The 121896-nt window shown below is 48.8% G+C and overlaps 1 protein-coding gene across 4 annotated transcripts; it reads left to right on the plus strand.

Annotated features, from left to right (window-relative positions):
• Nucleotides 1–11374: 11374 nt before the first annotated feature.
• CARD11 (caspase recruitment domain family member 11) lies at nucleotides 11375–120206 on the plus strand. 4 transcript variants are annotated; one of them, XR_005016644.1, is made up of 26 exons: nucleotides 11375–11535; nucleotides 81288–81409; nucleotides 88979–89191; nucleotides 90765–90902; nucleotides 91991–92316; nucleotides 95159–95338; nucleotides 96287–96439; nucleotides 96912–97037; nucleotides 97595–97792; nucleotides 99635–99811; nucleotides 100757–100808; nucleotides 102402–102484; nucleotides 103516–103616; nucleotides 104634–104686; nucleotides 106808–106940; nucleotides 107474–107675; nucleotides 108088–108214; nucleotides 110541–110781; nucleotides 111424–111520; nucleotides 111903–111998; nucleotides 113513–113648; nucleotides 114426–114605; nucleotides 114954–115078; nucleotides 116524–116639; nucleotides 118509–119041; nucleotides 119555–120206. XR_005016644.1 is itself a non-coding variant. In XM_036827470.1 (25 exons), exons 2-25 carry the CDS (start codon nucleotides 81403–81405, stop codon nucleotides 118711–118713), a joined length of 3465 nt encoding a protein of 1154 aa, XP_036683365.1. In that variant the 5' UTR covers nucleotides 11375–11535; nucleotides 81288–81402; the 3' UTR covers nucleotides 118714–120206. The 4 variants fall into 4 exon arrangements, 3 of the variants coding, with proteins under 3 accessions (XP_036683365.1, XP_036683366.1, XP_036683363.1); XM_036827470.1 differs by having other exon boundaries at nucleotides 118509–120206; XM_036827471.1 differs by lacking the exon at nucleotides 119555–120206 and having other exon boundaries at nucleotides 103519–103616; nucleotides 118509–119186.
• The last annotated feature ends 1690 nt before the right edge of the window (nucleotides 120207–121896 follow it).

Here is a 121896-nt window from a genome sequence, read left to right on the forward strand (position 1 = left end):
CTCACACCTCCCAGTTTCAAAACTTACCACAAAGCTACTATAACCAAGAAGTGGTGGTTCTAGCATAAGGATAGACATATGGATAATGAAATAAAATTGAGAGTCCAAAAATAAACCCTAATTTATAGTCAATTGATTTTTGACAAAAGGAGTCAAGACAATTCAATGAGGAAAGAATTGTCTTTTTAATTATGGTGTTGGGACAAAAAGATATCCAGGTGAAAGAGAATAAATTTGAACCCCTACCTCACACCATATACAAATATTACATCAAAATGGATCACAGACCTAAATGTAAGAGCTAAAAGTATGACACTGTTAGAAGAAAACATGGAAGTAAATATTTGTGATCTTGGGTTAGTCGATGATTTCTTAGATATTTCATGAAATACACAAATAACAAAAGAAAAAAATAAATTGGACTACATCAAAATTAAAATTTTTGTGCTGCAAACAATACCATCAGGAAAGTGAAATGACAACCCACAGAATAGGAGAAAATATTTACAAATCATAAATCTGATAAAGGACTTGGATCAGAATATATAAAGAACTCTTACAAATCAATAATAAAAAGCCCCACTTTTTAAATGGGTAAATGATTTGAATAGACATTTCTCCAAAGAAGGTATACAAACACATAAAAAGGTGCTCAACATCATTAGTCGTTAAGGAAATGCAAATCAAAACCACAATGAGATACCACTTCACACCCATTAGAATGGCTGTACTAAAAAAGACAGACAGTAACAAGTGCTAGCAAAGAAATGGAGAAATTGGAAGCCTCACACACTGTTGGTGGGAATGCAAAATGGTACAGCTGCTTTGGAAAAGAATTTGATAGTTCCTCAAAATGTTAAACATGGAACTACCATATGACCCAGCAATTCCACTCTTCGGTATCTACCCAAGATAAATGAAAACATATGTCAACACAAAAACTTGTACATAAGTGTTCATAGCATTATTTGTAATAGCCAAAAAGTGGAAACAACCCAAATGTCCATCGACTGATAAACAGATAAACAAAATGTGGGGTACTTATAGAAGGGAATAATATTTGGGAATAAAAGGAATGGCATACGGATACATGCTGTGACATGGTGAACCTTGAAAACAATTTGCTCAGTGAAAGAAACCAGATATGAAAGTCCACATGATCATAAGCTATAATTTTTGGGGGGGGGGTAAGTACAAATTTTGGTTCATATATGAAATATTTTCCTGAATTTGAACACTATCTTTAATATTTAAATTCATCCTTTTTATAACTGATAATTGTTTTAAAACCAAAACACAAACAAATAATGATTGTTACTGATTCTAGTATAATTATTACTGAAAATAATTCTGAAATATAGAGGAGATTGTTAAAAATGATCTGCTCCATGTGTCAGATAAGCTGGTGCTACCGGGAGTTGGACATGTCATAAATGGTTGAAAGGACACACTTTAAAGAAACTAGCTGTACCCAGAGTAATATATGCAGGCCCAATGGATCTTAATAGTTATCAATAAGATATTGATATATTTCATGTATCTAGTCATGTACTTTAACACGTACTTTAACATTATGGACCATTTCATAATTTAATCTCAGCATCCCCAAGTACAAAAACCAATGCTAAAAAAAAAAAAAATGTGTATGTATGGAATACATAACTGGCACATGTTGTGTGTGCGTGTGTCGTTGTTGGTTGTTCTTATTTGGTTTGGTTTTGATTTTGCTCTGCGCGTTTCCCATCTTACAGCTCTCAGGATGGGCGGCTCACACAGTATGCCAGATGAAGCCCTTCCACCTCGGCAGTGGTTAGTGTATTTATTTGGTGTGTTTATCTCGTGGCCTTGGTTCTTTGGGCTGAATAGTTTTGAACCTTATTGGTTCTTCCCAACATTTGCTTCTGTATGATCAACCCTAGAGTGGTTCATGCTTGCTCTCACTTCCAGTCATTCTTTCCTTTCTTCAAAGAAAGAAAATTTCTTTCTTCCTCCTTGGAACATTTCCTCCCCTCCTATTTGCTCTCTCAACTAACCTTTTATTAGCAGTGGTGCAGTTTCTCCATGTTCTTACACAATGAACTCAGCCATTTCTGTACAAACATTTCCAATGGACACAATTCTTTGATTAAGAAAATCAAAGGTCAGAGAAACAAATCTTCCAAACACTCTACGCACAGTTAAGTTCCAAGTAGATAACAATGTACTTAATTTTATAGAATATAAACAATTCGAAGGCTTAAGCTAAAAGGATAGCATATATGCATGGGCAGAAATGCATATAATTCTTCTAAATAGTTGTAACACAATTGTCACACGTTGGTGTCGAGATTGATAAAGTGACAGGTGCTTTTCACATCAGTCATGGACGGCTGACTTCCTCCTCATTGGCTGGAGTGGTCTTGTGAATGCCGTGCCGAGCTGGACCTTGGGGAAATATACTGAAGTGTGATATGCAGATAGATATTGAGAGATGCCTCATAAACACCCCGACTACTATAAAACAGTTGGAGAACCACTGGTGTGTAGACGACTGTCTTTAAAGCAGCCAATTCTATAAGTTACAACATTCGTATTTTTAATGAGCCCTGAATTTCCTGCTCAAATCATTGTGTGCTTGGGTGCTTCTAGTTGCTCAGAGCCATTTATATTGCTTAGGTGTTTCTAGTTGCTTTCTCTAAAAACAAGGGGAAGGGAAAAAAAGCAATTGGCAGGCATGGTGATGGATGAGCAGAGCTAAATATTTTCCATTTTCAAACAGGGGACCTAAAGCAAATATTGGGCCACTCTTAAGGTCCGTGCAGAGAGGAATGGACTCCTGCTTGATGGAGCGCCTTTCAGGCCTCAGGTGACCGAGAGCGTTTCAAAGTTACATGCTGGTAATACAGTCCGTGAAGTCAAACAAAGCATCCATTATGTGCTCGATACCATCGCTCACACACATTTCTGGTCATTACTGAGATTATTCATTATTTATAGAGCGCCGCCAGCACATACACCACACTGTAAAATGGATGTAACATTCCAATTACCCTAACGCTGACTAACTGAGAAAAAAAATGGTGGTCAAGTTTCAGAGACTCTTATCCATCCCCTTGGAGAGGAAAAACGTACAGGATGCAGGAGCGTGCAGAGACTGGGGTGATTCTACATTTTCTCGACATCTGCCTCCTGCACAAGATGGCGCCTCCAGGGCCCATCCTGAACCCGCCCTCCTGGGCTTAGACCAAAAAGCCCTAAGCTCATTGCAACAGTGGGCCCACCATCATTTTGCACATTCCATGCAGAAATGTCTCCCCACCAGTACTGTTTTTAGAGTGAAATTCAAGGTATCTTTCCCCCATGACATATTTAGATGGCTTTCATCGTATTTCATAACTCAAGCAATTGAAAACTACATTAGCAGCCTACAGATGGGGGACATTTTCCTCCTGGATTTAAGCCATGCTTAAAAGAAGAAAAGTAAATAAATATGATCCTCATTTTAGAAAGAACTACGATCTTTGCTGTTAGCAGTTATTTATATTTGTTGCTCTTTTGTTCTTAAAAAATAAAACTCACATGAAGAGGGACACCCAACAAAAAAAGAATTAAAAACAAAACAAGTCAAGGGTCATTTAAGGTGTTCACCAAACGGTGGACCTTTCGCTGGGTTGTCTTTTATTTGTGTGGGATAATGGATACACTGACGCCTTTCTGGAATCAGCTCTCTGTAGGGAGGTGGCATTAAAGAAATCCGGAACTAAGAGGAATGAGCTTGAAGGGGCAGCAAAAACAATAAGAACATAAAAGTATAAAGTACGTAAAACATAATTAAAGGCCTGGTAGGTTCTGCTTTGCTCTCGATGCTACTTTGCGGTAGGGGTGGGTTGGGGGGGGTGTGGTATTAATACATAGAATGGCAGTAAGGGGTGGCATCGGGGAAAAAAGCAATATATTCTCAGATCAATAGTTTGTGAAATACGTTTTTGCTGTCCCAAGCGTGTGACTGTTCCCCCGATAAGGAAGGATTTTCTGGGCGGTGAAGGCAGCCTTCAGGGGAAGACAGCGCTCTCTGGAGGGGAGGGGTGGCCGGAGGGGGAGTGCCAGCAAAGGAGGGGTCATTTAAGAGAGGGGAGGACAGAACCGCGTCCTGCCCTGGGTTCCTGGTCTCATTCCATTTTGCTTTCAATGCAACACAGGAACATCTCAAAGCACAGCATTGTGATCCGAGCTAAGATTTGGCTCCGGGTGAAACCCTTCTCTCATCTTTCCCGTTTCTGATCTCCTGTTGGGGCTCAGAGAACTCTGAAGCTGCGGTGTACAGCGAAAATTTTTCATCGGGGAGGAAAACTGAAGATGCGGAGCGTTTGGCAGACATATTGAGACCTACAGGGGACCAAGAGTGAGAAAGGGGGGCACAGCAAACAGAGCTGACAATTCCAGGAACGGAACTAATTTCATGACCTTCCTCCAATTATGCAGCTGTGACACGGCTCCCTGCTGTTCTGTCCTTTCCGTTTCTGAGAGGCTGGTTCAAGGTGACCCCCTCTTGAGAGAAGCCCTGTTACACACACCTCCCCCTGGCAGCCCTCAGGCAATGGTTAACCAACCCCGAGCTCCAGTGCTTCCGGGGGGAGCAGGCTAGACTCCAGCTGGGATCACCTTCCCCTTCAGCCCCCCCGCCCCGTTTGGGAAAGTGGGGTCTCCTGGAGCTCTCCCAATAGTTGCACAAAGGGGACATAGAGAGGATACTGAAAGGACATCTCTCTCAGGCGTGGGTGTGGGTCTGCCCCTCGCGAAACCTGATTGCCGCAGCCCGTCCTGCAGAGAGAGACCTGAAGCCTGGGCTTTCCCAAGCTCGTCCCAAGCTCCCCGGTGACAGGTGACACAGATGGCGAGTGAGAGCCTGCTACAGCACTCGAGGAGACCCCAGAGCAGAGGCTGCAGGGGGCCTTCGGGCTGGGTAAGACCATGGCAGATGCTCACCCAAGTCAAGAGGGAAGCAGACCAGGACCCTGCTGGAGCTGGAGGTCAGCCCTGAAGTCCCGCAGGGTGAGGGGCACCCAGGCCAGAAAGAGACGTCTTCCTCGCGGTCCTCAGGTCCTCCAAGCCACTTTCCTCCCTCACACTCGGGTGCATCTTGTGGGGAACACAGAGGGAGGGGCAGCTGTAGGAGAGACTAAACATTTTTATTCCAGAAAACCTAAAGGGACTGTTAAGTTACTGGATTGGGCTATATTTTAAGGCACATAGAGCTACAAGTTTTATTTCTCCTACTGACGTGGAGGGGGCCCCAGAAGGAAGACAAGATAACTTCCAGATACAATAGAGGTTTTCTCTGAACGTACATCCGGTGGTGTGAGCGACCCTGCGACCCCAGCAGGGGCTCAGATCATGATAACTTGAACACAGGGAGACATGGGAACTAAACTGATCGGTTCCCTCCTGGGTTCTCCCACCCCTGTTTCTTGTAGACATGATTTATTTTGATTATAAAAGAATTACACAGTACGGAAATACACGGTTTCTGGTATAGAAGGACATCCAGTGAAGACCCTTTGACCCTCCTCGCTCCTTCCTAGTTCAATCCCTTAGAAATGACCATTTTTCACCAAATATGCCTTTCAGGTCCATCTGACGTCATACTTTGTCCAATCCAGTAACTTCACAGTGCTTTCCAGTTCTTCGGGTGGCGAGGATCTGACTGAAAGCTCAGATACATCCTGACTTTTTTTTAGGCCTCCTGCATAGTTACTATTCCTTTTTATTATTTTCATGGATTTATTTTACTCTTTCCTGGATCCCATGTCTTCCTCTTCCCTAGATTTCTTTTTCATTTCATTGTAGTACCTCCTCAAGTAATTGTTCTTCTCCCCTGCCCCTGCCCCTGCCCCCTGCAACACACACAGCCTCCCACTTTATCAGCATTCCCCAGCAGAGCGGTACATGAACCTGCATCAACAAATCATAGTCACCCAGAGTCCACAGTACACGTTACTGTTACATTCTGTGGGTAGTATACATTCTATGGGTGGTTTTTTTTTAAACCTTTTTATTTTTATTTTTTTAATATTTATTTATTTTATTTTGGTCTTCGTTGTGGCACATGGGATCTTTGTTGTGGCATGTGGGATCTTTCATTGTGGCGCACGGGCTTCTCTCTAGTTATGGCGTTTTCTCTTCTCAGGTCGGGGCGCGGGCTCCAGAGTCCGTGGGCTCAGTAGTTTTCAGCACGCGGGCACTCTAGTTGAGGCGTGCGAGCTCAGCAGTTGTGGCACGCAGGCTTAGTTGCCTTGTGGCATGTGGGATCTTAGTTCCCCGACCAGGGATCGAACCCACGTCCCCTGCATTGTAAGGCAGATTCTTTACCACTGGACCACGAGGGAAGTCACTGTTTAGTTTTTCAAGTATCCTTTTCTTTTCATATATATGCCTATATATTTACAGATGAAATTATATGATATTTGGGACGTGACTCAAAATAATCTGGAAATGGAGGGAAGTGTGTTGGAGCATAGACGAGATTGGTAATGAGTTGATAATTGTTGAAACTGTCTTAGGGGTACATGAGGCTTCATTATGTTATGTTCTCTAGTTTTGTTTATTTTTGAAACTTCCCATAACAAACACTTTTTTTAAAGTTAAAAAAAAAAAGAAAAGTAATTGTGTTTCTGGAGAAGTGCTTGGGGGATAAATTTCCAAAGCCCCTGCATGTCTAAGAATGTGTTTATTTTGCTCTCACACTTGATCAAAAATTTGGTTGAATACAGGACTCTACATTTAAAGTGAGTTTTCGTGAGAACGTTGAAGCATCACTTCATTATCTCGTCGCTGGAAGATAATCCACTGCTGCTGATGAGAATTCTGAGCCCCATCTGAGCCTCGGCATCAGTGTGCTTTTTTCTTCCCCCACTACAAGGTCTCAGAATCTTCTCATTATCCATCTTTCCCTTTTCTTTCCTGAAATTTCATGAGAATGTATCTAGAGGCAGATCTTTTTTTATTTATCACATTGCTTCTCACTGGACCCTCTCATGGTGGAGAATCACGTCACTCTGCAGCTCTGGCAAATATTATTATCATTTCATGATTAAACTCCTCCCTCTAGTTTCTCTTTTCCTGCCTGGAACGCTTTCTAAGCGGACAAGGAACTTTTCGTGTTGATGATTTATGTCTCAACTTTTCTCTCGCACTTTTCCCGTCTTGGTGGGTTTCATTTGTTTTGGCTTCCAGCCTAGGAGACACACTCGACAGACATCTTCTTCCAGCCCTTCTATTAAATTTTATTTATTTTTCCTATGATTTTGGCAATTGTATTTTTAATTTCCGTGAACTGTCCTTTCTTCAGGCAGCCCGTTTCATGGCAATCTGTTCCTATATTATGGATGTGATTTCTGCTTGCATCTCTCCGAGGACACTCATTAGAGGGTGTTTTGGATCATTATACCCTGTTCCCTTCCCATTTCCTCTCCACCCTTGGGAGACAGTTGTCCTATTTGTTCATCTAGATCCCTCACTTTCAAGCTGCTGGTTTCTGCCCGTCTCTGCGAAGGCCCAGCGTCACTGATGTTTCCCGACCTCCTCGTCGAGAGGCCGTCTGGGCTCTCAGGGCAGACGCGGTGCCCCAGCAGGCTGCCTTCCCTCCAGGGCCGCACCACGCAAAATCTGGCCCGTGGACCCGTGTCCTCCTGCGCGCTAGTCCTCGACAAGTGCGATGAGAACAGAAATCAAGACTGAGCACTCAGAAACCTTTACAGCATTTTGACATTGCCACGATAACCAAGCGTGATCAGCGGGCCTGTACCTTGAGCATCTGATTTGTAAATCGATTTTCTAAATTCATTTTTATTATATTTTACAAAAGTATCAGTCTGTAACAGATCAGAATTTTTTTTAAGGCTGGGGGATGGAGGATGTCTTTCACTACAGACAGTTCAGAAAGCACAGCCCTAGGGGGCCGGGGCAGAGAGAGGTCTAGGCAGGCTGCCGTTCTGCTAAATGTCACATGGGGAGGGGTCTCCCTGGGCCGCTGCCCTCATTCCAAGAGCCCTTGACCCTCCCTCAGAGCAGGTTTCCTTAGAAATACTTCTCTGGCTTCGCCTGGGGGAGAAGCTTAAGGCGCACAGTGGAAGGTCAGAGGCGGGGAGTGCCCAGGGAACTCTACACTCAGCAATTCCATCCATCCAACATTCAGTGTCTGCCCCTCATTCCACCCTGCCCTACGCTCAAACCCGACAGATCTGTGGGGTTCCCAGTGAGAGAACCACTCCCATCTTTGCTGCCGCCTTCTCCCCTGCCCGCTCTGAGCTGGGGCTTCTGTTCACCTGCCTTCTCTTCACCTGTCCACTCGCTTACTTTCCTGGCACCTGGATTAACTCATCGCCCACTGTTCTTTGCTGTCATTCCAGCAGGTTTCCAAAAGAGGAGGTGAATTTTGCATTTAGTTTGTCGTCTCGAACCAGCGTCCTTCAAAGATGTTCGAATCACCTTCGCCCTGGGGTCACAGAAGAATCAAGTTTTAAAAGGGCATGCCTGGGCAGGAGGGAACTTTCTGGGTGATGGTAGTGTTCTACATTATATCCATACTGTCCCATAAAAATATCATGGAAAATTTAAAATTTTCTAGTGGCAACATTAAAAAAGAAACATGAAATTCATTTTTTTTTCACACACACACACTGTATTTTATTTTTACAACAGATAAATAGACTGACCCCAAGCATTGTAAATGGATGACCACAACAAAAGCAACAATGATTGCAATTACCAAACACGAAACACACTCATACTATGTCATAATATTGACATTCAGTCCAGTAATCCTCCACTGTAACAGCTCCTTTACTTTGCAGTGAAAATTGATTTGTATATTCTTTGCCTCTGAGTCCTTGTGGAATTTTTTTTTTTGAAATTCATTTTAATAATATATTTATTGAACCCAGCATATCCAGAATATTATTATTTCAACATGCAATCAATATCAAAATTAAGAGTGAGATGTTCTGCATTCCTTTCTACATACCATGTCTTCAAAGCCTGGTGCGGTTTTTACACTTATAGCACCTCAATTTTCCTTGAAAATACTTCACCTGTATTTAGCTTTCATACAATTTACAGTTGAAAAAGCAGATTAATATACTCAAGATGCTCCCAACATACTTAAAAGTTTTCCAATAACAGAATTGAGTATCAGTTTTTAGATTTTAATTAAAATTAAATGGAATTTAAAATATGGTTCCTTATTCACACTACCCACATGTTCAACAGCCAAGTGTGGGTAGTGGCTGCCATACTGGACCACACAGTTCTATATCTTCACAGGGATTGGGGTTACACGGTGTATACACTTGTCAAAACTCATTTCATGATATCATTAAAATCTGTAGATAAATTTCACCTAAAAAAATCTGTCTAGTTAATGATATGCATGATGAAGTATTTAAAGGTGAAGTATGTTGATGTCATCAACTTTGAAATGCATCAAAAAAACAAAAAAACAAAAAAGAAGGATCGATGGCTAGAGGAGACAGATGGGTATGCATGTGATAAAGCAAATATAGCAAAATGTTCATTGTAGAATTAGGTGGTGGGATATATGGGTATTCACTATACAATCCTTCTAACTCTTCCGAATGTTTAAAAAGGTCTAATAAGGTGTTGGGGAGGAAAAGAGACATGTCTTCAACAAACCATACCTGCATGTAATCCCATGGCTAAATCTGAAAAACATAATATTGAACGAAAGAAGCTAGACCCAGAAGGGAATCTATGGATGGCTCCATTTATATAAAGTTTCTGAACTTCAGAGACAAGACATCTGGTGAAACTGACCTATGCTGTTGGAGGTCAGAAAGTGATTTATCCTTGGTGGTGGGGAGGAGTGTAAGGGGGAGTTCTGGGGTGCAAAATTCTCTGTTTTGGTAACTTGGGCGTGTTCACTTCATGAAAATTCATCAAGCTTTTTTGCAGAATTTCTATCAGTTTTTGTTGTTGATTTAAGGCCTGCCTGCCCTTCGTACCCTGCATGAGGAAAACCAGAGTTCCCCTTCAAAACTACACGGGCTGATTTAAAGGTTCACCAAGTGCAAGAGAGATTCCACCCTGGTCCCCAGCGAGTCACTGGGGATGAAGGACCCGGATGCTGTGGGCCTTGGCATTTATTTTAGGAACTTTCTCTCTCTGTGGTTCCTGATTAAGTTTTTGAACATGCTGTGCAGAAAGCAAACTCATGTCTCCTTTGGTTCCTGGCCCATGTGCATCCGTCAACTGCACTCCTCAACACCGCCAAGATTTTAGTCTCCTGTGCTTGGACCACAGCACATCATTTATTGATCTTCGTGCTTAGTTGCTTAATTTATTGAACGCCTTTCCCTCCAGGAGCTCAAGGAACTTTCCTCAAAGGACTTACAACACGAAACAGGAGGGAATGTTCTCCAGCTGTAATGGGGTGGTGCGGGAGGGACAGAAGTCAGGGGTCACTGAGGCAGAGCAGAAGGAGAGGTGCAGGGGCTGGGGAAACCGGTACATGCACAGAACCCAAAGTTCTCTGGATGTGCCTGGTTGGCCCAGATTTTTAAGTTCATGATTCAGAAAAACCCTTGGGACCTTCCCCCCCTTGCAGCCCTGTGAGAGAGTAACACACCCAGGGGCCTGGGCCGCAGCTTTGGGGCCAAATTATTAAACCGATGACATCCAGAAGTCACAATTTCCCCTACAGGTGTTGAGTCTGAGAGCACCGGGCGGGGGAGGGTGGGTGCGGAGGGCCAGAGGCAGTGGGGTGACAGACTCTGTCACCATCAAGGGTCAAGGAGGGGTGAGTGCGGCCCTCTGAGGTGTGCTGACCGCCAGGCAAGCCCCAGGAAGCTTCCAGAACAGAGGCTGCGGGAGAGAAGAGCCCTGGGGGTGCCCAAGGCCGCAGGATCCCTTGCTTCTCACTTCTATGTGGGAAAAGCCTCCCCCGCAGGTCGCAGTGACGCCTCCGGGAGTTCTTCAAAACGGGGCCAATTCCTCCGAGAGGGCAGCTGCTCCAACCTCCGTCCCACGCAGAGCCGGGAGCGCCTTCAAGGGGGTGTCCCTTCCCACGGCCGCTCCGGGCCGGGCTCGGTGGCGTCGGTGTCGGAGCCGGCTGGGGACTGCGGCCCGGGCAGGGGTCCAGCCTCACGCGGCCCGGGGCGGGGCCTCGCGGCCCCGGGCCCGGCGCTCCCGCCCCGTCTGCTCGCCGCGCTCCCCGCCCTCCCCGCGGCCCGGACGCAGGCCCCGCCCCTCCCCCTCCCCCTCTTCCTTATCTCTTTTTCGAACCTTTTGCATTTTTTTTAGTCTCATTTCCTGTCGGGTTTTGCATTTCCCTCCCCCTTCCAGCCTGTGACACACTTTCTCTCCTTTTTTCTCTCTTTTGCCTCCTTTGGCCTCCGGACTGCTGCCCGGGTGGCGCGCGGCCCCCTACCGGCCCTGCAGCCCCTGGGCCGGCTGCGCCCCTCGCACGGTCCGGGCGGCGGGGACCGAGGGCCGGGGCCCCGGGGGGAAGACGGCGGCCTGCGCGGAGCATGAGCGGCCCAGGTAGGCGCGGCGGACGCGGGGGTGGGGACACGGGGGACGGCGGGGGCGGCGCAGTCGTGGGGATGGGGGACGCGGGGGGCCCGGGGTCCTCGGCGGGCGGCGCGGAGTCGGGGCGCCGTGCGGGGGTCTGGAGGGGCTCGCTTTGCTGGTCCCGCGCTGCCGGACCGCCATCCCTCTCTCACCATCTCTTTCCCCCTTTCCCCTCTGGCTCCATCTCTATCTCCCTCTCCCCGCCTGCCTTTGGAAAACTTTATCTCCACTTTCCATCTCCCCGTATCCCGCCTCCGAGTTCCTCTCGGACCGTCTGTCTCTGGGTGGCCCAGCCTGGCAAAGTCCCCAGCCCCTCAGAGAAGAAAGGGATGAAAGAGGGGGGGCCGGCCCGGCAGGGCGCCCCTCGGTGCCCCTGTCCCAGAAGGAGGAAAAGAACTTTTCTAAGACCTGAAAGGACAGGAAGTTTCCAGACCACAGCCGGGCCTGACTCGGAGGCTCCCGAGAAGGTGGAGCCCCTGGGAGGGGAGGGGAGGGGAGGGCAGGGGGAAGGACAGCCCCTCCCATGGGGAGAGTGTGGAACCAGGAGGGGCCCAGGCTCCCCGCAAAGCCAGGATGAGGTCCCAGTGGCCTCGTGCCTGAAGTCCCCACCCCAGGACACTGCCCAGGCTGGAAGGGGCCCCCGTGGTCTCCTGAACTCTCGGCGCAGGGAAACGAGAGGGCTTCTCTGTCCCTTCAGAGTTCAGAGCACAGTTGGAGGGGCCCCAGGGAGACAGTTCTGGTGCAGGGAGCAGGGCCAGCTTGACGGGTACGTGCGTCTGAGCTCCCAGCTTCCTGGCACCTGGTCTGGAGCGTGTCAGCAGAGGACCATCCCCACAAACCTGGTCTTGTGGACCAAACCCACCTCTGCCCAGCCTGCCCCCAAACCTTTGATTTGTGGTAGGAAAAAATTTCTCCTGACATTTACCACCTCTCCTGAAAGTGTAAGGCTACCAGCCTCCCAAGGAAGGAAAGAAACGTTGGTCCATCACTGGACAATTATTGGGTGCCTCCTCTGTGGTTATTGGGTGCCGGAAGTCCCGAGCGGTAGGTTAATGCGAGGACAGGAATTTAGCTGCAGTGTTCCACTTCTGTCCTTGCCCTGTGTCTCCACTTCTCTCTAACCCCCAGGCAGCTGTAAAGAAATGATGGTCCCCGCTGTGGGCCGGGGCTGATCAGGGGGCAAAGGGAGCCTGGGACTGACTCAGCCTCATCACATCCCAGCAAAATTGTCTGGATGTCTGTGCATTTTATTAGCACCCATATCGAAAAGGAAGTCTGTTAGCCCCACCAGCCCCTACAGTCCTGACTCTGTGTACAAATGTTCCTTTGTGTGATTTTTTTTTAAAATTGTGGTAAAATACACATGACATAAAATTTACCATCTTAACCACTTTGAAGTGTATAGTTCAGGGGTATTAAGTACATTCACATTGTTGTACAACCATCACCACCATCCATCTCCAGGACTTTCCATCCTCCCAAACTGAAACTCTGTCACCATTAAACAACTCCCCATCCCCTTCTCCAGCCCCTGGAAACCACCCTTCTACTTTCTGTCTCTATGAATTTGACTCCTCTAGGGACGCCATGTAAGTGGAATCCTGCAGTATTTGTTCTTTTGTGTCTGGCTTATTTCACTGAGCATAACGTCCTCAAGGTTCACCCATGTTGTAGCAGTTGTCAGAATTTCCTTCCTTTTTAAGGCTGAATAATATTCCATCGCATGGATGGACCACAGTTTGTTTATCCATTAATCCTTTATGTGATCTTTTACTTATTTTTTATTTTTTTAAAGATTTAATTTTATCTATTTTTGGCTGTGTTGGGTTTTCGTTGCAGTGCGCAGGCTTCTCCTTGCGGTGGCTTCTCTTGTTGCAGAGCCCGGACTCTAAGCGCGCTGGCTTCAGTAGTTGTGGCTCGCGGGCTCCAGAGCGCAGGCTCAGCAGTTGTGGCGCATGGGCTTAGTTGCTCCGCGGTATGTGGGATCCTCCCGGACCAGGGATCGAACCCGTGTCCCCTGCGTTGGCAGGCGGATTCTTATCCACTGCGCCACCGGGGAAGTCCCTATGTGATCTTTTTAAATGACTTGTAAACCTAACTCTTCTTCTAAAGGTGGTGGCCTTTGTTTGAATCACTCAGTGGGCACTGTCTGGGTGACGGTACCAGCTACCATCGGGGACACACAGAAGGAACGAGAGACCCAGACATCCTCCCCTAAATAGTTCAGGCCCTACAGTCGTGTTGCCATGACCAGAGCGTGGCAGAGACTCAAACTAGAGGAAAGGATTGAGGGAAGGAAGGATGGCGAGAGGCGAGTGTGGGCGATGGTGGGACTCAGAGAGCCCAGCAGTCAGTGGAAGGTTCCAGGCTGAGACTGTGCTGGTGGGGCAACATCCCAACTAACTTCTCCACTTTCCGACATGCGTTTCTCCACCTTTCCAATGGAAGCCTTGCGGTACCTGGTTTGCTGATTATAGCACTTCATGCGAGAAGGGCCAAATCGAGTCCCAGTGCGCAGGTGATTATGGTGAAAAGGGACACCAGATGCTGATAAACAGAGCTCCTCCCATCAGTTTAAAACTGCCTTCCGTCCTCTCTTGCTTTGTCCCCACACTTGGCCTTGAAGACAGTGAGTGCCTCCTGGTAATCGGGACGATGGTGAAGTCCCGCGAGGGCCAGAATGCCCAGATGACCACCCCAACGCAGAGCGTGACCAGATCTGTGAAACTTGGGTTAAAAAGAGGTCAGATCAAGGGGGAAAGGCCTCAGGAGGTCCACGGTCCGCCTTCTGGGTCGGAGGCCGAGGCGGGGGGTGGGAAGGAGCCTCGGGCTATGGCCCAGACGCAGCGTCCAGCCGTGACTGCCCACCTGGGCCGGCCTGTCATCCCTTCAGCTCTCTGGGAGTCATCTCTCCCCAGTGAAATCAGGATATTAATACTGATTATTTTCAGTCTTGTCAGTTACACCAAGCATAAAATGAGAAAACTCGAGACGTGCCATACTCTTCCCGTTGCTGTTATTCCTGAGATCCGGGGAGGATGAGAGAGGATGGACGCTTAGGTCCGGACCTGGGGCTGGAGTGCGGCTTTCCCCACCCCACGCTGGGTGGACTTCCTTTCTTAGTCTCCTGCTCTGCAGTCCTAATCTTCCAGGGCAGCCGAGAGGATTGAAGGAAATCGACCCTGTAGTTGTACTGCATTATCCAGGAGGTCTGGAGCATTTTGAATTGATTTAAATACGGGAACAGAAAGAAAAGGAAAAGGCGACTATCAAGGAAGCCCCTGAAAACCGCTTTTCTGCTAAAGAAAAATTAGATTGGCAGATTCCCAGGTGCCAGCCTCCTCACCCGTGCCACGGCGCATGGGAAGAGCATGACCTGTGCACTTCACATGCAAGGAACACGCCCCGTACACCTTCCCCCAAAGTCTCCTTGAGCAGCTCCTGCTTGTGGGTCAATGGTTTTAAGGGGGTGACTATTTCCAGGGGGGTAACCTTTTTGGTTGTGATTTGTTCAGGGCTCTGAGATTGTAACGGTCGCTGTCAGATTGGTGTAATGGGCCAGTGCCGCGGGGTAACGAAGGGTCCCTGCTCCTGCCTCTGGCAAAAGCGCTCCGTCTTCGCTGGTCCAGTCCCGCAGTCAGGCTCCCCCGGCTCATCTCTTATGTCACGGTCCTCTGGTCCTCCCAGCTCCTCACAAGTGGGTGAGCCAGAGCAAGGGCTCCGTCCTCCCCGGGTGGTTTCTGTGTCAGGGGTGTAACCTTCCTTCTCACCCCAAATCCAACTCTGGAATGTATGTCCTCATATTCGAGTGTGGCGGTGACAAAGCGGGGCCCCAGGCTCTGTCCACATACCTCACAAATCCTGCAGGTACCACAGCAACACCTGTCAGACTCTGTAGAGTCAGCGCCATCCCCCGGTGCTGGACCCGTCCCCTGAGAGGCAGGTTCCTCCAGGTGGAAAGATCTACGGACTTCTGGAGCCAGGCAGAAAGGGCGTCTGCCCTGGCTCTGCCACGTACTAGCTATGTGACCTCGGGAAAGTCACCAGTGGCTCTGAGCCTCAATGGCCACGTGTGTAAAATGAAAGTACCACCCCTAAATTAACATAGACCAAAGTGTTTCCAAATGAGAGTGCTCTGCTTTTAAAGGTGTACTTCTGCCTTGGTTATTTTTGACAGAGTTGGGGGTAGGAGGTAGAATAGAGTGATGAATTTGATGCAAAACTGAATTTATCTGAGAGAGCTATTTCCTTAATTTACAGAGAACTCTCAAAAGAAATCGGTGAGATGCAGGAATCGGCACACTTCTTCTGTAAAGGTCCAGATAGTAAATACCTGAGGCTCTGAGAGCCAGAAGGTCCCTGTGGAAACGGCTCTGCTCTGTCCTTGCCATGTGGCCGGATTTGGCCAGTGGGGCAGGATGGGCAGTGCAGGGGTGGGCCCTCCACTGCAGTTTGCTGACTCCAGAATTAGGGAACTCGACCCAAGAGAAAAATGCTTAAAGGATGTGAACAAACAGAATATGAACAGACCAATCAATTTACAATGAATAAATGCAAAGTAATGAAACAGAGAGATGCCTTTTTTTCACTGTCTGACTGGCAAAGATCAAAACATTTGATAAAACGTTATATTGGTGAGAGAAACGAGAAGCAGGTAGTCTAATACGCTGTGGATTTGACAATATGTACCAGCATGATAAGTGAATCAACCCAAGAATTCCACTTCTAAGAATTATCTCACAGATAGACTTGTCCATCTTTTTGTGCACGCTGATGTTAATTTGTAGCATTGTTTTTAATGGGAAAAAACTTGAAACCACACAAATGCTCCTCAAAAGCAAGATCCATCCATCCAGTGGAATTCTGTGAGGCCGTTAATGAGACAGGGGCATAGAGGGAGTTTCTGGCAGAAAGCACTAGCACCTATAAGAAACTGCTCTAGTAGGACATCTGGGGAATGGTGGCTGGGTGGACGAAGGGGAAAATTCTAGTATTTTTTTTTTAACATCTTTATTGGAGTATAATTGCTTTACAATGGTGTGTTAGTTTCTGCTTTATAACAAAGTGAATCAGTTATACATATACATATGTCCCCCTATCTCTTCCCTCTTGCATCTCCCTCCCTCCCACCCTCCCTATCCCACTCCACTAGGTGGTCACAAAGCACCGAGCTGATCTCCCTGTGCTATGCGGCTGCTTCCCACTGGCTCTCAGTTTTACGTTTGGTAGTGTATATATGTCCATGCCACTCTCTCACTTTGTCCCAGCTTACCCTTCCCCCTCCCTGTGTCCTCAAGTCCATTCTCTAGGAGGTCTGCGTCTTTATTCCCATCTTGCCCCTAGGTTCTTCATGACCATTTTTTGTTTGTTTGTTTGTTTGTTTTTTAGATTCCATATATATGTGTTAGCATACGGTATTTGTTTTTCTCTTTCTGACTTACTTCACTCTGTAAGACAGTCTCTAGGTCCATCCACCTCACTGCAAATAACTCAGTTTCGTTCCTTTTTATGGCTGAGTAATATTCCATTGTATATATGTGCCACATCTTCTTTAGCCATTCATCTGTTGATGGACACTTCGGTTGCTTCCACATCCTGGCTATTGTAAATAGAGCTGCAATGAACATTTTGGTACATGACTCTTTTTGAATTATGGTTTTCTCAGGGTATATGCCTAGTAGTGGGATTGCTGGGTCATATGGTAGTTCTATTTTTAGTTTTTTAAGGAACATCCATACTGTTCTCCATAGTGGCTGTATCAATTTACATTCCCACCAACAGTGCAAGAGGGTTCCCTTTTCTCCACACCCTCTCCAGCATTTATTGTTTGTAGATTTTTTGATGATGGCCATTCTGACCAGTGTGAGATGATATCTGATTGTAGTTTTGATTTGCATTTCTCTAATGATTAATGATGTTGAGCATTCTTTCATATGTCTGTTGGCAATCTGTATATCTTCTTTGGAGAAATGTCTGTTTAGGTCTTCTGCCCATTTTTGGATTGGGTTGTTCGTTTTTTTGTTATTGAGCTGCATGAGCTGCTTGTAAATTTTGGAGATTAATCCTTTGTCAGTTGCTTCATTTGCAACTATTTTCTCCCATTCTGAGGGTTGTCTTTTCGTCTTGTTTATGGTTTCCTTTGCTGTGCAAAAGCTTTTAAGTTTCATTAGGTCCCATTTGTTTATTTTTGTTTTTATTTCCATTTCTCTAGGAGGTGGGTCAAAAAGGATCTTGCTGTGATGTATGTCATAGAGTGTTCTGCCTATGTTTTCCTCTAAGAGTTTGATGGTGTCTGGCCTTACATTTAGGTCTTTAATCCATTTTGAGTTTATTTTTGTGTATGGTGTTAGGGAGTGTTCTAATTTCATTCTTTTACACGTAGCTGTTCAGTTTTCCCAGCACCACTTATTGAAGGCGCTGTCTTTTCTCCACTGTATATTCTTGCCTCCTTTATCAAAGATAAGGTGACCATATGTGCGTGGGTTTATCTCTGGGCTTTCTATCCTGTTCCATTGACCTATATTTCTGTTTTTGTGCCAGTACCATACTGTCTTGATTACTGTAGCTTTGTAGTATAGTCTGAAGTCAGGGAGCCTGATTCCTCCAGCTCCGTTTTTCTTACTCAAGATTGCTTTAGCTATTCGGGGTCTTTTGTGTTTCCATACAAATTGTGAAATTTTTTGTTCTAGTTCTGTGAAAAATGCCATTGGTAGTTTGATAGGGATTGCATTGAATCTGTAGATTGCTTTGGGTAGTAGAGTCATTTTCACAACGTTGATTCTTCCAATCCAAGAACATAGTATATCTCTCCATCTATTTGTATCATCTTTAATTTTTTTCACCAGTGTCTTATAATTTTCTGCATACAGGTCTTTTGTCTCCTTAGGTAGGTTTATTCCTAGATATTTTATTCTTTTTGTTGCAATGGTAAATGGGAGTGTTTTCTTAATTTCACGTTCAGATTTTTCATCATTAGTGTGTAGGAATGCAAGAGATTTCTGTGCATTAATTTTGTATCCTACTATTTTACCAAATTCATTGATTAGCGCTAGTAGTTTTCTGGTAGCATCTTTAGGATTCTCTGTGTATAGTATCATGTCATCTGCAAACAGTGACAGCTTTACTTCTTCTTTTCCGATTTGGATTCCTTTTATTTCTTTTTCTTCTCTGATTGCTGTGGCTAAAACTTCCAAAACTATGTTGAATAATAGTGGTGAGAGTGGGCAACCTTGTCTTGTTCCTGGTCTTAGTGGAAATGGTTTCAGTTTTTCACCATTGAGGACGATGTTGGCTGTGGGTTTGTCATATATGGCCTTTATTATGTTGAGGAAAGTTCCCTCTGTGCCTACTTTCTGGAGGGTTTTTATCATAAATGGGTGTTGAATTTTGTCGAAAGCTTTCTCTGCATCGATTGAGATGATCATATGGTTTTTCTCCTTCAGTTTGTTAATATGGTGTATCACGTTGATTGATTTGCATATATTGAAGAAGCCTTGCATTCCTTGGATAAACCCCACTTGATCATAGTGTATGATCCTTTTAATGTGCTGTTGGATTCTGTTTGCTAGTATTTTGTTGAGGATTTTTGCATCTATGTTCATCAGTAATATTGGCCTGTAGTTTTCTTTCTTTGTGACATCTTTCTCTGGTTTTGGTATCAGAGCGATGTTGGCCTCGTAGAACGAGTTTGGGAGTGTTCCTCCCTCTGTTATATTTTGGAAGAGTTTGAGAAGGATAGGTGTTAGCTCTTCTCTAAATGTTTGATAGAATTCGCCTGTAAAGCCATCTGGTCCTGGTCTTTTGTGTGTTGGAAGATTTTTAATCACAGTTTCAATTTCAGTGCTTGTGATTGGTCTGTTCATATTTTCTCTTCCTTCCTGGTTCAGTCTCGGAAGGTTGTGCATTTCTAAGAATTTTTCCATTTCTTCCAGGTTGTCCATTTTATTGGCATATAGTTGCTTGTAGTAATCTCTTATGATCCTTTGTATTTCTTCAGTGTCAGTTGTTACTTCTCCTTTTTCATTTCTAATTCTATTGATTTGAGTCTTCTCCTCCAGTATTCATTTTGTGTCCTTTTCTTTTGTTTGTTTTTTAACCCTGAGCAACTGTTATCATTCTGATTAAGAAAACAAGAAGGAAAAGCCAGGTTCAGAAGAGAACAGCAAGGGTGGTCCCCATGAACTGCTGTCCCGCTTAGTCTTAGCTGTCCTGATTCCCAGCCTGCTGGGTTGCAGGAAGAGAGTTCCTCTCGCAGTGACTTCTGATTTCAGCTGTGTCCCAGTAAGAGAAATCACAGGGCCTCCGTGCTCCTGTGGAAAGGCAAAACTGATTGGTTAAAAAAAAAAAAAAAAAAGGATTTGTTTTAAATTAAGGCATAGCACACACACAGTACACGTCCCAAATCTGAAGTGCACTATGGGGGAGGTTTCACACCCACCCACGTAGCCCATCATCCAGATCAAGACACGGGTCCTTTCCAGGCCTCCAGGGGGTAGGGGTCTCATGCTCCTTCCCGGTTGCTAAGCCCCCCACCCCTTTTGCCTGTCCTGGAATGTCACGTAAATGGCATCACACAGAGTGTGCTCTTGTGTCTCCAACTTGATTCATCCATGTGTGTAGCAGTCATTGGGGTTTTTTCCTTGCTGTATAATGTTGCAGTGTGAGCATTTACCACAATTTATGTATCCATCCTACCGCTGATGAACACGCGCGTTGTGTGCAGTTTGGGGCTATTGTGAGAGCTGCTGTGAACACTCTTGCAGAAGTCTTGGTGGCGATGACCCACTTTTTTTTAATCTGAGGGCAAACAGAAACCTTGTGCCAGCATTACTGGAGGTTTAGCCAATTGTTATTTCAGTGGATGAATGCTGATACGAAGTAAAACTGCGTTTTATTGACATTACTGCTTTGTTCCCTGCTTCTGAGTAAGAATTCGGTCATTCACTGAACTTTTCTAAGAAGAAATGGCCTTTTTAAAAAGGGATTCGAGTGTAGCTGGTTCGAGGGGTGTGGGGGAGTGTGCGGTTGAATAATAATGATACCTTGCACTTCTCTCCGAGTCTCCTGGCTTCAGTTCTCAGATGCTTTTCAAAATCAACTTGTGAAGTTCCGTGGCACCTGGGGAGCTGAGGCCACGGCCATGCCGGTTTGCGGGTGGGAGGCAGAGACACGTGGCGATTCCCAACTCCTTGTGGGAGTTCTCCATCCTCAAAAATCGTGTCTTCTGTACTCTTAGAGGAGGTTCTGTCACAGGGCCCTGGAGACGCAGGCATTCTGAGTTTGGGGAGGTTTTAGGCTGTAAAGGAAGGTGGCCCTAGGAAGGAGAGGGTGGTTTCCTATAACTGCTCCGAGTAAGGGAGACCACCCGACTACAGCAAAGCAGAGGGCTGTCCCCAAGGAATGGGTCAATCTCCTTCCCCCTCAGTTTTGTATGGAAATTCTGTATAATGTTGTATCTTTCTTAACTGATTTAAAAATATGCTTTTGAAACCCAACCATTTATGTCGGACTACCTGGGCCCAAGAGGTTCCCGTGCCCTAAGCTGATGACCGTCCTTCGTCCTTCGACCCACCAGCCGCCCCCGGCCTCCCCTGGCCCCCGGCCTCTCCGGGCCCCCGGCCTCCTCCTCCACCCGCCTGGTCCTGCCTCCACGCAGGCACCAGAGCCACCTTGTACATGCAGAGATGCTTCTATAGCGGTTGTCTCCTTTTTCTCCAGTATCATCAACTTCTTTCCTTCTCTCCAAGGATCATTCCGACCAGAGTACAAATATGCTGCAGTTCCCCCCATCTTTAAAGAAAAAAACCCAAGCCTGCTTTGATTTCATACTCCCTTGTAGCTGTCACTGCCTTGCTCTTTACCCCTTTTCTGTTAGTCTGTCGGGGCTGCCGTAACAGAGTACTGCCGACCGGGGAGCGGTGCGGGGGAAGGGGGGTTAAACAATTGAAGTTTATTCTCCCAGTTCTGGAGGCTGGAAGTCCGCGATCAAGGTGTGGGCAGGGCTGGTGTCTCCTGAGGCTTCTCTCCTTGACTTGTAGGTGGCCGCCTTCTAGCTGTGTCCTCACGTGGTCAGCCCTCTGTGTGCGTGCACCCCTGGTGTCTCTCTGTGTGTCCAACCTCCTCTTCTTACAAGGACACCAGCCCCCCTGGATTAGGGCTCACCCTAACGGTCTCACGTTAGCTCAGTCACTCCTTAAAGGCTGTATCTCCAACTACAGGTAGTGGGGCTAGGGATTCAGCATATGCATTTGTGGAGATGCAACTCAGCCATCACACCTTTACAGACGGTCTCTTTGAAAGTGTTGTCTACACTGTCTGTCCCCATTTCCTGTCCCCGCATTCTGTCCTGGACCCACTTCAGTCAGACTTCTGCCCCCAGAGTCCCCAAGTCCAGGTCCACTCGTAGTCCTCAGGGGCATTAGCTCAGTCTGTCTGCCTCTCCTCCTCGGAATGTGGCGTGGGTTCCCTCTCTTGGTTTCTCCCGCCTTCCCGGCCACTCCTTCCTAGTCTCTCTTTTCTGATTCTTCTGTGTCCCCTGACCTCTGAGGTCAAAGGGCCTTGGCCTCTTCTCCCTCTGCACTCCTTCCTGGATGGTCTCATCTAGTCTCATGGCTTCAAAGCCACCTCTGTGTTCATGACTCCCAAGTTTATACCTCCTGCCAGGCCTCCCCTCCTGAACTGTGCACTTCAGTAGCCAGTGGTCTTGACTACCCGGACATGGAGTTGATCCAAAACCAAACTTCTGATTTTCCCATCCCTAAGTTCTCTCTCCCATCATGCCAAGTGCTCAGGCTTTGAAACCTTGGGGTGGTCTTTGATTCCTCTCTTAGAAATAGGAATGTGTCCACTTGCTCAGCACAGAAAACCCAAGTGTTCTGGCTCGGTCACAAAGAATGTCATTCCCATGCCTTGTTGGTGCATCTTTCAGGGGACTTGTACCCCTAACAGTTGGGGCACAGCATGATGTGCTGGAGAGAACCCGGGGCTCAGAAGGCAGGGGTGAGATTCGGGTTCTGGGCCACTAACCCATTGGGCCGTCTTGGCCAAGTCCCTTCTCTGCTCTGGGCTCAGTTTCCTCATAAGTGAAGTGAGACAGGAGACAGGAGACGGGGCCGGGGACGGCAAATGGGTTTCACCTTGAGGGCCAGCTCCGCGGAAGAGAGTTCTGTGATCGATTGCCCATGTCTGCTGTGGGTGTGAAACTGACAATTGGAGCCCGGGTGCCCCCCATTAGTCATCCCTGCCCTGGCTCCTCACCACCAAGAACCCTTCCAGCTTTAAAAATCTGTGATCGCGCCCTGACCTTGAGCAGATCACTTCACTGTCCCAAGATTTTGTTTCTTCGCAAGCGAGGTGGAGATAAATAATCCCTGCCTTCCTACCACACAGAATTGCTCTGAGGAGCGTGTGAGATAGATAGTGGGTGAAAAATTGCTTGGAAAATAACAGAACGTTATATAAATGCAAGGTTTCGTTGTTATTAACTGACCTCCCTGGTCGTGATTTGTGTTAGTCATGCCTTCCTCTGAACTGTCTTCTAGGGCTGGGCAAGAAGCCTTTGCTTTCATTTTTGCCCCTGCCCCCCACCTCGGGCAAGACAGTGCCATTTGGATTTCCCTGGTGATGATGAGAAAGGGGATTAGTATGGATGTTGGGTGTGGGGGTGATCTTTCTGTGCTTGGACGATCTCAGCATCTTTCACAGCCCCCGGGGCAGGTGAAACCAGGAAGCCTTCTCCAGAGCCTTTCAGCTACTCAGCACCGTCTTACCCTCCCACCATCACCCCACCACTTTGTGACACTTCTGCACAACAGGTGGGGAAAAATCTTCCCAAAGTAAATTTTTGTCTCCCTCAAGGGTTCATCTGTATTATCCAAATGTCTGGAGTTAAAGTAATTCTCCGGTTGGGCAGTTGGGAGCGGTGGGTCTCCCCGGAGCACTGCTGAGCACAGCTCTGGTTAATTTCTGGAGCAGACACCTGCCCTGCAGCCTGCGGGAATCCAGGGGAGATTTCCAGATACAGCTATTTTTGTTACCTGATGAAAAAAGCATCCCTTCCCTCAATCTACAATTCTCCCCTCTTTCACCTTGAATGTTGTTAATGCCCCGTGTTTTCTGCCAAAATCCCAAAGAGAGTCTGTTTGCAGCTTCCTGTGTGCATTAACTTGTCCCAGAGACCCAGGGGAGCCATCTGTTCTTACATAATTTGGTGTAAGCAAAGCTTTGGGGCATTTCTTCTTGCCAGTGGTGTGTTCTGAGCTGGTTTCTTTGCTCAGGCTCTTATTTATTGGCGAGCGCGTCTCATTTCCTTCTTCCCTCCTGCAGCCTTTGTCATGAACAGTGTTCGGCGCGGTGTGAAATGAGAAGCATTCAGAACTCTTCTAAGACATAAAGGTTTGATTTCTTTTTTCTTTTTTTTTTTTAAGGGGCAGAAAAATAAAGGACTTGAGTTTCCTGTAGGACTGGAAACAGTGAATCAGATTTTTGTTTTGCTTAAAACCTGAAAATCTCAGGCAGCAGTTGAGAGTCTCTGGACAGGGCTGAGTGCTGTGTTTGGGGGTTTAGGGTGATGTCCCTTCCCCACGGGCCATTCCACAGGAGAGGGGCTGGCCACCCACAGAGACTTATTTGAGAGGGACCAGAAAGGCTACCTGAGTCACAGAGCTGCCCAAGGCAGAGTGGGCACTGACACTTCCTGCCTTGCCTTTTCTGCTCCGTGAGGCATTTCAGTGATTCAGTGCCTGGTGTTATCCACAGACTAATGGGTGCAGTGCGCGTGAGCTCTCCCTCTCCCAGCATGCGACCTTGGACAAGTCGCTGAAGTCATTGGTGAAGTGGGGATAAGATGGCACCCTTCCCACAGGAAGTTAGATGAGATACCACCTCCCAAGTGCCATGAGGCAGGCAAGACATCCAGGGAGGCACGGTTGGGACAGGTGCACACTCGTGATACAGGTGTGCCATGCTCGTTAGCAGGATGCCCTGGAGAAAGTTCAGAAGGGCCCCTGACAAACCTATAATCTAGCATGAGCCATTTGCTTACATCCCTTGCCTGATCCCCGTTCGTTAACATCCATTACTACCATTATCCTTTTATTCATCCCTTAACGAGTACCCAGTGCCTGCCACTCCCGGGCACTCCACTAGGTGCCAGGGATAAACAGATCTAAGGGCGGGGTCCTCACCCCAATAAGCCTGTACTCAGGTGAGGAGACAGTCAGTTGCAAGATAAAGGAGGCACGCATTGAAGACGTGTGTGAGAGAGAGGGGCACCCGGGTCTGCCCAGGGAGACAGAGACCCCCAGGGCTGATAGAAGCTGAAATGAGACTTGGAAAATAACGAGGCTTTTGCCAGGCAGAGACGTGGGAAGGGCCCTCTAAGGAGAGAAACCGCACGTGCCCAGCCGTGGAGGTGTGATGAGTGTCAGTGTTGGCAAAAAGACGGGAAGATGTGGGGACGGGGGAGGAGGGGCCACCAAGAGCCCCCGGATGCCTTGCCGAGGGGGCAGATGCTGTCCGGTGGGTGAGCACCAGATACTGGGGCGACTGAGCCGTGACCAGGAGCCAGGATGGATGTGCAGGTTCAAAAGGTCACACACAGCGGTGCGGAGAACAGATGGGAGACGGGGGGCAACAGGCACGGAGGGCCCCCTCTGATGGGACGTGGGCCAGGATGAGCTGTGTCTTTAAGTAAACTTTGTGGGTGCATGACATTCACGCAGGAGGCGTGCACACATCCTAAGTGTGCAGCACGACGGATTTTCGCAAAGTGAACGCACGGTGTCCCCAGTACCCAGATCAAGAAACAGAACGTGACCAGCTGAAAAATAATATTTTAATGAAAAACAATAATGGCATTTCATAGCATAGTAATTTTTAGTATAAGTCTGTCCCAAATACTGCACGGGACATGCATGTTCTTCAAAATGATTGGTTATTCAAGATACAAATGTAACTCAGCGCCCTGTATTTTGTCTGATAACCCTGGATGCATCCACGTTGTTGCCGGTGGCAGTAGTTCTTCCATGTTTTTATTGCCAGCAAGAGTCTGTTTTATGACTGTTGCACGTTTTATTGAGACTACCACTGATGGATCACTGAGTTGTTTCCAATTTGAGGACATCATGAATGAGGCTGCTCTGAGCACTCTTACACTTACCTTTTGGAGACACGGGCTTGTATTTCCACCCAAGAGTGGATTTGCTGGATCTTAGACTATGTTTATATTCAGCTCTAATAAATACAACCAAATAGTTTTCCAAGAACGTTGTTGCAAACTACACCCCATCAGTAGTGGAAGAGCGTTCCAGTTGCTCCACATCTTTTCTCACACAGCATTGTCTGTCTCTTCATTTAGCTATTCCAGTGGGTGTGCAGTCAAAACAAAGCATTGTGCAGTTTTAATTTGCGTCTCACTTGTGGCTGGGCCGAGTGCCTTTTCATGTATTGATCGGCCATTTTGGCTGTCCTCCTCTGTGAAGTGTCTGTTAGAGTTTTGCCCACTTTTCTGTTGTCGTGTCTTTTTCTTATTGAATTGGAGCAGTTCTTTATATATGAGGAGTCCTTTGTCAGATAAACTTATTGCAGATATCTTCCTTCAGTTTATAGCTTGCCCTTTCGCTCTCTTATTAGAGTCTGCTGATGAACAGAAGTTTTTAATTTTAATGTAGTCCAGCTCGTGTGGGGTTTTCCATCATGGTTCACTCTTTTTTGAGTCCTGTTTAAGAAAGATATGCCTTATTAGTTTATCCAGTTTCATTACATTTTTTAATGTGGCTACTTAAAAATTAAAATTATATGTGTGGTTCAAAAAAACAAAAAAGAAAGAAAGATATGCCTACCCCAGAGTGTGTGTTTCCTCCTAAAAGCTTTATTGTTTCATCTTTCACGTTTAGATCTATAACCCATCTAGAATGGATTTTTCCTTTAATAAAGGATAACGTACGTACAATAAAACCCATTTTAAGTACACAGTCCAGGGAATTTTGATAAAAGTATATACCCATGTGACCACAACCACAGGCAAGATGTAAAAGATTTCTATCACCCCATAAAGTTGCTTTATGTCCTTTTGCTTCTCAGAGTGTGGTCCATGGGCGAGCAGCATCAACCTCACCTGAGAGCTGGTTAGAAATGCAGACTCTCGGGCCCCACCCCAGGCCGGCTGAGTTAGAATCTGCATTTTAACAAAATTCCTAGGTACTTTGTATGCACTTTAAAGTTTAGAGACAATCTGAGTTCCTTTGAAGAAAGGTGACAAGTGAAAAATGCATTTTCTATTGTTATTAATGACATCGCCTGAAGCAAGGCAAGGTAAATGATAGATTACTGAGTTTGGGGAAAAAATGAAAGAGAAGAGAAAGACAAAGTTGGGAAGAAGTTTTGAAGTCATTACAGGAGCATCCTCTACTCCCTGGACCACTGCCTCTCCTGGAGACCTGGCCCCGCTGTTGTCCTGCAAAGCTGAGGGACAAGATTTGCCGTTGGGGAGGCTTGGGCTCCTGGGGCAGTGCTTCCTGGTTTGTGCCCTGGACCAGCATGGAGAAAGCCATCCTAACGACCAAGTCCAGAGAGACCATAATTTTTGGTTTGTTGTTTTTTTTTTTTTAACTTTTCTTTTTTTTTTTAAGTTTAATTTTTATCTTTATGTAATATACGTATTGCTTTAAAATATCAAATACTTCCACGTGGCTTATAATAAAAAAATAGCAGTTCTCCAGCCCACCCCTCCCCACTCCTCCGACATTTTAATCACCTACTTTTCGGATGACCCCTTATCCCTCACACTGGAGTCCGGTTTTCCAGTGAGTAAACGTTCCTTCTGCCAGAGCTGGGGAGAGAGTCTGGGGGTTTAACTGCCCCTTTTACATATCTTCAGCCCATCCTCCTGGTGTTAATCCCACCCTGGTTGTCCGCCTTCTGTGGTCCAAGGTACCTCTATTTTCTGGGCTTTTCTGGGATTCTGCAGAGCAAATTGGCTTTTGTTCCTTCCAGCTCTTCTACCATTAAGCACTTAAGTTTTCTCCTTCTCTACTCACATTAGACATTTTTACATTATAAATTAAATTTCTTTTTTTAAAAAATCAAACAAAAGAATATATACATATATTATAAAGAATACTAACAAAAAGGCTTCATATCTCAGTCTGTGGAATTTATTTTTGTGAGTGGTTTGAAATCCAATTAAATGTGTTAAGTTAAATTAAATTAATTTCCAAAGGGCTATCCCAGCCCCATCCCTTCCCCTCTGACCTGCGGTGGCGAGTTTCTCCTGCATTATATCCCTGGCTCTAAATCTGAGCTCACATTTCTGTTCCTTAGATCTATTTGTCTTTTGCCAAAAAAAAATAAAATACCAGGCTATCTTTTTCCCCCTTTGTTTTCTGCCTTCTCAGGTTTTAAATGAGCATTTCATGATCCCATTTTACCCCTCTCAGCATATCAATTGTACTTCTTGTTAAGTTGTTGTTAGTGGTTGCCCTGTAGTTAAGAAAATACATTTTTGACTAATCCACGTCCCCCTTGGAATGACACTGGATGGTTTCCCATGTAGAGCCAGGCACCTTATAACCCAGTGTTCCCAGTTCCTGCCTCCCGACCCTCTGAGATTGTTGTCCGTCATTTCACTCACCATCCACTATCAGTTACGAGATATGTTGTTACGATGATGACTTTAAAAAACAGTAATCTTGTAGATCAATTAAGAATAAGAAAAATAAGGAAATCCCTGGCGGTCCAGTGGTTAGGACTCGATGCTTTCACTGCCGTGGTGGCCAGGGTTCCATCCCTGGTCAGGGAACTAAGATCCCGCAAGCCAATGGGCGGGGCCAAACAAAGAAAAGAAAAGAAAAGATCTTATTTGACTTTTATTTATTCCTGCACCAATGCCCTTCCTTTCTTTATGTTGTTTTTCTTCTGCCCGAAGATCCTCTTTTAACATGTCTTGCAGGGCAAGCCTGTTGGCCATAAATTTCTTCCATGTTTGTTTATCTGAGAAAGTCTTCATTTCTCCTTCACGTTTGAGGATGATTTCGCTGGAAATTGACTTCTGAGCTGGTCGTCTTTTCTCTCTTAATACTTGCAGTATTTCACTCCACTCCCTTCTTGCTTGCCTGGTTTCTGATAAGGGGTCCACTGTGATTCTTATCATTATCTCTTCATAGGAAAGGTGTTTTCCCCCTCTCTGGCTTCTTTCAGGATTTTCTGTTCATCTTTGGATTTCTGCAGTTTGGATCTAATGTGCCCAGGTGTGTTTTTCTTGTTATTTACCCTGCTTGGTATTCTCTGAACTTCCTGGATCTGTGTGGTTTGGTTACAGATCCATTATTAATTCAACTATTAGTAACGTTCTTGGCCATTATTAATTCAACTGTTTGTTTTGCTTTCTTCTCTTTTGCTTCTCCCTCTGCTCATCACATTATACTACACTTTTGATATCATCCGATAACTCTTGCTTATTCTGCCCTGTTTTCTTTTCATTCTTTTTTCTCTTTACATTTCAGTTTGGAAGTTGTATTGACCTATACTCAAGCTCGCTGATTTTTTCCCTTGGCCACATCCAGTCTACCAATGAGCCTGTCAAAGACACTTTATTTCTGACACTGTGTTTTTGATTCTCCCTAAGAGCTTCCTTCTCTCTGCTTACGTTACCCTTCTGCATGGTGTCCAGTTTTTCCATTAGCGCCCTCAACCTATTAATCATATTTATTTTAAGTTCTCTGTCTAGAGTAATTCCAGTATTTGTGTCATATCTGAGTCAGGTTCTGATCACTGCTTTGTTACTTCAAAATGGATTTTTTCTTGGTTGTCACTTCAAAATGTATTTTCTCTTGCCTTTTGGCATACCTTGTGCTTTCTTATTGAGAGACATATGTGCTGTGTTGGGTAATAGGAACTGAGGCAAAGAGGGCGTTAGGGCTTTAAGTGTGAGGGTATCTGTTAATCTGGCCAAGCTTTGGGCTCCGTTCGGTAATTTTTGCAGCTGTAGGTGCCAGAAGCTTCAGCTCCTCGAGTACCCCTGCTTGTGTCTCCCTTCTTGACCCTGGGCTTCCCTCTGTTCTCCTCCTTAAAGAGAGTCTGGTTTTTTCAGCTCTTGTGGCTGTAACCACCGTGGTACAGGAGCCCTGTTGCTGTTGGGGGAGGGGAATGGTCTATAATCGACGACGAAATTTCAGTCTTTTCGTGGGCTGTGTTTTGGGGCTGAGGCGTTCACGAGGGATTCTCCGGTGATGTGGTTTTTCCCTCTGCCCCTGCCCGCCACTCCCTCCCCAGGTGCAGCATTCCCAGTCTGTCTCCTTGAAGCCTGATTCTGTTGACTATGGTCTCCCCTCCCGCTTTGGTGAGACAGGAAGGCTGGAGGGGTCCAGAGAAGGGAGGAACTTCTTCCCCCGGGTGGGATAAGGCTTCTGAATTGCATCTGGCCAAGTCCTCTCCCCTGGACTTTGTTATGACTAAGGCTCTGGGTCTACTTCACAGTGGTTCGTCTTCCCCTCCCTCTGCCAGAGACACCAGGGGGTCTTTCTGGGATCCTCACCATGAAAACCTGGAGGGGTTCCTGGGGGTAAACCCAAAAAAGTGTGGTGGCCTCCTAAGCCTGTGTCCCCTCCAGTTTTTCACTTTCACGCTAGTCCTCACTCAGCCTCCAGCAATTCATCAAAATCACCATTTAAGTGTTCCTTCCTGTTTATGGCTCCAGTAAATTCTTCTCCCTATAAGTAGATCTCATTTGCTGTATCCCTCTAGATGTCCCCATCTCTCGGGCTTTCAGGGTGGCCATTTGTCCTGTGACCTTAGTTCTCTGATGGGTCCAAGAAAATTGTTGATTTTCAGTTTGTCCAGCTTTTTCTTGTAAGGATGGAAATAACTTTCAAGCTCTTTACATGTTGTAGCTGAAACCAGAGGTCAATACCAAGCTGTCTTCATTACTGTAAGATATTCGTTAGGGTCGGCTACGCTGCGTAACAAATAGACCCCCAGATATCAAGGTCTTAAAGAGCAAGAGGTGTATATATTTTTTCTTATGTAAAATCAGGGTGGCTTTCAGGTCAGCAGGCTAGCTCTCCTCCATGCAGTGCTTCAGGCACCCAGGCTCTTTCCATCATGTGCCCCACCATGCCTAGGCTACAGTGTTGTTTGCATCTGGGCAGCAGAAAGAATAGGGCAGAAAGGTGCACATATGGGAGGTTTAGTATGGACCTGGCCCAGAAGCAAAGCACAGTACTTTTGTTCACATTGCATTGAGAAGAACTCAGTCCATGCACCCAGAGAAAAAGAGAATGGAATTTCAGGAACAGCTACCATCCTCACCACTTACCGCTTTACATTAGCTCTACCAGTCTACTTGACCACGTTCTTTGTCAGATGTGTCTCGACTCTTTTGGTCCTTTGCTTCTCCTTATATACTTGAGATCCAACTTCTCGTGTTCTATTAACCACTCTGTTGGGATTTCAATTGTATTAAATTTGTAGATCAATTTAGGGGGGACTGGCATCTTTATGATAATAAGTTTTTTCATGTGTGAACTTGGTTTGTCTTCCCATTTTTAAAGGTCCTCTATAATGTTTTCCAATAAAGCTTTAAAATTTTCTCTATAAAGGTCTTGCTTAGTTTTTGTTCAACTTATTCCTAATATCTTTTGGTTTTTTACTGCTATTATAAAGAATATCTTTTAAAATTTGCATTTATGTTGTTACTAATGTAGAGAAACACAGTTGATCTTTTTCATATTTAACCTTGGATTCATAACTATACTAAACTCTTTTTAACATTCTGATAATCTCTAGATTTTTTTCATTTTTCTATGTAGATAATATCATTTGTGAATTATGACAGTTCTTTCTTTTTTTCCATTTCTTAGATCCTTTGTTTCTTTTTCTTTTGTTCATTTATTTTTTTGCTGTGCTGGTTGGCATCCCCAGTAAAGCATTGAATAATAGCGGTAATTGTGAGCATCTATGCTTTGGCCTCAGTCTTGAAGGAAAAGCTTTCAAAGCTTCACCTTTAACTATTGTGTTTGCTAGAGGATTTTTGTGGATATATTTAATTAGGTAAGAATGTTTATTTCCTTTCCATTCGTAGTTCGCCAATATATTTTATCAGGAATGCATGTCAAATTTTATCAAGTGCTCTCTCTACACCTGTGTTTTTTTTTTACTGAAACAACTACACAGGCACACCTTGGAGATACTGCAGGTTCGCTTCCAGACCACCTCAGTAAAGCAAGTCATATGAGTTTTTTCGTTTCCCAGTGCATATAAAAGTAAATCCTTGTTGTTTATCTATTTTTGGATAGTAGTATGTATCTGTTAATCCCATACTCCTAATTTGTCCCTCCCCTCCTCCCTCTTCCCTTTGGTAACTGTAAGTTTGTTTTCTATGTCTGTGAGTTTGTTTCTGTTTTGTGTATAGATTCATTTGTGTTATTTTTTAGATTTCATATATAAGTGATATCATATAGTATTTGTCTTTCTCTGTCTGACTTCACTAAGTATAATATTCTCTATGTTCATCCATGTTGCTGCAAATGGCAATATTTCATTTTTTTAGTGGCCAAGTAATATTTCCACATCTATTTTTTTGGTGACTAATTCTCACCTCAGGTGTATCTATTCTACTATTTAACCATCCTTTGAGGGCTTTAAAAGCCACATGACTAAGGACAATTTCAAACATACAAAATAGAGAGATTCAAATAAGGAACCCCCTCCCTTTTCCCATTGTCCAAGTTCAGTAATTATCCACACATGGCCCTTCTTCCTGTATATCTTTTTTTTTAATACTTATTTATTTATTTATTTGGTTGCACCAGGTCTTAGTTGTGGCACGCGGGCTCCTTAGTTGCAGCTCCAGGGCTCCTTGGTTGTGGTATGCGAACTTTTGCAGCATGCCTGAGGGATCTAGTTCCCTAACCAGGGACCGAACCCAGGCCTGCTACATTGGGAGTGCGTAGTCTTATCCACTGCGCCACCAGGGAAGTCCCTTCCTGTGTATATCTTTACACCCCACCACTTCTCCCCTCGCAGGATTGCTTTAAAGCAAATCCCAAATTCCACATCATTTCATCTCTAACCATTTTAGTCATAAAGTTTTTAATTTCAATGATTATAGTTTTTCATTTCTAATTCTGTTTGGTTCTTTTAGAAGTCTGCCTGTTTATTTTGAGCGGTTATTTACTTCTTATGTTTTGCTTCTCTTTTTTATTTATTTAAACATACTAAATATCATAATTCTATATTCTGTGTTTGATCAGCTTCTAATATCTGAATTCCTTGTGCATCTGATGCTGCATTTGCTGTCCTGCTAACTATTGGTTATTGGGCTTTGTTTCATTTTATAATTTCTTTAAAATCGTGAGCTCATGTTCTTTGAAACTTTATCTACAGGAAAATTTGGAAGTCCGATTGAGGGTTTGCTCCCCACAAAGACGATGTGGGTCTGTTCTGCCGATGACTAGGTGTAGTATGAAGGGATCACTGTTTGTTTAATGTGAACACTTCATTGAACTATAACATACATACAAAAAAATACAAATCATTAGTGAACAGCTTTTGTGACCAAGAAACAGAAAGTGATCAGAACTACAGAATTCCCTCTTGCTCCTTCAAGTTACTTCTTCCCCTCAAAGGTCACCACTGTCCTGAGCATAGTTTTGCCTGTTTTCACATAAATAGAATCATCCAGTCTGCTCTTTTTTCGTACCTGGCCTCTTTCACTTAGCCTATGTCTGTGAGGTTCATCCAGGTAGATGCGTGAGCGGCAGGGTTCATTTTGCTTTGTTGTATAATATTCCATTTTGGTTATCTCTCTATGGCTGGTGAGCACTGAGTGGTTCCCACTTGGGGGATGATGACGGTGCTTCTACAGACTTCTTGTGCACGTGTTGTGGGAACATACCATGCCTTCCTTTCAGATTCATACGTAGGAATGGAACTAAGGGTGGTGGGCATCCACAGGGTACTTCTGCTTTAATACTCACAGTTTTCCAAAATGGTCGTACTAACTTATATTTCCACCAGCAGCACAAGAGTATGGGGTGATTTAAATTAAATCCTCAGCTTGGTGCTATTTGGTCCATGAAGTCAGGTGAATTAAGGTCCTCAAGCCACATGGAAAGCAGTGGCTGCAAATTCAGAGAGAAGACTTTCCCCTCCACTCAGCTAAGGCTGAGACAGATGGGTTTCCTCGCTGTGTCCGTCTGTGGGTTGTGTAATTCATCACTTCTCGAGGAATGCAGCCCTTGAGGGGTCCCATGCCGTAGGCCAGGGTCTCTGGTCTGACTCCTCATTGCGATCTGGCCCTGATGGGTTCACCTGGGCTTATTAGGAGAGGCCTTCGGGGCAGCCTGAGCACCTGTTCCCTCCCTAACTTCTCTGGACTTCTGCAGCCGATTCACTTTCGGCTCCTGAGGACTTCTCTTAGTGTCTTGCCAGGTCAGTTGTGCACTTTAATAAATATTTTAAAGTATTTTATCTGGCATTTTAGCTATATTATGGTGGAAGTGCTTTTAGACCACATAATCTTCCCCAAAATAGTGGTCCCTTCCTGCTTTCCATTTTCCAAAATTTTGCTGACATCTCTCATCTGCTGTGGTCTTCTCCATTCTCTACGACCATGTGAAGATACACACACACACCCACACACACATTTCTTTACTGTTGAACTGGTGCAATTTCAGGAGAGAGCAGAGAGAAATGTGTATGCATTTAACTGGAAATTCAGCTAAAAGCATTTTTCATTTTTTTTGGCCATGCCGCGAAACGTGCGAGATCTTAGTTCCCCAACCAGGGATGGAACCCGTGCCCCCTGCAGTGGAAGCGTGGAGTCTTACCCACTGAACACCAGGGACGTCCTAAAAGCATTTTCAGTAATGTTTTTCTCTGTATTTACTGACAACTCCTCTGGTGCTCCTTTCTCTTCTCAAAAATGTGGTCATTAGACAAGCGGCTCTGATGTCTCTTGGATTCTCGTTAGAAATCCAGGCTCCTAGACCCCACCCCAGACTTTCTGAATCATTTCAAGAGCCCCAGGTGAGGGACTTCCCTGGCGGTCCAGTGGTTAAGACCCCGTGCTTCCAATGCAGGGGACGCATGTTCGATCCCTGGGGGGAACTAAGGTCCTGCATGCTGCATGGTGCGGTCAAAAAAAAAAATGAAAGAAAGAAAACAATAACTGGGAAGGCAAATTTATAAAAAACTATTCTATATAGAATGGATAAACAACAAGGTCCTACTGTATAGTAGAGGGAACTATATTCAATTTCCTGGGATAAACCATAATGGAAAAGAATATGAAAAAGAAGGTATATATGTATAACTGAAGCACTTGGCTGTACAGTAGAAATTAACACAACATTGCATGTCAGCTATACTTCAATAAAATAAATTTTTAAAAAAAGAGCCCCAGGTGATTCCTCCGTGCAGTGAACTTGGAGAGACACTGGTTGGCACCGAGGGTCTCACCTGGGCCCCTCCCCCTTCCTGCTCCTCCTCCCATCCTGGCTCCCTGCCCTTCTCCACCTTGGGTCCCTGAGAAAGCCGGCAGCTTAGGTGCAGACGGTCTCCGCCTGGAAGTTAGAAGCAGCTTCCCAAGCTGACCCTGCCTGGGCAACACCAGGGCTAATCACATCCTTATTTGGGGCTGGGCTCTGAACTTGGTACTGTAAAACCTTCACAGGAGATACTAAGGTGTACCCAGGAGAGGCAGAGATGGTGAGAAACGGCCCTTGACCTTAAGACATTCTCAGCCTGGATCTGGGAGAACATTCTGGAAAATCAGAAACAGCCCCGGAGGGCAAAGAGTAGATTCCTGCACATTTAATGTAAATTACACGCTGTTACACTAGCACTTTATTGTTTTGGAGTCAGACGCCTGGACTTGTCATAAAAGCCCCAGAACTTTGTTTTCCTGGGATCTTGGGTTCAGTTGAAGCTCCCAGTGTTTTGCTGGCCAAGCTCAGGCCTCAGGTGATAATGTCATCCCACTGAACTCCATCCCTTGATCCAGGAGCCGCAGGGGAACCCAGGACAGATGGGAAGAAACACGAGACAAGGTGGCGTCGAACTCCATTCCCTCATGGTCCTTCTCCCCAGACACTCTGGCCTTGCCCTCGGTGGCCTTGTTTGATCTCAGAGGTGGAGGGGCGTCTCGGGTGATGTGAGTTGGGTCACCCCGGCCCCTCAGGTAAAACAAGACTCTGGCCGCCTGACATTCCATATCCTTCTAACGCCGCATCCTAGCTTTACCTGTTTCTAAGAACCAGGCCTTAACGTGCCCTAACGTTACTAAGTGGAAGATGGGCACTCTGAGAGTTCCGTTCTCCAGGACCATTGCTTTCTCGTCTGCCAGGTGGATGAGTCACCTCAAGTTCCACCGAGATTCTGTGAGTTTTCACTAATGGTGCTATGAGAGTGGTTTGAGATTCCTGGATGCAGCCTGCGGTGTGTCAGTGCCTAATGTTGGTATTTTAAGTAACGGAGTCTCAGTGCCCTTAATTACTTCCCTGGGCGGGCTCTGGAATCAGAGTGTGGAACCTGCTGCCCACAGAGTCACCTGACTCAGCCAGGTGAGGAGGGGGCTGGCCTGGGAGCCACTCCATGCCGAAGGCCCCTGAGCGGGGGGAGTGCTATGGGCTGAATTGTGTCCCCTCCCCAAATTCATGTTCAAGTTCTAACGGTGAGTACCTCTGACTGTAGGTGGAGATGGGGCTTTACAGAGGTGATTAATGTAAAATGAGGTCACTAGGGTGGGTCCTAATCCAATAGGACTGGTGTCCTTATAAAAAGAGGAGGTCAGGACACAGACATCCGCCCTGGGCGCCAGAAATCATGGTGCAACGTTAAATACCGCAGCTGGCCGCAGTGCAGCCCCTGGGCTCAGCGGAGATCTTTCTCACGTATCTACAGCCCTCGGGTCCCCAGAGCAGAGCGGGAGGGTTGGCTGCAGGAGAAGCATTTAAGGTTCAGGCCGTCCCCTCAGCCCCCGCTGCCATTCCCAGTATTACGGAGCACCTCGGTGGGCATCGTGCCGAGCTAATTTTTTTTAAATTGGCTCGCCCGACCCTCTGTGGGAGCTTCTGGGAGTTCATTTTAAAGTCAGAGAGAGAGGAAGCGGGAGCTGCCTAATTCCCTGGTTCAGTCGCACGCGAAATCTAGTTTGGTATCGTCCCCAAGTGACACGTCTCTTTTATGACATTTGGAAGCAGATGACGGCTCTGGGTGCCCTGCCTCTGCACTGAGGGGTCAGGACAAAAGAATAACCTCGTTACGAGGCCCACCGCCCTCCCTCCAGGCCTGTCTGCCTCTTACTGCAGACTTCCCATTATCCACTCAGAGGCAAAGGGGCACTTGGTGACACATGCCCGAGGCCACCTCTGCTGGAGGGCCCTCAAACCACCAGTCAAGTAAGCTTTCTAGACTCAGTGTGTGCACTCAGCCCAGCTGGTCGCCCAGACGCAGGCCCCGCCTGCTCCCACCTGCAGCTCCGCCCCCGGGTGCTCCCTGCCCTCCTTACCGCCTGCTCTGCCATCAGGCGGTGCAGAGCCCACCTGTCGTGTGCCTCACTTAAGCCCCATGAAACCTGCTGTGGCTTTTCCTCAGCACTGCTGCCTGCCTTCTCTGAATTTCCATTGCATTTTGTGATTGAAAAAGAAATCATGGTGGGAACGTAAAGTGGTGCAGGCGCTGTGAGAAAGTCTGGCAGTTCCTCAAAAGGTTAAACACAGAATTACGATGTGACCCAGCAATTCCACTCCTAGGTAGGTACCCAAAAGAAACGAAAACAGGTTTTCAAACAAATCCTGCACACGGATGTTCATAGCAACACTATTCACAAAATAGTGGAGAAGCCAAAAGGTGGAAATAACCTAAATACACATTAGCAGTTGAATGGATAAACAAAGTGTGGTAAAGCTGTTATTCAGCCATACAAAGGGATGTTGCAATGACACAAGCTACAATGAGGAGAAACCCTTACGCTCAGTGAAAGAAGCCAGACACAAAAGACCACTTATTGTAGGATCCCACTTATATGAAATGTCCAGAATTGACAACTCCAAAGAGACAGAAAGCAGATTAGTGGCTGGCAAGGGCTGGGGGGAGGACCTGACTGCTGAATGGGTTTGGGGTCTCCTTTAGGGGTGATGAAATGCTTGGAATTAGGTAAAGATAATGGTTGCACAGCATTGTGAATTTATGAAATGCCACTAAATTGTACACTGAAAATGGTTAATTTTATGTTGTGTGAATTTCACCTCCATAAGAAGGAAGAAACGGTGGATTCTTAGAGCTGGAAGGAACTTTGATCCAGTCCAACCTTGTAGGGGATGCAGGAGGACACTGTAGGGTGTCCCCGACGGTCTCCCTACCTAGTGACCCGTGATGTATGCGAGGTGACACCTGATGAGGAGAAGGGGCCCAGGCAGGTGACAAGCATTCAGGTGTGGGAAGGTGGCCCTCTCCTCCTTTCCCTCCTTCCCTCCCCTGTTCAACAGTCGTGTGGAACATTACCAGTTCTTATTTTAGCCTTTGGTTTCCCAGCAACGGCAGGCACAGAAGCAGCATGATGCAGTGGCTACGTTTTTTCAACTTTGGGGCTGGACAGGTTCGGTTTAAATCTGGCCTCTGCCAATAGGAGCTCTGTGACAGTGGGCAAATTCCCAACTTCTCTCTTAGCTCTGGTTCCTCTTCTGTGAAATGGGGGTGTCGTCGGGATCTATCAGATACATTTAAGTAAGACGTCAGCTCTGTGGGGCTCAGGGCCACGCCTGGCACAAAGCACCCGAGAACAAGGTTAGTCGTTGTTGGTATTTGTGATCCCAAGTCCTTCCACTGTCCTTGTTTGGGTTTTCATGTTAATCACCAACTCCATCTTCTCCTGGGTAGTTAGGGTGACCTTATAACTTACTGTCCAAACCAGGACACTTTTCGTCTTAACTAACATATAGAGGATTGACTCCCTTTAGTGTGTAGTTCTATGAATTTTGGCCCATATATGGATTCAAGTGACCACCACCACAGTTCAGACTCAGAACAGCTCCATCGCCCCAAATAACTCCCTGAAGCTGCTCCTTTGCAGTCCACTCTTCCCTCATCGCAACCCTGGCAACCACTGATGGGTTCTGACACTATAGTTTTCTCTTTTTTAAGAATATTGTATAAATGGAATCATTCGGTATGTAGCCTTTTGAGACTAGCTTCATTCATTCAGCATAATGCCTTTGAGATTCATCCATGTTATCGTGTGTATCAATAATTTGTTCCTTTTTATTGCTGAGTAGTATCCATGGTGTGGATGTACCATGTTTGTTCACTCATTGGTGGATAGTGGGGTAGCTTCCATTTTGGTAATTATAGAGAGCTATTATAAACATCCGTGTACAGGATTTTGTGGGAACATAAGTCTTCATTTTTCTAGGGTGAAATATCTAAGAGTGGGATTGCTGGGTAAATTTATATTTAACTTTATAAGAAACTGCCTAAACAGTTTTCCGAAGTGGCTTGTATGTGCCAGTTTTCAGTCCCATTAGGAACATGTGAGAGTTCGATTTGCTTCACGTCTTCACAGGTACTTGGTACTGTCAGTGATTTTTATTTTAAGGATGCAGAGAGGGGTGTCGTGGTATCAATATCTCATCATGGTTTTTACTTGCATTTCCCTAATGGCTAACAATACTGATGTCTTATCATGTGCTTATTTGGCATTCATATATCCTTTTCGATAAAATGTCTAAGTCTTTTGACCATTTTAAAACTGGGTTGTTTTCTCAGTGGTAACTTCTGAGAGTTCCTTTTGTGTTCTGGATCAAGTCCTTTGTCTGAAAGGTGATATGCAAAAATTTTCTCCCAATCTGTAGCTTGTATTTTCATTCTTTTAATAGTGTCTTTTGCAGAGCAAACTTTTTAATTTTCAAGAAGTCCAATTTGTCGATTTTTCCTTCCATGTACTGTGCTTTTGGTATCTTGTCTAAGAATTCTTTGTCTAACCCATTCTCACAAATATTTTTTGTTTTCTTCTAAAAGTTTTATAGTTGGATGTTTTATATTTAAACATGTGATCAGTTTTGAGTTAATTTTTATATAAGGGGTAAGGTATCTGTTGAAGTTAATTGTTTTGCATAGGGCTGTCAGTTATTCCATCACCATTTATTGAAAAGACTGTCTTTCCTCTATTGAGTAGCTTTTGAACTTTTGTCAAAAATCATTTGGGCATATTTCTGTGGGTTTAATTTCTGAACTCTCTTCTGTTCTTTTGATCTATGTGTCTATACTTTCACCAATACTCTGTTGATGACTATAACTTTATAGTAGTTTCAAAATCAGGTTTTCAAAATCTTTTTGATTATTCTAGTTTCTTTGCCTTTCCATATAAGTTTTTAAAATCAGCTTGTCTTTATCTACGAAAAGTCCTGCTGTGATTTTTATTGAAATTGGGTTAAATCTGTAGATCAGTTCAGCGAGAATTTACATCTTGTCCATGTCAAGTTTTTAAATCCATGAACATGGTATATCTCCCCCTTTATTAAGGCCGTCCTTGATTTCTTTCATCAGTGTTTGTTCAGTAAATAGATCCTGTTCCTGTTTGGGGAGATTTTTACCTAAGTTTTTTATTTTGAGTTTTGGTTGTTTTTTGTTGTTGTTTTGGGTTTTTTGTTTTTTTGTTTTTTGTTTTTTTTTGGATCTCCTTTAAATCAAACTTACTCTTAAGACTAAGAAGAGGCACTGTTAATAATTACACCAGGGCAATAGGCATAAGCCAGTGTCGTCCTGGGCATATTGGGAAGTATTCTGATAGAGCATGATGCTCAGACTGGACACAGAACTCCAGATGTTTTCTAACCTCCCAACACACAGTGGGGCTGTTATCTCTTAGGACCTGGGCACTCTACTCCCACTGTTATGAAGTAGCCAAGGTTGCATTGTTGTTTGGGTTTTATATATATATATATTTTTTTTTTTCTAAAAACTCATCATGAAAACATTCTTTTAAATTTCTCAAGTAATGTAGACAAAGCTCTTAGGTTTTCCTTTACAAGCATATCATCAGTGCTGGTACACAGCCTGAGGAGGGCTGTCAGTCTGGTGTGGCACCTTCCAGACCTCTCTCTAGGCATGTGTATGTAGCTACAGAAATACATGTTTTAGTTTAGTGGTTTTTGTTTTGCGAAGTAGCGTCATACAATACTTATTGTTCTGCAACTTGTTTTCTTCACTTAAAAATACATCTTATAGATCTTTCCATGCTAGTGTAAGTGCCACCTCATTCTTTTTGACACCTGCAAGGTCTTCTGCAGCATAAAAGCATTATGTTTAATGTAATCAGCCCTCTATTGATGGGCATTTAGGAATTTTTCCAGTCTTTGCTCTTCCTTGTCTGCATGTGCCTCCTGTGCAGAGAGGTGAATGTTTCTCTAGCTTAGGTGCCAACATGGAATTGCCAGGTATAGGGTACATGTATTGTGTGTCTTAATGGATGTTGCCAAATTGCCCACAAAAATTGGCTGGACCAACTTATATTCTCACCAAGACAGTGTGAGAGTATTTTTTTCCTCACACTCTTGCCAGAACTTTATTTTACCAAAATTGAAATTTTTTGCTGCCCAGATTGCTGCAGTGTGCTAAAGGTAATCATAGCTAATGCCTATAGATTGTTGATTATGTTCCAGGCACTGCCCCAAGAGCTTTGCTTGTATATATTGACTCATTTAATCCCATAACAATCTTTTGAGGTGGGTTTTTTTTATTGTTCCTGTTTTATAGCTGACAAAACTCAGGTGTAGAATGAAATCTTATTGTTTCAAATTTTTCCTCTATTATTCCTGAGCCGAAGTATTGCTTCATGTTTATTGATCACATAAAACTCTATAACTTGCTGGTTCATTTTCCTAATTTCCTTTTCTACCATATTCCTTGTCTTTTTCTTATTGTCGTTCTGCACATTAATCTTTATTTCACATATTACAGATGTTTTCCTAGAACACAGCTTATGCATTAACTTCGTTGCACTATTTTCCATCACACAGAAGTTTTAAATTATGATGTACTCACATTCATCAATCTTTTCCCAAATGACATTAGCATATTAATGCCTTGTTTAGGAAGGCCTTTCTTATCCCAAGGTTATAAGCATATTTTAAATTTTGTTTCCTATAAAACTTTTGGAATTCATTATTTAATTTTTAAGTCATTGATCTATCTGCAACTTATTCCTGCAAAGGGTCAAAGTAGGAATTTAATTTTCTCCAAATTGTTAGCAGATTATCCCAACAGTTATTGAATACTCCTTTTACTTCTGTGTTGATTTAAAACGTTACCCTAATCATGCACTAAATTTCTACACATAGGTGAGTTGTTTACCAGGCTTTTGTTCATTGATCCAATTATCTGTTTCTGTACCACTATAGCCTATTGTTTCTCAATATGTTTTAATATCTGGAGAGATATAAGTTAACTTGTATTTAGCCACCTTACTGAACTCTTATATTCTAGCAGTTTATGATCTCCTTATTGTTCCTTTAAAAATAACTTTTAATTTATGTTTTTATATTTCTTTGGTGTATAGATTGGAGATGGTATTCTGCAATTTTAAAAAAATTTTATATTTTCATCAGCAAATATGCCACATGTTATTTCTGCTTTTCATTATTGCTTGAATTTTTTGTGGCTAATACATGGTGAATTTTTGTAAAATTTCCACATGTATTTGAGAAGAATTTGTCTTCCCTGTTTGTTGGGTACAGAGTTCTGTAGGTCCATTAGGAGCAAACATCTTAATTATTTTGAATCCTCTATAACCATGCTTATTGGTCCCCTTCTTAGGGGCTTTATGAAATCTCTTACTGTGACAGTGTCTTTGCCAGTTTCTTCTATTATTTCTCTCAGTTTTGCTTTATGTGCTTTCAAAGCCATGTTGTGAGGCACATAAACATTCATGATAGTTGATAGTTCCTCTTAGTAACATAAAATCTCCTTTGTCCCTTTTAATGTTTTCCCTCTCAATTTTCTTGTTAACCCTTTTATATTTGTTGTAATTTATGATGCATTGGACTTATTCTTAATACCTTATCTTGTGATTTTTTTTTCTCAAAGGTTTTTTTTAAGCTTCTTCCCTTTTGCAGAATAAAGCAAGTTCTCTTTGTTCTACTTTTTCCTGTAACTATTTGCTCATCATTGTTTCTTATTGATCATCTGTCTTGTTGTTCTATTCATTATTAAAAGTGGGTTACTGAAGTCTCCAACTATTACTGTAGAGCTTATATTTCTCCCCTTAATTCTGTCAATTTTTGCTTCATATATTTTGGGGGCTCTGTTGTTAGATGCATATGTGTTTATAACATATTTAATCAATTGATTGACCCATTTATCAATATATAAAATCCTTCTTTGTCTCTTGTAACATTTTTAACTTAGAATCTATTTTGTTTGATATTAGTACAGTCACCCCAGCTCTCTTTGGTTACTATTTGGATGGAATATCTTTTGCCATCCTTATTAGGACCCCATCCTAACGGCCTCATTTTAACTTAATCACCTCTTTAAAGACCTTATCTTCAAATACACTTACATCCTGAGGTACAGGGGGTTTGGCTGTCAGCATGTAAATTTGGGGGACACAATTCACATCATATCGGGCAGGTACCATTGTTTCTTATATCCTATTTTTTCCCCTTGGAATTTCTTTCCTCCTTAGTAATGTGCATCATTTGGTGATTGTTTAATTAAAGGTATGTGGATGGTAAATATTTTGAGTCCTTGGATATGTGAAAAATATGTTTTTTCCCTATTTTATACTTGAGTCATTGTTTAGCAGAATATAGATTCTAGTTTAAAAATCATTTTTCCTCGGAACTTTAAGGATAATGCCCCCATTATCTTCTTGTATCTGGTATTGCCAATTAGTTGATCTTATTCTATTTCTTTGTAGGCAGTATATCTCTTCCAGCTTTTAGGACTTTTCCTTGTGAGCCTTGTGTTCTGAAACTTCATCACAATGTGAATAGACGTGGTCTTCTCTCTCGGCATCTTCCCTGTACTTTTGTGTGTCCTTTTAAGCTTTTTTCAATTCTGGAAATTTTTTTTCTTAGAATGTCTTTGAGTTTATCTTCTCCATTCTTTTCATTTTCCCCTTCTGAATCATCTATAGGAGAAATGTTGGAACGTCTGGGATTCCATTCTCTTGACTTTTCTTTCATTCTGTCCAGACTTTTTTTTTTTTTTTTTCTGGATCCTGGGAGAATTCCTCAGTTCAGTCTTCCAGCTCAGCAAGTTGGTTATGGGCTGTATCCATTCTGCAAATTCAGTCCACCTGCTGGCTTTTGTTCCAGTGTTCTTTCTCCATTCAATCTGCATTGGCTGAGCCCATATTGCTTGCATCTTTCTGGGGACGTTAAGTGTGCGTGGTCTAGTGATTTGTTGTGCTGGCTCTGTGAACCACTTCCCTGGTGCAGGCTGTTTGTTGCACGTGGTTGTTCCTCTGTCGTGGTGTTGACTTGCCTTGAATGTCTGGTGTTTCTTGGTGAGGGGACTATATTTACATTGGACATTTGTTCTCTATAAGCTGTCTGCCATGGCTCTATCTGTTCACTGCAGCCTTTGTGTGAGACATGATCCCAGGTGTGTTGTGGGGAGAGATGCTTCAAGAACCCCGTTTCTTGGCTCTGAGGCCCCCTGTTCCTCCTGGGTTTTACCTGCACACCCTATCCCTTACCCCAGATACTGCCTTGCCTCTCTGACCCCCAAGCCCATAGTCACAGCTCTCACCTGCGGGAAGATGGCCCCAAGGTTTGCTGCCTGGCCATGGGAGGTGGAGGGGTTTGCAGCGGGTCAGCCAGCGTGGCGGCTCCTGCCCTGGGCTGGGTTCTAACTCGTCACCCTAGGGCCACTGCTGTATCTGGCACTTTCAAGCTTGGAAGTGACCTTTTCTGCTGCCATTTGGACTTACGTTTTCTCGTTCAGTCTTCTAGTTATCAAGAGATTCTTCATAATTTCTCATCCACTGGGTTAGGGATGGGAGGAAAGGGAGAAATTCCATCATGTACAGAATTTTCCTTCTTCATACAATCTTACATTATTTTCTAAGTACCCGTTTTACATTACTGTGTCACTTTGAACATTAAGTTAATCCAAAGAGCCCAGGATGTTTCTTGTTTCTTTTTTTCTTTTTTTGTCACAAGTCTCTGCCATGCCAAATCTCCCTTATCCTGGCCTTGTACACTTTTTCAGGGCAAAATTCAGCACTGTACATCTATTTCTGTTGAATTCCATCTTGTGGTTTGGGCCTTATAGTCTTGGCTGTCAAATCTCTTTGAATATTGATGAGAGCATTTATCATATTAACTATCTCTTCCAACTCTGTGTGACCTGCAGAACTGATAAGATTCTCCTTTATGTCTCCACTCCCCTCATTGCCAAAAATGTTGAACACAATGGGGCTAGAAATGAGCTCTTTGGTGTCACCGCTTGAGACCTTGCCCAAGGTTTATTTATTTATTCAACAAACATTTATAAAGACAGAGCTGTTGTCAGTACCCCTTAGGTAATGCTCTTCAACAGCTTGTGAGTTCACCTATCAGGAAAAACAGTCGATCCAAATTCTATTATCTTACCTTCAAGGTTATCATGAAAAATTAGTCAGAAGCTACCATCGGACTGTACTGGTTGTTAATCCTAGCAGATTAGCATGAAATTGTCTTGCTGTTTCCCGGTTGCTCTGGTGTGTTGGTTTGCCTTCCCAGATGGAGAATGAGTTTCGTGGGGAAGGGTATTGATGTCATTTCCTGGGGGGGGGGGTGATGTAGAGTTATGCACACACACTCATTCTGACATGGAAGCCAGGGCAGCCTATGCTTTCTGCGTATTAGTATTAATATTAGTATTAGTATTGATTAATTATTTAATTCACCACACCACGGTCCTGGAGATGTTATGATTTCGATTTTATAGGTGGGGAAGTACCTGGCATAAGTTACCCAGCTGGTTATAGGGGAGTTTGTTGCACTGTCTGTCTCCAAGCCCAGGCCTCTGCGTTGCACATCCTTCCTCACGATTTGGGAAGAGGTTCAGAAAATGCCATCCTCGGAAATTCCACCTGACAGGAATTGAGGTAAAATGAACGAGGTGATCCCCAGCGGGGGTCACCCACCTAAAAGGTCAGTTGAGCTGGCTTGCTGGAGTGACTGGCTCCTTCCCGCACCTCCCCAGCAAGCACCAAGCCAAGTTGTAACTGAATGCAAGGTGATGTCATGCACTGAGCCTGTCCGTTACCAGTACGGCGCCGTAACAGACGCGGCGCATTCTTACCTAAGGGTAAGAATTGGCCACGTGCTTTGTACCTGAGCCGCCCTGGGGAGGCCATGGCCTGAGGCTACTGACAAGTTCCCACTTCCCAAACAGACGCAGAAAGGCCTGGGGGGGACCTGAGTTCATCAGGCTTCTCCAGGGTGATCGATGCGTGTCCCGAGATGGTGTTTCTCAAAGTGTGTGCCGCACAACACCAGCCCTGTGAGTTGTCTCATGAAACAGAGATTCCACGGTCAGACAGCTTGGGGAAGGCTGAATGCTGCGCCTCCCTCAGGGAGAGTCACACGCAAAGGCTTTGAAAAGTCCTGCAGTAACCCAGGTTTCCAGTCAGTTGGACCGTATCACATACTGGACTCCTTGCCTTTTTTTTTTTTTTTTTTTTTTTTTGGCTAAACACACTTTGAGGGACATCCTGACCCTGAAACCTTCCTTTCTTTACTCTCATTTGAACTTGTCCATTGGGCAGGTACCCCCCTCCTTTATCCTCTCTCTGGCATAACATTCAGTTTACTTCCTTCTGATCTCTTATCACAGTTTCTTAAGATGGGCTTATTTCTTTCATGCTAGTGCACCACCACTGGACCGTAAGCTCCATGAAGGCACGAATCACACTATTTTACTCACCACTGTAAACTTAGTGCCAAGCAAAGTGCTGGCACATAGTAGGTCCTCAGAAGGATGTGTTGACAGAATAAACGTGTTGCTGAGTTTCCACGTGGCAGGACCTGAGCTAAGCTCTTCCTACACGTTATCCGTTTACTCCTTGCAGCCATCCTGTGAAGCTCATACACTGTCCTCGCTCCCATTTTACGGGCAGCACCTTCGAGGCTCAGGGAGTTGAAGCCCTTTTCCCCACTCACTCAGCTAACAAGCAGCAGAACCAGGTTCGGACCCAGGCCTGCCTCACTCCAAAGTCTGCTGTGTTGTGTTCCCCTAGGGGAAAATGACCACGTATAATGATAATAAAAATAAATTAGTGTTTATGAGTCGGCCCCATAAGAGTCCAGTTGTCCAGATGACCCAGAACGAAGGGGAAAGTATTAAATTCCTCAAAACTGAGCCCTACACCCCAAGGGGAAGGTGACCCCACGAAAGCATCACCAGCTTCCTGGTCTCTTTCTGGAGATTTCACTTTCCTCTCTGTGGTCAAATTTTCCTGCCAAAAGAGACCTAGCATGGCACTAGGCATGTTAAAGCACACCGTAGACAGCTGCAGAAGCAACAGTTGAGATTAGCCGGCATGAGTCCTTATGTGGGAAGGCCTGTGGGGTCTTCATGGCAGGCTGGGACGTCGAGGGAGCTGCTCACCTCTCTCCCAGCCCATACTTGTGCTTTACAGTCAGCGTCTGATTTCTTTAGCTGGCTGGAGTTTGGCCGTCGGTTATCCTCAAAACGCCCAAGGATGCTGCCCTCGGCTGAGCGTGCTCCCAGCAGGTGATCTCAGCTGTTTCTCCTCTTTTGGCCTCTCTTGCAGTTTCTTTCCCAGACCGTTTGGAGCTTTGAAATCTCCACTCCAGCTGGTCCCGGGTCTCGCAGCCCCTTAACCCATAACACTCATTCACCCGGGAACTCTGTGAATGTCCTGTCCCCGTGGGGACCAGACATCCCATCTCCATAGCAGCCTGCAGAAAGCTCGTGATGGCCTGGGACCTGGAGTCCTTGGATGTGGCCTCTCCCCATAGGGACCCCAGTTGGAGAAGAAGTGATCTGGGGGGTGGGGAAGAGGAGGCCCCAGTGCCTTCTGGGGCAGATAGGAGGCATCCTGGAGGTATCCTTTCCTGTGCCCTTCCTGACTTTGCGTTCTTACCAAAAACACATCATGGAGCTGATGTGACACTGGATTGCGGCTAGTGAGAGGCCCTTCAGGCAAAGATTCATTATTAATAGGCCAGGCTGTGATGATTAGTTAGGCAGGAGAACAGCAGGCCACCTGGGGAAGCTCGTGCAATCTGCTTCAGTGCATACGGCCTCCAAATGACTGGGGGCTCAGAAGCAGGTAGGACTCTGCCAGCACTCGGTGACTGTTTAATGAGGTCTGGGCCAGGCACTAGGGAGACAGAGGTGAGTGAAACGGACGAGGTCTCCAGTATCAGGAAACCTTCGGGGTGGCAACAGCAGTAACCTCTTGTGTGTGCACACCAGCCGGTACCTTAATAAGGTCCTTCTCCTCCATGGAAACGGTCAGCCCTTCCATTTCCACTGCCAACATCCGGCGTCCAAGGTAACTGTCATCCTCTGCCCCCCAGGCTGTCCCCCTCCTCCGTTCTTGTCTCCCCAGAGTCTGTTCCCCACCTGAGCCTCTTCAGTCTGTTTCAAATGCAGACCCGAAACCCTCCAATAGCTTCTCCAGGGTCCTTCCCAAGACCCTCAGGGCCCCCCTGACCTGGCCCTGCCGCCCATTTTGATGACACATCACGCCTCCTCTCCGTGTGGTCCCAGCACTCCAGCCCCACTCACCCTCCGACAGGTCCTCCCTCTGTGCCGTCCAGCACGGGGGCTGCTCCCCAGCGAGGCTGTTGGGCACTTGAATATGTTCTGTCCAAACCGAGATGTGCTGTACGTGTGAATACACGTCCGGGTTTCAAAGTCTTAGGATGAAAAAGAAAAAGAATGCAGAAGATTTCATCAATGTTTTTTATACTGATCACATGTCCAAATGATCATATTTTGGTTATATTAGGTAAAATACAACATGTTGTTTAAAATTAATTTTACCTATTTTTTTTTACTTCCTTTAACGTGGCTGATAAGAAAATTTAAGATGACATCTGTGGCTTGCATTCCTGGCCGACGTCTTCCTATTGGACGCCGCTGTCCTGGACCACTGCAGGCCCTTTTATTCTGTATCTTTGTGCCAGGATCTGTGGCCCGCTGATGTTTCATTTAGTTGGTTCCTCCTCACCATTTGGGTCTTGAATTAAGACTGACACAGGCCTCCCTGACCTCATCTAAGTGCCTGCACCTCTGTCAGCACCTGTTTGTTTCTTTCCTGGCACTAGTCACACTAACTGTTGCAATTTATTGTGTCTGTTCCCCAAACACACGATGCGCCAAGCACTGTTCTAAGTCTTTTTTCTCAGGTATTCAATTTCTAAAGCCTCACCACCACCCGTTTTACAGATGGGGAAACTGAGGGATCCCCACGCAGGGGTCTGGCCCCAGAGCCTGCTGTTCTGACTTAGCGAGGGCAGAGACCCCGCCTGCCTTGAGTTCCCATTTGGCACATGTTGTGCAAAATAAGTGTTTGTTAACAATCCAAATGTCCATCAACAGATGGACGGACAAGCACACTGTGGTCCATTCACACAATGGAATACTATTCAGCCATAACAAGGATGCGGTGCTGATGTGTGCTACAGTATGGATGGACTTGGGAAACATTACACTGAGTACAAGAAGCCAGACACCAAAGGCCATGTGTTGTGAAATGTGCACAGAGGGAATCCATAGAGACAGAAAGCGGATTAGTAGCTGCCAGGGGCTGGAGGAGGGAAGGAATGGGGAGTGACTACTGATGGGTATGGGGTTTCCTTTGGGGGTGGTGACAGTGTTCTGGAATCAGATGGTAGTGATGGTCGCACAACCTTGTGAATAGATTAAAACGCACTGAATCATACACTTGAAACGGTGAATTATGACATGTGAATTAGAGCTCAGTTAAAATAAACAAACATATGAATCGTGTGTTGATTGGATGAATCCTCACAGAGGCAAATGGGAAGACCCAGGGTTCATCACCTTTCTCATGGAGCCACCAGGAAGCTGTGCAGATGCAAAGAGAAATTGTACCCGAGTCATTACTCATCGGTATTTCTCCTGCATCTGCAAGGATGCCGGGCACTTTGCCAGGCATCATGTGCCCGCTTCGAATAAGACAGATGGGGTTCCTGCCCTTTGGGCTCCTGCAGGGAAGACAGGTGGTTCTGTGAGTGCCTACAAGGGAATGGGAGGAGTGGGACCCCTGGGGCAGGGTTTCTTAACCTGGAGCTCAAAGGCCCCCCTAGGGATCCACAGATAGAATTCAGGAGGCCCGTGAACTTGGATGGAAGAAATTACATCTTCATTTTCGCTAACTCTAACGAAAATATGCCATTTCCTTCAATTATGAATTCAGGTGACAAGCCATAGTAGTATCAGAGGCACTTTTATCTTTGTCGCCCACAGAAATCACAAATATTTTCTTTCATATCCCATTACGGTTTTTGCAGATACCTCAGGATATTGTTTGTCTATCCCTATTTCAGAATCGGGGCAGTTGTTAGGCCTCAGTGCTAGATATTATTTCATGCCTTAATAAGGAGGCACACATATTAAAAATTCACAATTATTAAAGTATTTGATAACTCTGTTTCAATATACTAATTTGTAATCCTCTGTATGTTCTTTCTTGTATTTAAAAACGTTATTCTGGAAGTGGTTCCAGATACCAAATGGATTTCAGAAAGTTAAGAAGGGCTGCCCCTCAGGGACAGACTCCTTGTTCTGTAATGAAGGGAGGAGGCAGGCCTGAAAAGGCAGAGGACTGACAAATGAGGGCCCACCCAGGTGGCCACACCAGGGCCCAGAGGCGTGATGCTCGCATTCTAAAAGTGGCCGCAGGGCAGAATGGAGCTTGTCATGTCTGGTCCTCAGTGGGCCCCAAAGAATGTGAGTTGTCGTGTGTTGACAAAGGACAAGATGGCCAGAGAGTTCTGGGGTCCTCGGGCAAAGGACAGCTTCTTCAGAAGGAAATTGTTCTTCTAACCAGCCTTGGGTTGTAGGGTTTGGCCTTTGTTGCTTGAAAAACACTTTGAGGAAGTGTAGATGGAGAAAGCTCCAGGGAACTTCCTGAAATACACAGTCAGGGTTGGCGAGCCTTTGTCCACTCATTCCAGTGTAAGAGGGGAGCCTCCACTTCAGGACGGTGATGAAGTGGTCCCACGTTTCTGTTGCAGGAACGGCAAAGGCAAGGAAGGCGCATTACGAATGGCACGTCAGCCATAACTCTGAGTTTCTTGGTTTTATTGGTCTGTGTCATAACCTTAACGTTACTTAAATGTAATTTGGTGGTGTTTTTTAGTACGGTTTCCCCTTCTTTTCCTCACGGCCACTAACATTTCCTGTCTCGGCTCCCCACTCTCCCTTGTCACCATTATCCATTACTGCCACTGCCCTGCCAGGATGTCCTTGGAGGGGACTCTTAATGGAGCTGTCCTGGTTAAAGAAATTCAATGTGATTGAACTGCAGCGAAGAATCAAAATCCAAATATCTGAAAGGGATGAATAATAACTAGGTATTAAAGCATATTGGTTATTTATTACTGGCAGAAGGCAGGAAAACATTAGCATGTAAAAAGCTGTAAATTAATCACAGCTGGGGATAGGAAACCTGAAAAAGTCACCTCTATCTTTGTTAACTCTGTTTTGTTATTCTTGACGTGTTCCCACGTCCCTACTTCTGTCCTTCCGTGATAGATTTTCATCCCAGCTGGCTAGCTGCAGGCACGAAGACGGGAGATTAAACCCAAAAAAATGGTTAATCTCATGTCACCTGGTGTTGAAAAGAGGGCGGCCGGGGGAATGTGCGTCTGTGAGCTGACCTAGATTCAGACCGTGGCCACACTGCTCACTAACTGTGACCTCGGACAAGTCACCTGACGTCTCCAGACGTCGGGTCTCCAGTCTGTCAAGTGCAAATGATTGTAAAACCTTCCTCATAGCACTGTCATAGGGATTAAATGAGATCCTGCCTTTATGTGTTTAGTCCCGTGTCTAATGACTGCTGTTGGTGACAAAGGGACAAAGGCCTTGCCAACTCAAAATGCTATCAGTGGTCCAGCGTTGCATTAAAATGCCGATTCCCAGGCCCCACCTCTGGCCTCCTGTATTAGAGTCTGCATCCGACAAGATCCCTGGGCGAGACAATTAGACCTTAACGTTTGAGAAGCCCTGACACAAGTGTTCTTGTACATATAAGGAATTTTTTAGTGAACTGGAGAAAGGGTGTTCCGTTTTACGATAAAACCAGGAAAAAGATTATTCACGTTCAAAGAATGCATTGACTATTGGAGCTGAAAGGTACGCTGGAAGGCTTTGAATCCTGCTGTCTTTACCGTTGAGGACTCTGAGGTCTGGAGAAGTGAAGCATCTGTCCGAGGCCACGGAGTTGGTGTTCTGGTTAAGTGCTGTTGCATAAAAACCACTCCAAAACTGAATGACTTGAAACCACAGTGATAATTTATTTCGCTCACAAATCTGCATCGTGGGCTGAGCTTGGCTGGAAAAGCGTGTCTGCTCCATGTGCCAAAAGTTTGGGGAACCAAGATAGCGCGCTCCATGGCCGCGGGCTGGGAGCTGGGCCTGAGGGCTGGGAACCTCCCTTCCTCTCCAGGGGGCCTCTCCCCAGCTGCTTCAGCCCCCTCATAGCATGGTGGCTGGCTGTCCAGAGTGCGTGTCCCAAGACACAGGCCGTGGGAGCCGCCAGTTTCTTGCTGCCTGGGTCCAGGCCCTGGCTGTGCATCCCTCCACTTTTTTGTATGGATCAAGGAGTTGGCAGAACCCAGATCCAAGGGAGGAGACATAGGCCCCACCTGTTGATGGGAAGAATGGTAGAGAATTGGGGGTCATATTTTAAAAGCGCCACAAGTAGCCATTAATAGAACTGGGATCCAGCATGGAGCTCTTTCTACAGTTCCAAGTTCAAACTTCCCTCCTGATCTTTCCTTGGGGAAGAGTAGACCCTGTCAGCTTGATTTTGCATGGGAACAAAAATAACTCCATCTTTTCACTTTACAGTGTGAGCTCAGAGCCCAGGGCCTAGACCATCATCCTGTTCCTAGACAGAGCCCCCAGGAGCGGCCATGGGGGATGTCTCCGCTCTGGGAAGCTTGTTTTTCACGACACAGGGAGGCGGCAGCAGTTGCCTTCCCTGCCAGGGGCCTGCTGGTTTCAGGACTGACTGAGTTAACACAAGCCCCCAATAAGACGTGGCATCAAACTTCGGCTAGTTCTGCCCACCTGCACCAGCCCAGGGCTTTGCTCCTCCCTCCCACGCGGGTTGGGCTGCAGGGGGCTTCTGGGCTTCCCGACTTCGTTCTCCCTGAGAAAGGGTGCGTGTCCATCTGCCTGGTTTAAGGTTTGGGGGTGGGGCTTTGTGTGTGTTGTTTGGTTTGCATCCAATGAGCCTTTGTTGGAGCTGGGATTTGAGCTCAGCTTCACCTGCCCACAGCTCTGTCTACCGTTCCAGACCATGACATCATCTGGGTTCCTTCAAAGTGGTCTGTGAGACAAGGATTTGAACTGGGATCACAGAGCAGGGAAGTGGGACAGGGAAGGGAAGGCAGATGATCGATGAAGGCCTTGGTTCCATTGGTGAAAAGAAGGGTCTCCTGCCTCAAGGGCAGATCCTTGAACGGAGAAGGCACGTGAGCAGAGTACAACCTGATGTGACAAACGCTGTTCTGAAAGTTGCGTTTTGGGAGACACGAGGGAGGGAGCCACACTGCTGCTGGGGGGGTTCAGGCAGTGGTGGCTCTGGGCCCTGACGGGTGTGTAGGAGTCTGCCAAGTGGACACAACAGCAGAGGCATGGCTAAAATACTTTGGCACGGCTGCTGTGTGGGCTCTATACCTTTTCCAGGGATGATGTCACACACACAAAATGTTTGGAGTCCTCTCCTTTTGCAATTGTTTTTCAAGCTTTAGGACTGTAGCTTGTAAACTCACTGAGAGCGTTTCAAAGGAGTTTCCATCAGATTTGTTGAGCAGTTGCAGCATTGTTGGAAAGACTGTCTTAAAGGACTGTGTTCATTTGGGTGTCATCAGTGAAGTCTCCTTTGTTTAAAAAAGTCTATTTCGGTTCATAACATCCCGTCATGTTGGGGGAAGAGGAGGGATGTTTAGTTACTGCTTAGGGACTGAATTGTGTCCCTCCCTAAATTCATACATTCATGACTGTATGTGGAGAGGAGGCCTCTGAGGAGGCAGTTAGGGTTAAATGAGGTCATAATGGTGGGACCCTGATCCAGCAGGGCTGGCATCCTTATGAGAAGAGGAAAAGCCACCAGGGGTAAATGCACCCAGAGAAAAGGCCATGTGAGGACACAGTGGGAACAGCCGTCTGCAAGCTAACAGAGGCCTGCCCAGAAAACAACCCTGCTGGCACCTTGACCTTGGACTTCCAGCCTCCAGAACTGTAAGAAAATCAGTATCTGTTGTCTAAGCTGCCCAGTCCAGGGTGAGCTGACCAATACAGTTACCAACAGAGAACTCAGCATGTTTAAGGGGGGCACCTTTAAACATTCTTGCAGACTTCTGAGCTCTGTCTGGCATTCATGTGTGGACACCATTGCAGCTCAACCCTTTACACATACGTTTTCTCACGTGTAAACAGTGTTATGTTTTTGAGGCCCCTCCTTTTCTGGAAAAGTTCTGCCCCTCCCCCACCAACACACACACTCAGATCCCTGATGTTTGAAAACCCTCAGTCAGGCATAGCTATTTTCATGGTTCCGGAACAGGTGTTCATAGACGAGATGACCAGCTGCTGAGCCAGACGTACCTGAGCAGGGATGGGGCCTGGCCAGTGCCCACTATGTTACTTGGGCAGGGAATCCATGTGAATTAATGTGCACAGGAATATCTGCATCCCGGGGGGTGGGTGTGAGCCCGTTCCACCTGGAGAAGGCAACTGGTGGCTCTGAGTCTCCCCTCTCCATGACTCTCCTGAGAGAGGGTCTTGATGGGACAAGATTAAAGAGACATACGGACTCTTGAGTACTTGGTGGATAGAACGGGGGCCCTCCTGCCTGGAGAAGGAAGAGGGGTGGGGTGTTGGGGTGTGTCAGGGCAGGTTTACTGAGAACCAGCTCTGCAGCCAAACCTGCAGGAGGTTCCCCAGCTGAGGAGCAGTTATTCACCCTGCGAAGGTTAATTCCTCTATGGCGAAAGCAAATGGCCTTAACTCCTTCAAAGAGAAAAGGTAAAGGCAATTCTGACCAGAGCAAAAGGCCCAGCCTTTGGCTCTCTCTGTGGATGGGAGCTTCTCCCCGGCACAGCCCACTCCTCTTTCCTGCAGACTTAACAGATGTATGTTTGATTTTATGAGAACTGCCAAATTATGTTCTGAAGTGGCTGTACTATTTCACAGCCCCACCAGCTGTGTTTGAGAGTTCCAGTTGCTCCGTGTCCTCACCACGTTTGATGTCATCAGTTTAAAAGTTTTAGCCATTCTGCTGGTTGTTTGGGGGTATCTCATTCTAATTTGCACTTCCCTGATGACTAATGATCTTGAGCTCATCTTCATGTGCTTATTAGCCATTTGTATTTCTTCCCTCCTGAAGTGCTCATTCAAGTCTTTTGTCCTCTTTTTATTAACTTGCTGCTTTTAGTTTTTATTTGTGATATTCTTTATATGTTGTGGGTACAAGTCCTTTATCAAATATTTATATTGTGAATATTTCTTCTATGACTGACCTGTTCATTTTCTTACTAGTGTTTTGTTTTTTTTTGAAATAATTGGGAGTTTAGATTTTTTTAAAATTAATTAATTAATTTATTTATTTATAGCTGTGTTGGGTCTTTGTTTCTGTGCGAGGGCTTTCTCTAGTTGCAGCGAGTGGGGGCCACTCTTCATTGCGGTGTGCGGGCCTCTCACTATCGCGGCCTCTCTTGTTGTGGAGCACAGGCTCCAGACGCGCAGGCTCAGTAGTTGTGGCTCACGGGCCCAGTTGCTCCGCGGCATGTGGGATCTTCCCAGACCAGGGCTCGAACCCGTGTCCCCTGCATTGGCAGGCAGATTCTCAACCACTGCGCCACCAGGGAAGCCCCTTACTAGTGTTTTTGATGAGCAGTTTTTCATTTTTTAAGTTTTTTTGTTTTGACGAAGTCCAATTCTTTTTTTTTTTCAGTTTTGTATTTAGTACTTTCTGGCTCTTGTCTAGGAAATCTTTGCCTACCTCAGGGTTGTAAAGGTGGTCTTCTTTTTTCTTCTAGAAACATTGTAATTTTGGATTTTATGTTTAAATCTGTGATCTACTTTGAATTAATGTTAGTGTCCCGTGTGACATAGGAGTTGAGGTTTATTTTTTCCCATGAAATGGATATCCAGTTGTTACAGCACCAACTGTTGAAAAGACTTTCCTGGCACCTTTGAATTGTTTTGTTGACTTTGTCAAAAATTAATTGACTATATAGCTGTAGATCTATTTCTGGACTCACTCTTCTGTTTCATTGATTTATTACTTATCTTTACACAAAAACCACACTGTCTTGATGACTGTAGTTTTACAGTAAACCTTGAAATTGGGTACTTATATTTATATATAAAATATTTATAATATATAAATGATAATATAATATATAATACATAAATATATATAATTAATACATATATTAATGTGTATTCCTCCAATTTTTTTTCAAAATTGTTCTAGCTATCAAAGTCTCTTTCTTTTCTATATAAATATTGGAATTTGTTTATACTATACCAAAAAATCTTGTTGATATTTGATTGGAATTTATTGAAGTTCTAGGTCAATTTGGACCTAACTGGCAGTAATACTGAGGAGTCTTCCAATCCATGAACATGATATATCCCTCCGTTTGATTTAGGGCTTCTTTAACTTTTTTAAGCAATTCTTTGTAGTTTTCAAGGTAGATATTTTACACATCTTTCATTATATTTAAATCCTAAGTATTTTTTTTGATATTATGTTTTTAAAAATTTTTGTATATTGACCTTGTATCCTGTGTCCTTGCTAAATTAGTGTATGATAATTAGTAGTTATTGATTATTACTGATTCTGATAGTAGGTTTCTTTTTTATAGATTCCTTTGGATTACTTTTCTATACACAATCATGTTGTCTACAAATAATGACAGTTTTACATCTTGCTTTCCAATCTTTGTTCCCTTTAATTCTTTTTCTTGCCTTGTTGCACTATCTAGAAACCCTAGTACAGTGTTGAGTATAAGTGCTTAGCATGAATATCCTTGCTTCATTCCGAATCTTAGAGGAAAAGCATTTAGCCTTTCATCACAAAGTATGAGGATAGTTGTTGCCAGGTTGAGGGCAATCTATTCCATTTTGCTGAGAGTTTTTAAATATGAATAGATGTTGAATTTTGCCAAATGATTTCTGCATCTATTGAAATAATCATATGTTGTTTTCTTCTTTATTCTCTTAATATGATGAATTATAGTGGTTGATTTTCGAATGTTGAACCAGTCTTGCATTCCTGGAATCAGTCCCACTTGGTCATGATGTATAATCTTTTCTCTATACTTCTGAAATTTTGTGCTGAAATTACGTTAAGGATTTCTTTGCATCTACCTTTATGAGGGGTACTGGTCATACTTCTCTTTTCCTGTAATGCCTTTGTTTGGTTTTGGAATCAGCATAATGTTGGCCACATAAAATGAGATGGGAAGTATTTCTTCTCCCTCTATTTTATGTAAGAGTTCATGTAAAATTGGTGTTATTTCTTCCTTAAATGTTTGATAGAATTCACCAATGAAGCCATATGAGTCTAGAGCTTTCTTTGTGGAAGGGTTTCTGATAATAACTTCAAATTCTTTAACAGAAAAAGGGCTAACTCAGATTTTTCTATTTCTTCTTAGGTCAATTTTGAGAATTTGTGTTTTTTGAGTAATTTCTGTGCTTATCATCAGTGTTGTAGAATTTATGGTCATAACGTTTTTCATGATATTTCCATAATATCCTCTCAGTCCCTGGTGGATCTGTAGTTATAGCTCGTCTCTCATTTCTGATATTAGTGATTTTGTTTTCTCTGTTTTTCAATCAGTCTAGCTAGAGGTTTATCAGTTCTGCTGATCTTTTCAAAGCTTTTGATTTCACTGGTTTTTCCACGTTGCTCTTATATTTTCTATTTTATTGTTTTCCACTCTTATCTTTATTATCTCTTTTCTCTACTTACTTTGGCTTTTCAGGCCTCTTCATGTAGAAACTTAGATGATTCATTTTAAATCATTCTTCTTTTCTAATATTAGCATATAAAATTATAAATTTCCCTAAAAGCATTGCTTTAGCTGCATGCTAGAAAGTTTGATATTTTGTTTTTATTTGTATTCAGTTCAAAACATATTCACATTTTCCTTTTGGTTTCTTTGATCAATGGGTTATTTAGGACTGTATCGTTTAATCTCCAAATATCTAGGGATTTTCCAGATACTGACATTTAATTATCAATTTCTGATTTAATTCCCTTTTGTCAGAGAACATATTTTATACAATTTTTATCCTTTTAAAGTTATTGAAACTCATTTTATGGCCCAACCAAAAGTCTTGGTGACTGTCCCATATTCACTTGAAAAGCATATGTATTCTGCCGGTATCCTGCAGTTGTTAGCTGGAGTGTTTTATAACTGTCAGTTAGTTCAAGTTGGTTGCTGGTGTTGTTCAAATCTTCTATATTCTTAATTTTTATCTACCTGTCCTAACAATTACTGAGAGAAGAATGTTGAAATCTACAACTGTAATTGTGGATTTATCTAATTCTTTCCGTTTTATCCATTTTCGCCTTATGTGTTTTGAAGCTCTGTAATTAGGTGCATTCAGCATTGTTATATTTTCTTGGTGAATTGACTCCATTATCATTATAAAATGTCCCTCTTTATCTCTGATAATACTTTTTCCTGAAGTCTGCTTTTCTGGTATTAATGTATCCATTGCAGTTTTTATGAATAGTGCTTCCATATTTTACTTTATCTGTGTCTTTATATTTAAAGTGAGTCTCTTATAAACAGCATATAGTTGAATAATGTTTTAATCCACTCTGATAATTTCTGCCATTTAATTGAAGTGTTTAATCCATTTACATTTACCATCTAAGTGTTTTCTTTTTGATGCGTCCATTCTTTGTTTTATTTGTTCCTCCTTTTCTGCCTTCCTTTGGATGAATCAAGGTCTTTTTTGATATTTCATTTTATCTCCTCTTTTGACTTGTTAGCCTATTTCTTTGTTTTATTTGTGTACGTGTGCAGTTGCTCTATGGTTTATACAATGCACCTTTAACTTACCACTGCCTAACTTGTATTAATATTACATCACTTCGCATATAGTGTCAAGACTTATGGCAGTATATGTTCACTTAACCCTCTCTCATCCCTTGTGTGATTATTGATTGTCATGTATTTTATTTCTACATATGTTATAAACTGCACAATAGATTGTTGTTAGTTTTGCTTTAAGCCATTAATTATGTTTTTAAGAAATTGCAAATGGAAGAAATTTTATCTTTACTCACCATTTTGGCACTCTTCAGTCCTTTGTGCAGATCCAAGTTTCCATCTGGCTTCATATTTCTTCACTCTGAAAAATATCATTTAACATTCCTTATACTGCAGGTCTGCTGATGATGGATTTTTTTCAGCTTCTGATTTATCAAACAAAGAGCCTTTATGTCATCTTATTTTTGCAAGGTATTTCGCTGGATAAAGAATTCCAAGTTGGCCTTTTGTTTCAGCAGTTTAAAGATGTGGTTCTATTGTCTTCTTTCTGACATTGTTTATTATGAGGAGTGACCAGTATTTTTATCCCTATTTCACTGTATGTAATGTGTCTTTTTTCCTCTGTCTGCTTTTAAGATTTTATTTTTATATTTAATTTTCACCAGTTTATGATATGCTGATGTACGATTTCATGTTTATTTTGCTTAGAGTTCATTGTATTTCTTGGATCTGTGAGTTGACATTTTTCATTCAATTTGGGGAAAAAATTAAAGTGATTTTTCTTCCACGATTTCTCTTTTTCCTCCCCTTCTAGGACTCTAACTACATGAATGTTAGACCACTTGATATTATTCCTCAATTCACTGATTTTCTGCTCATCCTTTTTAGTCTTTTTTCCCCCTCCATGCCTTAGGTGTGTACTTTCTATTGCCCTTTTTTCAATTTCACTGATTTTTTTCTTCTGCAATGTCCAAATGGTTGTTAAGCCCATCTATTGAATTTGTAATTCATATATTCTACCTTTTAGGTTTAGAATTTCCATTTGGTTATTTCTTGTTTCACATCTTTTTCCTTATTCCGTTCATATTTCCCTTAAATCTTTGGCATACTTATAATATGTTTTAAGGTCTTTGTATGCAAAGTTCAACATTTCTGTAATTTCTGGGTCCATTTCTATTGACTGTTTTTTCTCCTTGTAATTTGTTGGCTCATGCACATGTATAGCAAAAATTTTTTATTCAATTCTGGTCATTGTGGATGCCAAGTTTCTGGATTTTGTTGCCCATAAGTTGTGATAAATTTTGATCTGGCAAATAGTTATGTGTGAATAGGCTTGATTCTTTTGGAACTTACTTTTAAACTTTGTTGGTTACATCTAGAGTGGTCCATATTCTGGAGTTAGAGTAGCCCTGCTCCTCAGGCGTGGACTTTCTAGGTCTCTGAATTTTCAGGTGACCCAGTGAGGTCTTCCAAGTCTGGCTAATTGGAACCCCAGCATTTATCTGTCTTGGGTCATATGAAATCTCTCGGTTCACAGCCTCTTGGTACTTGTTCTCTGCTCAGCTCATGGAGTCTTACTTGCGCACATGTGCAGTTTAGTATTTAGCCAAACACTATTTCTCCGTGTACTTCTCTCCTCTTGGTACCCCTCCTCCCAAATTGCAGACCTCAGCAGCCCTGTACTCTGGACTGTCACCTCAGTTTGCGCTCCACCCCTCTGCCCTGTGGTATGTAAAGTGCATCCAGGCAAAAAGCCAGTGATCACGAGGCTTACCTCATCAGTTTACCTTCCATCAGGGTCATCCTGAGCCCCCTGTTGTTCAATGTCTACAAACAGTTGTTTCAAATATGTTGTTCCATTTTATAATTGTTCAGTGTTTTAACTGTTGTTCATAACATGTTACTTTCCACAAACCTCACAACTGATCTGAATTCACCAGGCCAGATAAGAGGCTATCATAAAAGATTGGCAATGAAGTAGGTCTCGTTGTATGAAATATTAGATTTTTATAAGATTTTTATAATTGTGAGGCGTAATTCTTACTTTGCAGAAGCCTTCACTTTACAAGAGGGCTAGCTGCAAGTAAACAGTGTTCTTCCTTAACCCATTTAAGAGATTGGAAAATGACTGTTGAAAGCAGAGCTAGGTGATGGGCAGCAGAGCCCTCAAGCCTGTCCTGGAAGTTGCTTCCAGGTGGAGCTGTCAGTCAGGAGTGGAGTTAATGTACCATTGAAGTGTCAGCGTGTCCAGGGATCTGGGGCCCACTAGTAAGGCCAAAACAAAGTGAGGGGCACTGCGGGATGAAGTACGAAGACCTGGTCCAACTTGGGGCTCGGTTATCCCCAAGGATCTTGAGTGTGTAGAGCCAAAATGGGAAACACCATCAAAGACCAGGCAGGGTGTGAGCCAGGAGAGACCAGCATGTGTCTAGAAGGTTCTAGGAGCTTAGAAGGGGGTGAGCAGCTAAGTCAACAACCGATGTCTCTGCCAACAGTGAGGAATGAGAGCAGTGCTTCTGCGTGTGTGGTCAACCACCGGGAGAGCTTGTTAAAGTGCAAGCTCTGACTGAGAACGTCCAAGGTGAGGCCTGGAATACTGCAGGTCCAACAAGCTCCAGGTGGTGCTGAGGCTGTGGGCCCGCAGACAACACTCCCATTAGTGAGGACTTTGAATCTGTGAGCCAGGGCTCACCCAGGGAAGCTCCTCCCTGAGGAATCAGCTGATGCTTGTGGCACAGGGGAGACCCCGGTGCTAAACCCAGTAAGTGGAGAGAGGAGGGTTGGATTTACACAAACTTAGTTTATCTGTAACATTTCACCCTTGAAGTTGCCTGTACCTGTTGGGGCTGACAGTTATACGGGAGGGGCATCAGGCATCCCAGAAATCTCAGCCGTGACCCTAGGAGAATTCCCCATAGAGCCACAAGGAGCCAAAACACATGCTCTTCTTACTTGTTCAGGAACCCAAATGCCAGCAGAATGGCAATAATCTTCCATTTAAAAAAAAAAAGAAAGAAAAAAGTAAGGAAGAAAACAACCCTCAAACTCTCTTACCTCCTGCCATAAACTTTTTTCTAGAGTGTAATCTCATGTGCCTTGAGTACAGATGAGGTCCAAAGTTTGATGCTGCAGACTCCATCAGGAGAGGGTGTGGCCCTTTCTCACATCTAACAGGTATTCGTGTTTGGGAGTCCGTGCACCTGCTCCCGTGTCCTGTAAAGGGCACATGTCACACCATCCACACATGCTTGGATTTTAGACACTGTAATGCAGAACACACTTTCGTTGATGTTAGCATCGTTTCACCACCAACCATACGGACTGGGTTCTTTCCCCATCATGTTTAGGAAATTAACAATCACGTTTTAACCTCAGCTTCTTGGATAATACTTGCAATAGCCCATTTCTTCTTAATAGGGCATCAGATGTTAGTAAGTTCTCGACTTTGGGTTTAACTAATGAACTCGTACACGGATGATAATGATGAAAGCTCCCATTAATTGAGCATCTACTATATTCCAGGCAGGTGCTTTAGAAACGTGTTTAATCATCACTAAAATTCTGCCAGCTGTGGGCATTATTATTCCCGTTTTGTAGATAAACTGTTTATACATTATTTATGGGTTCCTATTTATAGAGGAACCGAGGAGGGGCAGTTGGAGGAACGGGGTGGGTGTCGGGTCTGGCGTGTTTTGTGAAGTGTGGGCACCATGAAGTCACTCACCCACCAGTGTTGAGCATCAAGGAGAGTCACTGAGCTCTTTCAAAGCTCTAGTGGCTTTTCCTTCAGCTTCTTGGCAAAGACTCCACTTTCTTCCCAGCCCCTTCCTTCTGCCGGGCAGACAGAGCCGGGCCTCTGACCGGGCCAGCGTGCCCGGGAACTTCTCACCAACCCAAGGAGGAGACATCTGAGCCCACGGCCACATCCAGTCCTCTGCCTGAGTGAGCTCCTGGCCCCCGTCCTTTCTGGCCGAGACGGCCTCTCTGCTCTCCAGGCCTTGCAGGGGGTGAGGGGCAGAGGGAGAGGCGAGAGTTAACGGGAGGCCGGCTCTGTTTTACACGGGATATGCTCTCTTCCCCTCTCTGTTTCCACGGCAACTGCTAATTAGCAAGCTGCTAATTAAAGTTCATATTTATGATCAGAAAATAAAATCATTGGACCTTTCCGAAATAGGATTTTATGAGTTTTGGCTCCAGCAACTGAGTCAGCAGTGAAGGGCCTGTGTTGTTCAGGACCGCGGTTTCAAGGCGGAGATAAATAAGCAAACAGCGCGGGGAGGAGGCTGAACCCACGTCCTTGGGCAGAACTGGGCCTCGGCGGGACCGCCGGCGGGAAAGACGGGGCTCTGGGACGAGGTTCCTACACCGAAGCCGTCGGTCACGTCGGCTATGTTCCGTCTCCGGGGTCACCGAGCTCCCGTGAGGCGGTTTTCTACTGCAGAGCCAGCTGTTTTTGTTCTTTTCTGTTCTCGCCATACTAGAAAAATCATCACCCACAAGCTCAGACTCGAACCTCCCCAGGTGTGTGTGCAGGAAACTCTCAATGCCACTTCCTTTCACATGTGACTTGGTTACTGCTGCTTCTCCGAGGGGTCTCCGGGCACCCTGTGGCCTCGAGTAACCCCTCTTCCTGGAAGAATTCAGCTCCTTGGGCCCTTGGATGTTGGCTTCATCCCTTTTGTGGGCCCTTGATGAGTGCAGTGGGAATCTCCTCACCCAGTCGTGGAAAAATTCTGCCATCTATGGTTGGTCTCTCTGACGGGGCGTGTTTCAGAATCCCAGAGTTGGAAGGGACTTCGAGGGCATCGGGCCGCCCCCCCAGGAACATGGCTGCACGTCCTTTGCCCTGAAATCTCCCCCAAGACTGGGCAGCTTCCCTCCGCTTGCCTTTGGCGATGCCATCCTTGCTGCCTGTCCTGCCCGAGCTTGGAAGGATCAGCTTTCTCCGAGGGGAGAAGAGGAAGGTGTGGGGGAGGGGGTGATGGAAGGTCAGTGTGTCGGGCTGTGAAGACCACCGTCAGTCCCTGCTCCTCCCCGCACCCCTTTGGGGGGTCCCAGGCCCGGCGTTCGACGCCTCCACCTGCAGCCCGTCTTCTGCAACACGGAGGGCAGAGGGCCCTGTCCCAGTGGGGTGCGCGGCAGGAGAGAACACAATGGAGGGCCCAGCAGGCGCGGAGCCGTTCTCGCAGGGCTGTAATTCGGCCAGTCCTTCGTGTCACCTTGGCCCCTTCCGTTCCCTAGCGTGTGCGAGGCGGTGCTGGTGGCCGAGACGGCCCCCGAGAACCCTACCAGCTCTGCAACTCCATTCGTGTGGGCTCGGACCGTGTAAGATTGAATCTTCACGCTGTGCTTCCCTCCCATTGATTGGCTCAGGGAGGCGTCACTCCGTTGACAAAGTCCCGGTGATGCCTACAGCACAGCAGGTAACGAGGGGGCCCTGAGCCCACGGGAGGTACAGCGAGTCCCCCCGCGTCCCGTGCGGAGCCAAACCGGCAGCACTTCCCGCCGCTTCTCACGGGCTGTGGGCTGAACGCTGGGCCTCCGAGTTCACATGTTGAAGCCCAAAACCACAATGGGATGGTACTTGGGGGCGGGGCCTTCGGGAGGGATGAGGGTTATTTGAGGTCTGGGGGGGACCCTCGTGATGGGATTAGTGATCTTAGAAGAAGAGACAGCAGAGCTCCCCTGCCCTCCACGAGCTCAGGAAACGTGAGGACAGAGCAAGAAGGCGGCCGCCTGTGAACCAGGAAGGGGTCTCTCACCAGACACCCACCTGCCAGCAACCGGTGGTGGGAAGGCAGGGTGACAGGGCCACTGCTTCGGGAAACAGAGTGGGGACTTATTACAGAGTTCAGCGTGCACCTCCCAGACGACCCAGCAGAAGACATGACAACGTGTGCCCCCGCGAAGGTGCGTACAGGAATGTCCCAATAGACAAATCGGGCCAACAACCTAAATGTCCGTCAGCAGATAAATGGATACACCGTGGTCCACACATCAGTGGACAGAAAGGGACAAGCCAGACCCTAGAGAGAGCTGGTCGTGCGGATCCATTTTCCTGAGGTCCAGAAAAGGGAAAACTGAGAAAGCACAGTCGTGGTCGCCTCTGGGGTGGGCGTGCGGAATAGGATGCAAAGGGCCGTGAAGGCACTTGCTCGCGTGGTGGCCGTGCCCTGTTTCTTGATCGGGGTCTTGGTGACGGGGTGTCTTCTTTGCAAAACTCATTAAATTTAAGACGCATGCGGCTTACTGGTCATACTGCAATTTTTAAGAAAAGGAAAGGGAACAGAAAGGCTACAGACTGGGAAATAGAGGAATTAGGCAGAGCTGGTAGGTCTGGGCTCTGTTGTGTAGGGCCGCGGAGAACAGCGTGAGAAGCTCCTGTCTAGCTGTGTGGGACCAGAGGGGCCTTGCAGGCTTCTAGGAAAGGGGAAGGGCCAACCTTTAGGGATCACCTACTTGTGCAGGATGCTCGCACAGGCCAGGCAGGCAGGCGACTGTCACCCGTCACCTCAATCTAACTTGCGCTCTCGCTGAGCGTTTGCCAAGCCGTGCTCCTCCAGGCATCTATACTGCAGGGCCTGCCCGTGGTGGGTGGGGTGGTCCCAGCCCTGCTGCAGCTCGCGGTGGAGGTCCAGCTGGATTGGACAGAGAGAAGACACGGTTGTCAGAGGAGCTGGGTCAGTGGCCAAGGCGGATGCGGGCAGGGGAGTACGAGATGTTGGAGGAGAAAAGAGGGTGATGGTGTATTTGGCTCTGGGAAGCCCCGCGTGAGGCCCACTGGAGCGTCCTCCCCGGAATGTTCTAGGCCCCGCACTTCCATCAGCTGGCCTTCCTCTTCGGTGCAGTTCAAAGTCAGGACCGTGGTCTCCGGGGTGAGGGCCGGCAGAGCTGCGGGGCAGCAGGATGGGCGGGGCTGAGCTCCTGCCCTCCCATCCTCACCTTCCCCCACGGCGGACACGGCTCCCGCTCTCTGCAGCGCGCCCCCTGCCGGAGAGACCACAGTTTCCTCCTCTTCTCCCAGCCTCCGCCTCTGCAGAAAGTCACCCACAGCCTCTGCTCAGAACAAAAATAAAAAGGGAAGTATGGCAGCCCACCCCGGCCCACACCTCTGCCCCTGCTAAAAACAGAGGCAGCCTGTGAGTGGGGTGTTGCGCCAGCTTCCGGGGGGGCCGCTGCTCCCTGTAGCATCAGCGCTTTCTGGGGGCCTGGCAGCCACTGTGCTGGAGGAGAGGGAATTTGAGAGGACCACGGAGAGACCCCCTAGCCAGACCTGAAGCCGAGCTAGTTTGCAAACATGTGAGTATACTTTCCAACCGGCTGGTCCTCTTTTCTCTGACACATGTGCGCGCAGCTGGTGAATCCACATCCTCGGTCAGGGAGCGTCTTCTGTGGCAGGTCTGGGGGCCGCCGTGGAGTCCGCCACGCCACCCCACCCCACCCCACCCCCGCCGATCGGTCGTGCTCTCGTCTGAAGCCTGAGCTCTCATGGCTCCACGCGTGTTCTTTTACCATCTTAATTTCCTAAACGACACGGGAGACTCGACAGCGGGTGCTGGGGCAGCTATTTTATGCTGTAGCTTTGATTGCACAGAGCGTGGACTGGAGCCCAGAGAAGACTTTCAGTAAATGCCTGATGACCGATTTGGACCAAACGCTCTCATTTTTACGTGCTGGTTTTTTTTAACTTAACTTTCTTCTGAGGGAGGACGGTGCAGAGGGCCCAGGAGTGGGGGCGGGTGCCCAGCGTGTGTTCCTGTTGAAGGAGTCAGATGCCCGCAGCCCAGCTGGGTGGAGGGGAAGTGTGTGTGCATCTGTTCCCAGAAGCTGGGGCCCTTGCCTTTATCGGCAGCTCGCAGCCCCACAGCCTTGCCCTCTCTGGGGTTCCTGCCCTCCCCGGGGAGCACCTTTCAATCAGTTCCTCCGAGGTTTATTGAGGTTCCGTACACAGAGAAACAAGCCTGTTGCTAAACGTTGTACAACAGCTAGCGCAGGCCCAGGCCCTGCCCGCAAGCAAAATGGCATGAGAGAGAGAGAGATTGCCGAGCCAGGCCAGGCAGGAGACGTGTGATCCAGAATCCGGGGAGGAAGGGCGCAGTGCGGGGCGAACGACTTACCAAGCAGGCAGAAGGACCAGGCTCCCAGGGGGACGTCGCCCCTGCAGTACCTCTTGGAGGCATCTGAGAAGGTTCCTCATTTCCTAACGACATGCTTCAGGAATCCAGTGAGTTCTGGGAGGCTGAAGAAACTTTTGCAGCAGTCCCTGGGGGTCCTTTGCTTATCAGAGACCGGAGTCTAGTTTTCGGGGGGGGGGGCGTGCAGGGGGGAATCAAACTGACGTCACTGGTTTGAAGAAGTCAGCTGGGTCGTGGGGGCGTCCTGTGCAGACATGTCACACCGCCTGCCGGTGAAGCCTGGGCTGGCTCACAAGCCTGGCTTCCTGCGTGGACTCGTTCAACGATCACAAAAGCAGCGGGGTCCCCCGACTCCCTTGCTACCAATATCCCTAACAGCCTCAAGTCAGTAACCGGCTACAGTGTCTGGGTGCCGTTTTGATGGGTGCCTTAATTACTGGTGATTGTGTCATTTGGTACATGCCAAAAAAAAAGTCTTTCCAGTTTGCACCTTGATTCATAAGCTTTCGCTTACATGGCAAGAAGCTAGAGCTGATCTCTGAGTGTAAAGATTCCCGCATTCCTATCACTGTTACTTTCAGAGACTGGGTCAAGTTATTTCCATCCCAACTGTGTGGGAAGGATACAACATCAGAAAAACACGGTCTCGTATTTGCTGGTGGCCTGGTGGCAGAGAAAGTGACAAAGAAACGCCCACCAGCCTCCAACCCCGACAAGTTCCATCAAAGACACCTTGTCACAGCAGACCATTCAAAGAGAGGCGGTGGACACCAGCCTTCCTCAGAAAGAAAGTCCGCGTGTTTGGAGACGTTTTGCGACCTTGGCCTTTCTTCCTGACTCCCCTGATCTCGCACGGCTACGTGGAAAATGTGAGTCTCGGTATTTGTAGGTTTCGAGCTCGCGTGTGGCTTTAAAACAGGTGAGCCGGATTACAGGAAATTGCTCAGTTCACGTGGGCGGCGCTGGGGAGCTTCCAGAGGAGGGATGTGACTGACACGGATGCAGAGCCGGGGGCAGTCCTTCCTGGCTTCCCCTTTCCCCAGCCCTCCCGGCGCCCGGCCCCCAACACTCCTCCCTTCACGGCGGCGTCTTGCTTCATTTCTCTGCCCTTTTCTCGGCCCCGCACCTGCGGGTACTAAATAAAGGTCTGAGTTCCGGTTCCCTTTTCTCTGTCCCCAACCTCTAAACCTCGCCCCACCTCCCTCTGCTGCCCCCTCTTCTCTCTCGCCGTTTCCTGGACACCGAGGCCCTCAGGAGCCTCTCGCTGGATTCCCAGTCGAATCCGGAACCGGAGGTTTAAAAGCCGCCGGAGAGAGACGCGACGAGCACGTGACTCCCCGACTCCCCTCCCCGCCGGGGTGTCCCCTCCCCCCGGCCGCAATTTCCTGACTTATTCATCAGAATTGATGGTTTGAAGGGTTCGGGTTAGTCTTGGTTGGCGACCCATCGTAGCTGTTTTTATTGACGCGATGTGATTTGATTTGAGGTGACATTTGCATATCAAAATTCACCGTTTTAAAGTGAACAGTTCCTTGGTATTTGGCACATTCACAGTGTCGTGCAGCTGCCACTTCCGTCTAGTTCCAAACCATTCTCGTCACCCCCAAATAAAACCCCATACCCGCCAGCGGTCACCCCCTCCGTTCTTCCACCGCAGCCCCTAGCCACCGCCAGTCGGTGGATTTGTGTCTGCGTGGATTTCCCTGTTCGGCACATTTCGTATCAACGGAATCTTACAATACATGGCCTTTGGAGTCTGGCTTCTCTCGCTCAGCATAATGCTTTCGATGTTTTCGTCCGTGTTGCAGCGTGGGTCAGTACTTCGTTCCTTTTTTACGGCCTAATAGTATTCCACTGTGTGTAGAAGATGTCTTTGTGTTTATGGGGTCTCTGGTGCTGAGGGTTCGCGGCTGGCAGGACTGGAAGGGGGGGCTGGGCAGAGGGACGTGGGAGAAGCGGGAACTTGGCCCGTGGCCCCCGCCCACCCCCAGGGCGGTTCCCTCCTGTGGCCGTGACAGCTCCGAGCCGCCCCCTTGAGGGGCACGGGGGAGGAAGGTGCAGCTCTGGCCAGCCTTCCCGAGCTGCGGTTCGGCTCTGCTCCCGAGGACATTGTAACGATTAATTACAGCCAGCCCTTGATTATCCGAAGGGGTAGCCCATTGAAATGTGGGGCCGCAGGGGTGGAAGCAAGGGAGGGGGCCCTGTTCCGTGAGAGAGCCGTGTATTTCAGCGTTAATTTTGAGTAGGGAGACCCTTTCTGAGTCTCTCTTCCCCCTCCCCCTCCCCCCTCCCCCTCTCCCTCTCCCCCTTCCCCTCCTTCCCCCCTCCCCCTCTCCCCCTCCCCCTCCCTCTCCCAAGCCTGCCGCTTAATCGAACGCGCAAGCCTGTTTCGCTCCCAACATAGCGGATGCTCCACGAGTGCGTTAGAACTAGCCTTCTCCCTTGCCATCTCTTTGGCAGAGCATCTCAGGATAGAAAATCAGGTTTGGATTTCACTTTCCTCGCAGGGAAACGCTTATTGTTGTAATAGCAGTGGCAAAGAGAGCACTGTATTCTTCTAAAAATGTCTCCGGTAAACGAGGATGCTGCCGCAAGACGCAGAGATGAAGTGGAAATAGAAAAAATCAGGCGTCTGGAGCCGCCCCAGGCTGGGCCATCGGTCCCAGAAGGATTGGGAGACGGTCCCTGTCGCTCTTCGCAGCTTGCCTGTGAGTCCTTTTCCGAACCCGCGGGTGTGCTGGGTAGTGAGGCGCCTCTCTTGTTTTCCTGCCCAGTTAAAAACTAAAACTCGCTGCTGTGTTCTGCAGTTTTCCATCACCGGCGTCTTGATTGTCCGTTCCCTGCCGGGAGGGAGGGCCGCACGGTCTGGAGTCGTCCTAGCTGAGGTGCCAGCGCACCCCGCGATCTCGTGGAGGGCAGGCCCGCCAGCTCTTCGCCCTCCAGCAGCCTCGTCTTAGATCTGCCTGCTCCGTCCGCCGGGGATTTTGTTCCTGAGTCACTCTGTGCCCTCCTCAGGTCTGGAGCCAGTGCCCACTGGGTGTCAGGCAGCCATGGCACAGCAGGCCCTGTGCCTGGGGTCCAGTAGTGTTTCTTCCGAAGGTCCGCTGGGGACGCGGTTTCTGTCAACTTCCTGTCACCTCCCACAGTGAGGGGTGACGCGTGAGGCCGACTCCCCAAAATGCCGGCTGGTGTCGGGTTATTCGTTTTCAAAGAATTAGGATTCCACAAACGGAACCCCAGCGCCCCAGTGGCTAGAACTGGGTCTCCTTGAAAATGCAGCAGGTGCTTCAGACTCCAGGAGTGCCCCACGGAAGGAGCACATTGCAAAAAACCGGTGGTTGCCATAACGCTGACGCGATGTGTTGGGGAGAGGGAAGGCGGGTGGAGGGTTCTCCCCAACAGAATGGAGGACCCGCGTGGGTGTTTCTGCGTGTCACCCGGTGGAGATGGTTCGTGACAAGATGTCTCTGTCCCTGTAGGTCAGAAGCTGAAGGGATGGGTATTCTATTTTATTTACTTATTATTTTACTAGAGTGTGGTTGCTTTACAATGTTGTGTTAGTTTCAGGCATACAGCAGAGTGAATCAGTCATACACATACGTGTATCCACTCTTTTTTAGGTTCTTTTCCCGTACAGGCCATTACAGGGTATTGAGTAGAGTTCCCTGTGCTCTCCAGTAGGTCCTTATTAGTTATCTGTTTTATATGTAGTAGTGTGTATATGTCAAACCCAGTCTCCCAGTTTATCCCTCCCCTCCCACCCCCTGGTAACCATGAGTTTGTTTTCTACATCTGTAACTCTATTTCTGTGTTGTAGATGAGTTCATTTGTACCCTTTTTTTCAGATTCCCCATGTAAGCGATATCATATGGTATTTGTCTTTCTCTGTCTGAGGGATGGGTATTCTAGACTTCCAGCCCACGACTGACTGAGACTACAAGATAGATTGGCGCTTAGATCTGAATTGCAGGCACAGCAAAACCAGTTGGGTATGACTGAAGGGCATACGATCCTGTCAGCCAGCTGTCATGTGAAAACCCTCCCCACGGCCACCGAGAGAAAGGTCTCATCCAGTGAAGAGAGGAAACTATAACAAGAGAGCCAGCACTTATCCATTGGAAATCAATCACTTTATAAATAGTAAACGCCTATTTGTGAAAGATACTTGCTAGACCACGGGGCGTACAAGGAAGCAGGAGATGGTCCTGCCCAGAGGATCGTAAGCAATATGGTAGACAGATTCTCACAACACCAGGTGGGAGAGTCGCAAATCAGAAGCCCAGACAGAAGGGTTGAGGACAGACCTTTATAAAGTTTTTCTCTGAAGTCTGTTTGGTGTGGAGGTAATTAATTATACAGAACGCCAAGGCAGAGACTTCTCTCCATCTTGAGTTTGCCACGGGCTTCCGAAAGGGTGGACTAAGTGATAATTGATTAAGTGCCTCCCTGTGTGCACTGCAGCAACCCTAAGATGTAGGTGCTCCGTGTCCAATTTTACAGAATGATTAATGGGGGCTCAGAGAGGTTAAGCAACATGCTCGAGACCACACAGCTGAATAATGGCAGGATCCAGGACCACATCCTTTCCTCTAGAACACAGGGAAGCAGAAGCTGCTGGTTTTCTCTCTTGATGAAAAGTTTTGGTTTGATTCTTTTTGTTTGATTAGAGTAGAATTCCTGCAGTCCTTCTCCCACAGCCCCCATCTTTTTTTTTCACGGGGGAGTGGGGAAATCCATGTCACTTCCCACCCACAAACACAATGTATTTTAACCTCTGGAGGGCAGGAGTTACATCTTGTTGTGGGGGTGGGGGGGCGGGGAGGTGCTTCACTTGGAACCTAAGTCCCCCAACTCTCTAAGCCGACAGCGGAAGGAGTCTTCACAGAATCACTCTCCCCCAGCCTTCACCACCTCCTGCTTTGCTTTCTTCTGCTGCCCGGAAATCTGCCCAGGGGACTGAGGTCTGAGAAAGTACAGTTCTGACCTCAAGCCTTGCACACCTCGGGGTGTTTGCGGAAGTCTGAGATCTACATAAAAGCCTGGTCTGCTGCTTCCTGCACCGGCGTTTTGACCGGCCCCAAAGGCTTTTCTAGAAAGAGGCTCTGGCAGCCCCGTGCAGCCAGGGACAGCCAGAGCCTCAGGCCTCCTCCTTGGCTTCCCTGCTGCGGCCGGGGTGACCTCCCTGATTTCAGCAGTTGGTATTCTCCCCGGATGGTGATGGGAGAATCAGAAACACCCCACCCTCCAATACGACCACCCTGTGGCCATATAAGAAAACCTGGAATGTGCCTTTTTCTAGATCCTAGCCTAGTTGATTGAAGTCATCGGGAGCATTGTGTTCAAACACATGGAAATGTGTTTAGGGGTATTACTGTGTTTACCTGTCCCCGTGACATTTCAAAAAATAGACGGCCCCACGACTAGAAATGCGTTTTAAATTGATCGCCGTATCGATCCTAAGTAGATTTTCAGTGTGCCTTATAAACGCAGAAGGGAGAGAGCTTGTTCTGTGTGCAGCCTGTTCGCCCCGAGTCCTCAAAGGATGCAGCTCTGGGCCCTGGAGATAACTCCGTCTGAGCTGCAGGGGGTAACTCGACCGACCTGCATTCCCCAGCCCTCCCCCAGCGCGCTGCACTGTGCCTCTGATTTGCATTTTCAGAGCTAATGCTCACCTTTAAAATAAGGGCCAGGCCCGGCTGTGGTCCAGGCTCCCCGTCCTTCTTTCCCTTCTTCACCAGTCACTGCTCCCATCTTTCTGTCACCTCTTCTTCCGATGAATCTGCGAGGCTTTCTTACCTTTGTTCCTTCAAGTTTCTTTTTCTGCCTCCTTTGCTCTGCTCTGAACATCCCTAAATGTGTCACTTGTGTCTTATCCTCACTTGTCCTTATTTTCTTTCCTCCTGAACCTTCTCATAGTCTCTTTCTTTTTCTTACTCTTCTGTCGTTCTCTGCTAGTAATGCTTGTTGAATCCAATGGGTGGATGGATGGGTGGGATGGGTGGGTGGGTGGATGGGTGGGTGTGTGGATGGATGGATGGATGAGTGGATGGATGGGTGGATGGATGGCTGAATGAGTGAGGCTCCCACTCTCCTGCTTCAAGTCTACTCTGATGTATCCTCGTTACCAAACTCTGCAGACGTGCCCCGGTAGACGTCCAAAGGCCTTGGGCCCCCGCCTGGTTTCCTTTTTTAACCTTGTCCCAGGCTTCCATGGGATTCCTGTGCAGCCAGGCGAGACAAGCAGGAGATAAAGGGGGAGGTTTAAGTCTGCACGTGGCTCCCACAGAAACTGCCAACTCTCATTTTTGGCTGCTCTAAGAGTGGGCTTCTTATTTGATGACGCTGGTGACCTTTCCTACGAAACGCAAGGACCCAACCTTTTCACTTAGAAGATTCTCGGGGCCGCTGGGCTCACCCCACACTCTCGTGCCAGCCCCCAGACTCCCAGGAGCAGGACTTTGTGTCAGTGCCCACGTTTATGGCTGTGCCTGCCCCATGTCCAGTTTTGTCCCTTCCAAACTGCCTCACCCAGACCCCAGCCCAGAAAGGAACTCATGGTTTCCACCCACCTCTCCTGTGCTAGAATTTAGCTTAGATGAAGCCAGCGGTCTCTCTTTGAAAGCACAGAGGGCTCCAGAATGGGAACCAACTGGTGGTCTCGGTGACTTGACAGCCCCCGTGGCCAAGGTGGGCTTGCTGACCAGGCCTGGAAGGCACCCGCAGGAGAAAACAGTGTTTCATTACCATCAGGGCTGGCCTGGAGCAAAGCTGCCCTTCCGGGAATGAGAGAGGATGACCTCACGCTGGGCTTTGGGTTTGGCAAAGGGGTGTCCAGCCACGGCTCACGGAGACCATCGGAGCTGTCAGTTTGCTGTGTGCGCAGCTCTGGAATCTAGACGGAGCGAATGCTTGTAAAGAGCCAATGTGATAAATTGATACACATTTCAGAACAATTTAAGTCTGTCATTCCTAATTCTGCTTTTCACAAAAGCTTCTCTGCAGTAGTGGTAGAAAAATGAGAGCTGGAGGGGGGGAGAGGGGGGAGCAATGTCCTTTGGTCGTGCACGAGGTGTACGCCCTTCCAAACTTCTCTGCCCTGATGGGTGCAAGTCAGAAGCCACTACAGGAGATGTCTGGATATGTGGCAGGGCCTGGGGAGGGGGAGGGCTGGTGTTTGCCACGTCCCCCAACCACCCCCAAATCCTGACTACCCAAAGATGCTTCCTCTTTTCCCAAAAGCTATCAAGTTGAGACATTTTCATGCCACAGAAGCCATTGGCCCTTTGCCCGGGTCACCTGGAAGTGGATGGGTGGAGCACCTTGAGGAGTGTCAGGTGGAAATATTACCTGGTGGCCTGGTGCCCAAGGAGATGCCCCGGGGGTGGTGGGCAGTGCCCTAGGCTGAGGGGCCGGACATGCCTCGGATGATGGCTGAGAAGTTTGGCTGTAACTCGAGTTGGGGGGAGGGGTGCATGTGGAATAAAGAGGAGTAAAGAGAAGAGATGGATTCCAGTGGATGTGATGGAGGCTGGAGACGTGACCAGAGATTGGCTGAAAAGTGAGGGGCATGGCTCCGGATTTGAGGCAGGACCCAGCGGGCAGGATAAATCATCCGGCGTATGCGTTGGACAATGGTGTGGTGTTAGTTATCACTTCCTGGGCAGTGCCCCATCTCCTTCAGAGTCACGCTGTTTGTTTCTGTCCCCTGCAGGCCTTTGTACGTGGGCAGTACTTAGTCCTTATTGATTGCTTACTCTGGTTTTGTATCTAGAAAAAAAGGAACAGGAACAAATAGATAAGGAAGTTGCTCAGATTGTAGGGCTTAAGAGTGTGTGGCTGGGACCAATGTGATTTTCTCAAAAGGCTTAGATCTTGTTTGTAATGTGTATCTGCTGGGGTGATTTTTGGTTGCAAGCTATAGAAACAAAATCACAGTTTTATACATACTAGGGATTTTATTCTTCTCATGAACCAAGAACTCAAAGGTTAGCTTGGACCCAAAGTCTGTGAAGCATCCTATGCAGCCATACTTAGAGTGTGGACTTTGTCTTCATGCTCACAAGATTGCTGCTCTTCTTCCAAGCATTACATCCACATTCCATGTAGGAAGACAGGGACAAACAAAAGGTGCTTCTCACCTGATTCCTCCTCCTCTACAGATCCTTCCTAGATGTCTCACCCAGAAACTTCCACTTACATCTCATTGCCCAGAATTGTGTCACACACCCACAATTCTAGCTGCAAGGGAGGCTAGAAATACAGTTGTTTTTTTTTTTAAGGTGGGTGCAGTAATGCTCCAAACAAAATTGGGGCTCTGTTGATAAGAGGGAATGGATATTGGGTCGGCACCTGGCAGTGTCTGCCACTATGCTGTGAATTTAAAATGATAATTGCTGCTTTCAAAATATGTATCAGCGAAACTCTCCTGATTACTATACACATGTTAATTCATGGAAAATATTATCATCTCAATATTTCAGTTGAATGAGCTGAGATAGACAGAGGTTAAAAAGTTAACGGGTTGCGGAGAAGAATTTTGCAGGAGGAATTTTCTAGCTGCTTCTCCAAGTGCCCTTTTTGTAGGAATGAAACGGATTGTAGGGCAGGAGACACACAGGAAGGGCTGCATCTGGTTCTTCCCCACTAAGCTTTCATGTCAGAGCCGTAAACACAGTAGACATGGCTGGTGTGTACCGGCGTCTCCAGCCTGTTCTCACAGGCAGTAGATCATCCTTCTCAATAATTTTTCACCCGTTTTTATGCCAGAAGTCCTTTCAATTAAGTGGAGGTTTCATTGGAATAATTAAACCCTCCATCTCAAGCCTCTCACTCCAATCATCCAGACAGATCAATTAAAACCAGAGACGCATTTATCTTAACTGATGGTTGACCCCCTTCTTATTCCAGAGCTTTTGCGCTGGGGCAGCCCGCGGAGAGGAGAGATGTCTGTCCCATAGAGACAGCTCATTTCCAAAGGGCTTGGCACTCCCTGGATCTGAAGTCATTGCAGCCTCGTTTATTTTATTCAGGTTTTGACTTCCATTTATTCACCCAACAAATATATATTGAGCACCTCCTAAGAGTCAGACCCCGTGCTGAACTTTACCGGGGAGGCGGGAGTGAGGGGGGATGCAAAGATGAAGCAGACATGTGACAGGTAGCTGAACCCCTCTGAACCCACTTCCTCTTCCATAAGTTGGGGACAGTAGTGGTATCTACCTCATAGGGTTGTTGTAGTAAACGAGGTAATCCACATGGAGCATTTAGCCCAGTGTCTGCTTATAGCAACTACCGTGTCCCTTTTCCTAGACAGCTATTAGAGGATATGCTCCAGCAAAATGAGGGAATAAAGCAAAAAAAGAGAAAGATACGGAGCCCAGGAAGCAAGGAATCTGATTAGTTAGATTAGATGCTATGCTTCGTCAGTGTTAGCTGTGATGATGGCGAGTTTTAGACCAGGTCATGCTGAGTCGGTGAGGGTTGACTTGGAATCTCCGCTCTGCCACTTAGTGGCTGTGGGATCTCACCCCGTTATTTAACTCTCTGATCTGACCTCCTCGTCATAAAACGGGAATCCTAAAACCGACCTTGTCAGGCTCCTGTGAGTGTTAAGCGAGGCAGCATCTGTGACGTGCCCAGCACATAGTCAGCGCTTCTGGTTTAGGAAGGGGTGAGCTGTCTGACAAGTTTTACCAAAAGTGGAATATAGTACATGTTCAGAGAATGGAGGTAACTGATTGATTCTTTATACTGAAATGCCTTAAATGGTTCCAACTATTGACATAGGTAATTTTTTTTTTACCATGATAATACATACATCATGCAGAGATAAAAAGTAAAGTAGAAAAAAAAAAAAAAAAGTAAAGTAGGCTTGTCGTGAAAAACATCCATCCCCAGCCCTGATCCCCAGAGGCAGCTACTTCTAACTCATTTTCTCCATGTTGTTTTCTTCTGTTATTTACCTCCTTATTTCTAAATAATATGCTTACGTTGCTATTTATCAATATGTCGGTTTTAAGACATTATTTATTGACACGCCTTTAGGTGGATGATAATTTAGCTCCCTTTTCCTAGTTCCCCACTCCATGCACTTCGCCCCCCGCCCCCACCGCCCGCCATCATCTCGGTACATTTAGATCAGTTTTACCTGTTACATTATCGTGACCAGGTAAAATACTGTTCGCGTTGAGGCAGGTTGTATGCTGAGATTATGTTTCCTTTCCTATCTTTTTGTTTTTTCCAAAGTTAATATCGCCTCTCTTTTTTTTTTTCACTTGCTGAGGTTTTTTTAATGTACCTATCCTCAATTTTTTTCTTTCTGACTCTCAGACCTGTCATTTGCCTAATAATAATATTTTCTAAATTATGAAATATATCAGATAATGGTTCATTATTTTCCCCCTGGCAGTCTGCATCTAGTGGGCCCTCCATGATCCTGCCAGAATCTTGGCCGGCTACTTTTTACTGCATCCCTCTCATCCTGCAACTTTCCTTGCTGCTCTGTTTCCTGGCCTTCATACCTTCTTCTTTTCTTGTTTTATTCCCTCATTTTACTGGAGTATAGCCTGAAGTAGCTTCCTAAGAAAGGGTGCATGGGATCTAAATGTTTAGAGTCCTCACTTTTCTGAAAATAGCATCAGTCTCTTTTCACACGTAATAGTTTGGGTAGGTATAGGATCCTAGGTTTAGAAGTCTCTTCCATTGGAAATGCGAAGGCATCACCCAGCTTCCAGCATTACTATTGAAAGATCTGATGCCAAACTTATTTCGAGTCCTTTGCACATGACCTGAGCTTTCTCCCAGGAGGATTTTAGGGTCTTCTCTTACTCCCTGGCGCCCTGAAATTTCAGAATGATATTCTGAGAAGGTTATTTTCCACTGAGTGTACTGAGCACTCAAAGGACCCTTTAAAACTGAAGACTCGGGACTTTTCCTGGTGGCGCAGTGGTTAAGACTCCGCGTTCCCAATGCAGGGGGCCCGGTTTCCATCCCTGGTCAGGGAACTAGATCCCACATGCATGCCGCAACTAAGAGTTCACATGCCACAACTAAGGAGCCCACCTGCCACAACTAAAACCTGGTGCAACTAAATAAATATTTTTAAAAATAATAATAATAAATAAAAAATAAATAAAACTGAAGACTCATGTTTTTACATTTGAAGAATCCTCTAATACTATTTTCTCTGATAATTTCATCCTATAATTGATATTGTATCCCCACAAGATATACAGGAAAGGAAGCATAATTTCTGCATGATTTCTATTTATTGGATATTAGACCTTCTAAATTGACTTCATCTCCCTCCTTTCTTATTTTCCGTCTCTTAACTTTTTGTTAACTTTCGGGGCGATTTCCTCAACTTTATCTTCCAAACTTTCTATCGATTATAAACTTCAGCTACTTTATTTTAATCATGAAGAACTCTTTCTTGTCCTTTGCTCCCTTGTCAAAGCACCCTACTATTGTTTTATGACTGCAATATCTTATCTAATCTCTTAATGGATTTTAATTATTGGATTGTGTTTTTTCCGTTTTCTCTTATTCTGTGCACTGTCTGCTTTCTGCCGTTTCCCTGTATCAGTTTGTCTCTTTCGATCTCTTCCTTTCATGTGGAGACTTTGCTTAAACGTTAAGTGCCCCTTGCCTCTCTGTTTATTCTTATGTGGGAGGGAACAAAAACTGTGCATGCAAATTCTGCTTGCATAATGGGCTTCCCTGGAACGTGAATAATCACTGGCTGACTGTGCTTTGAATAACACCAATGACGGGGAGCTCATAACTCACCAAGCAATTGACTCCTCTTTTGAGAAGCAGGAGTTATTCTTTTGAACCCTGAGCCAATATCTGCCATCTTAGAACTTGGTTTTAGTTCTGTCTTAAGTTTGTGTGTTAAAGTGATATTTCAGGGAGATTTTGTACATACACTTTCTGGTTAGAGTCATTTAAAAGGTAAACTTTTTTATGGGCTTCCCTGGTGGCGCAGTGGTTGAGAATCTGCCTGCCAGTGCAGGGGACACGGGTTCGAGCCCTGGTCTGGGAAGATCCCACATGCCACGGAGCAACTAGGCCCATGAGCCACAACTACTGAACCTGCGCGTCTGGAGCCTGTGCTCCCAACAAGAGAGGCCGCGATAGTGAGAGGCCCGCGCACCGTGATGAAGAGTGGCCCCCACTTGCCACAACTAGAGGAAGCCCCTGCACAGAAACGAAGATCCAACACAGCTAAAAATAAAAAATAAATTAATTAATTAATTAAAGGGCTTTAAAAAAAATAAAAATAAAAATAAAAAAATAAAAGGTAAACTTTTTTTAAAAAGGCAATTCTAGGGGCTGTATGGTAGTGATTAAGTCCAAATCCAGCCTTCCATGCTAATCATATGACTTTGAACCTCTCCCAGGTCTGATTTTCTTGGCTATACTGTGGTGATGACGGTGACGATGGTGATGATGGTGGTGGTGGTGGTGATAAAACCACCTGTCTCTTGAGCAGTTAGGCTTAGCCAAGTGCCTGGCAGGCTAAGTCGTCTATAAACACAGGGATGATGTGTCCACCAGTTGAATGTCGTACCTATGAGTCAATCGCTCAGGAGACATAGCCGATACATTTTCCCCGACCTTAGGACCAAGTTTTCGAGGGGGAACTTAAAATTCAAAGGGCAGAAATAGAAAGTTCAGCCTCATTACTGGGTGTCTTGTGCCTCAGTTTTCCCAAACTACATTGACACATCATCGGATAGTACAAACCTGCTTTCCCTTTCCTGCAATTAAAACCTCTCCTACTATGAATTTTCTTAAAGCTGCTTCTTCTGATTATAAAAGAGGAAAAATGCAAATGCATTCTTCTTTGTTTAATGCAAATACAGAGAAGTATCATTTCCCTGGGCCTCCCTGGGCCTTGGTTTGTTGGGCTGAGGACGGCCCTGCCGATCTTGGCTAGGGCACCTGGCCTGCCCATAGATTTCCTGCTCCCCCAGCCCTCGCCCGGGGCCCCACAGCCGAGGAGACCAAGAAGACAGTGTCCTCTAGAGAAGCATGTCACTGCCACCTCCCCGGGGCTGAGGGTCTGAGACAGCTGACTCCTATCCAAGCTGACACCCAACAAGAAGAGCTGCTGTCAGCCCTGGGAGATCTGGTGTCATCCATGATTAATCCTCAAAGCCAAAACCCAACAAGTTTCTGATTAAACGATGGCATCCCAGGGTCCCCATCACCCCTGAGTGGAGCTGTGGGTTTGGAGCAGCCGTCTGGAGCCCCCACCAAAGGACCCTGGCAGCTGCCAAGACAGGTGTCGGGGACTTCCCTGGTGGCGCAGTGGTTAAGAATCCTCCTGTCAATGCAGGGCACCCGGGTTCGAGCCCTGGTCCAGGAAGATCCCACATGCCGCGGAGCAACTAAGCACGTGCCCCACAGCTACTGAGCCTGCACTCTAGAGCCCACGAGCCACAACTACTGAGCCCGCGTGCCACGACTACTGAAGCCCACACACCTAGAGCCCGTGCTCCGCAACAAGAGAAGCCACCGCAATGAGAAGTCCTGCACACCGCAACGAAGAGTAGCCCCCGCTCGCCGCAACTAGAGAAAGCCCGCACACAGCAACGAAGACCCAACGCAGCCAAAGATAAATAAATAAATAAATAAAATTGCCATCTCTCAAACCACTAAAAAAAAAAAAAACATTTAAAAAAAAAGAAGACCGGTGTCGTCCCCTCCTCACCTTCTCAGGGTCTGCGCCTCCCCCTCCCCCGGCCCCCTCCTCTACCGCCCTTTCTCCAGAAGGAGAGCCGGCCCGTTCCCTCAAAACCCACAGCCCCAGCCGGGCTCCTGGAGCGACTGGCTGGGCATGACGGCCTTGTCAGTCACCATAAGGAACGCCGCCCTGGGCAAGTGACGGCGCGTTCCTGCCCAAAGCCACGGCGAGCAGAGCTGAGACGTCATTCACAGTGAAGGGAGCGCTTCTGGACTCAGGAGTGTGGTTTGCTGCTTTTGACCTGATGAATTAGTAGCTGATTAGAACGTCTCCACTCTGCAGACGCTTCCATCAAAGACTTCTAACGACCTTCCACCCGGCCACGGGCAGCCCCACAGTTACCATGTGGCCTTCTCTCCACTCCCAGAGTCTTGGGACCTGGGGCCAGTGGCCTTCCCGCTGTCCATCGGTGGGAACAAAAGCCCGTCTCCCCCAGCAGCTCCAGGCCGTGGTCCACTGCGTCCCCATCACCTGAAGAGATGCGGGCCCTGGGATTGCGTGGCCTTTGCTTCCAAAGCAGCGGGCCCCTTCGCCGCTTGAATGGTTCTCTCTCTCCAACCTGTGGCCTTGTTTCAAGTCATATTATCTTTCCTCTTACAGATCCTGCCCATCACACCTCCACATCCAGAAGGAAACTGGCTCAGGGAAGGACCAGCCCCAGCCAGAAGGAGTAAAAAGAATAAAAGTCACCTCTTGTCTATTGAGTGCCGACTCTATGCCAGGTACTTCACGTGTGTCTCCTTTATGTAAAATAAATAGAAAGCGAGGTCACCTGAGACTTGCCAGGGGAGCGGGGAGGGGAGGGTCCCAGGCAGAGGGAGGTGCAGGAAGCAGGTTCTGAGCAAGCGGGCACCTGGTGGAGAATCAGAGACCGTCAGGCGAGATGCGACCGTGGGGGCTGGCGTGGGGGTCAGCTCGGAGGTCAAGACGGAGATGCTGAACTGTATCATAGCAGCAGCTGGGGCCACACGGTCCATGTTTCCACCGAATGGCGGAGGGACGTGAGACCAGCAGCTGCCATGGAGCTTGTCCACGGGCAGGTAGCCTCCTTGGCCTGTAAAACCTTGTGCAAAATAGCCCTTCCTGTAGAATGTGGCCCAGGAGCCTTGAACCTGCTTTTTCTGGCTGTGTGTAGAAAGACAGATGTGGTCTAGGGTTTGACTCAAGACCAAGCCAGACCCTGCTGAGGGTACTGTCCGAGTTGCCATCAACTCTGGCTACAGTTGAGAGGAGGGAGGACTGTCCAGCCTGATAGGCTGTTAAAGCTCAGGGCCTCGGTGTCTAAGAGTGTGTTTCCGAGCAGATGTTTCATCCAGCTTCCTCCAGGTGGTGGGGCCGAGTCAGGCTGAGTTACAGGGAAGCGTCTGAGAAGAGAAATACGTTTGAAATTGTGGTCAAGGTGGGGTTTTTTTCTTTTTTTTTTTTTTTTTTTTTTCTTTTGAGCCTAGCTACACTATCCAGAGTTCCTGCCCATGAAATATTTCATACGTATTTATACACACACACACATAAAAATGTATACGTGTATCTATGAAACAAAGAACAGTAAAATGGACACACGTGTCCCCAGCTGAGGCAGTATTTCCAGGTCACCTATGTGTCCCTCCATGTCACAGCCGTCCTGCTGCCCTCACCCTTCTGACGTTTATCAGACCCCCGCTCTTCAGTACAGTTTTGCAGTGTATCCTCAACCATATAGCTGAGTTGCGTATGTTTGGGAAATTTCGTGGGCGCTCCCCTATCGCACGTAATCTTTCGCGACTTTCTTTTACACTCAGCGTCACCTCCCCGAGGTCCGTCCGTGTTGACGCACGAAGCCGTAGTTCTTTTCCCCTGCCCTGCTGTAGGGTACGCCATCGTTGAATACGCACATTATTTACCCCCTCTACTTGTGTCGGGACGTCTGTATGGTGTCCAGGTTTTTTGGATACACGGTGCCTCTGTTGAATATTCATGCACGAGTCTCCAGCTCAAATTAATGGGGAGATTCTTGAAGGTCTGTAGTAAGGACCAGACATCACACGTGGCCAAGACTTACAGGACTGGGAAGTAGAGTTATACGCCCAGAGAGAGGACTCTTGCCACTTCTCAGGGGCCCTCGGGGTCTCACTGCAGCTCCGCCTGGCAGACCAGCTCCCTCCGCCTCCATAGCCTCGACCTGCCTGGGGCTCTGCTTTACTGTGGCCAAGTTCTAGCCTCCACTGTGGCCACCCTGATGCCACCTCCTAGCTAATTCCCCACAGCACATTCACCCGCCCCACTGTCTCTTTGGCCCATAGGAAATTCCCAGGTCAAGGGATTGGGCTAGTGCAACCAGCCTCGGGATTGGTCCTCTTTGGAGCAGGTCACTCGGCTGTGGCTGGAGGGTTTATTTGGTACAGACAGGATATCAGGGCTGTGGCCATCTGAGGACATGAGCAGGAAGGCAGATATTAGGTATTGGCATATCGCTTTCCCTAGACTTGGCTGTCATCTTTGTTCATTTTTCTTTTTCTCCTTTTTCAAACTATACACATAATACATTGACACGTGTGTGTGTTGTAAACACTAAAGCAGTATAGGTAACGTCCAAGTCCTCCTGGCCAGTAACCTCAGAATTCCTCCCTCTTCTTAGATAGAATCAGTATAATCAGATCCTCTCAAACTTTTCCCCTCCCTCCTTCTTTCCCTCCCCTCCCCTCTCCCTATTTCTCTCTCCCCTCTCTCTTTCACACACACACACACACACACACACACACCCCTACCTATATAATTACAGGCGTTGCATTACATGAATGATTTTATACTGTGTTGTGATATTTTTTCTGACACCAAACTTGACACCAAATACGTGTCATTTTTTCACACATCCACCAGTTCTCTGACACCAACTGGGTGTCCAGCAATCCAGTTCACTTCTGACACTAACTGTCCAGAGGCAGCAAAGATGCCACAGGCTAAGGGCTCAATCCCACAAGCCTGCCCCCGCCTCGGATGCCGGCCCCAAACCCAGGGCCACCTGCCCTCTGACTGAGTAGCTCTAAATCAGGGTCTCCCACAGCCTCCTCGCCAGGTGCAGTAATTTGCTGGAATGGCTCACAGAACTCAGGAAAACACTATACTTACTATAACGGTTTTAAAGGATACAAATGAAAACACATATGAGGAGGTCAGGAAGGGTCCCAAGCACAGGAGCCTCTGTTCCCATGGAGTTGAGATGAGCCACTCGCCCAGCATGTGCTTGAATTCAGAAACTTGGAAGCTCTTTGCCCCTCATCGTTGAGGGATTTTCATCAAGGTGCTATTACGTGTGTGATTGATTAAATCATTCTCTGTTGGTGACTGAGTTCAATCTCTAGCCTCTCTCACCTCCTCTGAGGCAGGAATGTGGGGCTGAAAGTTACAACCTTCTAATCACTTGCCTGGTTCTTCTGGCATTCAGCTCCCATCCTAAAGCTACTAGGGGCCCCTTACCCAAGAGTTATCTTGTTACCATACAAAAAGCATTCACACCCTCCTCACTCTGGAGATTACAATCCGTGCTGGGAACCCGGGGCAAAGACCAAATATATTTTTAAATTATACCACATGTATGTGGGTACGTATTTACTTTTTTATTTTTATTTTTTTAACATCTTTATTGGAGTGTAATTGCTTTACAATGGTGCGTTAGTTTCTGCTTTATAACAAAGTGAATCAGCTATACATATACATATATCCCCATATCTCTTCCCTCTTTCGTCTCCCTCCCTCCCTTTACTTTTTTAAATAAACGATGTCTTGGGATCTTTTTATGTCACTACATCCTTTCAAAATGTTATTCTATAGTGCAAAAGGATCATGGAGTATCTGCTGAAGAATGTTTGGATTGTCTACATTTTTTTCCTATTATAAATAGTGCTAAATTTTCAAGTAAAAAACTGGGGGGAAATTAAATATCCATTATAGGGAAAATGAAGAAATAAATTATGGTATATTCTTGCAATGGAATAATACATCCAACAGTTAAAAATGAATAAACCAATAGAAATTAAGGGATTGCCAGATTAGACTGAAACAACAAGATCACATGTATACTATCTACAGGAGAAAAACCTTACATCCAAAGGTACAAAGAGGTTGAAAGTAAAAGGATGGAAATATAGACTATGCTAAAACGAATCATAAAAGAGCTAGAGTGGCTTATATCAGACAAAATAGATGTTAAAACAAAAGTGTTACTAGAAATAAAGAAGAGATTTCATAATGATAAAAGTGTCAACCACCAGGAAGTTATAACAGTTATAAGTATAACTTAACCCAAACAACAGAGCCTCAAAATACATGAAGCAAAAACTGACAGAATTGAAGGGAAAAATGTAAAATTCAACAATAATAGACAGATGGAGATTTTTAATACTCTACTTTCAATAATGGATAGAACAATAGAAGATCAACAAGGAAATAGGAGACTTGAACTTGGACTTGTCTATAGTACATGCCACCTAACAGCAGAATACATACTCTTCTCAAGCACCCACCTGGAATGTTCTCCATATGCTGGTCCATAAAACAAACTTCAGTAAGTTTAAAAGGATTGAAGTGATCCAAAGTATGTTTTCCAACCACAATGGAATTAAATTAAAAATCAATAACAAAGTAATTTGGAAAGTTAACAAATACGGGAAATTAAACATCGCACTTCTAAATAACCAATAGGTCAAAGAAATCACACAAGAAAATAGAATATTTCCTTTGAGACAAACGGAAATGAAAATGCAACATACTGAAACTTAAGTGGTGTCACTAAAGCAGTGCTCAGAAGGGAATTTATAGCTATAAATGTTAATATTTTTAAAAGATCTCAAATCGGTAACCTAACCTTCCACTTTATGAAACTAGAAAAAGAAGAGCAAACTAAAACTGAAGCAAGCATAAGGAAGGAAGTAATACTATTAGGACAAAAATAAATGAGTTAGAGAAGAGAAGAGCAATAGAGAAAATCAGTGAAACCAAAAGTTGGTTCTTTGAAATTTCAACAAAATTGACAAACCCTTAGCTAGACTGACCAAGAGAAAAAGAGAGATGATCCAAATGACTAGAATCAGAAATAAAAGAAGGGACATTACTACCAACCTTACAGAAATAAAAGGCAAAATAAAAATAAAGGAATAATATGAACAGCTGTTTCCAATAAATTAGGTAACTTACATGAAATGGACAAATTCCTAGAAAGACACAAATTACTGAAACTTACTCAAGAAAAACAGGAACCTACAACAAGTAAAGAATTAGTAATTAAAAACCTACCTACCAAGAAAAGCCTTCCTTGGTGACCTCTACCAAACAAAAGACAAAAGTATGCCAATTCTTCATAAACTCTCCAAAAAAAGTAGAAGAGGAAGAAACACTTCCCAATTTATTCTAGGAGGCAAAATTTACCCTGATGTCAAAACCAGTCAGACATCAGGAGGAAAGAAAACTACTGACTAACATCTCTCATAAGGTATGGATGCCAAAATGCTCAAAAATATACTAGCAAACCAAATCCAACAAGTCCATAATTAACTGAGATTCATAGCAAGAATGCAAGGTTTGTTTAATACCTGAAAATTAATGTAATATATTAATAGAATCAAAACTAAAAACTATATGGTAGTTGGATGCAGAAAAAGCATCTGACAAAATCAGACATCCTTTTGTGACAAAAATACTCAGGGAATTTTCTCAGCCTGATAAAGAACGTCTGAAACACACACACACTTAACCAGGTAACATCATACTTAACAGTGAAAACTGAATGCTTTTTCCCCTGTGATCAAGAAAAGGATGTCCATTCTTGCCCCTTCTATGTAACATTGTGTTAGAAGTTCTAGCCTGGGAAATTAGAGGGGAAAAATAAGAGAGAAGGAAAGAAAAGAAAAGGCATCCAGATTGAAAAGACAGAAGTAAAACAATGTAATTGCAGATGACATTATCTTACATATAGGAAAATCATATAGAAAAAATCCTATCATAAGGAATCCACTAACAAACTATTAGAACTAATAAATGATTTCAGTAAATTTGCTGGATGGAAGAGCAATATACAAAAGTCATTTATTGCATATCCATATGTTAACAATGAATTTTATTCAACAAATAAAATTAAGAATACAGTTCACATTTACAATGCCATCAAAAAGAATAAAATACTTAGGAATAAATTTAGCAAAAGAAGTGTACACTGAAAAACTACAACACATTGCTGAAAGAAATTAAAGAAGATTTAAATTAATAGAAACACATCCCATATTCTTGGAGCATGACACTTAATTGTTAGGTAGTAATACTGTTCAAATTGATCTACATATTCAACAGATTCACTATCAAAATCCCAACTACTTTTTTTTGCAAGTATTGACTAGTTGATCCCTAAAATTCATATGGAATTGCAAGGGGACCTGAATAGCCAAAACAGTCTGAAATGGGAAGAACAAGGTTGGAAGACTCATACTTCCCAATTTCAAAACTTACTGCACATTTACAGTAATGAAGACAGTGTGGTACTGGCATAAGGATAGACATGTAGGTCAATGGAATAGAATTGAGAGTCCAGAAATGAACACTCACATTTATGGTAAATTGATTTTTGACAAAGGTGCCAAGACCATTCAATAGGGAAAGAAGAATCTTTTCAACAAATTGTGCTGGAACAACTGAATATCCACATGTAAAAAACAGTTGGACCCTTACCTCACACCATACACAAAAATTAATTCAAAATGCATCATAGGCCTAAATGTGAGAGCTAAAAGTATAAAACTCTTAGAAAAATAAATAGAAGTAAATTTTTATAACCTTGAATTAAGTAATGGTTTCTTAGATACACACCAAAAGCACAAGTGAAAAAAGAAATTGGACCACATCAAAATTAAAAACTTTTGTGCTACAAATAATACCTTTAAGAAAGTGAAAGGGTAACCAACAGAATAGGAGAAAATATGTGCAAATCATATATCTGACTTGTATCCAGAACACATAAAAATTCCATATTAAAGACAAAGATCCAATTTAAAAATGGGCAAAGGGTTTGAATAGGCATTTCTCAATGCACAAATGGCCAATGTGCACATGAAAAGATGCTCAACATCATTAGTCAGTAGGGAAATACAAATCAGAACCACAATGAAATACCACTTCCCACCCATTCAGATGGCTGTACTAAAAAAGATGGACAAGAATAATTGTTGACAATTAGAACCTCATACATTGCTAGCAGGAACGTAAAATGGCGCAGCCACTTTGGGAAACAGTTTAGCAGTTCCTCAAAATGTTAAGCATAGAGTTACCATATGGTTTATCAGTTCCATTTCTGCATATCTGCTCAAGGGAAATAAAAACATGTGTTGACAAAAAAATGTGTACATGAATCTTCATAGTAGCATAATTCATAATAACCAAACAACCCAAAGTCATCAATGGATGAATAAACAAGATGTGATATATCCATACAATGAAAAAGTATTCCTCAATAAAAAGAAGTACTGAAACATGCTACATACAACATGGATGAACCTTGAAAAGAAGCCAGTCACAAAAGACCACATGTTATACAATCCCTTTTAAGTGAAAAGTCCAGAACAGGCAAGTCTATAGAGACAGGAAATAGACTAGTGGTTGCCTAAGGTTGGAGGAGCAGGTATTGGAGGGAAATGGGGAGTGACTACTAAAGGGTATGAAGTTTCTTTGGGGGGGGTGATGAAAATGTTCTAAAATTAATTGTGCTGATGGTTGTACAACTCTGTGAATATACTAAAAAGCATTGCATTGTACACTTTTAAAAGGTGAATTGTATGGTACATGAATTGTATCTCAACAAAGCTGTTTTTAAAAATGAATGAATTAGGTCTGTATGTATCAACCTAGATACATCTCAGTAAATGCAGAGAGAAAAAAGCAAGTTGAAAAAGGAAACAGGAAAGCATATAGTATGATGCCATCTATGTGAAACTGTAAAACAAAAAAGTATAGCATATATTGTTTTTGGAAATATAAATTCTTAGTAAGATATAAAAACTTGGAAGGAAAGGATATACTCCAACTACAGAATTCTCCCTCTCGCCCTATAATTTTTTTTTAAATTTTATGTTATCCGTCCATTGTTTGTGTTCAGTACATAAAGAAATATATGTCTATTCATATCCCTTCCTTTCTCAAATAAAAGGAAGACTATATATGCTTTTCTGTACTTTTTTTTCACTTCACAGTGGATACTGGAGATCTCTCCAGAGTTTAGAGAGCTGTTCCAGTGAGACTGTTTTATTAACCTTGTTGGGGTTTCTGTCTAAAAGGAGGAGCGCCAGAGATGGATGACTATATGGAGACACTGAAGGATGAGGAGGACGCCTTGTGGGAGAACGTGGAGTGCAACCGGCACATGCTGAGTCGCTATATCAACCCAGCCAAGCTCACCCCCTACCTGCGCCAGTGCAAGGTCATTGACGAACAAGATGAAGATGAAGTGCTTAACGCTCCCATGTTGCCGTCCAAGATCAACCGGGCAGGTAACCTCGGGAAATAACTTACCGTTAGCTGTAGCAAAATGAAGTTTCTCTCAGTCAGGGATGTTTAACTAGAGTCCACAGACCCCTCTACCCACCCCTGGTCCCCCACCAAACTGTCCATGGGGTAGAGAGGGTCTATTAACTTGGACGGGGGGAAATTACATCTTTATTTTACCAACCTAAGACTTAGCATTCCCTTCAATTATGGATGCAGGTAGGCAACAAATCACAATGATTAGCAATACTTGTGTCTTTGTCCACAGTAAACATTACAGATATCTTCTTATCACATTACAGCTATTACAGATTTCCAAAATATCATTTACACTCATCTCTCCCTTGAAATTATAGTAGTCATTAGACCTGCCAAGAGATTGGGTTATTTAATGCATTAATAAAGAAGCACATTTATTACTGAGTCACAAATTTAATATTTGTTAACTGTATCTTATTGTAATTGATTCCCTTTGTAATCCAATGCATTTTATCTGTTTGAAAATGTTATTCTGATAAAGGGTCCATAGGCTTTTCCAGACTGCCTAGGGGTCCATGACACTTTATCACATTCATTAAAGGTAGGTAGTGAGTGTGGTTTGTGAACATTGTTTTGGTTTTATATACATCTGTGTGTGTATTCACACATATGTTTGTAGCAAAATATGTCTTTGTGTGTAAGCATGCGGTCACAATGTAAAATACATTTCTTTCTGTGGTTCACAGTTTTAAGAGGTTTGAAACTCACTTGCCCACAGTATGACTGGTGATAAGTAGCTCATATGCTATGACTCTCTTTTGCATACGTGACAAACATCACTCATCACAGCGTGTTTTCCTACTGAGCTTGGATGTAACTTTAGAATCCCTCTCAACACAGTGCTCCAGGCAGCTTTGACAAACAATCAGTTGACACAAGATGAAATATATTTATTATGTCTACCCTAGGGGAAGGATTGAGTTTTAGGACCTCAAGGGAAGAAACAGCTGAAAATAAAATGTTTAAGGAAGGGGCAAGAAATGTAAACAATAAGTGGAACCAGTAGGATAAAAATTGAAAACTGCCAAGGAAATTACACTTAGATTAAAAATGTTTCCAGACTATGTGATAATCCCATCGAAGAACATGGAGCTATTCCTGCTTCCTGTGACTTTTCCTAGCTCCCCATCCAAATGCTTATCTTCCTCGTCTGAATCCCAGAGAACCATATATTATTCTGTAACCACTGCTGTACATCCGTCCTCCTTCAATCACAGATGCGCTGATGCCTGTATGGTTAATTTTAGCCCTGGTCAGTTGGGAAGCTCTTTAAGACTGTCGGTTTCCTATGGCTGCTCTGGTTCTACCAGTCTTTTGGAGAAAGGACACTAACACTCACAATCCCTGCTGAGGGCCTGGCACTTTGATTTACATTATCTGGACTGTAAGATATAACTCAGGAGTGACAGGATGTGGTGAGACTATCTTCTTAAGAGTGTCCTGACGGATGTGAGCCCAGCATAAGACTGGATTTGGAGACTTGCATCCAATCAGACATGTACGCTTCTGCCCACTTGAGTGATTTGGCCTTTCCTCTAGGCCGACTGCTGGACATTCTACATACGAAGGGGCAAAGGGGCTATGTGGTCTTCTTGGAGAGTCTGGAATTTTACTACCCAGAATTGTACAAACTGGTGACTGGAAAGGAACCCACTCGTAGATTCTCCACCATTGTGGGTAAGTGGCTTTACCATCAGCATTCGGACTGTGATGGGAGGGGTGTGTGTGTGTGTCCAGTGGTGGGACAGTTCTAAGGTTATGGATCTGTGACATCAGGACAGCACCCCAGTGGCACTTACGAACTGTCAACCACTTATTTCTGCCTGATGATGAAATGTAGGTGACAGAGGAACAAACTGAATCAAGAGCCAAGAGAAGTGGGTGTTTACTGAACATCCCCCATGAATGTTGGTGGGGTGGAACTCCCCCTACCCTCTGGATCTTGTCCTTGCCCTGCCTACCCTCCTGCCGGTATCCCATGAAGCAGAGCCCATGGTCATCTCGTCATCTTAATTTTCCTTCCTAAATATTCTTAAATCAGCCTTTTCTCCATATACACCACTATCCTAGTCAAGACCCATACAACCCTATCAGCTCTTTATATCCATTCCTGCTCTGATCCAATGAGTTCTCTACTCCTCATGTTACCCTCCGCTACTTAAAACCTTTCAGTGGCTTTCCACTGTTTCCATCTAAAGACCCCAGTGCAGCCCACAAGGACCCTACATGGTCCAGCCCCTGATGATACTCCCAGCCTCACCTTTCTGCCTCTCCCTCTCTCTCAGCTCCAGCCACTTTGGTCTTCCTTCAGTTTCTGAAATGTGCCAGGTTCCTCTTCCCTTCCCATAGGACCTTGGCAATGTTGTTCCACCTTCCTAGAATGTGTTTTCTCTCCTCAATACTTGAGCTCATCCATCAGGAGCCTTCTCTAATGCCTCTGTCCACTCAGCTGGATCTGGTCCCCCCCACCCCATTACACACTCTCATAGTCCCCTATGCCTTTACTTTGTGCGGTCCTCTCAATCTGTAGTTATATTTGTGTGTGATCACTTGCTTTTTTAATGTCTGTCTCCCTTACCAGACATAAGCTCTACCGGGACCAAGGCTGTCTTGCGCACCCTGAATCCCCGGTGCCTAATGGGTAGTAAGAGCTCAGTAAAATGTTGCTGAGTGAATGAGTGAACGAATGACACCTGCCCCACGTCTGGAACCCCCTTCTTCCCCTCCCCAGTCCTCAGGCCTGACTGGGTGCCCCCTCTCCACAGTGGAGGAGGGCCACGAGGGCCTCACGCACTTCCTGATGAACGAGGTCATCAAGCTGCAGCAGCAGATGAAGGCCAAAGACCTGCAGCGGTGTGAGCTGCTGGCCAAGTCGCGACAGCTGGAGGACGAGAAGAAGCAGCTGACGCTGACACAGGTGGAGCTGCTGACCTTCCAGGACCGGTACTACAAGATGAAGGAGGAGCGGGACAGCTACAACGACGAGCTGGTCAAGGTGAAGGACGACAACTACAGCTTGGCCATGCGCTACGCCCAGCTCAGCGAAGAGAAGAACATGGCGGTCATGCGGAGCCGAGACCTGCAACTCGAGGTGAGGGGCACGTGGCGGCGGCTGCTGGGCCAAAGTGAGTGAGGGGGACGCGAAGGCCACTGGGGCAGAGACCACCAGGCAGGCAAGGGGCAGGGTTTAACACTTGGCCAGGTGAGGGAGGAAGGAGGACACAGGAGTTCTGGGGGCCTAGATCCACTGTGCGCATGCCAACCCAGTGAGGCTTGGCGCCGCAGTTTAGCGCCCAGAGCCACTGCGCATGTGTGCACAGGTGCACACAGACCCAGCGAGCTTGACGTCCTGCGCAGGAGCCCTCTGGGCCATTGTGCGCATGTGCAGACTTTCGCACCTGGACCCGGTGGAGCTTCCCTCTTGCTCCGGAAGGAGGACCCACCAGGCGCCTGAACCAGAGATGCGCACATGGGCCGAGCACGTGCGCCCTGCACCCGTGCTGGGTGAGGGGCAAGATGGAGGATTCAGGGGCCTGCCCAGCTGTATGGCCCTCGGGAAAATCAGCGAGGAGGTGGGCACAGCACCTGGCCCGTGGATTCATGAGATCCTTGAGGCCAGGACTCTGCCCTTCACAGCTGTATCCACAAAGCTTAACATGACACAGTGGAATAGTCACTTATCAATGAACAATCCAGTAGCCAAATGATAGACGTCACTAATGAGTTTACCTGCAAAAGAGAGATGGAGAAGGGAATTGGCTTAACTCGTTCATTCCTTTTATTGTGCACTGCCTTGCACCAGGCTCTTTTCCAGGGATACGTAACTCAAAACCAAAGCCCTGCTGTCATGGAGCTCACATTCTAACAAGAAAAAAAATGCATCAATAGCTGGTAGTAATAAGCGCTATTAAGAAGAGGGAGAAAAGAGTTTAGGGATAGTGCGTGAGGGGTGCTGTTTTAAATAGGATGGTCAGGCAGCGTTCCTGAGAAGCAGACACAGGAGCAGAGATCTGAGGAAAGGGAGGAGCCAGCCATGCAAGTCTCAGGGGAAGAGCAAAGAGCGAGTGCAAAGGCCCCAGGTAGGGGCCATGCTCGGTGTTCTTCAGAAACAGCAGGAGAGCCAGTGGGGCTGGAGCCACATGAGCAAGCGGGAGATGGCCAGGGTCCAGATCCTGGGGGCTTGGTAAGAACTTTGGAATTTATTCCAGTAGTGATGGAAGCCACTGAGGGATTGAGAGCTGCGAGTGACAACTGATGTATATCTAGAAGGATCACTCTGGCTGCTGGGTGGAAAATAGACTCTCAGAATATTTATTAAGCACCTGCCATGTGTAAGGCACGGTGCTAAGCACTGTGGGGGACATAGGCATAAATAACCTGATTTGTGCTCAGGTCACTCACAATTTAGTTGAACCAGACAGATCAGTAAACAGTCCACTAGAAATCAGGTGAATTGAGTCAGTGGCATAGCAGGCAAAGAGCAGAAGCTTTTAAATCCTTTGGATTTGAGTTCAAATCTGACTTCTGGCTTCTGGCTTTACCACTTAGTTAGTTCTTGGCCTCAGTTTCCTCATTTGTAAATGCCAATTACATGGAAATGAACATAATACTACGCCCTAGGATTGCTGAGATACTGAAATATGTCTTTGGCAAGATGGCTGACCTAGTAAGCACCCACTTTGTGTCCACTTGGATGGGACTGGGGATCTAGACCCAGAACAGGTCACTTGGGTTCATCTTCCAAGACTCTGAGGAGGATTTTTTTTTTTTTTTTCTTTGCGTGACCAGGAAGCAAGGTTTCTGTGCTGTCTCATCTAAGATTTGGAGGTGTTAACCTGTGGCGGAGCTTTAAAACTTTCTCTCCTAGAACTTTCTCCTGTTTTATGTTTTTCTGGCCATATAGTAACAGTGAGAAACCATGTCTAGAACTTGAAAGAACGTCTGGCCAGCTGAGTCCTAGGCCATTTCTCAGGCCCAGGCTGCTTCCCTGCATTCCTCTTTGTTCCTTCCCTCAGACCACAGGCGTCCAGCCGAGGTCCCTTGCTTGCTAAAGCCACCACCCTCTACCTGCCAGATTTCTTGAGATGTTCCCCCCATAAGCCTAGAATTGAAAAAGGACACTCACCCATTTGGTGCCCTCTTCCTTGCAGACCTTGAAAACAATCTTCTTATTCTAGATGTTTTGCCAAGGCTGATCAGTTTGGGGAAGCAGACAGGCTAAGTCACAGAGGTTTAAGAAGCTGCTTCCTGGGTGAAGCTCAGCACAACTGGAGAAGTTGTCCCATTTCCAAGGGTAGTAACTGCCTTCTCCTCCAGGAAGCCACTCTTTCTTACACACTAAGTCTGGGCAGGTCCTTTAGGCCAGAGATCCTGTCAATGGCAGCAATGCCATTTGTTCAACTAAAATCTTGTGTGAAACACAAGAGGCCCAAACATGTGCATGCAGAGCTACTCTGGGGTGTGAAGTTGAGGTGGGGCCCGGATCTCCCCCCTCCCCATCTCTTTGCTCCCTTCGATAACACGAGGGTTCTTCGGGGAATCTTGACTTCTGAGGCTCAGAGTTTGAAACCCATCCTAAAAGACCTTTAAAATGGATAACATACCTCAGGGAAACACCAGGTTGGGTACCTTTTATCCTAGTCTGTAATCTGTTCCACCCCACAAAAATTGCCTGAGGGAGTCTTCCAGGGGACATAACTGCTTTAGAACTATTCTAAGTTAATGGATCAGGACCTCTCCCTCAGCAAGGAGGGGGTGGTTTGTTTCACTGGAAGAGGTTTCTTTGAGGCCTTCTCTGTCGCCAACTGGAGGAAGGAGAGAGGGGGGCAGCGCACGGGTCATGCTGGAAGTCCAGTAGCATCTGGGAGGCACTGCCTTTTCTGAACGTTTCCTGCCAACTGCGTTCTGCCCTCGGCACCCTGTGGGTGTTTCAGATCGACCAGCTCAAGCATCGATTGAATAAGATGGAGGAGGAATGCAAGCTGGAGAGGAACCAGTCGCTGAAACTAAAGAACGACATCGAGAACCGGCCCAAGAGGGAGCAAGTTCTGGAGCTGGAGCGGGAGAATGAGATGCTGAAGACCAAGACCCAGGAGCTGCAGTCCATCATCCAGGTGAGGGCCCGCGCGGCACGGTGGGCGGGAGGGAGGACGGGAGCCGGGGACGGACGTGCCTGCCTGGCCGCGAGTCCCAAAGCCACCACCTGCTGACCGCAGGACCACAGAGAATTCATGTCGTCCTTGGGCACCTTAGTCCCTCCGCTGTCAGCGGGGGTGACCACACCACCCACTTCTCAGAGACACGACGTTATGTGAGATAAAACTTGTGACGGTGTTCCCTTGGCTGAATCACTCCGTGAAAATCACCACTCGCACAAAATCACTGCCCTGGGTGCTGTGAGAAAAGTACATCCGAGAAATCTTCTTGCCTTAAAGATTCCAAGAAACTCAACTCTCAGCTCTGTGTGATTTGTTAAATCTTCAAGAGCCTCCCCACTTTTGCCATCACAGAATCATCTGTGGGTACAGAGGAGTAATATCCCAAAATACACCTGCAGGGAAAGAAAAAAGGCACCCGCCCCTTCCCACAGAATGATTCCCCCCGGCCCCCAGGATTGGCTGCCTGGCGTGGAAGGCTCAGGTTCAGAGCAGAGGACGAGTCCCGGTTTAGTCGGAGAGATTAACTGATATTTCAGGGGAGGCATCCGAAGACAGATCAGCCCTCTTTTTGTCGTCACCTGTGCGGTGTGTGGAGAAGTAGCAGCTGTTCCTCTGAGCTCTGATAAGAGCTGGGGCAGAACAATAGGCATCGGGTTATTTCTGAGCAGAAGTGGGTTTTATGCTTCTTTCCAGGTGATAAAATTCATAAATAATAAGCTGCTTAAGGACCCCAAGAGACAGCGACTCTTGCCTCTCTCTGCTTCCCTGGCACAAAACCGTCTGCTTGCTCAGTGTGTCGCTGGCGATTTTGTCTGCCGCCTTCCCGGGCCCCATGCTCCCTGCCCTTCCCCTGCCCCCAGCACCGTTAAACGTTCCCCCCTTCCGCACCCGCCACCCGCCCAGGCCGGGAAGCGCAGCCTGCCAGACTCGGACAAGGCCATCCTGGACATCCTAGAGCATGACCGCAAGGAGGCCCTGGAGGACCGACAGGAGCTCGTCAACAAGATCTACAACCTGCAGGAGGAGGTCCGCCAGGCGGAGGAGCTGAGGGACAAGGTGGGACCCCCATGGGCGGTCGGGGCAGCACCCACCCAGCTGGCACCCTCGGGCCGGGAGCCCCTGTGCACTGATGTGTGTTAGTGGAACCTGCAGAGCCCACGCTCTCTTCCAGGGACCAGGTCTGACCCCTGGTGTAAATTCCCGGTGCGTCAGCACCTGCAGTTACTTGTGAATTACTAAGCGTCAGCACGGCACCTGTCTTGCCCCCTGACTGAAGGCCACAGGAGGGCACACGTGGCGTCCGCCCTGTCTCCCGCTCAGTCCCTGGCACATAGTAGGTCCACAGCAAATCTCCGTTGATGGACTGGCCTTTTACCTTGGTCCCTCCTGGTCAGAGAGCTGACTCTCAGAAGGTCAGGCCCTGTGGGGAGGGGCCGGCCGGCTCTGGGAAGACGCAGCTGGAAAATGGCTCTCGGCCCCGATGTGCTGACGGCCTGACGCGTGTGTTGATTTCTCCCTGTGCTCGCAGTACCTGGAGGAGAGGGAGGACCTGGAGCTGAAGTGCTCGACGCTGGGGAAGGACTGCGAGATGTACAAGCACCGCATGAACACCGTCATGCTGCAGCTGGAGGAGGTGGAGCGGGAGCGGGACCAGGTATGGGCCTGCCCCGGGGCCGCTGTGCCGCAGGCCCGCGGGCTCCGAGCCGTGGGGTCCAGCAGGATGTTGTGTCCAGGGCAGTGTCCTTAACTCTGCCGGAATCACGCGTGAATCCATCTTTCCTGCTTCCGTTCCCAGAATGAGTTCTATCCCAGTTCATTTGACTAGCCTGGGGGCCTGAGCTGGACCCCAGTGGCCTGGGCTTTAGAGTGAGAGGGCCAGGTCCAGACCCTGTCACCCTTCAGACGCGTGGCTGCGGGCAAGCTGCCACTCCCTGGAAGCCTCATCTGTGAAATGGGAATAATGATAATAATAGTAGCGCCACTCGCTAGGGCGGAGGGTGGGCTCCAAGAGACACAGCCGGGGCTGCACAGACGGGGGCTGTGGCGTGTTGCTAAGGATGGTATCGGCTGAAACGCCCAAGGGTCAGGGTCCAGAAAAGGGCCGGAGGCCTTGTGGCTGAGCCGGGGGCTGGGGGGCGGGCGTCTGGGCCTGACTTGGGAGTGTCGGGGCGAAGAGCCAAGCGGCCTCCTCCTCCGCCTCCTCCCGGGCAGGCCTTCCATTCCCGGGACGAGGCGCAGACCCAGTACTCCCAGTGCTTAATCGAAAAGGACAAGTACAGGAAACAGATCCGCGAGCTGGAGGAGAGGAACGACGAGATGAGGATCGAGATGGTCCGGCGGGAAGCCTGCATCGTGAACCTGGAGAGCAAGCTCCGGCGCCTCTCCAAGGACAGTGGCAGCCTCGAGCAGGTGGGGCTGGCCGGGCGCGTGGGCCCCCGCGAGGAAGCGCACCCTTCCCTCCCACGCCCAGCACAGCCGTGCCCCTGAACCATCGTGTGTCTGGGTCGTGATGAGTAGAAGCCGCTCATTTTGAAGCTAGGAGAGGCGGGACAAAACCCTGGCCTGGCCGCTTGCTGGCCGGGTGACCTCGGGCAAGTCACTTCCGCGGCCGTTAGCCTGCCGCTGGGTTTCCTTAAACCCCTCTGGACGGTCATCGGGTGTAAGATGCCCCACTTCCATTAAAGTCAGTAGGGTCGGTAAGGAAACCGTCATTTATCTCGATATGAAGTTCAGGCACGTGTCACAGCAGGGCCCCAGGCGCTCCAAAGTGAACGATGCCATGGTGAAGGCAGATGGTGGTATCACTCTCGTAGCTGTGGGCTTGGGTGCCGTTGTCTGCAGGTACTGTGCTAAGTGCCTTCTGTGCCACGGGACTGCCCGCCAGGACAGTAAGATCGCTGTCTTCCTTTGCCAAGGGTAGAATCCAGAAACAAGCAGCTGAGTAACTTGCCTGAGGGCATCGCTGGTCAGAGACCTGGGGAAACCAGGATAAGACCCACCCTCCCAGCCCCTCGCCCAGAGGACTCAGATCTAGTGCTGGACGCAGATCCAGGAGCGTGACATTTCAGCGCAAATGTTGTAAATTACGCGTCGAAGGGGTGCTGTAGGCGCCCAAGGGAGGAGGCCTCCATTCTGTCAGGGTTCCGGGAGAGACTCCCTGCAGGAGAAGCCAGCCTCGGGACCTCCATTTGGAGTGCTGTCCCCGGACTTCACCTGGCCAAGTTCTGACCCCCCTTCTGGGGTTGGCTGAAGTGTCAACTTCCTCAGCTAGGCGTTCACTGGTTCCTAATGGAAACCAGGAGCCTCTGTGTCATGCCCTCAACTTTTGAGCGTTTCCCACAGTTTGTAATTACGCAGAAGCTCCGTGTAGGCCCCTCTGTTTGTCCAACACGTAGCATCGTGCCAGGCACAGAGTGGACCCTCGGGGAACATCTGCTGAATTTATGAACGAAAGCTGTGACGGCACCTGGCTAGGTGAGGAAAGATGGGGCTGTATTCCAGCCCACGGGGACACCACAAGCAAAGGCCTGGAGGTGTGACACCCGTGGCATGCCGTCGGGAGGCCGCGGTTGGCAGGTCCTCATCCATGGAGTGGGAGGCGGGGCCGGCAGGAGGTTGCTGGAGCGGGTAGCAGGAGGGAGCAGAGTGGGCCTGTCGGCTAAGGAGCTGGGTCGTGAGTTATTCTTGGACGTGAAGGATTTTGTGCGGGGAGGTAAGGCCAAAAGCTTTGGGTTTGGAGGCAATGTAGCATGAGGGCGTAACGTGGCTTTGAGGGGATCAACCAGAAGTGACTGAATACTCGTGCACCTCAGCTTCAGATAATGGCTATAAATCACTTAGGACAGTACTTGGCACTGTGTTTATCGTTATCCAGTCATTCAGCAACATTTCTTTTATCTGTAGCTTAGGCATAGGGCTAGAAATTGTGGATCTGATGGTGGTGTATCAGATAAGGGGCCAAGACCATCTGGGAGGCAGTCCCTCTACTACTGTAAAGAACACAGTACGAGGGTCTGCGCCAGGGCCCCGGCGGGAGGGAGATGGGGGCGGGGGTCTTGTGAGGAGGAGAGTGGAGCTAGAATGATAGGTCTTGGCATCGAAGTGGACGTGGGGGTCAGGAAAGAGGAGGAGGCCATCCTGAGCTTCAAGCTCGGGTGCCCGAGGGAGTGATGGCTCCATCAGAGCTTGTTTCTGCGCGTGGCAGCTGCTCCTCCGCGCTCCGTCACGGACACGGCCTCTCCTTGTCTCCAGAGTTTGCCCAGGAACCTACCAGTGACCATCATCTCTCAGAACTTCGGGGACACCAGCCCCAGGACCAACGGTCAGGAGGCTGACGATTCTTCAACCTCAGAGGATTCGCCGGAGGACAGCCGCTACTTCCTGCCCTACCACCCGCCCAAGCGCAGGATGAACCTGAAGGGCATCCAGGTGCTTGCACGCAGCCGGGGAGGCGTCAGGGCCCTTATAGGGCCATCCTGGGGCGGGGGCGGGGACCGGGGAGCTGGGGGCCCCCTGCAGGTGGGGGAGGAGGCAGCAGGGCCTCACGTGGTCCTGGGGCGGGTCTCAGACCCCTGATGTGACTTGACCGCCGTCAGCCCTCTGAACGGAAGCCGTGCCAGCTTGTGCTTTTTGCTTGTTTGTTTTGGCTAATTCTTTCATCTCTTACGGATGTAGTACAAGTTAAGAGAGAGGAGAGAGAATGACATAAGCGTTATCTCCAAATTCATTTGTTTATTCAACGAATAGGTATTGAGTGCCTATCGCGTGTTTACTGACGTCAGTGGCTTGCGATGGAGCTGGAGTTACAGCACTTATCCTATCTGCTTTGCTCTGTCCCTAGTGCACTCCATCAGCCGAGGAATGAATGAATGTGAGTGAGTGAATGAGACGGTCTCACACGCGCGGCCTGGCAGTGCCTCTGCTGTCCCCGCCCTCGCACACAGGGAGTGGGAAGGCCTAGGGCAGCACCTCGGAGGCCAGCCTGGAACCGCCAGCACCTAGTGCCAGGGGTGGCCGGGGCCGCTGCCCGGAAGTCTCATCCTTTCCTGAAAATTCCCCTGTGCCGTGTAGCCAGTTCTGCTCAGCTTCACAGTACCACCCCACCTCCACTCTCGGCCCTTGTACCATCCGAGCCACGTGGCACCGCCTCCCGTGGGGCGAGCGTGTCTGTACTAGCAGCTGCCTGCACTGGGCCAGGGGAGCCGCGGCCGTGGAGACGGGCATCCTGTGCCCTCCGTGGTTCCTGCAGCCACGTGACGAGGGCGGCGTGGGCTCGCCTCAGTTTCTTTCTTTCCTTAGCGCCGGTGACGTGTGTCTCAGGCCTTGTTTGATTCGTGTCCTCTGTCTCCTTTCTTCCCCTCGCCTCCCTTTCAGCTGCAGAGAGCCAAATCCCCCATCAGCCTGAAGCGAACGTCAGATTTTCAAGGTTAGTGAGACGCCCGGATCCGTCTCCTGTCTGTCACTCTGACCCTCGGTCCATCTGTTTCTCCCATCGTAGGCATCGATCCTGCAAGGTTAACCCGGGAGGGGTCTCGGGGGCCCTAGGGCGGCAGGGTGTCCAGATGGTGATTACGGTTCGCTGTCATCGGAGAGGGCGGGAGCCCTGACCACGGAAACGTCACATCTGAGGTCCTCTCCCCGTGGGTCCGTCCGGAGCCCCGATACTTGGCCTCCCTCCCAGACTTCCGGCCAGGCAGTCCCCGGCGTGGGAGACCAGTTCACCCCTAAGCCCCGGGTTCTCCGAGGAACACTGTCCTCCGAATTCCTCTCACTCAAACTCAGCACCACTCTGGAGCGACAACTGGCTAGCGAGGGTTTGCCTGGGTGAAACCGGGCACCTACTGTGTGCCAGGTGCTGGCAGGTGCACGTAGATGCTTCCAGAGCCCATGTACTCGGGCAGGGCCATTGGTGAGGAGGTGGAATGTGACTCTGGACACTCAAGAGAGCAGTTGGAAGAAGGCTGGAGAAGGATCTGTCAAGAAGGGCATGTGTAGACGGGGCCTAGAAAAGGGAGAATTGAGGCCGCTGGGCACGGCCTCCGGAAGGGTCCCCCGGGGCGGAGCAGGAAGCAGAGACACGGATGTGCAGCCTGGAAAGCGTGTGATACAGAAAGCTGTGCTGCCTCCTGGGGTCAGAGCAGGACGGCGCCGGGAACGAGCCCGCAGAGGTTGACGGCCAGGCCCGAGTTCACGGACTTCATCCCTCCAAGGAGAGCAGGGCAGCCAGGGGTCCAGATCTAGGCTGCGCCTGGTGGGGACACCGGGGGAAGGGGAGCCCTAGGGTGGGGGCCGAGCCACTTCCCTGGTGGCTAGACCAGGTGTTTTAGGGACCTTGTACAGAAGGGAGGTGTAAAGGGCCTGGGGCCTGCAGAAGTGGAGAGGGCGTTTGTGCCGAGGAGAGGGAAAGGGGTGCAGCGGAGATGGAGCTTTGCCGGCTGCCTGACGTGGGGCGCTGGGCCAGGGAGGGAACTGTGATTCGTCCCCTCGAGGGCGCCACGGACCGGGGTGCACGTGTGCGGCTGGCTGTGCACGTACACGCACACGCACGCACACGCACCAGCGCATGGGGCTGTGGATGGGGAAGCTGACCGCTCCCCTCCAGCAAGACGAGGGCCGAAAGGAGTGTGCAGAAGCCCCCAGGCAGCCTCGAAGGAGCACAGGGGCCACGGGAGGCAGCACACCCCGCCCATCAGCCCCGGTCCCCAGTCGGCCTGTTGAGTGGGGACGTTCCGGCCCCAGTTCCCGCTGTTGCGCACGGAGTGCCAGCCGGGATGCCCACCTCGGTCCTCAGGACAGGGCATCGTCCAGCCTTGACGAGGCCGCCCTGGGCCTGGGTGGGGGGAGGGACGTGGTGGTGAAAAGACCCGGCTCTTCCTCAAGCAGATGGGAGAGGAGGCCGCCCCCCCCCCGGACAGGACGGCCCCCAGGAGCGCAGTGCCTCAGGCTCTCGCTGACCCTTCCCTCCCCATTCTCCCCCGGCCCTTCCATCTGCGCCTCCTGCCCGGTTCGCCGAGGACAGGGAGGGGACACGAAGAAGATGTCATGGACGCCAGCCCCAGCTCCTCCAGGTCGCTTCCCGTCACCACCTCCTTCTCCAAGATGGTGAGCAGGGAGGGCCCTCGGCGCCGCTCCCCGTTCCGGCTCGGAGCTTGGGCCAGGCCCCCCACCCCGGCCTCGCCCGCCCCGCGGGCCCGGCCCGCTTGCTTTCCTCTCCCGGGGCTGCAGCCCAGGCCCTGCTCGACGTCTCCTGGCCTCACGATGTATTTACACCTTTTTACCGCCTCCTTTCCCAATTTAACACTCGGTGCGCGGAAGAGACGGGCCTCCGCGGGGCTGCGGCGAGTTGCACAGGCGGCTGATGACCCTGCTGCCACTTCTCAGCCCCTGGCGACTCCGGCCGCTGGAGGGGGGCAGCCGGCGGGGGCCGGAGCGGCAGAGCAAGGCCTGCCCGGCACCCACGCGCCTCCCTCCAGCCCAGCTGCGCGGAGCCGAGCAGGGTCGCCGCTGCCACTGCGGTGTCACTCCTCCTGGCCAGGCAGCAGGAGGCGTGGGATTAGAAATTCTAACCCCGAGGGGAAGCCCTGGGAAGCTGGTCAGCTCAGCTCCCAACATCAGGCCCTGGAGGAGAGAGATGTGATAAGGAATGACTCCTGTCTGAGCCCAGCTCTGGGAGGGGAAATCCCAGGCTCTCATTTCAGGCTCCTTGCCGGGAGCCAGCGGGCCTCGTCTCAGAGGGCCACCCTCCAGCAGCCGAGCTGTCTGGGGGGGCATCCGCCAGCCCCAAAGGTCTTCCTCTCGTCCAGAGCAGGTGCCCAAGGCTGGGCAGCTCTGGGGACAGAGCTCAGCCTGTGCTGGGGACCGCCTCTCGGGTTCCCACCCGCCTCCCCGCTTCCTGTTCCCGGGGCGAGCAGATGTGCACCAGGCTTGGTGGCTCCGGCCGCCCCAGGCCGAGCACGAGCCTTCTCCGGCCAAGGTCGCCACTGAGAACCGGCTTGCGGGCCCACACTGCCTGTGTAGCAGGCGGGGACGCATCTGAGTTAAATTTAGTCCGTGTGTATATAACATTTATGCCCGCGGAGGCGCAGCGTATAAATATCCAGCTCCCCATAACACATCTGTGCGTGTGTTTGAAGCAGCCCCATCGAAGCCGTTCCAGCATCATGTCAATCATGGCCGAGCCCCCAGGAAACGACTCCATCGTCAGACGCTATAAGGAAGATGCGCCTCATCGGAGGTGGGTGACAGGTGGAAGGAGGAGGTGGGACATTTTCCTGGTGCCTGTTGTGCCGCTCGACCCTGAACTAACTCGGCAGTCCTTAAGGGAAGCTTGAAATATAGGCAGGATGGTGCCCATTTTACAGATGAGGAGGCTGAGGCTCAAAGAAGGGACATGGCTTTCCCAGGGCCACCCAGCTAGCTAGCAAATGATGAAACCAACATCACTTTGCCCCCTGCTACCGAGAAATCAGGTTTCTCCATCCCATGGTTCCAGAGCTTGGCTTTTTCTGCCAAAGAGTGAGGGACCCTGCGAAGGTCCCCCTCATTCCTACTCCCTCTCCCCTTTCCTCACCCTTGGAGACCATCAGTGTCCCCAGTGTGGAAACCACAGTAGCGATATGCCTGGGCATCCAGATGTTTCCAATCAGCCGGATATTTCGCATCTTATGTTCGGAGTCAGAGGTTGGTGGTGGTTCCTAGAAGGGCCAGACCAAGCAGTGGCCGGCGGGGCTGGATCTCCAACTTGGGTCCTGCCAGCCACCTGGCTGGGGCCTCATTACTGCGTCGCAGGAACCATACAGGGACAGCTTAGAACTCTTGGAACACACATCTCACCCACGTCCAGTCCTGTCCGAGGGAGGCTCAGCTCTTTGGGCCCGTCACACGGTGCAGCCCGTCTGAGTATAAACGCTATTAAGCGCTCTGCGTCCGGGGAGAGGAATGAGTGGGAAGGAGCAGGTGGGGCTGTCGGGGACTCTGCTCACCAGGTCTTCGTGTCCGTCCTCACACCAGCTCATGTGGCCTCTGCAGGTTCCGGGGCCGCCCTGCCCTCCCAGCAAAGCACCCAGCCTCGTGCAGCCCTCCCAGGGCCCACAGCCCTCCACCCACCTGCTGACCTTCCTCCCCCGCCCATCCTGCCCTCTCAGAACCAAAGCCTCTCGGACAGCCGGAACGTTCCGGAAGCTTCACTCTCCCTTGCCCACCTGCACACACAGTCAGGAGAGCTCCCCTGTCCCCCCCTTATGTCTTGCAGCACAGTTGAAGAAGACAATGACAGCGGTGGCTTCGATGCCTTAGACCTTGACGGTAGGTTCCCAGAAGATCTGAGAGGCGCCACAGGTGTGGCGGCCACGTCGGCCACGTCCTGATCCTCCAGCAGGGCCTGCCTGGGGCGAAGCCTTGTGCACAGTAGGTCCTCAGGAAACGTGTGCAGAGTGGATTCCGAGAGGGCTGTCTGTGCACAAGGAAGCCAGGCCTCCGCCCGCTGAGCGGCTTGGGCCGGAAAGCGCCTGAGGAATCCGGCCCAAGGTGTGCAGACAGCAGGAACCATCCCGATGCTGGGTGTAGAAGCAGAGTTAGGTCCGGGTTTTTAAGAAAGCATAGCTCTCGTGATTGTAGCCAAGCACTGTGATTCAGTTCCAGTGACTCTCAGCAGCTGTTTTCAGAGATGCCATAGTTGTCCTCGTTTTGCAGATGAAGAAACAGAGTCTTAGGGAGACTAAGGAGGAGTGTGGTGGAGGAGGGACCGGAAGCAGGGAGACCTCTTGAGAAGCCAGGTGTTAATTAAGCTGTTAACCAATCTCAGCGAGACGAGTGGCAGGCCTGGGGCCGGGGCCCTGGGATGGAGATGGGGCGGCAGTTAAGGTTGGTTTTCATCCCCTGAAATTGTAGGTGTGGGGCAGGCAGGCACTGGGGAGACTGGAGGGGGTGTGGTCGCCCTGAACCCACCCCACGGGCAGAGCTGGTGTGATGGAGGGGATATTCCCTTGGCCCAGCATGTTGCCACACAGAGCCGGAAATGAAGGCTCCGTCTCCGGGGAGTAAGCATGCACGCAGCGCCCGCCAGCCACCGCCCCTCACAGCCGCGAGGCCCAGCACATGTTGAGTTCCTGCACCTCACCAGGCCCTGTTACAGCTGCATGGGACACAGAAAGCTGTGTCCCTGAGTTCTTGCTGTGGCAGAGACTGTGGTGGCATAGTTGAGAACCAGTGGGGAGGCCAATGCAGATTTGCAGACCTGAGCTGGTGCTTTTTTTTTTTTTTTTAATATTTATTTATTTATCCTTTATTTATTTTGGCCGCACTGGGTCTTAGTTGAGGCATGTGGGATCTTTTAGTTGCGGCGCGCAGACTCTTAGTTGCAGCATGTGGGATGTAGTTCCCAGACCAGGGATCAAACCTGGGCCCCCTGCATTGGGAGAGTAGGGTCTTACCCACTGGTCCACCAGGGAAGTCCCCAGACCTGAGCTTCTGACTGGATGGACGGGAGAGAGAAGAACAGGAAGGGTTCCGGCTTCTCGGGAGATGGCTCGGCGCCTTGGGATGGTGGCAGCGTCCTCGGGCCCCATGGAGCTGGCAGCATGGAGACAGGCTCAGAATCCTCCGGGTGTGGCCTGCCAGCCCCCTCGGTTCCAGGGCCCCCGCCAGCCTGCCTCCACCCCCCGCCAGCTCAGGCTGCCAGCAGATAAAATGAAAGATTAGTGGCTCTCCTTAATTGGGGACCATCAGAAGCTTTCAAGTGTTAAAGAGAGGTCGGCACCTAATCGAGGCTGGGTAATGGGAAGAACTCAAGGAGTTTGGAAAGGGGAGAGCTGGGAAGAGAATTCTGGGCAGCTGTCCAAAGCGTTTTGCAGGGTCGGGACAAATTCTCTCTGCAGAGAAGCCTTTGTTTTCAGCCCAGAGCAGGGCTTGCGGATCTCCCGTCCCAGCGGCCTGAGCTGTGCGGGGTGGGCGTCTTTCCCTGGGGGACTCGGGGTTCCGCTGAGCTGGGAGGAGAGGGGGCTTCCTTACTCCGTCCAGACGCTGCTCCTGCAGCTCCGCCCCAGACCCATAGAGGCCGGTAGATGGTGGTTAGACCTGAGGTCCCCAAATGAAAATTTGGACCCCGATTCCAAAGCAGAACAAGTGTCTGCTAATGGCGACCCCTTTCCAGATTCCCCCCCTGGAGGCGGAGGAATGACTCTGATGGAGAGGATGTCAGGACTGGACCCTGTACCCCCCAGGGTCTCCGGGACCCAGCTGACTGAGGCTGCTCCCTCATCCGCCGGGGGGGGGGCGGGGGGGAGGATTTCCCAGGAGGCAGAGAGGGAGGAGCAGGGGCTGGAGGGCCCGCCCTGACCCCCCTCGGCCATCTCAGGAAGTCCATGGGCTGCCCTCCCTCCTCCATCGACCACTCGGGGGCCTGAAGGGTCCGTTGCTCCTTTGCAGATGACAGTCACGAGCGGTACTCCTTTGGACCCCCCTCCATCCACTCCTCCTCCTCCTCCCACCAGTCTGAGGGCCTGGACGCCTATGACCTGGAGCAGGTCAACCTCATGTTTAGGAAGTTCTCTCTAGAAAGGTACCGAGGTCACGGGAAAGGGGAGGCTGGGGTGGGGGGCAGGGATGAGGGGAAGGCTGCTCACCCCTCAATCCCCTGCACAGGGGATCGTCCACATCACCCGTGTTCTAGAATCAGAGTCTGGGAATCATAGTGTCCCAAAGTCAGAAACCACTACCCCGACCCCCAGTCAGGCCCATGTAGGAAGGGGCTTGCCCGGGGCCACACAGCCTGGTAGAGGCAAGGAACGGGACTCCGATGTCGGACCGGCCCCGGGCCCCGCCGGTGACTCCCCGAAGCCCGCTGGGCTGTGCCCACGCGGCCTTCCCGGTGAGCAGCCGGGGCGCGTGTGACCTCAGTCCCACGGTGGCAGTGTCTCCCGGGGCCCCTGCTTCTCGTCTGTGCTGTGACCGCAGGAGCCGGTCGCCAGCTCTCTCCTAAGGTGCCTGCTGCTGTGACTCGCGGGGACGCCGCAGCCCGGGCCCCGCTCTCCGGGCGTCCCGGCCGGGAGTCCTAACGACAGCTGCCTAACCCCGCCTTATCTCCCGACCCAGACCCTTCCGGCCGTCTGTCACGTCCGTGGGGCACGTGCGGGGCCCCGGGCCCTCGGTGCAGCACACCACGCTGAGCGGCGACAGCCTCACGTCCCAGCTCACCCTGCTCGGGGGCAACGCGAGCGGGAGCTTCGTCCACTCGGTCAAGCCGGGCTCCCTGACCGAGAAGGCCGGCCTCCGCGAGGGCCTCCAGCTGCTGCTGGTGAGGGGCTGGGGGCCGGGGGAGGCGGCAGCTCTGATTCCTCCGCGCATCTGCGGCTGACAGCGCAGGGACCCCCACCCCGACGCCCGCGTTAAGCTGCGGATTCCCGGCCGGGAGGAGGGGCTGCCGGGGGGCGGGCCTGTCAGCTCCTCTCTGGAAGCCCCTCCCCGCGCCCTTCTCTCCACGACTCTTTGCTCGTGTTTCTAGAGCCCGTGCGCGCGCACACGTGCTCCGGGCGGCGGACTGGAGGCACGTGAGCCCCATTTCGGTGCGATGCTTTCTTCCCGCAGCGGCGCTGAGCTGGTCTTTGTTGGGGAGAGGCGCTTTTATTCCCGGCGGGGCAGTCTCACCCCTGCGGCTCCGCTCGCCTCGCCGCGGAGCCCAAGCAGGACAATGTGTCTTTGATTTCTAGCTAGAAGGCTGCATCAAAGGCGAGAAGCAGAGCGTCCCCTTGGAGACGTGCACGAAGGAGGAGGCGCACTGGACCATCCAGAGGTGCAGTGGTCCCGTCACGCTGCACTACAAGGTCAACCAGGAAGGTGAAGACCCCAGACGGGGCGGGAGGTCCCTCCCCTCGCTCAGCTGCTCAGCAGGAGGAGGGCAGTCCCAGCCCCGCCAGGAGGACTGAGGGGGCAGGTGTGGGGCGGGAAGGGCAGACGCGGGGACACACGTGGGCACACACCTGCCCCGGCATGCCTCGGGCCTCTGCCCCACTCACGGTGGAGACGGCACGTCCAGCCACAAGCGGACTGCTGGCCAATGGCCACGTCCCTGCCTGGCCAGCCCCTCCCTCGCTCTGCAAGGCTGAGGTTTGTCTTCTCTCTCGGGCTTCCCGGCCCTGACGTAGGCAGTGACTCTGGGGTGGCCGCTCCGGCACCCGCAGGCCCACTGAGCCACACCGCGGCCAGGCCGTCTGCTGCGGGACAGCCGGGGCTCACCCCCTTCTCATCTGGCCCCCCGGCAGCTTTCTCACGGTGTCTCCTCTTTCTCGGCCCAGACTCCTCGGCAGCGTCTGTCTTCTCCCAAACTCTGAGTTCTCCTTCTCACCTCTGGGTTTCTTCCTGCATGATTATCTCTGCAGCTGGATCTTATTTTTAACCACCAGGGGCTCATGAATGTTTCAACAGAGCATAAATAGCCACTCTCTCTCCAGCCGTTCCCCACTGCCGCCTGCTTGCCCGTGCCCCTTCCCGGCAGTGCCCGGTCAGTGCGGAAGATGATGATGATGCTCTGTCCCCAAACATAGGGCCCAGCCTTCTCCTCCTGCAGGCGGGCCCCTCCCCTCTGCCAGGCTGGCATCCCAAAGTCTCCGGGCGCTGCCCTGCCCTCCAGCCCCAGTGCCGTAGAGCCCAGTATGAGCAGCGCCCCCTGGCTTTGTGTAGCAGCAGCCCTGCGTCTGGAATTAAGTGGAAGAAGGGTTCCCTCTGGCAGGATCCCGTTTGTAGGGCCTTTCCTCCCCGCTGGTGGAGCGCTCAGATGGTGATTGGTGTTAACTCCGCCCAGGTGGGTGGGAAGGGCCCAACCAGGAATCCCCGTCTCTCCGTGAAAGGTGATCAGACAGGCCTGCTGGCTCAAGTCTCCCTGGCGTGTGAGGTGTGGCCTGTGAGAAATAGCATTTGAGGAGCTGTTTCTGGGCCTGGCGATTAGGACTGCTTTAGCTTCCACTGTGTTATGGCTGTCTGCATGTGGGGCTGATTTCAGGATTTATATTATGGATTTATGTCTTGGACGTTTGCTGAAAGTTACTGCATTTATTGTATTCATAGTTTTATGCCCCGCTTCCTTCCAAAAGGAGTCATAAAGTTTCACACTAAAGGGCAATGGTGTTAACTAAGGTTAAAACGTGTGCCGTGGTCCTACCACTTTGGAAAACCATTTGGCAGTATCTACTAAAGCTAAATGTATACACGATCAGTGACCTAGTAATTCCACTTCTGTGAATACATCCAAGAGAAATGAGTACATACGTCCACAAAGGTATAAGAGTGTTCATAGCAGAGGTATCCATAGTAGCCGAAAACTGGAAACGGGATAAATGTGCACACCAGGGAAAGGATAAATCAGCACCGTGTGGAATACTCTACAGCAATGAAAAAGAACACACGGGACTTTCCAGTGGTTGGGACTTCTCCTTCCAATGTGGCAGGGTGTGGGTTCGATCCCTGGTTGGGGAGCTGGGATCCCACATGCCTCGTGGCCAAGGAGCCGAAACATGAAACAGAGGCAATATTCAATGGGGACTTTGAAAACGGTCCACATCAAAAAAAAAAAAAACACACGATGCTACGTTGCAGCATTGCGGTTGAATCTCACAGGCGTGACGTTGTGCAGTGAATGCCAGGCACGTTCTGGCTGGAGAGCACGTACCGTCTGCTTCCACTTATATGAAGCGAGGCAGAGCTCACCTGTGCTGCTGGCGGTCAGCATAGAGGTTACCACTACAGGGTTCTGACATGGGCATGAGGGAAGGTTCTGAGTGGTGGTTACCCAGGTCTAGACATTTGTGAAAATCCATCGTGTGGAATGCTTAAGGATGATGGGGTTTACTGCATGTAAGTTATCTATCAATTAAAGAAAAAAATGATAAAACACAAGCACTGTGTATCGGTAGGGAGGGACATGGAGATCGCAGCAGAGGTCCTAGATTTGCTGCAACTTGGCACAGAATTTCTCTCTGAGCTTCTTGGCAGCCAAGACAAAGAGAGAAAGCCATCAGTAACTCAGCGGCTCACTCATCGGGGAGGACAGATGTTTCCCTAACCACGCCCCCGTGATGGGAGGACCGCATCACGGGGGTGTCATCCGTGGGGAGCCCAGCAGTGGAAGGCCCTTCACCGATGGCTTTTGCGTCTTCTCCTTCCACAGGGTACCGGAAGCTGCTGAAGGACATGGAGGAGGGCCTGATCACGTCGGGGGACTCCTTCTACATCCGGCTCAACCTGAACATCTCCAGCCAGCTGGACGCCTGCTCCATGTCCCTGAAGTGCGATGACGTCGTGCACGTCCGCGACACCATGTACCAGGACAAGCACGAGTGGCTGTGTGCGCGGGTCGACCCCTTCACGGACCACGACCTGGACATGGGCACCATCCCCAGCTACAGCCGGTGAGGCCGAGGGGGCCATGCAGCTCAGCAGAGGGGCTCACGGCGGGGAGCCTTTGCCTGCCGACCAGTGACCGCCCCCCATTCCCTCCTCCTCTTTGAAGGCCCCCAGGAATGTTGCTCTCTTAAATCCCGTTGCTTCACTAGATCCCAGAGCGCCGTCTTTCTATCAGTACTGGACAGCTTAGAGCCTGAGTTCATGCTCCCTGTGTTCAACAGTCATCTCTTCCGTAGCCCATCTCCCCAGCATCGTTCTGTAATTATATAGCAGTAGTCGCCAAGGGCTGAACATCAGCCTGCCCCTGGTTAGACGCCCCGGGCATCTATAAAGCATCCACAGGCTCTGACTCTGCTGCCCAGGCCAGCACTGCAAGGCCAGCGTCAGTAGACCCGACTTACAGATGAGGAAACCGAGGCTCAGAGAAGTTAAGCGCCTTTGCCCCAGTACCACGATGAGTCAGCGCCAGAGGCAGGATTCAAGACCCGATGCTCAGTGCCCAGTCCTCCCTGGTGTATCCCTGGGGCTCAGAGCTCACACCCTGCATAGAGCTCCGTGCCCGGGCCAGGCCCCCGCCGGCTTCCCCAGCCTCGGCCCTGGGGTCTCTCCAGCCCCTGAGGCTCCGCCCTCCCCTCTCCCCTCCCCAGAGCCCAGCAGCTCCTCCTGGTCAAGCTGCAGCGCCTGATGCACCGGGGCAGCCGGGAGGAGGTGGACACGGCCCACCACACCCTGAGGGCCCTCCGGGTAGGTCACCCAGCACCCCGCCGGCTTCACACCACCTCCCGGGCCCTTTTTGGAGGGGATCCCGAGTGGGAGCCGTCCGTCTCCGTGGGATGGTGGATTGCAGAGAACCGGGCTCCTCAGGGAGGGGCCGCCCCCTCCAGAAGGAGCCCCACCTCTGCACCCTCCCCAGCTGCGGTGCACGCTCCCCTCGGCCGGCTCTGGTCGTTGCTGGAACAAGTCCCGAGGCCCCTCTCACCCCCTGAGCTTGCTTCCCTGTCAGGAGTGCTTTGATGCACGACGGGTGTTCTCCCCCCCGTGAGCACGGGGCTGGGAGCCGAGAGTCTCCCGTTCTCAGCGGCATCAGTATGCCAGCGGGTCTGACCGGTTGATAAACTGATTTCAGAACACCCTGCAGCCCGAAGAACCACTTCCCACTGCGGACCCCCGGGTCAGCCCCCGCCTCTCACGAGCGAGTTTCCTTTTCGGCCAGCTCCTTCAGGTAAAGCTCTCGGAGCGCCTGCTGACCTTCAGCCACGTTGTGCCACAGCCCTGCCCTCTCCCTACCGAGAAGAGGCTGTATCAGAACAGCACTGCTCTGTGTTTGTCCCCCACTTGCAGCTTTTCACGGCACCTTTTACATCTTCCGCCCATTTTATCCTCACAGTGACGGGTCGGTAGACAGTCTGCACCTGTTGGAAGCAAACTTTGCTTTCATAAAAGATTTGAGCAAACTTAGGGCTAAAAGAAAGTTAAACATCTTAGCTGCTCAAATATTAATGGAAAAGTGAGGCGAGGAAAACAAACATTCCAGATATCCAGGTCCTCAGATTGAGCATTAAATTTATCTCTGAGCATCCTAGCAGCCAGGGAAGAAAGGGAAACCCAGCAGAGTCTTTAAATCTTATCTGGTGCCAAAATGTTTTAGCTCTTTGGGACCAGGAAAAATTTTTCCCTTGTACTTGATTCTAAGAGGTTTTTTTTCTTTTTTTTTTGGCATGGATCATTATACGAGGAACATTGAACAGCCTCATGGGTGATGTGTTCAGAAGTGATTTCACATAAACGCAGAAGCATTCCGTGCAGCCTTTTTCTCTATCACCAGTTGACAAAAGCTGAGAGTACTATTAAGATGTAGCCCCGCAAGGATGTTCCTGTGTTGGCGCTGTGCTAATTAGGCCCCAGCAGAGCTAGTGTGTCACTCCACTGCTCCATCCTAATGTTGGAACATAGGAAACCCAGAGAAATGGTTCACGGTGTGACCCTAAAACCCAGGCAGAGGCAAACAGGTAGCAGAAAGACGCGGAGGTGGAAGGGAACCCTGGTGAAGTCCGAGGCACCCCTGAAGGCAGGACCACGTGAGGCCACACGTTTTTGTGCCCACACGTCATGCATGAGTCCAAAACCCTGAGTTTTGGGGGGACTTGCTCAAAGGCCGGTTAACAACAGATCAGGGCTGACATCCCGGCTCCCTGGACCTTCCTCCCCGCAGAGGGAGGCCGTGGAGAGTCTCAAAGTAGCCCAGGGAGAATGGTGCCCATCGCTGGGCATCCCTTTCCGCCCTCCAGGACTCAACTCTGAATGGTGGAAGGGCGCAGGCACTCCCCTGGAAGACTCGGGGATGCCGAGGCAGGGGGTGAAGTCACCTGCACCCCCCGCCAGGTGGGCCGTTTGGGGGCGGCCAGGGGTCTTCCACAGCCAGAGCGCTCCAGGCCCCACAGTGCCCGTGGATCCCCTAGATGTGGGTGGGATTGCAGGGGGGCTCCACTGAGGGCCTGCTTGGGACCAGCCCCCTGGCAGGTTACACCCAGCCGGGGAAGAGGGTGTGAGCATTTGTTCGCTTACTTGCCTGCTGACGGCGTCCCAGACAGCTAAAGAACTTGCGTCACCTGCTAGGTGTCCCCTGTGCTGAGCGGGGGCGTGACTGACCCAGGCGCCCGGGGCGGAGCCCGGATCTGAACGGGGGTCTCCCGAGCCCGGGTTCCCTGTCCTCCACCCGCTCCCCTCTGTCCGCAGTTCGTCAGCAGGTCCGAGAACAAGTACAAGCGGATGAACAGCCACGAGCGCGTGCGCATCGTCTCGGGGAACCCGCGGGGGAGCCTGGCCCGGTCCTCGCTGGACGCCACGAAGCTCCTGACCGAGAAGCAGGAAGGTGTGGTGCCGACCGCCCCGCCCCTCCCCGCCCCACGCACGCCCGGCGGCCTCAGGGGTCTGGGCGGGCCGTGGGGACCCCCGAGAGTGGGGCTGGGACGGCTGCTCTCTCCAAAGCAAGGGTACCGCCTGGGGAGGAGCTGCCCGGCCTTGACCAGGAGGCCTGACAGCCGCCCGGGCGCATCCTGCCAAGTTCCCCCGACCGACGCCCGCCGTACTTGGTTTGAGCCCAGACGCCCGTGTTATTTGGAGCTGTTTGCCGTGGAGCGTTTGCTTATTGATTCTCTCCCCGCTGAGCACCGACTGCCGTTTATCGTGAAGCTAGCGAGGGGCCTCCCGGTGCGCAGTCCCCTGCGGAAGGCCCTGCCGGCGGCGAGCCAGCCCTCCCAGGGCCACGCTGGCCCCGGCGCTGACGGTGACGAGGGCCAGGGGCGCCTCTCCACCCCAGCCTCAGCCCAGGCCCTCCCTGGACAGCTTAGCGCCCGGAGGGGCTTCTTGCCGGCGCCTCCTGGCCCGTGAGCAGGGCCGTCTCCCTGGCTCAGCGCTGTTGGCCCAGCTCCCGAAACAGCCCGGTCCACAGGTCACCCGTAAACTTGCCTGGATGGCGGAAGGGCGTCCTGGGCCGCCGGCTTGCGTCGATTTGTACAGCGGTTTTTGAGAACTAGCCCCCGGTGTCCCGTCCCCACTCCCAAATGGTTTTCAAGGCTCCATGGAGCCGAGAGGGCACCCGGGCTGCCCCTGCCCCAGTCAGTGCCCGCCCTTCCCTGTCCCCTCCCAGAGCTGGACCCCGAGAGCGAGCTCGGCAGGAACCTCAGCCTGATCCCCTACAGCCTGGTGCGCGCCTTCCACTGCGAGCGCCGCCGGCCCGTCCTCTTCACGCCCACCATGCTGGCCAAGGCGCTGGTCCAGAAGCTGCTCAACTCAGGGGGCGCGATGGAGTTCACCATGTGCAAGCCAGGTGGGCTCCCCGCTGCAGGCTGCCCTCTTCCCCCTCCTCGTTCTCCCCCTCCCCCTCCCCCTCCTCGACCTGTTCCTCCTCCTCCCCCTCCTCCTGCATCAAAGGCTCAGGAGCGGATGGAAGGGTGTGGATGGTTGGCTGCCGTGGGGACTGTAAAGTGTGACCCTGACCTTGCCCTCAATCGAGAAGCCTCGGGGTCTAGTGGAGGAGACGAGATTCACTTAAACGTGGCCAGAAAGGGGTCAGACGTGCAGCTCTCGCGAGCCCAGGAAGCAGGGCGGAGCCTGGACGGGACAGTCGGCCCGAGACCACCAGTGCTGCCCTCAGGACTGGCCCCTGTCCCCACAGATGTTGTCACGAGAGACGAGTTCCTCAGAAAGCAGAAGACAGAGACCATCATCTACTCCCGAGAGAAGAACCCCAACTCCTTTGAATGTGTCGTTCCCGCCCACATCGAGGCTGTGGCGGCCAAGGTGAGGCCGGCTGGAGGCTGGCAGGGCTTGTGAGCCACGTGCGCCATGGAGAGCGCGATGCTGTCACCTTCCCGCGGGGAACCTTCTTTCTCTCTCTCTCTACCACGTGCTGACACCTCCAGGCCCTGTCCTGCGGCTCTGCCGTGCGTTTATATTTGGAACCTCCTGTATTTCTGATGGCTTCCTGGTGCCGGTCCTCTGGTCCGCGTTGTTCAGGGATGTGTGCGCGCCTGGCTGTGATAACGGGGGCCAGAGATAGCGAGCAAGCGGGCGACAGGCACCGTGTTCACCAGATGGGGGAAGTGGGCCATCAGAAGGGTTCTTGGCAGTGATGCAGAAAAGGCATCTGCACGCAGTTTGGAGTCTTCTGGAGCCAGGCTTTGAGACCCTGGCCGGCCCTGAGCGTGGAGTTCTTCCTCGCTCCAGGGCTGGGTGAAGGCGGGGCTCTCGGCCCACGAGGATGGTCACGGCCCCGGAGTTTGGGACGGTGGCCTGGGGGACGGCAGGAGCAGGAGTCCAGCCGGAAATTGTGAATTTGCCGCCCAGCTGACGGTCACTCCCGCACCCTCCCACGTTGTCACACGGATCAAAGCACGGGCAGAGCTGTCAGCCAGCATTGAAGAGTTGGTTAGGTATTAAAGCTTAGGGAATTGTGACAGCCGGACCGGATAGACAGTGAGTGGGCAGGGCTGGAGCTGAGAACATTTTAGCTGCGAAGGGGTTACCAGCCAAGAATCTGTGCTGTTAGAAATCCCGCAGTTGCTATGCTGGCGAGACAGAGGAGCAGTGACCGGGGGCACAGGGGCCTGGGGCTGGCCATCTCTGCCGCTGGACCTGGGTGCTGGTTCCACCGGCACGTTCACTTTATGAAAATCCACTGAGCTGCAGGCTTAGGAGAACGTGCACTTTCCTATATTCAAGTTCTGTTTCAGTGCAGAGGTTTAAGTGGCACCTTCAACAAAACAGGGATCGTCCTTGTTCAGAAACGATGCGCTCTCGGGCCTCAGGGAGTCGTGCTTGAGAACCCTTACATCCTCCCGGGACCATCCAGCTGCCTCACCTTCCCTGTGTTTTCCACCCCGCCCCCCATCCTAGTACCAAGAGCGCCTCCGCAGGCAGAATAGAGTAGCAGGTGTTCTCCGCACTGACTTGGGTTTTTATTAAGACTCACGCACACTGCCTGATTCACCCCGGGCTGGGTGCCGGGCCTCTGCCAGCACCCATCCCTGTGCAGGGGGAGCCAGGTGTCCGGACGGGGGGCCTTGTCTCTCAGAGGCTGGGTTCTGCCTGGGTCGTTCTCTGGTTCAGTGGGGGGGCACGCGGGGCTGTGTCGCCCCCGGCTCTGTCCCGTGGAGCCAGACCCTGCCCGGTGGACCCGCCCCAGGCACCCACACAGGCCGAGGAGGCAATGGGCCCCCGCTGACCGCCGGCCACTGTGTCTGCAGAACAAGCACTGCCTACTGGAGGCCGGGATCAGCTGCACCAGGGACCTGATCAAGTCCCGCATCTACCCCATCGTGCTCTTCGTCCGGGTGTCGGAGAAGAACATCAAGAAGTTCAGGTAGGGCTCCAGGACCTGCCTGCAGGGCCCTAAAGCAGCCGTCCTCTCCCCCGGCCTCACCAAGCCTCTGGGGTTCCCGCCAAGAAGAGCTGGCTGTGTTGGGCCCACCCCCTCCCCCAAGCATCCCTTTAGTGAATCCTTATCGAGGGTCAGTCCCCAGTCCAGGGGGACATGGCCCTCACCCCTCCAGCAACGGAGACAGTAACACACACACACACACACGTAAAACACGTCCAGGAGGATGGGTGCCAGGAGGGATGGGGGCGCCCTGGGACCCAGGTGGTCCGGGAAGCCAGCATTGGAGCAGGACCCACCACAGCGAGGCCAGGCCGGGCAGGTGCAGAGGGCACAGCTGGCGCCCAGACCCCCAGGCGGGGATGGCCCAGAGGAAGCCAGTGTGCCGGGCAGAGCGGTGAGAGGTGCCTGGGGCCGAAGGGGGTCCAGACCACACCGGGCCGTGTCGGCCACGGAAGGATGTGACGTCTCCTTCTGAGTGAGACGGGAGCTACTGACGGTTTTGAGGAGTGACTTAATCTGCTAAGGGATGTAAAGGCCCCGCTGGCTGCTGTGTTGAGACACAGGCATCGTGACAACCCACACGAGGGGTAGCGATGCTGGGACCACATCCTGCCCGGCGGGCGATGAGGAAAGGCCCGATTCTGGGTCCGTGTTCAAGGTCGGGCCTGTGTGATTGTTGAAGAGTTAGCGGTGAGATTTGATAGGAAGAGGAAATCAGGGTGATGCTGAGGTTGGGGAGGGGCGTGGCCTGCCTGTCACGTGGCACCATCTCTGATCCCCACCCTTCCTTGCAACACAACTGCAGCTGACACTGAGAGAGGTCAGGCCACTCCATTCTCTCCCCAAATGTTTACTGAGCGCCTGTTAAGTGCCAGGCCCGGGACCCCATGAGTGAGCAAAAGAGCGCAGAGTCCCCCCCTCACCACCTCCCACACGTTAGGACGGCTGCTGTCCAAAAAGCAGAAACTCACACGTGTTGGCCCAGATGGGGAGAAATTGGAGCCCTTGCGCACTGCTGGTTGGGAACGTAAAAAGGTGCAGCTGCTGCGGAAAACAGTAAGGCGTTTCCTTAAAAATTAAAGTGGAACTACCATGTGATCCAGAAATCACAGTTCTCGGTCTATACTCAAAAGAATTAAAAGCAGGGTCTTCAAGAGGTATTTGCACACCCATGTTCACAGCGGCATTATTCACAGTAGCCAAAAGGCGGAAGCCACCCAAGTGTCCACTGACAGATAAATGGATAAACAAAACGTGGTCCATCCCTATGAGAGAATATGATTCTGCCTTAAAAAGGAGGGAAACTGACGCATGGTGAAACGTGGCTGGACCTTGAGGACATGATGCTCAGTGAAACAAGCCAGACGCAGAAGGAGAGACGCTGTGCACTTGCACTTCTACGAGGTCCCTGGGGGAGTCAGATGCACAGAGACAGAAAGTAGAGGGGTGGGTGCCAGAGAGGGAGGGGGAAGTGATTGTTTAATGGGTAGAGTTTCAGTTTTGCAAGATGAGAAAGTTATGGAGATGCACATCGCTGCAAATAACTTACCGCTGCTGAACTGCACACTTACAAGTGGTCAAGATGGGAAATTTTATTTTACGTGTACTTTACCACAATTAAAAAGACTTTTTTTTTAAAGTCCCCACCTCTTAGGATTCCCTAATGAACAGAGTAAAAGGGGACAGTGCGTAAGGTGCTAAGTGGTAGACGCGATGGAGAAACAAAGCAGGGAAGGCAGCGTCGGTGGGGTGGCCGGGGGGTGGGCGGCAGCACAGGGGGGTCCCGCAGCGTGGGTCCGCCCAGCCAAACCACGCCCCTGTGCGTCTCCCTCGCCCTCCGCCCGCCCGCAGGAAGATGCTGGCCCGGCCCGAGACGGAGGAGGAGTTCCTGCGCCTGTGCCGGCTGAAGGAGAAGGAGCTGGAGGCCCTGCCGTGCCTGTACGCCAGCGTGGAGGCGGACATGTGGGGCAGCGTGGAGGACCTGCTCCGCGTCATTAAGGACAAGATCGGGGACGAACAGCGCAAGACCGTCTGGGTGGACGAGGACCAGCTGTGAGGCGGGGGCACCGCTGAGTCCCAGCGGGACTCGGGAGGGGGTCCGGATCCCGCAGGGCTGCGCCGAGGGGCGAGGGGCGTCCTGCTACCTAGACGGCCTGGGGGCTCCGTCCTCCTGTTGAGGGAGGCCCTCCAGGAAGGCCCCCGGGGGCAGATGCTGGTCGGGAGGGAGCAGGGAGCGGTCCACTCCACCCAGGGCTGACCCGCTGAGACGGCCAGCCCTGCGGGCGTGAGTAGGGAGACAGGACCCCACGAAGGACACAGAGCCAGGTCGGAGGCCAGCGGCCCCTGGAAGCCGGAACAGCAGTTGAATGTCACGCGTGGAATAGGTGTGCTGCCCGTAGGGAGGGGACCTGAAAGCCAGGCATCCCCCAGCCCTCGGGACACAGGATAAGCGCATTCCCAGGCAGAAGGGGAGGTGTGCCGTGCTGTTATTTTTCTTGCATTAAAATTTCTCCAATTCCTTGTTTTCAACCAGTTGTTTAATAGTTTGCAGAGGCTTTCGGCTCTTGCACCCTTCCTCACCTACAAACCACCCCCAGCGAGCTCAGTTCAGGCCCCGTGTCATATGCAGAGTGAAGGTAGGGTGACCGTGCATCCCAGTTTTCCCAGGACAGGCCTGATGTACGCCTGGGTTTGGGGCTGATTACTAACAGCACCCCCTCTGACTAAGATGCGTCCTGATTTGACGATAAATTGTATTCTCAGCCTGAGAAGGGCCCCCCCTTTCATAGGCTGCCGGGAAGGTCTCGCTGTCTACACCCCTGCGTCCCCCGGCTGCAGCCGCAGGCTAGGCCCTCCTGACTCCGCTCCCCGCACGTATGCTCCGGTTCTCTGGGCAGGTATCATCCTACGTGATGCAGCCTCGCTCCGTCTTTCAGTTCAGGAAGCAGCACGGGGGCTAAGGCCCTCCGGTGGGCTTACTGCCCACGGCCCAGGAGCCACACTCCCTCCACAGCAGACAGCAAAGGCTTTATGGGCTCTAGAACCATTCTTCTCCTCGACCCTCTCAATGCAAACTTCCTGAGTACAGCCCCAACAGGCACAGCCAAACCAGGCCAGCTCCAGCCTGGCACCATGGCGAGTATTCAGCAGCTGGTAGGTAGCAGGCTGGGGTTCAGACCTAGGTCTGTGTGTTCATGGGAGTTGTGGGAGCAACTGCTCGTTGACAATCCACGTCTACGCTGCCTTTCTCACCAACCGAATCCTGATTGTATCCTGGGAATCACGTGCACAGCTAAAAGACCATAGTCCCCAGCCTCCCTGACAGCTGGAGTAATCAAGGAAATGTAAGGCAAGGTTTAGGGTAGAGACAAAGCAGACAAACAGCCCTTCCTCCCGTTTCCTGCCTGAAATACAGACGTGATGGCTGGATCTCCCGCAGTCATTTTGGATCTTGAGGTGCCCTTGAAGAGGGAAACCCTGCACAGAGGATGGTGGAACAGAAAGCCAGAGTCACTGATGACACTTTGGAGCCCAGGACTGCTGCTTGGGTTTCTTTTACATGAGACTGAAATAAATTTTTATCTTGTATTAAATGGCTGTTATTTTGGTTCTCAGTTACTTGCAGCCTCGAGCAATTCTTAACAGACACAGTTTTGAATTGCTTTATGGTTTCAGATACCATGGACATGAGTTGATGACCCTCTGGTAGGTTTTTGCCACATATTGAAGATATGAATTATTAATAAAAGAACTCTTAACGAATACCTCATCCTAAAACAATAGCGTGTGTCCTGTAGCAGTTTCTAGCGTTTCAGCTCTTAGAAATCGCATCAGCACCACAGAGCCCTGGAAGGTGTGAGTTGGGGGTGGGGGCTCCTAGGAGGGGGCCGGGTCCTCTCCTCCCTGTGATGACCCATCTCTACAGCACAGGGTCTGAGTTTGCCTGGGAGTATGATGCCTTAAAAAAAAAAAAAAATTTCTCCAAGAGCCAGTAAGCGATGCTTCTTTCTCCAAAACGGCCCCCAGAAACAAGCTGGATGTGCTGGGTCCGGAGAGGCCATGATTCCAGAGGTCCAGCCGTGATTATTTAGGGCCAGATAAGCTGCCACACGAGGAGATGCAGGAGCTGGAAGGTCTTCTGCTTCCATCTTGTTAGAGCTCTAAGTCAAACAGTAAATTTTCCCCAAGCCCAGGCAATCGTGTTTCCACTTAGAAACCGTGCTTCCTTGTAAGTACTTAGAGCCAAGGGGACAGACGTGACTGGAAAGGAGTCCCGGAGTAAAAGGCCTGCTGATTTATTTATATTTATTTATTTAACTTCAGAACTCTCAGGCTTGTGCAGAATAACCAGACCCGCAGCTCGCATGTAATTGGGGTTGGCGGGGGGGGTGGGACAAGAAGGGGTGAAGACAGGCCACGCTTGGAGAAAATACCTTAAAAGAACGTGTGGTGGGTTTTTTTCCCAAGTAATTTCAGCCAGGCTCTAGGACACAGGGCTGCAGGGTTGTATATATGTTAATCAGCTGGGGTGGGAGGAGAGAAGTGAGGGATGAGTTCCGTGCCCTGGGTCACTCCCTGCAGGAAAGAAAGTCAGGAGAAGGCGGTGGGAGGCTGGGGTTTGGTACCCCGGGGAGTCAGGCCACGTGAGGATTTCAAAGGAGACCCGTGACAGCATCTGCTCAAGCTCCGGGCTCCCGACTGGCCTGGGAAGGAAAGGGGCCTGCGGGGCTGGGTGGTGAGGGCGCGCGCGGAGCTCTCTGCAAAGTCTGGCTGCAGCTGGAATTACCACACCAGGGCCTGCAAGGTCAGTGTTTCCTTTGGAGCCAGCCCAGGACTCCGGGAGGCTGCCCTGAGCCACACAGTGGGGCTGTGCCAGGCAGATAACACCACTGACAAACGCTTGGTCCACCTCCAAGGGCATCAGCCACGCAGCTCAGAGCCCCAGAAAGCATGTTGTATGTGTAGACCTACATTTTTCTTGTGAGAAAGTCCAGGCTTTCTCAGATTCCTAAGGGGTCCTGTAATCCCCAAAAGATTAAGGACAATTGCTCTTGGGTTGGGCAAATATTAACAAGTTTTTGAGCTCCTGCTCTGTGCCAAGCACTTCCTAAATGTTCTTCTACTTACTGATCCCAAAACTCTTCTCCATGTTATACGGGAGAAAATTGGGGCTCAGAGAGGTTAAATAACTTGACCAAGGTCACACAGCTGATAGCTGGAACTCCACCCAGGCCTGGCT

Source organism: Balaenoptera musculus, chromosome 15 (assembly GCF_009873245.2).
Source record: "Balaenoptera musculus isolate JJ_BM4_2016_0621 chromosome 15, mBalMus1.pri.v3, whole genome shotgun sequence".
Taxonomy (NCBI): Eukaryota; Metazoa; Chordata; class Mammalia; order Artiodactyla; family Balaenopteridae; genus Balaenoptera; species Balaenoptera musculus.

What these genes read in the sequence shown, in the direction of transcription:
- CARD11 (XM_036827470.1), top strand. An exon ending in CGGAGGAGCTGAGGGACAAG is followed by an intron (nt 96,440 to 96,911) that starts GTGGGACCCCCA and finishes CTGTGCTCGCAG; the next exon opens with TACCTGGAGGAGAGGGAGGA. An exon ending in ACACCCTGAGGGCCCTCCGG is followed by an intron (nt 111,521 to 111,902) that starts GTAGGTCACCCA and finishes AACTGATTTCAG; the next exon opens with AACACCCTGCAGCCCGAAGA.